Source organism: Periophthalmus magnuspinnatus, chromosome 21 (genome assembly GCF_009829125.3).
Source record: "Periophthalmus magnuspinnatus isolate fPerMag1 chromosome 21, fPerMag1.2.pri, whole genome shotgun sequence".
Taxonomy (NCBI): domain Eukaryota; kingdom Metazoa; phylum Chordata; class Actinopteri; order Gobiiformes; family Gobiidae; genus Periophthalmus; species Periophthalmus magnuspinnatus.
The window spans coordinates 18,998,177-19,138,964 of record NC_047146.1 but is presented as its reverse complement, the minus strand read 5'-3'; the positions used below and the strand labels follow the sequence as shown (position 1 = coordinate 19,138,964).

The 140,788-nt window shown below is 40.1% G+C and overlaps 4 protein-coding genes across 5 annotated transcripts; 1 reads left to right on the top strand and 3 right to left on the bottom strand.

The window, feature by feature from the left end:
* Positions 1-3,774: 3,774 nt before the first annotated feature.
* Positions 3,775-27,013, bottom strand: slc37a1 (solute carrier family 37 member 1). 2 transcript variants are annotated; one of them, XM_033987401.2, is made up of 21 exons: positions 26,748-26,978; positions 24,051-24,161; positions 23,865-23,946; positions 23,561-23,669; positions 22,800-22,878; positions 22,220-22,355; positions 20,730-20,806; positions 19,581-19,747; positions 18,989-19,026; positions 18,177-18,236; positions 17,892-17,930; positions 14,658-14,780; positions 14,005-14,095; positions 13,656-13,718; positions 12,797-12,882; positions 10,971-11,019; positions 9,218-9,291; positions 8,948-9,026; positions 7,273-7,370; positions 6,146-6,210; positions 3,799-6,072 (listed from the first exon to the last, which is right to left on the bottom strand). In XM_033987401.2, exons 2-21 carry the CDS (start codon positions 24,104-24,106, stop codon positions 6,057-6,059), a joined length of 1,587 nt encoding a protein of 528 aa, XP_033843292.1. In that variant the 5' UTR covers positions 24,107-24,161; positions 26,748-26,978; the 3' UTR covers positions 3,799-6,056. The 2 variants fall into 2 exon arrangements, with proteins under 2 accessions (XP_033843293.1, XP_033843292.1); XM_033987402.2 differs by lacking the exon at positions 17,892-17,930 and having other exon boundaries at positions 3,775-6,072; positions 26,748-27,013.
* Positions 27,014-42,205: 15,192 nt separating this feature from the next.
* On the top strand, positions 42,206-79,207 carry itga4 (integrin alpha 4). Its single transcript, XM_055230786.1, has 29 exons — positions 42,206-42,466; positions 48,246-48,435; positions 49,077-49,192; positions 49,779-49,879; positions 53,672-53,804; positions 55,164-55,231; positions 55,596-55,728; positions 56,835-56,920; positions 56,996-57,058; positions 57,535-57,675; positions 59,885-59,993; positions 61,984-62,078; positions 62,353-62,443; positions 63,099-63,144; positions 64,390-64,544; positions 65,991-66,145; positions 66,590-66,733; positions 68,802-68,878; positions 69,357-69,495; positions 69,876-69,974; positions 71,021-71,097; positions 71,617-71,706; positions 72,035-72,128; positions 73,180-73,287; positions 73,766-73,891; positions 75,401-75,526; positions 75,950-76,048; positions 76,311-76,430; positions 77,689-79,207. Exons 1-29 carry the CDS (start codon positions 42,406-42,408, stop codon positions 77,782-77,784), a joined length of 3,138 nt encoding a protein of 1,045 aa, XP_055086761.1. The 5' UTR covers positions 42,206-42,405; the 3' UTR covers positions 77,785-79,207.
* Positions 79,208-80,739: 1,532 nt separating this feature from the next.
* Positions 80,740-111,651, bottom strand: cerkl (ceramide kinase-like). Its single transcript, XM_055230379.1, has 16 exons — positions 111,468-111,651; positions 111,298-111,409; positions 110,793-110,902; positions 107,729-107,731; positions 106,341-106,571; positions 98,909-99,040; positions 94,896-94,959; positions 90,796-90,929; positions 90,526-90,600; positions 87,397-87,574; positions 86,812-86,877; positions 86,019-86,053; positions 85,825-85,942; positions 84,468-84,564; positions 81,536-81,738; positions 80,740-80,818 (listed from the first exon to the last, which is right to left on the bottom strand). The coding sequence occupies exons 1-16, from the start codon at positions 111,649-111,651 to the stop codon at positions 80,740-80,742; spliced, it is 1,821 nt and encodes a 606-aa protein (XP_055086354.1).
* Positions 111,652-117,835: 6,184 nt separating this feature from the next.
* Positions 117,836-127,021, bottom strand: neurod1 (neuronal differentiation 1). Its single transcript, XM_033987519.2, has 5 exons — positions 126,934-127,021; positions 122,111-122,361; positions 120,140-120,369; positions 119,200-119,405; positions 117,836-118,539 (listed from the first exon to the last, which is right to left on the bottom strand). The coding sequence occupies exons 2-5, from the start codon at positions 122,350-122,352 to the stop codon at positions 118,267-118,269; spliced, it is 951 nt and encodes a 316-aa protein (XP_033843410.1). The 5' UTR covers positions 122,353-122,361; positions 126,934-127,021; the 3' UTR covers positions 117,836-118,266.
* Between the last annotated feature and the right edge of the window lie 13,767 nt (positions 127,022-140,788).

The window sequence follows — 140,788 nt, the reverse complement described above, 5'->3', positions numbered from 1 at the left end:
TGTGGTTATTAAGCCTCTCCTAAAGAAGAGCAGTCTTGATGCCACAATATTGAACAATTATCGACCGATCTCAAATCTGCCGTTTTTAGGCAAAGTCCTTGAAAAAGTTGTTTACCAACAGCTTATTAACTTCCTCGAAATGAACAACTCCTTTGATGTCTTCCAATCAGGTTTTAGACCCCACCACAGCACCGAGACTACTCTTATCAAGGTGACAAATGACATCCACCTGAACACTGATGCAGGCAAAGTCTCAGTCTTGATCCTGTTAGATCTGAGTGCTGCCTTTGACACTGTGGATCATGGAATTCTCTTACAGAGACTAGGGGACTGGGTGGGCATCTCTGGTACTGCACTAAACTGGTTCAAGTCCTATTTAGAAAACAGGGAGTACTTTGTTGAAATTGGAAAATGTATATCAGATAAAAGACACCTGTGGGGTGCCCCAGGGTTCAATCCTGGGACCCCTGCTGTTCAATCTCTACATGCTGCCGTTAGGCCAGTTAATACGCAGCAATAATGTGTCTTACCACAACTATGCAGATGACACTCAGATCTATGTCTCACTGGCAGCAGGTGAATATGGACCAGTGGATTCACTCTGACACTGCATCCAACAGATCAGTGTGTGGATGCAAAACAACTTTCTTCTGCTAAACTCAGACAAGACTGAAGTCATCATCTTTGGCCCACAGAAACATGGAGAAAGTGTCAGCAGTCACCTCCAGTCTCTCTCTCTAAAACCTTCAAATCAGGCTAGAAATGTAGGGGTAACAATGGACTCAGACTTGAACTTTAACAGCCACATCAAATCAATAACATCTGCAGCTTTTTACCACCTAAAAAACATTCCAAAAATTTAAGGTATACTGTCAAAGCCAGACTTAGAGAGACTTATCCATGCATTTGTCTCCAGTAGGTTAGACTACTGTAACGGCCTTCTCACATCACTGGCCTCTCCAAACGAGCCTTAACACAACTGCAGTACATCCAGAACACTGCTGCTCGGGTCCTGACTAGAACCAGGAAGTACGAGCACATAAATCCTGTGCTCAGGTCTCTGCACTGGCTTCCTGTAGCTCAGAGAATAGACTTTAAAGCAGCTCTGCTTGTGTATAAGTCTCTTCATGGCCTAGGTCCAAAGTACATCTTCGACATGCTAGTGCCATATGAACCATCTCGCAATTTGAGGACTTCAGGGACCGGCCTCCTGCTGGTGCCCAGAGTCAGGACTAAACATGGGGAATCAGCGTTTCAGTTTTATGCAGCTAAAACCTGGGACAGTCTTCCTGAAGATGTGAGACAGGCCTCTACTTTGACAATGTTTAAATCCAGGCTCAAAACGGTTCTGTTTAGCTGTGCATACGACTGAAAGGTTTTTATTCTGCACTCTTCTCCTTTAATGGTAATTTTATGATGACAAAAGAAACATGGACTGACGGACTTTTATTAGACATAGTAAAGTGACAGGAAAGTATTTGAGAAGTGACAGGAAAGTTTTGTAAAGTAATGGGAAAGTTCTTAAACTGAGCAAGACAGTGTTTAAAGAGTGCGAGAGAGAGAGTTTTTAAAGGAGCAAACGAGTGGGTGAGAGAATTGCAGATTGGGTGATTATTTATGTTTTGATTTGTGTGATTTTAATGTCTTTCTTATTCTGTAAAGCACTTTGAATTACCTTATGTACGAATTGTGCTATACAAATAAACTTGCCTTGCCTTGCCTAGATTTCAGCATTGAAGCTGGCAACCCAGATGAGAGTGTGAAGCTCATTCTGCTTTCTGATTAGGTAATCTTCTTGAGAAACAAAACAGCAAATTATAACATAAATAACTTGGACATCATGTCCAATGTTTTTGTAACTAAGTATAAATCAGCATTACAATTGTTATCGGTAAAAGTTAAAATATTGGATTTAAATATGTCTTCCACATATCTGGGGACATAGATAGGTCAAGATTGTGTAATTTAGAATCAAAATTGATTTCCTTTAACCCAGAATAAACCAGGAATAAACAGGGGTAAAACCAGAACCAAACCAGGACAAGCCGTCTCCAGCTCCACAAAGTGATGTCATTGGGTGAAGTGTTCTTATGTATCCGTACACCTTCACCAGGCTCATTCAGATCATTTCAGCACTAAAATGAACTCAATAAAAACAATACGTAAAAGCTAAACTATTTTATGTATAACAGGAGACCCGAAAGAATTTGTATGTTTTCCGTGTGTCCACCTAAAACAATTTACACACCTATATACATATTTAAAGGTATACTACGTAACTTATATGGTGGACCTGCTTGTCTCCCACTATATTATTGCATTTATTCAATTACAGGTGTTTTCATTGCTCAAAAGTACTATGACAGACTTGCATTCTTACTGTGCCTTTCGAATGATTTGACCTGTAACCTGACCTGATGCGTCACCTGCTCGTCTCCTTGGAAATACGTTAAATATAATCCAGTGAACATGCCAAGGAGAAGAGCATGTGTGGACGCTCCACCAAAAAAGTTAGATAGATTGCTATTGCTCAAATACACATGAATCACTCCAAAAACAAGTTTGAGAGGATATATGAGAAGAGAAACAACTATAACATGGTTAAATGCTCTGAAAAGTTGAATTTGCCTGCTTTAAGTTAGTAAAGTTGCTGCATGTTTACCATCTTGCCATATATGTACCATAGTTGCCATAGTTACCACTCTAAATATCCAGGATACTCTGATTCTGCTTGAATACAGGCACATGAGTATTGTGGTTTTGTCTGAACGCATGTAAACGTCATGCAACAAATGCTGCCATAACCTGAATAAGGCTCAGGACTGGGACACTTGAACGTATGTGCACCTTTACCCTATTTAACTACCCCACATCTGAATTCCATATTTACAAATTATCTATTTAACAATAAACCACTTTATTTGTATCAGTTTTATATTATTTTGCAACAATTTTATTTGTTCTATGACCAAGCAAAAGTCCCACAAGCTGACTTCTTTTAGGGGTAAAGAAGGGGTATTATGCAATTCAACTTTTTGGAGCTTTCTACAATGCCTTATTAAAAAATGTATAAATAAATAAACATGTCTGAAGAGGTTTTAGATGTCATCCATGCATGTATAAGTATTTTAGCAATCTCTACCTATTCAAACCCTCCTTACGTTTAGCTGTAATTCTCCACCCACAAGCTTACATCACCTGTGCTCCACATGACAGTACTCCATAAATATATAAAAACATAATACAAGACTGTTAACAGAATAACTAATGAGAGAATAAAAGAATAATCACTAATGTTATTGGGTCAAACTAGACGCTGATCATAATGCATGGTTGAGCTAGAACACCATATCAATATAGTGTTTCGATACCTCATAGTCTTGTGACATACGCACTGTCTTTCAATATGACACACTACAGAGGTTATTTAAGCTCTTCATGTGGAAGAATTACCAGGGCTTGGACAGGCAAGAATGTGTGACAATGCTACGTGTTGAACATTCAAGTCTCCTTGGCCATTGTGATTTGTAATAAGACATCCAGACGGTCGCCTGCCTTTTCATCCATATTCTGTGGACTACTTCTCACTTTTACAACACCAGATAATACACAACAACTTCACAAATCTGATGCATTGTGCAGTAGTTTCATTAATAGGATGCACGCTGACTGTGTTGGGACAGTGCTCTGAACGGGGAGTGACTTAGCATGACCATGTTCCAGTTACATGTTTAAAACACAATTTCATTCAACGTTCCTTATTTTTACTCAAATGCCTCAAGAAAAAAAACATATTTTATTCCATTTTGATCCAAAACAAATCAAAAGGCACAGGATTCCATAAATAATCAACACACAGATCAATAAATTATGTTCATAAATACATCAGCAGACTCAGATGCCCTCCCAGCATAGGTCCATTCTGTTACTTCATTTCAGAAACGCAGCTTATCCAGTTCAGAGAAGACACAAGAACTAGAAGAACAAATATCTAAACAATGTGAGCAGAATCTCTTTGGTGCAACTTAAGGCAGTGGTACATTATAGCTACCATCTGAAGGTCCAATGAGGGCAGGAGAAAGATTTATGGAAGGCACAGAACATGTTTGACATATATTTTTTTTATGAAAAACAGTCAGGAGGAGCCTTTCCCCCCAGTATTCTTCTGGTAGAGCAGTAAAGAAGAACATGTTCCTTAGATGTTTTATATATATATAGGACAGTCAGGGGGACCATGTTCCTCAAATGTTCCTCAGGTCCCACAATCAGGAGGAGCATGTTTTTCATATGTTCATTCGGTGTAACAGAAAAGAACATGTTCTTATAAGCTCATTTATGTGCTACATTCTAGATGTATACAGATACATATGCAGGCTTCTGTCTGTCCTCTGTGTTTGCCTGTGCGTCATTTGGTCCATCTCTGAACATGTGGAATCTTAGCAAAGGAGCTGTACATGTACTGGCTGCTAGGAACTGCAGTGAACACAGCCATGGCCTCTTCACCTGATAGGTACTTAACACCCCACCACTTTAAACACAATTTGAGGTCACACAATATATCTGGATCCATTTCATTAATGATGATATAACAGCAGCTGCTATGGATTTTTGTGAAAAATAAAATACAAAAGGCTTTACCGACATTGCTCATTAATCTACAACTAGACCATAGACTTTATAATAGAAGAGTACCTGAGAGGGTGTGACGTCACCCATAGAGTTCGGTTATAGCGGAATAATATATAATCTGGAACTATGGACAATATTGGAAAACCAAAGAGCCAATCAGGAGCGAGACTATTGAAGCTACACGCCCCCACCGCCAACACTGCTGTTTGGCAAGGGGCAGGAGCTTAGCAATGAGGCTGTCAATCAACCTGGAAAAGCAGGCACCGAATTGGTCTGTTATTAATGTTCATATCCTTATTCAGGGACGACATAGTGAAAAAAAAACACCAGGCTCATGTTGCCTGGGATCCCAAAGGCACACTTATTCAATACTTTACGAAGAAGTGAGTCTGGTCACCGGTGAATCTCCTCCTCTTTTCAAATGGCCGTGATTGAGAGGTGGGTTAGCCAATAGTCCGTATTAGAAAAAATAAAGGAAAAAAAAAAATCACAGGGGGCTGAAAAACATTGTGGATTTCTGCAGAATCAATGGGCGAAGCACTAAACTAAATTTGATTTTATTTGTAAATCATAGGTGACCAATGAGCTCCTCCGTTTCACATGTGTCAATGAAAAAAAGAATAACCTGATGTCATCACGTTTGACCGAGCTTGGGGCGCAACGGAGGACGCGGGGACCAGACTGATATTAATCTGTATAAACAATACAGACAGATATCACTCCTGGATTTGAAAGGCAAAGGACCATGTAGAGTGGGCTAAAACAAACATTTTAAAGACTAAAATGATGAGCGTGACAGCAGCAGTTACAGAGAGAAGGGCGACGGTTGTTCAGTACAAAGTGAACTGGAGCTAGAATCCATGTTCTATTTGCAAAATGGAGGCTAGTGAGTTAGCCATGTCCATTTAGTATCGAAATTTTAGAATTAATCTGGTCTTTTCGTGTTGGTCAAGTCTTTACTTGAGCACATTCTGGTGGCGGTTTAAGAGAACACAGACTAGATATTAGAAACATTTGGAAGTATAAATTCAGTAACAGTTACTATAATCGGAACACACTGATCTATTTATGTACGAAAGTGGAGCATAAATGAGCCTCTAGAACATATTCTTTGGATGTAGAGGTTAGAAGAAGCATGTTCCTCTGATGTTCCTCAGACGCCAGTTAGGATGTGAAGAGGTCAGGTGGAGCATGTTCTTCATATGTTCCTGAGATGTTCTTCAATCAGCACAATAGGGAGAAGCATGTTCATCAGATGTTCCTCAAGTTCCACAGTCAGGATATAAAGAGGTAAAACGAGCATGTTCCTATGTTCCTGAGGTGTTCTTCAGGCAGAACAATCAGGAAGAGTATGTTTTTCATATGTTCCTCAGGTTCCACAGTCAATAGGAGCATGTTCTTCTGACGCAGCTTTCCCATGGTTGTCCTCAGTGCTCCTTCAACCTGTAAACAGAAGAAGACCACAAGATGAGACCACAGAGAATATCAGAAGATAGAGCACAGTTGGTGCACTCACTGGACAGCGGTGATGGGTCTGGACTGACTGCAGCTCAGCTCTTTGGTGACCAGCCGGAGCAGCAGCTATGATGAACAACACAAACAGGTAGAAGTTAGTCTCCAGCATTACAATGACGACCTTGTGCACCTCACAGCTGTTTGAGAGCAGAGGTAAACATGGAGTTTGCTTGTTCTTTCTGTGGTAAAGAAAACATATTGGCCCTCGTTTACAAAACTCTGTTGAAATCAGTGTGTATATTTGGTGTACGATCAAAACAAGGCGATTTATTACAACTGACGTGAAGAAACGATGTACACAAATCATATGGCAGGAGGTGGCCACATATACCCATTACAAATGAACGCTTAATTGCACAGGAAAACAACTTTTAACTGCATGAAACATATTGGCCCTTAATATATTTGTTTTTTAGAATCATAAGAGCCAAAAAAGCAGTTGGATTTTTGTAGTTTGGCAATCATAACTGTGTTTGCTAGTGAACTATTGTTGAAATAGCTGCATGCATAACTTTGGACACCACTTGCTGCTCATCAGCCCGGAGTAGAACCGACAGTTAACAACTCTAAAGACACCACATTCAGATTAATACGTACATTTAAAGACCAAAATAATGAGCCTGACAGCAGCAGTTATGGAGAGGCGACAGTTTTTCGATAGAAAGTGAATTGGAACCAGAGTTGATTGAGCAGGAAGCATGCCTATGCTCACTTCCTATTTGGAACGCAGCGGCTAGCAGGTCATTTATATATATAATCTGTGTGTTTAACAAACAAACCCAACATATTTAGGCAGAGTTCTTCTCTCAAAGTGAAAACTCTGTTCCACCTCGTGATGTCATGTGGTAATACAGAAAGTGCTTCACTGTGTTTTTAAACTCCATACACCTTCACTAGAATATTTGGATAATTTCAGCCATGGAATTGTCAGTCATGACTGAACTAAAGGTAAAAGGTAACCTAGAGTTGTGTTTTGTTTCATTCACACGTTTGAGTAATCCTGCATTTTTAGTCTGTCTACAACACTCTAACATGACTTAAAGCTCACAAAAGTGAATTTTGTGTAATATAAGACCTTTAATTGCACAGCCCTATGTCAAACCAACAAGAAAGTCCAATGAAACTGACCAGGAGAGCTAAGAAGTCTGCTGTCATGAGCATGTAGAAGACCTGGTCCCATCCTCTTGTAGAAAGCAGTCCGGCCAGTAAGGGGCCGAGTGCAGCTCCTGGAACACAGCGTGGACATGTCAGAAGAAGAGCTTTACCAAGTGGGTTGTCAAAAATATTGACGATAAGATACTAATCGATACTAATTTGAGCTGGTGTCTAAACTAAAAAAGTCATAATCTCAAGACAGAAATGAACATTTCCTGAATAGCTTTAGAATGAACTTGAGCTGTATCAGAACAAGTATAAGACCACATAGACCAATATACACCCATGAACCACTACGGAACCTACCTGGACAACTGAGGGATTTCACAGATATAAGGCCATAATATAAAATAAACTACTATAAATTTTATGTTAAAAATCACATTCTATTGTCTAAATGAAGAGTGTTTATTATCATCATCGTAGTATTGGAATCAGGCTTGAGTATCAAGTTTTTTCCTTAGCATTGAAATCGAGTTTTTAATTTTAGCAACTTCTGTAGACAAGTTGCTAATTGCATTTTGGTCTTCTTGTTCAGAGCAATAAGTCTAAATATATATTTGACACTAGATACACTATACGTTATATTAAAGTTTAAATTAGAAAGAACAGGGGTAGATAAAAACAGAAGGGCTATTTATTATTTTTTTTTACAGTGCCAATGTTTAAAAAAAGGAGATAATTTTTATCCATATTTAGCTTAAAGCACCAATACCTGATTTTTTCCCATGCATTTGAGCAGTACAGATATTATGACCTCAAGACCTGCTTATACAATATAAGTCCTCTGGGTACAGCCTGCAACTAATTATAAAGGATTTTACTGTCTGATAATCAGAAAGTGTGCGTTAGCTTTACCGACACGGCAAAAACACTGGTCTCTGATAGCTGTGAAAAGCACTTAACTTATTGCAATGCATAATTAGGATGTTCAGAAGGTACCGACAAAGTGAGTGAGGAATAATACCTATTTTGCAAAATTTTCTTTTCAGAGCTTTTAACCATGTTATTGTTGTTCCTCCTTATCATTTACCTTCTCGAAGTTGTATTTGGAGTGAGAGGTGGGCGTATGCCAGTGGCGGTGAAAACAGGAGTTGATTGGTAAAATGGCATCTTGAAAATAAGTGATAAAAGAAACATGCTGAAACATGCATGAATCACTCCAATCACGCTGCAGAATCTTTTTGGTATAAATGTAAAAAAAAAAAAAAAAAATCAGCTTGCTAGTGTGATGTGCAGCTAACCATCTGAGGTGCCGACCACATCATTGTTCTTTATTGTGATGATGTTTAAGGTGATGTCAGCTCCGATTGGGCAACTCAGTTTTCTAATGCAGAAGTCAGCTGACTTGTGGAGCAGTTTTATCTATGACGACTTAAAAGAAACATCACATAAGGTTTGTCAAGGAGGTGGGAGCATGTCTGACATAGGCTTGTGGGCTGAGCATTGCATAGAACTGTTAATTATACGGAGGAATAGCACCCAGGAGAGAACGCTAGATTAATTAAATATGCATGGGTGACATATAAAACCTCTTCAGGCACGTGTTTGATGAAGGAACAACATTAAAGCATGGTAGAAAGCTTGAGATTAATAGATAGAGTTTGCAACTCTAAACTGGCCTACAAGAGGACTGCCCTGCACATACCCACGGAGCCTGTCCCGTCGATGATGGCTGTGACAGTGGACAGGGCCCTGGAGTTTCCCTTCAGGCTCTTGTGTGTGCCCTGAAACCACAGGCAGGAAATTTAGGAACTATTCACAACATAATTATATAAAGAACTGATTTTGCTGCATTTTGATCTGGCATTTTCCCAGGTAAATTACTGGGAATATGCAGACAACGGAATGTTCTGGCATTTTGTACCTGGACACTATGTGAATGGATCTTATAATACTAGCGAACGTGTAGGCCTACCAGATCTGCAGAGACGGCAGTAGTGATGAGAGCGTAGGGCCCGTTCACCAGGCCTCCACACACCAGCAGCATGCCTACAACACAGCAGCATACAGATCACGGTACATATGAGATTTAAAAGATCATCCAACTGTAGAATCCAGTCCAGTCCAAACCATGGCAGAACCACGTCTGAGCCAGGTCTGTACCAGGTCTGTACCAGGTCCGATCCATGTCAGAACAAGGTCTGAACCGGGTTTGAACCAGGTCACAACCAGGTCCCAACCAAGCTCAAACCCGGCCCGAACCAGGCCAGAACCAGGCCAGTACCAGGCCAAAACAAGGTCAGAATTAGGTCAGAACCAGGTCTAAATGAGCTCCCAACCAGGTCCCAACCAGGTGCCAACCATGTACAAACCAACCGGCCAGGTCTAAACTAGGTCTGGACTAGGTCTGAATTTGGTCTAAACCTGGTCTAAACTAGGTCCAAACCAGGTCCGGGCCTGGTTCAGGTCTGAACTAGGTCTAAACTAGGTTTCAGGACAAACAAGATGACACCTAGTCTAAACAAGGACCATTCTAGGATTGAACAAGAACTGTACTAGAAATATTAAGGCTAACGTTCTGCCACTTGCCTGTCTCCAATGTGATGCTATTGCTTTACCTGAAATGTTCCACAGCATTAAATGTGTCTAACCCCATGGAGACATGTAATGAAAGAAATTTTAACGCCATAGTATGAAACATCTGTTTGGGGACTTGCAGGCAGCAGACACTCTACACATAGTGCACCTTTAGGGCTAAAACAGGTCTAAAATGGGACTTCTACTTTCAGGTTTAAATCTTGTCCAGAACTAAACCAAACCAGTCTAAATGTCTCTAATGGGTCTATGTAGGGGCTATCTCAGGATTTAATCATGTGTCTAATGGATCTATACAGGGACTATTTCTGGACTAAACCATGTCTCTAATGGGTCTATACGGGGGATGTTTTAAACCAGAACTTAAGTCTAGCACCAGAAAAGACCACGTACCGCAGTTTGAGAGGCACTGTAATTTAGAGGCGTTAAAAACACAAGACAATACAAGAATATTTTATTTCAGTTTGAGTGAGCTCCTTTCCAAACACACACACACAGTCAAAAGGTTGGTGGTTCAATCCCCACACCCACCACGGCCTACTGTTGTGTCCTTGGACACTTCACCGTCTTTGATTTTGACCCATGATTGAAGATTGAACATTTACTTTATCCCTTCTCTCACTCTGGCCCATTGTTAGAATCCCGATGAACTTACTCTGAGTTGATAAAACCAAAGCAATGCAAACTCAATAACTTTAATTTCATGTGTTGATTTAAGCCAGTTTCAGTGCTAAAATCCAGTTAGTTTAAACCTAAAAGGACTCTCTGATCTGAATGGTCACTACCTAAACCCCAGCACCTGTAGCCAATCATTAATCAGCACTTAAGTAATATTATTCTTATTGGTCCTTCAGCTAATATAGCCTACACCCATATGCACAAAGCAAAATCATATTTATTTTTAAGCAATATGAAAAAGTGCAATTTTTTCTTGGTAGCCTGCCCCCCAAAATGTCTATGCACATTCCTGGTTTTGGGGGGATAATCGTGCTTTAGTTATTGTATCAGAGGCATATTTTAGTTTCAATATTACTTTCTTCAGCAATATATTATATTTTAAAATTTGTTATCGTGACTAGATGTGTCCTGCCAAAAGTCAGACCCTCAAAGCCTAAAGGAGGACTGTATCTTACCTATGGTCGGGCCCATTCCAAACTGACTGATCATGGAGAAGCCGTAGAGCTGCAGGACAACACACACCATTAGAATTTGATCATAAAAACTGACAGACACAATGAAATGTCATCTGTACTGTATTATAATAATAAAGAGATGTGTCAATCATCAGAAAGGAAGAAATATCTAGAACGGTTATAAACTTTCTGCCACCTGCTTGTCTCCATAGAGTTTATTGCTTTGTCTGAGTTCTTTTTTTTTTTTATTGCAAGAGGACATACATTTTCAATAATAATGGGATGTAAGTCAGTAGTATGATGGAGTATAAGGGTCACTTTAAAAGGATAAATTATGCGAGCGCAACCGGAGTAAAGTCGTAATTTTACAAGAATAAAGTTGTAGTTAAAGTAAAGATGTTATTTTGTCCAGATTTAGGGGGTGACATGTCACAACCCTAGTACAATGGATGTACAACTTTATATTGCTGGCCTTTTAAACTGTTGAATCATTTCCCCAACAATGACTGCCACGCGCCTCTGCATGTAGCTAAGAACTCCTGGGCAGAACACCAAGTGGAGCGGAGTATAGGTAAAGATCGTGCTGAGACTCCTCCACTCGTTTGAGCAGGACACAGGCTTTGCTCCGAGCCACAATGAGACCCAGGGAGTGCCACGCTCTGCAGGCTTTGTTCAGTCTGGTCACTCCACAGGGAGAAAATGTAGCCTATTTCATTTGACAGTTTGTGACTGATGCATACGAGCAGAACAGTGGCAGCTAAACTGTGGTGGGCATCTGTTTAATAACTTACACACATATGGGACATGTAAAATGTCAGCATTTCAAAGTTTGGGGTTAGGGTTAAAGCCCTTTATGGGCATTTACGTAAGCTTTTAACTCAACCAAGCACCGGTCTTCGGTGTCAAGTCAACCTTAAATCATTAAATGTTGACTTTTACTGAATAAAGATTTTAATGTCAAAATGTTTATTCTCATAGTGTCTGTATAATACTTTTTTTTTTTTAAAGTGACCGTGTCGTACAATAACACAAAAAACATAATACAGTAATAATGAAAAAAAAGCATATCAATAAACAATATTCAATGATAATGACAAAAAAATCTAATAAAAACTAAATAAATGTATTATTTACAAGAAATATTGGCAACATTCTATTGTTTTGTCTCTTTTTGCTGGTAATGTTTGTTACGCTTTGCTTGGGTTCTATAGCATAGAGTTGTTAAGTGTGCCGTCACTTCCGGGTCCATCAGTTCTTTAAAAAAAAATAAAAATAAAAAAAAAAGAACTTGTAAACATGTTCATTATTTTCAATCGATGAGACACCTCATGTTAAAAAGAGATAGAGATAGGCATTGTTTAAAGATTACAAGGTAATAAGCATAGATCTATGGTTATAACCGTGACAGAAAGGTACAAGGGAGGTTGAGGTAAGAGATTAGGCTAGCTATTAGTGGTGACCAATAGTTAGTAAAATATACACACTGGTAATCCTATGTTTTGATTATTCCTACATTATTTACATTTTTGATACAATCTGTGGTTAAAGTACACTTTTGAAAGATAATTGTCTCGTGTTTGATGAATGATGAAACAAAAACAAAGCTAGAAAATTTCTGGTTCAAGCCGGAAGTGACATCATCACTTCACAACTCTATTCCTCTAAAAACATGGATTGATACTGTGAGTGGGTGTTTTCAAGTTAATGGCCACAGTATCCTTAGAGTTAAAAACCTCCCATAGAAGAGAACACTGATCTGGAGCTATCTGCCTCCCTCTACTGGACAGATTGCTCTGAGGTCCTTGTGCATGACAGAGTGGACTTACAGTGGGAGCGGCCAACAGCAGCATCACAGCACAGGTGGTGGCCCTTTTGTCCAGTTTGTCAGAGACCACCCCAGCCAAGACCCCTCCTGAGGACAGCACAGGGGACAGAGGACAGGGCACAAAGGACAAGGGAAAGGGGAAAGAGGACAGTGCTCAGTTAATCAAGTACGATAGTTTTCATTAAGGATAAACCAATCCAATACTGGTAGCAGATATCAGGCCAATACTGAGAAATTTACTGGATTAGATATCGGCTTCAAATATCGATTCAGCTAATATTTACTAGTCATAGTCAGCCAAGAACTTGTCACAGTCTTTGCACTTTTATTTATACAGAGCTGTTCTGTAGTAATTTGGGAGATAATGCTACATAACACATTTGGATTAGTTTTGTCTCATTTCATTTTAGTTTTAAAGAAATAAATGCTGTTTTCGGATATCGGATATCAGGATACTTAAACCTATAGTATCGAAATCTGTATTGGAAATGAAAAGCTAGATCGTTACATTCCTACTTTTTATTCAATGTCATATGCTTGCTGATTAAACAAAATAAAAAGTACTAAAAATGACTAAAACTATGACTACAGGAGTCCAGAGTGTGACCAGTTTCGGTGCACATGAGATAAAGAGTTTTTCCTTGGGCACACCGGTACACCTGACAGATCCTCATCACATTCTTTCTCCTGTGTCCTTCCTCTCATCATTGGGAAAAAAACAGGCTCTACCCCCTGTAAGAACTCAGGCCTAAAAATTTCATTTCAATTATCACCAGAACAGTTATTTTGTTTTGTTGTCATAAGTTATTTTTATGATCTAAACTGGATTTGATAATATCAGTACTTAGTCCTGGTCATACCTATGATCCCTCCCACGTCAAACAGAGTGGACAAGTCTCCTGCTCGCTTGGCGTCCAGGTGAGCTGTAGGACAGAGAACAAAGTGAGAACACAAAGGAGACACAAAGATAGGACACAAAGAGGTAGTTAAGATTTTAATTTTAAATTCCATGAACAAGACCTATCTGTGTCCCTCAGTGTGAAGTAAATATGTTCAAATCCATTTTCACTTTTCACTTCATGGATAGGACATGGACAGGACATGGACAGGACATGGACAGGACATGGACAGGACATGGACAGGACATGGACAGGACATGGACAGGACATGGACAGGACACACAATCTGACACAATGCGATGGTTCTAACCTGCTTTGGTCATGTAGAGGGGCAGCCAGAACAGAAAGGTGTAGCTGACCAGTTTGGCGAAAAGTAGACAGAGGGAAAACTCCACAACGCCCTAAGGAGAAGCACAAGTGAAAACTGCATCAGCAATTTAAGCACAGACTGAACCAGGTCTAAACCCAAACTGAACCAAGTTTAAACCCAGACTGAACCATTTTTCTCACAGAGCGCACAGTAAACACAAACTACTTGTGTCCGGCTGACAGGGACTGACAGGGACTGACAGGGACTGACAGGGACTGGCAGGGACTGGCAGGGACTGGCAGGGACTGACAGGGACTGGCAGGGACTGACAGGGACTGGCAGGGACTGACACTACAGTTTTTATAAAGGTTGAAATCTTTGTAAAATTCTGCCTATTTTGAGATCATGAACTATTTTTCAGAATGTTGTCTTGATTTTTACTGCTTTTTAATCGTAAGCTTCTGCTCTGCTTTAGCTACTCTCACTCTGATCACTCTGATCGGTCAGTGTGGTTGCCTCTCACACGAGTATTCCCTCCTTGCGAGTACTCACTCCTTGCCCTTCTGCCCTTGTATATAACTAGCTGCTGAGGCAAATCTTGCATCACACTTACTGACAGCTGTGCCTGGGGCTTGTGGGCAGGACTTACTGACCGGTATGCGCAGTGCTCCCATGAAACTGATAGCAGAGGGCTCTGATTGGCTCTTGACCACCACCACGGGCTGCACCTGGACGCACTCGCTGTCCCGGGGCAGCAGCAGCTCCGTGTCACAGCTCTGTCAGGCACAAAAGGTCAAAGGTCACGCACTGAGAAACCAAAATACATTATGCTCCCTGCTACCACGAACCAGCTGTACAGTGCACTCTATCAACAGTGACTCAGTTATAGCAGTAAATTATTAAAAACTATTTAAGTAAGGATACAATTTATGAAACGATTTTTAGGTACATTTTTCCCATTAAGTCATATGTGAGGGGCTCTAGTTTGAATGGAGGGCAGTGTACAGCACATAGCATGTGTCGAGGTCTGATTATCTGCAGAAAAACTCTGTCTGCTGGAGTAGGATCAAATGTGGCAGTTAGCCATAAGCAATTAGCAGAAACAAATGTTACAACCATCCCCAATAGTCCAGTTCTGTTTCATCCCTCCTAACTAGGGCTGTACAGTTTTGGGAGAATAAGTCTTGTTGTGATTTTAGTATAATTGCTATTGGATTTGTAACATACACTGTCTGGCCAAAAAAAAAAGTCGCCACCAAAAAAAAGGTCACACACTCTAATATTTGGTTGGTCGCCTTTAGCTTTGATTACGGCATGCATTCAATGTGGCATTGTTTTGATTTTGCTTCTGCAATGTCACAAGATTTATTTCCATCCAGTGTTGCATTAATTTTGCACCAAGATGTTGCATTGATGATGGTCGAGTCTGACCGCTGCACAAAGCCTTCTCCAGTACATCCCAAAGATTCTCAAGGGGTTAAGGTCTGGACTCTGTGGTGGACAATCCATGTGTGAAAATGATGTCTCATGCTCCTGAACCACTCTTTCACAATTTGAGCCTGATGAATCCTGGTATTGTCATCTTGGAATATGCCCGTGTCATCAGGGAAGAAAAAATCCATTGATGGAAGAACCTGGTCATTCAGTATATTCAGGTGTCAGCTGACCTCATTCTTTGAGCACAGACTTGCTGAACCTAGACCTGACCAACTGCAGCAACCCCAACATATTTGCTTAGTTAAATCCAGGTGGTGACATTTTTTTTGGCCAGGCAGTGTAGGTCTAACAGAACTATATGCAGCCTGTGTTCTTACAGCTAAAAAAAACCCAAAAAAGTACTACAATCACAACAAACCTGGGTTGCCAGAGCTTTAATCTGGAGATAGAGGACACATTTCTCATTCTTAGTAAATGGACAGGTCATGCCTCATGTGAAAGCTCAGAACCTCCACAATTTGCTCACTGAGCTGCAGAGGCTGCACTAGCACTGATTAATGATTGTCCGCAGGTGCTGGGGTTTAGGTAGTTATCATTCAGATCAGAGAGAGTCCTTTTAGGTTTAAACCAACTGGATTTCAGCATGGAAACTGGCAACCCAAATGACTCGAGGCTCATTCTGTTTTCTGATTGGATAATCATTTTGGGAACCAAAACAGCAAATTATAACAACCTGACCATCATGTCCCATGTATTTGTAAATAAGAATAAATCAGCATTACAATTGTTATCAGTAAAAGCTATATTTGATTTGAACACGTCTACCCCATTTCTGGGGACACAAATATCATGTTTATGAGATTTTAAAACAAAATCTTACATACAGTTCCTTTAAAAGGATGGATTCTGTTCAGAGTGAACTCTGTAACCAGGAGCATTAACATTTGAGAAAAAGACTGGAATCTGAACTGGTAAACTAAGATCCAAGGATCTTATGAATTTTAGAACATGTTTGTGGAGGTCTAAATTACAGGTACAATTCTTATCTATACAGAAAGACCGGAGTTTTTGTTGCAGAGCATTCTATTATCTGCAGTTTGTGTTAATGATTTAATCTCAAATCTTGTATTTTTAAAAAAAATTTTGATTGCAATATATTGTACAGGGAATCATTCAGTGATTTCTGGAGGTCAGGAGGGATTTATAGAACTGTGGTTACATTTTTTAATCCACAGGTGGAATTGGAATACAATACAAAAGTGAACAAAGCCTGAAGCCTGCTTATAACAAAAGATGGAGATGGAGATGGTTATCAAAACATCTGCCCTGTGAAAGTCAAAGAGAAAGCAGGTTCCAACAGAATTTACAAAATCAGCTTAGTCCACCCACACCTGAAGTCAGCCCTACACCACCAGCTCAATCCAGATAAACAGACTTTAAAAGACATGTGGATCATTTTATTCTCTCTGTAAGAAATCAAGAGAATATACACTACCAGTCAAAGGTTGGGAGACACTTGTTTATTTAAAGCCTTTACCCATTGTTTAAATTACTACTTTGCATACTCTTGCCATTCCACTAGTGAACCCTGACAAGGCACAGCTGTGAAATGAATGTGAATGTGTGTGGGGGTGTAAACAAAAAACCTAAACACTGAATAAGGTGAAGGTGTGCCAAAACTTTTGACTGGCAGTGTATGCTATGCACATGCTCTAATAAAAGGGTGGGCGATATGCCAAAAAATGTATACAACAATTCTCAAAAAACCTGATTTTGATTACATCAAGAGTCATATAGTCTTAGTAATTTAAAATGCCCGTAAGTCACCTTCTGCATTTGAGAGTCCACTCTTCCCTGTGATTGGTTAAACCCACCTGTCACTCACTCAGCAGGACAGAGGATGACCAAAAGGAGGGGAGCTGCATTAAAGGGCCCATATTCCACTATATTCTTATCTGTGTTATAATATTATTTCCTCATCAAAAACATACCTAGAGTTGTGTTTTGTTTCACTCACATGTTTAACAAACAGACCCGACATGCTTAAGCGTGTGTTTTTCTCTCAAACTAAAAAACACACTGTAGCACCTTGTGATGTCATTTGGTAATACAGGAAGTGTATAACTAGAATCATTTGGATAATTTCTGTCCTGGAATTGCCAATCTCTGCTGAACAAAAGGTAAAAGGTAGTTGTTAACTTCTAACATTGCTTAAAGCTCACATTGAGTCAATTTAGCATAATATAGGTCCTTTAAATAAAATGATAAAATTACTGAAACACAATCTCACGAAAACAGCATATTGCCAAAAGGAAGAGATAACATTTTGATTTGTATCACCCAGCCCTACTCTAATGTGCAAATCTGAGTCATATTTCATGAAGCTTTTTTAAGTCACATGCATTTGGATTGAGTGGTCATCTCTGGGCTCTGGCTGTGAGGACACTGACCTTCCTGTTCTGGACTGTACACTCAGACCAGTACCACTCCTGTATAAGCCACAACACATGGTTACTGCATCCTCACTGCATGCTGGCTGTCCTGTTCCCATGGCGACACTAGCCACGGAAACCCAACAGTCACGACACCATACTTTTAACTATATCAACATTTACACATAAAGATTATTATTATTCACATTCATACTCCAATGTAAAATATAAAGTACCTTGCTCAAGGACACAACAACAGTGTGGAACAGTGTAGAATAGTGCAGTATAGCCTGGCTGACCCACCTGTGGTTTGCCTTCTTTGTACTGAGGCCTGAAGTCTGATGAAGCTCCATTCCACTGGCTCTGTGTGGGCACAAAAAGGTATAGATTGTTATGGAGGTGGGCAAAGTAGTGTCTATCACAACTGTACTGAGGGTATGAATGGTATAGTCTTGGTCCCCGGTCTCGGTCTTAGTGGTCCCCGGTCTCGGTCTTAGTGGTCCCCGGTCTCGGTCTTAGTGGTCCCCGGTCTCGGTCTTAGTGGTCCCCGGTCTCGGTCTTAGTGGTCCCCGGTCTCGGTCTTAGTGGTCCCCGGTCTCGGGCTTAGTCCCCGGTCTCGGGCTTAGTCCCCGGTCTCGGGCTTAGTCCCCGGTCTCGGGCTTAGTCCCCGGTCTCGGGCTTAGTCCCCGGTCTAAGTCTGTTTTGTCATGACCAATGTTGATACTGATAGTTTAAAATCCAGAGAAACCAATGACCTCCAAGCTCTGCCGATATTTTTAGGCTGATATATTGGGCAGATTTAGATCTTTTTTTTTTTTTTTTAGATTTGGAGAATTCTATCCGAATCTACAATTTGACAGTTAAACAGTAAATTCTGACCAGTCTCCAGCTCTGTTTAAACTGTGGGATTCTACAATGTGTCATGTGAATGTAAGCTATTGTATAAAGCGACATTCCTGTTAATTTGAAGTACATTTGACCTTCTATTCACTTTTTGTGATTTAGCACATTTCTGATGGATTGCAAAATTATGAACATATTACTAAGGGAATAAAAAAAAAAAGATAAAGATTTTCATATTTGTCAGTTCACTATACTGGAAGCCTCATACTGACCACTTTTCCCGCGGACGTAGTCTTCAAATCATTTGGATCTGAAAACACAAAAGACAGTAGGGCTCAAATTGACTTAAGACATTTTTGATGGATGAAAGACATGTCCTGCTGATTGATGAGTTGAACAAAAAGGGGGCATGGCAAAAGCTCTCAAAACTTTTATGTATTTCTATGTATCTGAACAAAACTACACTTACAAGATTATATCTGCACAGGAGTTCATGCAAAAAATAGAAAACAGATGTATTTATATAAAGACAGATTCAACTTGTGAATCAGGAGCTCAATCTGCCTTTTTACATATAAATACCAAACAATACCACACAGCTAATTTACTCACTCAATAACTTCTCCTTTCTGCTGTTGTCCCATATAAATTCTTATAATCTAAATAAAAGGATTAGTCGACTAATACAATTTTTGGCTGACCCTATAAGACAGTACAATTTAATTAAATGCAATGTATCCATCTAATTAATATGATTTAATTCAGAATATTAATGTTGCAAAATAAAGACAGTTTTACATGTTGAGTATTTTATAGGTAGTTTTTGTTGTCAGTTTTTGTTGTTTTAGTTTTTATTGTACTCACGCTCGACTAGGAAGAGGAAGCAGACCAGGCCCATGGCAGCAACGATGAGTCCAGGGACGAGGAAGGACAGGCCCCAGTGTGAGGAGACCCAGTAACCGGCGATTAGTGAGCCCAGAATGTTCCCCACCGAGGTGTGAGAGTTCCACAGGCCCATGATCAGACCACGGCTGGAGACAGGGAGAGGGAGGGGCTATGAACATGTCCAAATGTGGTCTGGACCCTGGTCCCGACCCCGGTCCTGCTCCCAGCCTTGGTCCCAGTCTCAGCCCCAGTCCTAGTCCCAGCCCCAGCCCCAGGATCTTGTCTTGGGCCAAGACTGTCTTTACTGTGCTTGGCACAAACATCAACACAGTGTCCACCTTTCAACTACACATGAATGCAGTGTGCACCTTTCTTTTGTCCAGAGGCCTGCAACGACCCTAGTCCTCGGTCCCCCAGTCCCCCAGTCCCCCAGTCCCCCAGTCCCCAGTTCCATTCCCAGGTCCTAGTCTCAGTCCATGGGCCCCAGTTCCAGTTCCCAATCCCTGGTCCAAGTCCCCAGTCCTAGTCCACAGTCCCAGTCTACATAGTCATGCACGGTTACATAAATATTTAAATGTAAAATCAAATGTTACCCCGATAAGCCTCTAATCTAGCTGTGTAGTACATGAGTAGACCTGAACAAGACCTGGACAAGACCTGGACAAGACCTGGACAAGACCTGGACAAGACCTGGACAAGACCTGGACAAGACCTGGACAAGACCTGGACAAGACCTGGACAAGACCTGGACCAGATCAGAACCAGACCAGCTGTGTATTCAGCTGTAGGTCTAGGCACAGACATGTACCACCTTTCAACTGCACTTGAACGAGTGTGCGCCTTTCTGTTTGCTTATAGTTGATTACAGTATTTAATTCCTTGTATGTTTAATGGTTATGAAGTACACCGCTCTATCCTTCTCCATTGTTCAAATTGGTTGGCTGGCACCACCCTCGCCCCTTGTCTTTTCATTCAGAAAATCTGGAGTTGACAGAGGGAGTCATGAACCCACTTTATAGTAACATGTATCCAGAGATGCTCATGTCTGAGCTAGAGAAACTTATTCACTATAAGTTCTGCCAGCTTCATAGTAGCTGGTCTAGCCCGCGTCTAGCCCTTATGTCTTACCGTCCTTTTCCGAACCAGTTCCCAATGCAGGTGACCACACTAGGCCAGCCCGTGGTCTGCACCAGGCCGTTAGCCACCTGTGAACCAGGAGCAGAATTAGATCCGGAGAAGACCCAGACCTTAAAGTGCTAATGACAAGTTGGATTTCTCAGCTTTTACAAAAAAATGTGTAATTCTTTTTCCAAGTTATATGAAAGAAAACATCTTTATTTTATTCAATATGGAACACTCTGTAATAAAACACTCTACTTTCTGTAAATGTCAACAATTTTTTTTTTTTTACTTTTCTTCACCAATTGCTTCTTGATTGGTGTCAAACTATAATTTATATTTACAACAGGTATTAACCCACCAAACTCAAAATTAGAGAATCGTCAAAACCAAGTCATACAAACGTTAAGTCAGAAAAAAACATTTTAACTCATCATAAGTTAAGGCTCAAATAAATATTCTGACTCCAACTAACTCACAACTGAACTCAACTCATAACACTATTTTTGAAAGTGAAATATGAATTAAATTTGAGCTATGTATTAGTTTGAAAGCAGTTAAACATTATCCAGGATTTCCTTAAATGTGTACACAAGGACTTCCTGTTCTAGAGCAAATGTGTAACCACTGTGAGCAATAAAACCCATTACAGAGAACATCAGAATTTTGTACATTTTTTAATTCTAAATGAAAATAGCCTGTGGTGAAAAAGTCTGAGAATCACAGTATCAGAGGGTGGGACTGGTTTGCGAGTTGAAATAGGTACTTTGTATTTGAATCTGTGAAGCAATTCTGTGTTTGCATCTTTACATCGTGTTCTATCAAATTTTAACCAACCAGGAACTGCAGGTAACAGTTTTTCAAAACCTGTTACACAACGTAGCGTAAATCCTTTGTTCTGTACGGAGTAGAGTTCAGTATCACTTATGGGTCAAGGGCGTTTCTTGGGAATGCTTGAAATTTGATTCGCTAACCCCAGTATACTAAAGGTAAATGTCGTTTTTTGTGTAATTTTACTCATAAAATTGCACCAAATTATAACAAGCTCTCTGGAGGAGCTAGAAGAAATTAAACCATTATTTTCTAGGGACTGGGTCACACACAGACTGTATAGATACACATAGCTAGGGCACTAGCCGATCAGGCAAGGATTTTATTTCTCTTTTTTCTCCCTAAATCAAGATATGAAGATTAATGAAAGGTGCTCAGGTGCTTTCTTTCCCCAGGTCTGCTCCTGCTAACATTAGTAACAGGTTTGATTGACATCTATCAAGCCTCGTTGTTAATCACCCACCCCCTGCCAAACCAGCGATGGAATTTGGAATTATATAAATCAATATGGATTTTTGCTCCAGATTAGCCACTATAACTGCCTCAATGAGCTTCATTTGGCTAGAGCCGAACGCTATTGGTGATGTCACACTCCCTGAGTCCACATGTATATACGCTCGATGGTCCTACATGAGTAGAACATGTTACATACATGTCTTCAGTTGTACCTGCACAGTGATGTAGAAGCTGAGGCTGTGGATGTTGTAGAAGTACCCTAAACCAAAGAGACAGGTGAAGAGACCGCTGCACCACATGCCCACACTCAGGTAGAGGCGGATGGGCACTCGCTCACCAATGATACCACTGTGGAAAGAGAGAGAGGGGGGATGGGAAGAGAAATAGATACTATAAAATCATGTACTAATTGATACTACCAGTATCAAAACTAAATACTCATTTGAAAAAAAATCTCACATAAAGAAGAACAACTTTTAACTTTACAGAACAGTGTTAGAATGATGTAATATTTAGTGTTGAAAATTACATTCTCATTTTCTTTTATTATCTGCAGTCTGCAGAAGGCATCCAAAATGTGTCAAGATATGTGTAAAAACACACTGCTCTGTTAAAAAGAACCTTTATTTGGACTGGACTAGACTTCAATGGGCAATACTACCACAATGTCTCAAGGGTAATTCTGTTAAGAAATTAAGCAGAATAAATTATCTCAAAACAACATTTGGAGTTATCTAAACTGAAACTTGTAAGTATTGCACAGTGCCCCCTGTGTCCCTGGCGAGAGCTGACCTGAGATACATGCCCACAGCGTAGGCACACAGGAACGAGTAGTCCATGGCCCCTAGCAGCTGCTTGTAGTTACTCTTATCTGGAAACACACACACAGGTCAGTACAATTATCTATCTCGCTATCTCCCTACCTACCTCTCATCAAGTATCTTTAGTAAGAAATGCAAGATAGATGTTTAATTCCATAAAGTGGAACATTCATGGGACAGCAGGTGGCAGACCCTCTACCAGAAAAGTTACATGTGCACCTGAAGGCATGTTTTTTTTCTTGGTCCTGGTACCCAGACTGCATGGCTTTGCAGCGTTAGGGCAAGGAAAGGGTTAATGGAAGCCTGCTCCTGCCAAAGGTCTGGGTCCAGGAGTAGGGGACGGCTACAAAAGCCACTGACATAGCACAAACATAACTTGTTTTTGTCTGCATTCTCTCTTGTCGAATCATCTTGCTGTAGTACTTAGCTTCTCCTTCCAGCTAAAGTGGAGTTGAATAGGGCCAGACCTCTTTGGAAGCTAGTACTGCCCCTCAAACGGAGCAGTACGGTTCTGATCCTCAAACGGAGCACTACGGTTCTCTTTAGACAGTGGAGACACTCTCAGACCATACTGATCCACTCCAAAGTAAAGCAAGGCTTAAATATATAATTTACCTTAAAAACAATAGTTTTTAAGGTAAATTATATATTACTATCCAAACACTTGCAAAACAAAAGAGCATTCACACAAGCACACAGATATTTGAGAATGTGAGTGTTTGGAAGTCTGACCAAAAGGCTTCCAGCTGCAGTGGTCTGGGGGCAGTGTGGCTACAGAGGAGGGGGTGCCGCTCGAGGTCCATGTCTCACTCAGAGAGGAGCAGTTCTTATGGAGCTCACTCTGGAACACAACACAACACAGTTAGACAAACTGTAGTGTAGAGTCAGATCCTAGAGGTCAGACTATAGCTGTCAGACTGTAGTGGTCACTGGAGCAGTCTGACAGTAGTGCTCATCCTGTAGCGTCAGACAATAGGGGTCAGACAGTAGGGGTCAGACAGTAGGGGTCAGACAGAGGTGTACAGTCAGACTGTACCTTGACGATGCTGATGGGTTTCCTGGACAGGTGGAAGCTGGTGTAGAGCAGGAAGGTCAGGCAGAAGGTCAGAGCACGGTACCTGCAGAGGACAAGACCCAGTGGGCACTATAAGCCTGGGGCATAAATAAGTGGAAATACTACACAATATTTGTGTTTAGGAAATTAAAGGAGGATTTCTCTTACCATTGGTCTCTGTTAAAAGAGACCAGGAAGCGGATTCCAGGAGGAAGTGGAGCCATGGCCCGGGGTCAGGGGTCACAGAGGAGTCAGCTCCCACCTGTGCACTCCATAACACTGAAACACACAACAATTTGTTGTTGTTTTTTTTTTTTTTGAAACATAGACATGTTTTGGATCGGATATGGTTTAGCCCTAGTCAAAAAGGAACTGTATGTAAGGTTTAGATTTTAACTTAAAAACATAAACATGATCTATGACCACAGATACAATTTAAACAGGTTTAAGCATTCTGGAGGTTCTGAGCTTTCATGAAATATGGCCTGTCCATATACTGAGAATGAGGAAAAACTTGTATGTGTCCTTTGTCTGCAGGTTAAGGCACTGGCAAATCAGGTTTAGTTATGATTGTAATACCTTTTAAAAACAGCATGCAAGCTACAGCCTGTTCCTTTCATTAATGGTAAAATAAGAAGTTCTCCACCAGAGACAGTTAAAATCAAAATCTTACATATGGATCCTTAAAAATAAAAGTAAGTAAGGTTAGGTTAAGGCAACAGAATAATATGAACTTTCCCTACTTGAAAGCGCAGTGCCCCTACCGCCACACCTATTTTGTAAATGAGAAGTGTACAGCACAGTAGTGGAGCAGAGCTGTGGAGGTCTCACTTGGCACCTCCCTGATGTTTGACCTGCTCGTTCTCAACAATGTGTCAGAGTCCAGCAGAGCACCACTACATGCTCTGAACAAACATGCACACACCTATTGCACAGACTGACTGCACACTGTGAAGAAGCGAGGAGCACACAAACTCATCTTTTCATGTTTTTCTATTTCTCTCTGAGACTCAAAAAATTCACATTCAGAATTCTGTTGGTTTCAATCCTATCTTTTTCTGTGAACCTAGGGCAATACTTCTCCTCTGTGTCTTCATTAGAGTACAGTGTGCCCCAGGGATCTACATTACCGCCTGCCCTCTTCACTCTGTACATGCTTCCCCTGGGTGATGTTTTTAGAAAGCACAATGTGGCATTTTAATATTTTTGCAGATGACATTCAAATATCATCCAGTGACCACCATTGACATCCAGAGCCCAGTCAAAAGATCTGCAGGGCTGGCTAGGGATGTGCAGACTTAACTTAGGTTTGTGCCAATGTTATGCCATATCTGCCATATCTATGTTTTAGTGAATAGTGAAATGAGTAGTCTATCCCATTCTTCTAGTTCTTTCGGTGTCCGGGCTAATCCCAGAACTGTAGGAGCAATTTTAAAAAAGCAAAACAAAAAACAAAAAAACCCAAACCTTTATCTCTTGCAAAGTACAAGAGCTGCTATAGTAGAAAATAAGTAGCAAATATATCAAAGATTGAAAAAATAAATAAAAATCTAGTAATATTTTATTGCACTGAAAAACCTAAAAAAAAAACCTCCTTACTGTGAGCGTGCTTGCATCTTGACAAACCTGACTCTTACTTTGTATGTTGCTTGTCTCCATGAAAATATTGTTCCTTTGGCTATATTCTCCCACAATTTGGCATAAAATGTATCTATTGCCATGGAGAAAGCTTCGAAGTATGGTTTTCAGTTTCTATTTCTGTGGAATCATGTAGGTAACACCTCCAGAGAGTTCCATGGTTACATACCGTTAATATTAGAACTAAACTGGGACCACACTTAGGACCTTGATCACAATTAAACCAGGACTAGAACAGGACCAAACCAAGTCTACATCAGGTCTGAAACAGGATTAACCAGGACTAAGGCAAGGCAAATGGTAAGGAAAATTCACCCTAAACCTGGACTAGACAGGACTAAACTACAGAAATGGGTAGTACTCTGTAACATTTACTAATACATTTTACTTTACAGGGTATTTTTATAGCAGCATACTTGAGTAATATTTTATTAAAATAACACACAGTGTTTATTTAGAGGTTTAACACTTTGTTTTTTAGATAATATAGATTTATAAATAATTTATTTTCCATTTATCTTCCTGTTATATTCAAATTGTTTATTCCAATGGAATGCTGTAAAACAAGTATAAACATACTTTCAGGTGTTTGGACATTTTAATTAAATTAACTCAAATGAAAGTTTGTTTAATTTCATATTAAGGCTTTAATAATTTGCAGTAATTCATTCTGAAGTTATGACCTTAGTTATCAATTGTGTACTTCTGAATAAAAACAGTAGCACACATCATGTTTCATCCTCTCACTGCTTTATAACCCATGTTCCATGCACACTTCAACGTATCTGTCAAACTAATGATACTAACAAACTTATTCAAAATTACTGAGCATTAGTATGTAATTTATTATCATCAACAAACTCTAAACCAGGACTGAACCAGGACTAAACCAGGACTAAACCAGGACTAAATCAGGACTGAACCTGGACTAAACCAGGACTAAACCAGGACTAAATCACCAAGTCTTGTCAGATTTTACGTGTTGAGACTGAAACCACACATCTATGTTCAGTATAATAAAATCCTTAGTTTGCAGTGTAGTCTAACAGATCGTGGTGTGCAGACCTGTACCCGTAACGTACCTGGCAACTATACACAAAAGATTCATTACACGTCGACTGCGGGTGGATGGGAGGTTCGCCAACGTTCAAATAAATAAAAGCTCAACCCAAAACTTACAACCAACGAAACATTTAATACAAATCTAATACTGTATCTCAAGCTCACCACAAAGATAAGATCCACGTTAGCTGGAGATCCGAAGCAAAGCGATCCACACCAGGGCACCAGCTGCTCTAGGAGGCCGTGCGAAGGGCCTTTTTTCCAGGCACAGACCCCTCAGATGCTCCGGGACTCTCCGTCGATGCCACTGCCCGTTCGGGTCCGGGTTTAGCTGTCCTCAGAGCGGCGCGCAGAGGGCAGGTCCCGGTAGGGGGACCGAGGTGGACGGTGGACAGACGGACTCTTCCTGGTTGTGACTGCGGTGACGCCACAGCTGAGATGACGTCATGACGCGGTGTCTCACGGATGGTTCGAGTTCGAGTCCCATCATGGAGGCGTTAACAAGTTTTTAGACAGTTCAAAATTCCCGAGTGATAGAGCGTAAAACATGTTCATAATTATATGTGAAATATGCACAAGTGGAAAGAGTAGTCAGAAATAGTACTCCAGTAAGAGTACTGTTACTTCAAAATAAGGCTGATAGTAACAGTCGGGACGTTACAAAAAAAAAAAAAAAGAATGTCTCCGTTTTCTGTTCAGAAGCACCTCCTACTTTTGGCCAGCAGATGGAGCCAAAGTATTGCGTTTAAAGGCGTCCGTTTAACGTCAAAGGTTATAAAGGTTTAATAAGCAAATTGTAGGTCTTTTATTTATTTAAATGAAATTCAAATCCTGCTCCAATAGCATTTGTGCTCGTGGGACATACATTAAAGTGCATATGAGATATTTTCGTGTTTTTCTAATGTTTAGGCTACTTAGTTAAGTGGCAAGCCGCACTTTGAGAAAAGTTGAAAAGTATCTCTTTATCTATATCATTATTACACAAAATTCCATCCAAAATACAAGGGCAATTTTCACAGAAGGATTTTTTTTTTTTACACATTTATTTAATGAAATACAAGTGTTGTCATTTTTATTTGTCACAAAATAACACATATGTTTAGTAAAATCTTAAATATAAAGATGTTAACAATTTAGGGACAATGTTTACAATGTAGTGATTTCTAGACTACCTGTCATATTCACCTTAAAGGTCCTACATTCCACAAAATTGACTCTTGAGAGTTTTAAGTCATGTTATAATGTTGTTACTTCCTCAAAAACAGACCTGAAGTTGTGTTTTGTTTCATTCACACACGTTTGAGTAACCCTGTCTACATCTCCAAAGCTTAAAATGCTTTGTTCCACCTTGTGATGTCATGAAGTGGTAAGTTTGCACCTAGCTTTTATCTTTTGACCAGTAAAGATCAGCAGTTTCAGGGCTGAAATGATGAAAAAATTATCCTAGTGAAGGCGTATGGAGTTTAAAAACATAGTGGAGCATTTCCTGGATTACCACATGACATGTTTTCAGTTTGAGAGAACTCAGCCTAAATATGTTGGGTTTGTGTGTTAAATATATATGAATGAAACAAAATAAAACTCCAGGTATGTTTTGATGAGGAAACAACATTATAACATAGATCAGAAAATAGAGTAACTTTAAAGTTACAGTATGCAACTTTCTGGAGGTGGCACGTCACCTGCATGATTCCATGGAAATAGAAAGTCAAACCATACTTGGGAACATTTTCCATGAAGAGAGATGGAAAATGTCTGGGAAATATTGTACAGAAAAAGGTGGGATGATGGCTGAGAGGTGAGGCTAGAGCTGAGGGGTGGAGTTAGGGCTGGATGTGGGTCAGGGCTGAGGGGTGGGGTCAGACGGAGTCATCGCGGAGGGGTGGGGTCAGGGCTGGATGTGGGTCAGAAGAGCATATACACACCATCGGGACATCCTCATCCGCCGCCCTTCAGCTCCGCTGTTGCTTCCTGTCTGTGTACGTGTCACTTCCTGTCTGGAACAAGGGCTATTGTGCTGTACAGGAAGTGGTCTGACCCCGCCCCTTAGACCCCACTGACCATGGACTGGATCAGGGACCGGACGTTCAGCCCCCTCTGCACCTGGAGAAACATGGACAGTAATACAGAGGTGTGTCAATATAGTCATTTTGTGAATATTTATATATTTAAAGGGATTGTACCTGATTTTGTTCCATATATATATATATATATATATATATATATATATATATATATATATATATATATATATATATATATATATATATATATATATATATATATATATATAAACTACGTCACTTACTTGCCTGGAGTCCTCGGAGCCAGAATAATATCTCGGGTGTCAGTCTGGTCTCCACACCCTTCGTTGCATCTCGTGACAGAATCCAGTCAGCTTTGTTTTTTTGTTTTTTTTTGTTTTTCAATGATGCATGTGAAACAAAGGAGCTTATTGGTCACCTATGATTAACAAATAAAATGACATTTCTTTCACTTCAGATTAACAGAGTTTAGTGCTTCGCTCATTGATTCTGTGATATTTTTTCCCTGTCTTTTTTCTAATAAGCAGCCATATTTGTTTTGATATGGACAGACTATGTGTGTCCCTGATTGGCTAATCCACCTGTCAATCACGCCCATCTGAACTCGGGGAGATTCACCAGTGACCAGACTCACATCTTTGTAAAGTATTGGAGAAGTGTGTATTCTGTGTCCCGAGACACTGGAGCTCCATAATATGGCATCAAACTTTCATCTTAGTTTGATGCCATAAAAAAAAAAAAAAAAAACCTTGATAAATTTGCAGCTTTTTCTATCAAAAAATGTATAAAAATGTGTGGCAGCACCTGTTTCATCAAACATGCTAAATTACAGGTTAGATCTGTGGAACTGCAACTCTGCTGACATTAAGAATACATATTTTCTAATTTATTTATTTATTTTTTTTACAATAAAAACACCTGTAACTGAATAAATGCACAATGAACAAGTTTAATGCTATACTGTGGAATATTACAGACAGAGCAGCTTTAATGCATGTTTTACATAGAGGAGAAAACTGGACAGGAGATAACAGGCTCCACTATCTAGGCTGAACTTTTTACCCCTGTTTGCATCCATTTCCTTTGAGTTCCACTGCCCCTCCAGCCCCTACCCCGCCTGTGACCCCTCCTCCTCAGCATCTCTGTTGGACCCGTGCAGTTTGGAGATGTGGAAATCCGAGTGCGATAAAAGACCAAATTCAAATCGCCTTTGCCCCAACACCTGTCAAACCACTTTTGTTCCAGTCTACACAGCAGGTCAAAGGTCAAAGAACCAAAAAGGTACAAATGGAGGTTTCAGGGGCATCGAGTAGTTTAGCATTACCACTAAACCAGGAGCAAAACAATGAAACTGTGATTGTCCATGGTGGAGGGGCCATAGTTTCACACATTTCTAATATTTTCCAGGCTGTTTCTAACATTGGGCAATTGAAAGCTTCTCCAAGTCTGTGCCTAATGTAAATCAGACTGCACTCTTACCTGTAGCGGGCATCTGAGTATGTCCCGGCTTCTCCAGTTGTGTTATTGGGATCTGGGAGATTCAAACCAAGGCACATCAAGCGTAATTCCTAGGTTTACATGCATCTTGATAAGTCAGTTTCAACTGGACCAGGCCACTTACCCAGTTTTCCTGCCGTGCATGTAAACATAGTGAGTGATGTTATCAGGGACTATTGGCCTGGGGTCCCTACTGTCCATGGGTCCCTGTTGTCCCCGGCTCCTGTTGTCCCTGGGCCCCTGCTGTCCTGGGCTGTCCCCTGATCTACTGTGACACAACACAGACTGGATAAGTGAGGGACCAGGATAAGCCCGTGGGGTGCATGCACAAGCACTATCTCAAAATTGTGACTAAATCAGAACTAAACCCGACACTAAGCCATGTCTAGTTTTAGGACCATGTCTATGAGTGGACTAAAATCAGCTCGACCCAAACCACAAGTGTGAGTGTAGCCTCAATAAAGAAAGAGGACCAAACCAAGACTTCATTAGGACTATAACCAGACCAGAACTATATCAGGACTAGGACTACATCAGGATTAAGCTGCGGCTGAACCAGGACCAAACCAGGACTACATCAGAATTAGGACCAAGCCAGGACTACATCAAGACTAAACTGTAGCTTAACCAAGACTCAACCAGGACTATGTCAGGACTAGGACCAAAATAAGACTACATCAGGACAAGGACCAAACCAGGGCTACATCTGGATTAAATAAGGATGACATCAGGACTAAACCAGGATTATATCAGGACTAGGACCAAACGAGAACTACATCAGGACAAGGACCAAACTAGGACTACATCAGGACCAAACCAAGACTACATCAGGACTAGGACCAAAACAGAACTACATTAGGACCAGTAGTGGAATGTAACAAACTAAAAGTAGTAAAGTACTGTATTTTAGTATAAATTTTAGGTATCTGTACTTGTAGTGGATACTTTTTACTTTTACTTTACAACATTTGAGAGCAGGTATCTGTACTGTCTATTCCATTATATTTTTGAATGAGACTGAAAAGTAAAATTCTTTTACATTTTTTTATTATTGTTTCAGACCTGCTGAAAAGGCTGAGGGTTTAATTTGAACACATTTGTTTTATTTTGAACAAATACAAATATATAAATAATAACTGCTAGGAAAAAAACAACAACAATTCAATTGTTTCTGTTTAACAAAATTCAGCACAAATCTTCAAAAAATCAATCACTACATTTGAACCCTCATAAGACCTAAAATCTGAGTAAAATAGTTCTACTCTTTACTCTTTAAGTACATTTTAAAATGGATCCTTTAATACATTTACTTTACTACTTAGTTTATTCATGTGACATTTTTACTTTTACTTGAGTATTTTTTGTTCAGGTATCAGTGTTTCTGCTTAAGTAACAAAATTGAGTACTTCATCCACCACTGATCAGGACTAAAGCAGTACTACATCAGGAGTAGAAGCAAACTAGGACTATGTGAGGACTAACCTGTGTTTGAACCAAGGCCAAACCAGGACAAAGAGTGAATGCATTATTATTGGTTTAAAAAATGAAAGCACAACTCAACCTTTCATTTGCATATGTATTTGTTTGATTTCAATGTATATGATTTTCACATTAGATCCTCTTCAGCCCAGGAACTGTGTCAGCAGCAAGGCCAGGGTGGGGTTGGATGGAGCCTGTGCTAAGATCAGGGGGATCAGTAGCTGGAGGAACGCATTGTTGTTGATAGAAGAAGACTGTAGAAAAGACAAAACAAGTTAAATAAGATATATTGTGCTTCAGCCTGATATATATTTATAATCTATGACACCCGAGGATCATTATATTATAATTTGTTCATTTTAAATCGCAATATTAATCGACTTAAAAAGAAAAACTCAGAAGAAAAATGCCGTGTCCAATAGGAGCTGATGCCATAAACATTGTCACAATAAAGAGCCATGCAGCTGCACAAATCACTCCAAATACAACTTTGAGAGGGTAAATGAGAAGGGAAAAGAGAAGGGAGACAACTATAACATCGTTAAAAGCTTTAAAAAGTCAATTGTGCATAATAGGTCTGCTTTAAGAATATGGTGACAGACTGTATATAATAATAAATAAATAATAATATGAGAAGGATTCTGGTTATGTTCACTCACCTCACTGCTGCGTTTGACCCGTTCATCCTCCTCCTGCTCTTGCATCTAAAAAAACATATGGACCTTAAGGTGTGTGTGGCATTTTTGTAATTCTGACTTGGTCTGGTGGGATAGTACCTGAGGTAAATATTTATCATAGTTCATACATCAGTTAAATGGGAGTTTGTGGAAAAAAAAGTTGAAAAAGAAAAAAAAAAGAAAAAATACAGGAAGTAGAGCTGAGTTTGAAAACAGAATCCCTCTGTCTATGTCATCAACACTGAAAACTCCACCCAAAATGCTGAGATCCACAAGGAAAGCATTTTTCTGACAGATTAAAATATCATTTGTGTCCCACCTCATCTTGTCAATGACAAAAGCTGTTGTTGTGTCCTTAGGCAAGACACTTCATATACCTTGCCAAGTATGAATGTGGTGTGTGTGCGTAAGTGATGATGATGATCAGATTGGCAGCCTTGCTTCTGTCATTATTATTATTATTATTATTATTATTATTATTATTATTATTATTATTATTATTATTACACAAAATACATGCATTGTCATTAATTTGTATTAGTCTAATCATAACTATTGTGAAAGGTTTTGGCCTTTGTTTACATTATGGTTGTTACGTAACAGTTATGGAATTGGCTCTGCATCTGCTGCCTATGTCCAACTAGGAAGTAAAATTATATGTAATCAAACTACTACTATGTGTTAGTGAAATGAGTAGCCTGTCTAACTTGTCCTATGCACAGAACACAGAGGACAATATTAAACTGACGCAACTACAAATGACAAACTTCATCTAGTTGATATAGACTTAATTTAAACTGATTCAAACTAGACATGTGAGGAAAGTGAGAGCGGTACAGTGAGGCAGTCTGATCAGGTTGATGTCAAATGTGATAGATGTGATAGATATAAGCAGCTCCTGACGTCAACATATGTCTGTTACTGTCTGCATCTAATTATTAAGTTTTAATGTCTGATAATCATGAAAAGTGCTCATAAAATCATTGCGGTAAGTGAGGAGTAACTTTGAACCACTGCAAACCATTTAAAATGAACTAGATCTGTTTTTCACATTTTTAAGACTTACATTAGCAAATAGCAAAACAAACTTACAGGAAAAGCCAGAGAGAGTCCGAGGAGCACCAGAACTACAGTCACAGAGAGGAGCTTCATGCTGCTGAAATATCACTATGGAAACACACACACACAAAAAAAAAAAACCCAGAACACACCAGATTTTAGGTTGAAATCTTTTAAAATATGAGACAAACACAAAGATATAAGCCCACCTCTGAATACAGTGTGTCAGATATGTATCCTTGAACAATGTCCCTGAGAACTAACGGTCCCTTTTAAAGTAGTTCTCAGTTCTTATGGGCCAATCAGGTGTGTGCGTCATAATCCTAAAATCCAAGGTCCATGTAAGAGGTAACCAGGCCAGTGAAGAAACAGTGTGTGTCATAGTATAGGTAGGGCATGTGGTATTATAGGGACTTACACACAATACACGTACACAATGCAACCAAGGTGTGGAAATTTCCCGCTGTCACCTAAGAAAAATACTTGTTGACAAATTTAGCTATGTCAAATACACTGTGCTTGATTTTTACCGTCTTAAAAACATGAAAAACAGAACTAATTTATTTTAAACTTTTGTGGTTTTACGTTATTCCTCACTTACTTTATGCATTCTGAGCATCCATGCATGTTTGAATAATCTAGCGATCTCTCACAGGCTTTATAAAACACAAAAAACACACGCTAATTGTGTTGTGATGGCACTCTGAAGGGGGAGTCACTTAACATAGGGAGCAAAGACAGGGTAGACTAAAGAAAAAAATAGACTGCAGTATATTACCATTTTAATTTTGAATGTTTTTATTGCGCTAATCTGCCCCACAGTCACCTATCCTCCACGTACACTGAGCGTTCATTTGTAGGCAAGTGTTCTGCCCAAGGACGCAACAACAGCATGGCGGCTGAATGAACGCTCTGCTGCAAAATGAATTCTAGTGAGATTTGTGAGTTTACAAACATTGGACCAATCACAGAACAGCGTAGGGCAGTGGTGTTCTGTCTCTAAGCTCTATGTTCTGTCATATTCTATGAAGTGTCATTCCTTCAGAGGTAGAGTACAGTGTATCAGGACACTTCACATACACCGAGCGGGGTAATCAAGAGGTGGAAGGACTTGTTGTGGAGCAGGAAGAAGAACAATGGTGGCAATGGAGGAGGTTTTAGAGATGATGGCTGACACTGATGTCCTTCTGAATTGAGGGCGTAGCACTTGGACATGTTTAGCCCCTGCACCACTGTAGCTTCCTCCCTCTTGGTCCTCCAGTACAGGCTCCAACTTCTGCGCCTACACTTTCTGCTCCCACACTTACACCAGTGACTCTTGTTTCACTGTAACACTAATGTTCAAATTCAATTCAATTCATTTATTTTTGTAACGCCCAAAATCACAACAACAGTTGTCTCGAAGGGCGTTCATGTTTTGGTTGATGGGGGAAACCGGAGTACCCGGAGGAAACCCATCCAGACACGGGGAGAAACATGAAAAACTCCACACAGAAAGGCCTGGTGACCCAGGGATCGAACCAACCTTCTTGCTGTGAGACATGAGTGATGGCACTCAGTCACCGTGCCGCCAAGACACAAAAAACAAAACAACAGGAAGAATCAGACACAACAAGAAAAATCAGACACAACAGGAAAAATCAGACACAACAGGAAAAATCAGACAACATAAGAAATCGGCCAGGAGACCAGACGAGGAGGAGGAGAGCCGGGCGAGGAGGAGGAGAGCCAGGCAAGGAGGAGGTCCAACTGTCATCGGGGCATCTGAAAGAGATACACTCCACAGGGGGAGTGGGACAGGGGACAACATGTGAATAGCATTGCTGATGAGAAAATAGGGCAAAGTAGAGGATAGTGCTCAGGTTGCCATACTTCCCCCAGCTAGTTACTCCTACTGCAGCTTATCTTATCCCGGGTTTTAATAACCCTAACTCCCTCACTAAGTAACCTGGTCATACGCTATACCGAAGAGGAAGGTTTTAAGCCTGGTCTTAAATACAGAGACTGTGGGGGCCTGTTTAACATCAGCAGGGAGTTGATTCCATAGCACAGGAGCTTGGTAACTGAATGCTCTCCCTCCCACTGTACTTTTGGACACTCTAGGAACCACTAATAGTCCTGCATTCTGAGAGCGGAGTGCTCTGTTTGGCTGGTACGGGACAATAGCATCTTGCAGATAGGATGGGGCCATACCGTTTAGGGCTTTGTATGTCAGGAGGAGGACTTTGAATTTGATTCTAAGCTCGACAGGAAGCCAGTGCAGATATTTTAGTACAGGACTGATGTGGTCTCTTCTTTTAGTTCCTGTTAGGACTCTGGCCGCTGCATTTTGGACCAACTGGAGGCTCCTTATAGTACTTTTGGGGCAGGCGGCAAGCAGGGAATTACAGTAATCAAGTCTGGAAGTAACAAATGCATGGATGAGTTTTTCAGCATCGTTTTTAGGTAAAATATTTCTAATTTTAGTTATATTTCGCAGGTGAAAGTATGCGGTTTTACAAGCTAGGTTTATATGGGCTGTGAATGAGAGATTTTGATCAAATAGGACTCCAAGATTTTTTACAGTAGGGCTAGAAGCTATATTCACATTGTCAAGTGAGATTATCTGGTCTGACAGAGAATGTGGTGAATGTGGTGAAGCCTTTAACACTGCGGTCACTGTGCAATACCAACTTCCTGCATTCAGTGATCATTCTTGTGAACAGTTGCTGTTTGTCTGAGCTGACAGGGTGCTTTTATATCTGTCCTTCTCAAAAATGACAACTTTAAGTGTTTAAAAAGTGGACGAGCGCTATATAAATATGTGAGTTTTCTGACCTGTCCTGTTTAACATTAATCTGCCAAGAGGTCTGTAATCCCTCAATTTTACTATTTTGGTATGGATGCAACTCATCATTATATATGGAAATCAGCCACACCCCAGTGATCTTTAGTGTGTACAAGCTTGGATGATGCCAGGGCAGTGTGTTGGAGCTGGTGTATGAAAAGGTGAGTGAAGAGAAACGAAGCATCAATGGATCTGAGTAAAGTCAACATTCTCCATCAGTTCAGAAGGTTTGGCTCGTTCTATGTCCATGAGAGCTGGTAGAGCGGGAGTAATTGCCACTTAAGAGCTCCATACTTGTTGGCTTGTGATGGGTCCCGGAGCAGTCCCATCAGTTTGCGAGTACAATAGCGGCAAACACTTTCTACATTCGCACCTTCTCCACCCACACCTTCTACATCCACACCTCCTACACCATCACCTTCTTCATCACCACTTTCTATAGCTCACCTTCTACACCCACATTCTCTACACCCACAACTTCTGCACCTACACTTTCTACCCCCACACTTACACTAGTAGCACGGCAAGTTTATTTGACATAAATAATCACAAATAATCATCATGAAATTAACATTAAAACAGAAGAGTGCAGAATAAAAACCTTTCAGTCGTAGTCGCAGCTAAACAGATCCAGTTTGAGCCTGGATTTGAACATTGTCAAAGTAGAGGCCTGTCTTACATCTTCAGGAAGACTGTTCCAAGTTTAGCTGCATAAAACTGAAATGCTGATTTCCCATTTTAATCCTGACTCTGGGCACCAGCAGGAGGATGTTATTGATTTGATGTGGCTGTTAAAGTTCATGTCCATTATTAGCCCTAGATTTCTAGCTTGATTTGAAGGGTTTAGAGAGAGACACTGGAGGTGACTGCTAACACTTTCTCTATGTTGACCCTTATTTCACTGTAAAACTGACCTGGTGAAGCGCTTAACACTAAGGTCAATGTGCAATAATGACTTCTCCTCTAGATACAATCTCCAGCTGACCAAGTCTAGCAACAAGATCACAGAGATGGGGCCGTGGGCGTGGGACTGCGATACTCACTGCTCCTGATGAGATGCCCCAGTAGCATTCAAGGATGGGTCAAATGCAGAGGACAAATTTCCCTGTGGGTAAAATGAAGTTAACCTTAACCTTCAAAAGGAATATTTTTCAAGTAGAAGTACAAAGTATTGGTCCAAAAAATACTAAAGTAAGAGTGTATTTAGTAAATCTACTACTCAAGTAAGAGTAACTTAAAGAGAAGCTGTTGCAACGTAACATCTGATTTATAATTTGAAGTTAATGTAATTGCAAAGCCATAATAATCATATCTGAAGGAGTGGTGCAGGAAACACAAATGTTCAAATCATTTCATACTGTCAACATAAAACTTTTGTCACTTGTAGAAACACAACTTTTATTGTTGAATATTGTTAATTCAATTAAAAAAAAAAAATCAAGTAGGAGTAAAAGTATGCTTCTGGAAAAGTAAGTATTCTGAAAAGTACAATTTCTTTAAATACTTACTCAAGCAAATGTAACTGAGCACCACCCACCTGTTGTTTACAGTAGCAGGAGGGCGGGGCTTATAGGCTAACTGTAGAAAAAGGGCAGGGTCCTAAATTCAAATTAAACTGGGCGGTAGCTGGAGGACTAAACGAGACAGTGAGGGGCCGGGTCTGGACGTATGAGGAACAGTGTGATTGGTTGAACAAGTACCCACACTTTAGACTCCACCCCTGCAGCCAAGCGTTCGTAATCAGAAACACCTGCGTGTAATCAAGTAGTTGTGATGTCACCAACTACTTGAAATTGCAGAGACCACTGAAAACAGCACAAACTTTACCGTTTTTTGACCAGAAAGCTGCAAATTTACTTAGTTGCCAAAAAATAACTAGGAACAGTAGACAATGCTAATAAATACCATGTACACAGTTTAGTAGCAAAAAAAAGGGATTTTGTGTTTAGTTTTCTTTAAACTTCAAAACTTCAACAACAATTTTCATCCAAGATATAAATTACTTATTGGTCTATATCCAGGTTACTCACATTATAGATAAAATAAATAATACTTTTTGAAGTTAATTTGCAGTAAATCATCACAAAGCAGGACTAAAGCAGAACTAAAGCAGGACTAAAGCAGGACTAAAGCAGGACTAAAGCAGGACTAAAGCAGAACTAAAGCGGGACTAAAGCAGGACTAAACCGGGACTAAAGCAGGACTAAAGCAGGACTAAAGCAGGACTAAAGCAGGACTAAAGCAGGACTAAAGCAGAACTAAAGCAGGACTAAAGCAGGACTAAACCGGGACTAAAGCAGGACTAAACCGGGACTAAAGCGGGACTAAAGCAGGACTAAAGCAGGACTAAAGCAGAACTAAAGCAGGACTAAAGCAGGACTAAAGCACGACTAAAGCAGGACTAAAGCAGGACTAAACCGGGACTAAAGCAGGACTAAAGCAGGACTAAAGAAGAACTAAAGCAGGACTAAAGCAGGACTAAAGCACGACTAAAGCAGGACTAAAGCAGGACTAAAGCAGGACTAAAGCACGACTAAAGCAGGACTAAAGCAGGACTAAAGCAGGACTAAAGCAGGACTAAAGCAGGACTAAAGCATGACTAAAGCAGGACTAAAGCAGAACTAAAGCAGGACTAAAGCAGGACTAAAGCAGGACTAAAGCAGGACTAAAGCAGGACTAAAGCAGGACTAAAGCAGGACTAAAGCGGGACTAAAGCAGAACTAAAACAGGACTAAAGCAGGACTAAACCAAAACTAAAGCAGGACTAAAGCAGGACTAAACCAAAACTAAAGCAGGACTAGAGCAGAACTAAAGCAGGACTAAAACAGGACTAAAGTAGGACTAAAGCAGGACTAAAGCAGGACTAAAGCAGGACTAAAGCAGGACTAAAGCAGGACTAAACCAGGACTAAACCAGGACTAAAGCAGGACTAAAACAGGACTAAAGCAGGACTAAAGCAGGACTAAAGCAGGACTAAAGCAGGACTAAAGCAGGACTAAAGCAGGACTAAACCAGGACTAAACCAGGGCTAAAGCAAGACTAAACGATGACTATCAGATCAGAATGCAGACAGTTTGTGGAGTGTAAACAGCTCGACTTTTTGGCATTTCCTGCCCCAACGTCTTCCTCTGACAGTGGGGGGGTGGTCTCCATGGTAACCACCCCGCAACCTGATTGGTCACACAGACACATACACAAACATACACAAACATATTATCTATATAAACAAAGGCAAGTGATATCATGAATGAAATTGGGTTATACTTATGGAGTAGGCCTCTTGTCCCCCTAGGTTTATATTTCATCTGCATTTGACCCATCCTTCAGTGTTGAGCCAGGTTCAGGGTACCTAGCTGGAGGGGACAATTGCCTCTGTGCATTTTTGTGGTTGCTGGGGAAACCGGAGTACAAGCAGAGTACTCAAAGTCTTTTGGAAACTGAGTAACCCAAGAAATTTACATTCATATTTGTACGCATAATTATTAAAGCTGTACTATGCAACTTTTCTGGTGCATGGTCTGCCAGCTTCTTGTGTACATGGAGATGTTATTGCTTTTCCTGCTCTGATATTTTTGTTAAAGCTTTGGACCTTTCAGAGCTTTTAACTATATTGTAGTTGTTTCCCTTCTCATTTACTCCTCTGATTTTTTCACTTTTTTTCAAGACGCCATGTCAGCTCCCATTTTCACCTCCGCCGGCATACACCCACTGCTCTGTACTTACTTCATTCTCAGATTTTATTTTCTTAATCAGTGATACGTGTTGGATTTGGCAGTGTCATCCTCTGCTCTAGTATGATGTGCAGCTATCCATAGGAGGTGGTGACAGTTGCACGGCGCTTTTTTTGTGATGAGGTTTGTGGCAATGTCTGCTCTCATTGGGTGCCACAGTTTTCTAACGCGGAAATTAGTTTCTTTTATTAAGTAGTTTTAGATGAATATTGCGATTTAAAATGAACAAATTATAACATGATGATCCCGGTGTCATAGATTATAACTAGAGAGCACACACAAGAGCAATAGGTTTTCTTTAACAATACAAACAGCTGTAATGGAGTCAATGCAGGATGGACATTTAAGAACTCCCTCCAGAGAATACATTTACAGATTATGATTGCAGAATTGAATTTGATGTTTAATTTGTGTTTTATTTGCACTGAAACCTCAATCATACTTTGTGTTTCTGAAACAGCTCTGTACTCAGTGTGGTATCCTCTGTTCCTAGTGGTCCTCATCCTTGTAAAGTTAGACAAAAATTTACAAGGATGAGTGGGTCTGGAACCGTCTCCTGTCTCCCTGATTCCAGACGGCATGACTGACAGGTGGATTAACCAATCAGAGAAACGCATGCTCAGTTCGTGTCAAAACAAACATGGAGGGTTACAAGTAAAACAGGAAAAAATAACTGACAAACGCTGCAGATTTTTCAATTGGGCCGACACAGCAGCCTGAGGGGCAAGAAAAATTTTGTCGGAGGACAGGACTACATTTGGCCCCCGGGCCATTGCTGTGACTCCTCCTGTAGCCCCTCCCCCTCCTTTAACCCCTGCAGCACTCTCTCTCATGTGGTCCCATGTGCTCTGATGCTCGGGGCCCATGTGTTAACACCATGGGCGTCACTCGCACTCACAGGACTAAAAAAACTTGTACATAAACTCAAAGCAGGAGATGACACAACACATGTCACTGATCAAATATAGTTTACTACACAAGTCACATATGGAGTTCACGGTTCAGTCTTTAAATACACAAGAAACTATCTGATTAAATGGTACTTTGTGTAGTTTACAGACACCATACTTTTACTAATATACTGTACACTGTAACAGTACTCTTACTTTTACAGACTCTTCAGGTGACAAAAGCTTTAACGTTGACGAAATGAAATGATTTGAACATTTGTGTTTCCGCCACTGTTCCTTCAGATATGATTTAGTTTATCAAATTTTGTGTCTATCCTTTGAAAATACCAAATACCACCAGTACATTATTCAGATTACATTAACTTCAAATTATGAATTAAATGTTATGTCCACATACTCTTATTTGAGTAATAGTTTCCCCACTGCACTACTTTGTACTACAAGTAATATTATTCTAAAGTAACGGTTGGTACTTTCACTGTACAATTTTGACTACTCTCCCTCTGCCTGCCTTTGTTTGCACATTTAGACTAAATTAGGCAGAGAATCAGAAGACTTTTTTTGCCCTTGTCAGTGAACACAACTCACAAATTAGGAGCTTTCTTCAGTGATAAAGTGCAACATAAAACACTGAATAATAATAATAATATAAAAAAGTAGAAATATAGCTATTATAAATAAAAATAAGGGCATGCATAAAGTAAAAAAAAAAGCTTAAAAATAAAAGAGTTATAGACGTAGATATATACAACATCAGAAAAACAGTGCAAACTTGAGAGAAACTTAAGAGATGGGTAGAGTAGCCAAAAATGTTACTCAAGTAAGAGTAATGTTACTTTAAAATAATATTACTTACGCATTAGTACAAACTAGTGGTCCAAGAAATTACTCAAGTACAAAAGTAGACCTATTTCAGAAAAGTTCTCAAGTAAGTAACTTAAAGAGGAAGTAGAGACTTATTTATCATTTGAAAATTTGAGAGAAAAATTAGACTAAACTAAATCATATCTGAAGGAGCGGAGCAAGAAACACAAATGTTCAAATCATTTCATACTGTCAACATAAAGCTTTTATAGACTTACTCATAGTGGGAAGAGTAACCCAGACTTTTACTCAAGTAGGAGTACTGGTACTTAAACATATTACTCAAGTAGGAGTAAAAGTATGCTGCTAGAAATGTACAATTTCTTGAGAGCGCTACTCAAGTAAATGTGTGACTATGAAAACCACAGTCGTAGCTGTTGTTGCTCCGGTGCGCTCGCGCTTCAGTGGCAGAGGAAGCGTGATGAGCGCGCGCGCGAGGGGGAAAGGCTGTTACACGAGCACGCGCAATCATGCTCCCCAGGGGCGCGCACGTTCACTCAGTCACTTTACTTCTGTCCTTCTCTCGTCTGCTGCTTTGTGCGGTCTGCTCACCGGGCTTTTACCCACGACACGCGCCACACACACCGCACACGCAGCACGCCCCACGCGGTCTACCACACACGGAGGTCACACGGAGCAGGCGCAGGTCCCCGGCTCAGCGTGGGACTCTCACTGCGGGATTTTACCTGAACGAACTGAGCGACGAGGAGACACGACACGCGTGGCTCCGTGGATGAAAGTGATCAGAACACGGAGAAAAAGACACCGAAGAAACGAGACCAGGACCAGTCCGGGTTAGTCCACCTCCAGAAGACACATTTAACTATTTTACTGTTACTTCAGTGTAACATTAAGTAGGCTATAGCAGTGGTTCAAGAAATGACTTCAGTGAGAGTAAAAATAAAATTAATGAGCTTGGAAGAACAAAACATTAAATAATGTACAAAACCTGGTAATTTCAGGACACAACAATGATAAATCTGAAGGAGCGAAGCAAGAAACACATGTTCAGATCATTTCATACGGTCAACATAAAGCTTTTGTCATTTATAGACTCACTCAGAGTGGGAAGAGTAACCCAGACTTTTACTCAAGTAAAAGTACTGTTAAACTGTACAATTATTACTCAAGTAAGAGTACAGTCACACAATATATTTAAATTAAAATGTGACTGACTCTGAAACTACTTGGAAAGGAAAAAAAAATGTTAAAGACCTACTTAAGTACAAAAAAACTACTTAAAACAAACAAAAACAAATGTAGGCTGCTAATAGTTTTGCTGTATCACACCTGTGTACAATGATATGTAGAGCAGCTATGTAAAAAGTATTTAACATAACATAAAGGAGGTTTGTTGCATTTTGAGTTATCTGACAGACAAAACATCTGGTATTTTGTTTTTAAGAATAGACCACAAAAAAAATCATATCTGAAAATGAGTGACAAGAAATATCACAGATATTTAATATTGTCAACATTATGCTTTTGCACAGACTGGGAAGACCAAAACTTTTTTTGAAGTAAAGATACTGTTCATTCACATTATTACTCAGCTCATGCATTATGCCGCTATGAAACTAAAAAAGTATGAGGACGCGTTAGTCATTTATGTACTCTTCGTACTCCTGTGAGTTTTGTGGGGGACTCACCCCCCGTGAGAATGTTGACATGAGGATCTCAAAGATTGTGTTTCTTCCTCATAATTTGTATGTTCTGTTTTTGGGTGGAAAAAAAAACAGTTGCTCAATACTTGTTGGTCTAATTTTACATAAAAATATACTGATGTCCAATATTTGTCTGGCTGTGAGGCTGATTACCAAAATGAAGCTCTGGTCAAATATTTTATGGCCAGATATGCAAAATGTCCATAGGGATAAACATAAGCAAAAAACTTTTGAATGAACACTAAGTTTAGCTATTAGCATCTTAAAGGAACTGTATATAAGATATGGATTTTATGTTCACAAACTTAACCTATCACTGTACGAGGTAAACATGTTTGGATCAACTATAGCTTTTACTGATAATAATTTTAATGTTGAGCTATTTTTAATTACAAAAAAAATTGGACATGGAGTCCCATTTATTTATGGTATAATTTGGTGTCTTGGCTCGCAAGATCCAATCAGAAAGCAGAATGAGACTTGCCAGTTTCAAAGCTGAAATCCAGTTCATTTAAACCTAATAGGCCTCTGTCTGATCTGAATCTTCACTACCTAAACCCAGCACCTGCAGCCAGTCATGAAACAGTGCAGTGCTAGTGCAGCCTCTGCAGCTCAACGGCTGCACTAGCAGCACTTGTATGTGTCTTCTATCTGCAGGTGTAGGCACTGACAACCGAGGTTCAGTTGTGGTTGTAGTGCCTTTTTTAACAATAAAAGTGAAGGCTACATTCAGTTCCTTTAAAATCTCCTCGGGTTTAACATTGGGCTAAATGATCATTAGTGTGATTTTTGATGACACAGTCTGAGCTCTATTCATGAGGTTTCAGCTTCCTGTTTATACAGACTTTTTTGAGAACTTATTCCTGTTCAGAAAAAAAACAATATTTTATTTTAAACAACAGAGCAACACATTGTAGTTTTTGTTATTCAGAAATAACTTTTATTTTGTAAGAAAATATATGTATATTAATACATAATATATTTATGTGTGATATAATATAATCCGTTGAATTTTGATGCCAGTTGTGCAACAGTATCCGCTTTATCTTCATGTCTCATTTATTTCCATTGTAACTCATCAGTCTGTTTCAAAAAATGCACTGAGGATAATATTCAATTTGTAAATCCATATTTACAGAAACACGAGGACTGTGTGAACAGAGGGATCAGGCCAAAACAGTTACAAGAACACAAAAAGTGACTTTTTAATAGTACTTAATGCATTTAATATTTAAACAGCAGGACTCCCTTTTAGGCCTGTAATAGTAATTATCTGATAATGTCCCATGTTCATGAGAATTGACACGTGTCAGAAATACTATAGTTTTGAGAATCTAGCTAGTAGTGGTTACTATGGGCTTTACAATTGCTTAAACCAAGGTATAATAACAAAAAAAAAACAAAAACAGATTAGTTCTGTCTCATTTTCTTTTATAAATCCAAAATACATAACAAAAGTAACTGTGTTGTTGTAGAGCCTTTAGTGCTCAGAAGGTGGGCTGCCATTTGGTGATGTTTAGTGTGATCTGGGTATTACATGGGGCTGTTACTGTATGATCTAGCCTGGTTCTCCTATCCTCCTGCTCTTTGTTTGAATGCAGGACGACTGGTTAGACCAAAGAGTGCACCAGATAACCATCCAATTTTGGTCCAACCCTTCAAAGCTAATAATTTGTACCACGTATCTCAAATGCTGTCAGAAATCTGAGTATTAAGACTGTACAACTTTAAGAAAATATCTAATTGGGATTTTTCTGATAACATTATGATTAGATTTGTGATTTTATAATGGGATTTTGTTCAAACTTCACATTTTAAACAGATCCAGAAGAATTGACAAAAATACAGAAAGAGGGGGTATTATGCAAAATGTACTTTTTGGAGCTTTCTACTATGTTATAACATTGTTCTCTCATCAAAACATGCCTGAAGAGGTTTAAGAAGTCATCCATGCATGTTTGAGTATTCATACCCTCTTTACGGTTAGCTATAAGATTTGTCCAATGCTCAACCCATAAGCCTATGTCACCCATGCTCCCACATGACAATTCTCCATAAATAGACAAAAGCATGATACAAAACTGTAGACTACAGCTTTACAAACCTCATGTAAATGTGCAGTAGTTTCATTAACATGGTTGAAATGTGATAGCGTCATTAAGGGGGAGTGAAAATGAAACTTAAACTTGTTCGTATGATGTTTTCAGCGAATATAGCATTTTCAAAACAATAAAACATAACATGGTGATCCAAATATGTTAAAGTGTTAGCAATTAATATCTCATAGAAGTAAAATAAAAAGAAAAAAACATGAACTGATATAAACTACATGGTTAGCAGTTTTTATGCTGATTAGACAGGGTATTTTGTTGTTTGTGGAGGAAACTATGGTCCTTCCAAAGTGGCAGCCATGAATTGCTAATTGAATCTGTTCAAATTGCAGTTTTGATTTGATTGTGTTTAATCTTGGAGTCCTACCGAAAATTCTCGTATCTGCACTGTTTCTCAGTCCTCTTGTCTAAGCCACCATGTTTGTTTTGACTAACTCCTGTTTAAGTGGCTAATCTGTCTGTCAATCACAGCCATCTGAACTCTGGGGGATGACCCTGAATACCCCAGATTGGCCAGAAACACATTAGCTTCCTTACTAGCCCAAACGGATGTGTGTCACTGTCTAAGGACTGTTCAAATAGTCCGTTGAGTTAGGAAGGAGTTGGGGAAAGGAGCTGTTATGCTTCCTTTCATAGCTCATTTGGCATAGGAACCTCTGGAGCTAATGTTAAATTATTAAATATTTTTGATGAGGTAATAACATTATAATAAGTTCAAAATAATCTCATTTTTAATAATATAAGACTTTTAAGGTGCACTGTATTGTCCCCATTGGGAAATTTGTGATGCATCCTTCAAACAGGCTGGGGCATCTCCTCAGGAGCAGTGAGCCGCGCAACGCTCGGGGATCCACCTTCAGATGTTAAGCTAGTCTTGGTCAGGACAACCTTAACTGGATGACTGAACCTATGCTGCACCTTTTGGGGTGATGTGGGAAACGGGAGGAAACCCACCCAGACACAGTGGGAACAAGCAAACTCCATACAGAAGATGCCATGAAGCATGAGTGTCACTTATCCACCGTGCCGCCAGTTTCCTAACCAGCGTTAAGGGACTATGAAGCATCCTACAAAACATACAGTGTGCTGTTTCTAGTTGGCTAATGATATTTCTAGATGGCTAATTTGCATAAACTCTGCTACTAGACCAGAGCTCTGAAGTAATGTCCATACACCTAGAATTCTTGTGGTTGACTTCATAAGGTAGCTCCAGGGGTGGAATGTAAATAACTATAAATACTCATGTTACTGTAATTGATTAGATTTTTTGGGGTAATTCTAAGTAATCTCTCTAATCCCTTAGTCGTCCAGGTCTGATCCATAGTCAAAGCCAAAAGTAAAATCTGTCATCTGGACAAAAAGTTGTAGGAGTGAAAATGTTTTGCTGCTCATCCAAGCGGCTTCTTCAGTTCTGGTGGACACTGCCTTATATCTGGGGAACAGACTGATATCCCTCTGTATAAAAAATACAGAGAAATATCATTCTGGATTTGCCAGGCAATAGAATTCATGCAATGTAATTTGCTTCATTTTTAATCATAGACATCACTGAGCACAGTACATACACGTCCCAATCCATGACTGTTCCTTTCTAAACCTACAATCACACATAACAGCACTGCATCTCCTGCTCTGATTGGCCAGAGCTCAGAGAATGTGCGGATAGCAATGACTTAATTTGGCTTTAAACTGTTTAGTTAACCAAGCTTTGTATAAAAGACTCTAGATCGAAAATGCTTCTAAAATGTGTAAAATTATAAAAGTACAAGTGGAACTAAACACTAAATAACTTCTTTTGTTACTAAACTGTGTACGTGGTGTTTTAAGCATTGTCTGCTGTTCCTAGTCAGTTTTTGGTGCAAACTAGGTAAATTTGCAGCTACTGTGTGCTGGCTCCAGTACCTTTGAAATTTCAAGTACTATGTTATATCATGCAGGACTTACAGCTGGGTGTTTCTGAGTCCAAACAGTTAGACCAGGCACTCTGTTGTCAATGTCAAATTTATTTCTAAAGCACATTTAAAACATTGTCAGTTGACCAAAGTGCTGTACTGACAATAAAGTACAGGACAAGATGAAACAAGGTGAAAATAGAAAGATATAAATCACAGAACAATAAAACATTACAATGCTGGGTGTGATAAAAGAAAACAAAAAGAAACCCTTAAAATCTAAGGTAGTGCCTCTAAACTGCGTTAAAATCCAAAGCAAATAGATGGGTTTTTAAACTTAATTTTAAACTGGTCCACAGACTGAACAGCGTGGACATGAAGGCGCAGTTCATTGCACAGTTTAGGGGCCACCACTGAAAAGGCTCAGTCTCCTCTGGACATGAGTCTAGATTTAGGTACAGTCAGAAGGAGCTGGTCTGCAGAAAGGAGGGCTCTGGGAGGAAAGCAAGGCTGCAGCAGTTCTGACAAGTACTAAGGAGCCAGCAAATTCAAAACATTTAAAAACAATCAATACAATTTTGAAATGTATTCTAAATGCAGCTGGGAGCCAGTGTGGGGAAGACAAAACGAGTTATGTGCTCTGGTGTTCTTGAGCCTGTCAGTGAGCGAGCGGCAGCATTTTGGACCCCCTGCAAGTGGGGGAGATTTAATTTTAGAAAAGAATATCACTTGCCTTCAAAATAGCTCCAATTTGTTTATCACATACTTATAGTACAAATTTTCAGTACTCTTTCTACCACAGTGTAGCTATTCAGAACGAGCACCCAAACTACATGTGACTTTAAAGTTTGTAAAAGCCTGTAGTCTTGTCTGACCGATTGTCCCTGATGTGTCTTATGTCCTCAGTCCTCAGCATGCGTCCCGGCTCCTGTACCTTCCCCCTCCTGCTCGGGCTGCTCCTGATTGGGGCCCTCCTACCCTCCCTCTGTGTGTGGGGCTATACTTTGGACCAGGAGCACAACCTGCAGTTCAAGGGCCCCGAGGCCTCCATGTTCGGCTACTCCGTCCTGCTGCATCGCCACAAGAGCCACAGCTGGTACTCTGCACACAACTGTCGACACCCGTTCTCACCTGTCCTCAACTGTCCTTACCTGTTCCCACTTGCATTCACCTGTCCTCACCTGTCCACGCCTGTCCACACCCGTACAGGGGACACATGCACAGGGCACATGTTGGCTGTTTAAAAGGCACTACAATCACAACTGAACCTGGGTTGCCAGTGCCTTAACCTGCAGATAGAGGACACATACACGTTTTTCTAATTCTCAGTATATGGACAGGCCAGGTCTCAAGTGAAAGCTCAGAACCTCTAGAATTCACTCACTGAGCTGCGTAGGCTGCACTAGCACTGATTCATGAATGGCTGCAGATGTTGAGATTTAGGTCTCCTCACGGCACTATCACGTTACAATTCCTGTGTGTTCTGCTAATGAAACTACTGCACATCACACCAGGTTTGTAAATCTATAGTGTATTGTTTTGTATCGTCGTGTGGGAGCAGGGTTACGGGCTGAGCATTGCACATAATCTTACACCGAAAGGGGGATTTGCATAGGAAACAATGATCTAATATTTCCAGAAAGCTCCATAATATGCTCTCTTCAAGTACCATAACCCCAATGTTTAAAGTGCCTCCCTGAGCTGTGGGGACCTCTGACCCCTGATCTATGTGTGCAGGCTGGTGGTGGGCGCTCCGGTGGCTAACTCCTCTAACAACACACTGCCCTCTCCTGGAGCCGTGTACCGCTGCAGCCTCCAGGACCCGACACAACGCTGTGTCCCCATGGGCGCAGGTACGTTCCCCACTGCTTTTTCCACCTATATGAGTAAAATGTGTCTTGCCCCAGTACAGATATATTTTATAAGCAGCTCTTGAGGTCAAAATATGTCCATAAGCCTGCATCTAATTATAAAGTGTTTTAATTGTTCAAAATTATGGTACAGCGCCTTTAAAGGGCCCATATTATGCCTTTTTCTGAGCTATGTTATTATGTTGTTTCATCATTAAAAACATACCTGGAGTTGTGTTTTGTTTCATCCACTTCATTCCTGCATATTTAAAGCAGAAAACACTCTGTTACACCTTGTGATGTCATGTTGTAATACAGGAAGTGCTCCATTGTGTTTTTAAAGTCCATACACCTTTACAAGAATCATTTGGATTATTGAGAGTTAATTTGAAAACTACTGCTTCATGGCATCACAAGGTGTAACAGAGCATTTTGAGCTTTGGAGATGTAAACAGACATAATACATACTAAAGGGTTACTCAAACATGTGTGAATCAAACAAAACACAACTTCAGGTTTCTGATGAGTCCACTTCTTTATACAGTCTGTGGTCTGTTTACATGCTGATACTGTGTGCTTGTTTTGTCAGAGGTCACCAAGTGTGGGAAGACATGTGAGGGGGAGAGTGCCCACCAATGGCTTGGGGTCAGTCTGTCACGGCAGCCAGGGGCCCAAGGAGGACATGTACTGGTAAGTCCACTCACCAGGGGCCTCACCAGGGGCCCAGGGAGGACATGGGAATGGTAGATGGTTGATAAAGTGCATTGCAAAAAATAAAATCTTGCCATGAGAAATTTACTCAAATCAGGATAACATTTACTTAATTTAAGTCATTTTAACATGGCAAGTAAAATGATCTATCAATGGAACAAGACTTTTTGTACTTGTGACTAGATATAGTTATAATCTATGGCACACTTGGATCATTATGTTATAATTTGCACATTTTAAATGGCAATATTAATCTAAAACAGCAAGTTTGCCGACTTCCATGTTAGATGGGAGCATAATCTCAACAAAGAGTCATCACTGCCGATGGTTAGCTGCAGAATCCTAGGTATATGATTGATTAAGAAAATAAAATTATAGAAGTAAGTAAGTACAAAGCAGTGGCCGTGTACCGGTGGCTGTGAAAACAGTTGAGTTGACAAGCAAATAAACAATTAAAGATTGCTCAAACATGAACGAATCACTCCACATACAACTTCAAGAGGGTAAATGGTGAGGGGAAACAACTATAACATGGTTAATAATAATCTGTTTTAAAATAGGAATTTGTTTCATTTCATTTTTCATGTATGTTTTTTTTATACAGGTTGAGGCCCAATAAAACTCTCTTAAGCGCCCTGTTAAAATACAATACAAACAAACAAAACAAATAACTGCATAGGTCCATTTAAAACATGAAAAACAGGTGCAGGTGTGATTATAAATGTTTATCACCAGATTATTAAAGTGCATTAGTGGCACCAATCTATTCAGTTTTGCATGTCCTTGAAATATATTCTATTCTTCTATTCTATACTTTACTTGCATTGAGTTGCATTATATTAGATAGAGATATATATATCTTTTGAGGCCAGAAAAAGGCGTGTGGCTGTCACTTTCATGTCAGTGTTTGACTATGGTGATGTGGTCTACATGAACGCTTCAGCTCAGAGCCTGCGAGCTCTGGAATCAGCTTACCATGGAGCTCTGAGGTTCATCACTGGCCTCAAAGCGCTTACGCACCACTGTGTGCTATACACTCGTGTGGGCTGGACGTCTCTGGCCACACAGAGACTCAAACACTTGTATCTACTTATATACAAATGTATTCTTGGTCAGCTTCCTTCATACTGGCAAAGGCACATAGTTCAGAGAGATGCTGGTGCATACAGCCTTCGCTCACAGGATCTGTTTTTATTGTCTGTTCCCAGGGTTAGGTCTGAGTTTGGGAAAAAGGCTTTTCAGTTTTCTGCTCCTTGGGCCTGGAACCTATTACAAAATGACTTGAAATTAAAGGAGCTGGTCTCCTTAGATTCTTTTAAACATATTTTAAATAATAGGGATATAGAATCATTAGTGTGTAATTGTTTTAATTGAACCTGTTGAAGCATTTTGACCGATCTGTGTTTTTAAATTGTGTGTATATGTTTGTTTTTTTGTACCTAAAACTGTGGCCTCTTGGCCAGGACGCTCTTGGAAAAGAGATTTTTAATCTCAGTGAGTCTTCTTCCTGGTTAAATAAAGGTTAAATAAATAAAAAAAAAAATATTACAATGTAAAATTAGCAAAAGAAAACTTGCACATGCACTCACCATGAGAACACTGTTTTCTGTCTTCTTTCTAATATTCTGTAGTTTGAAGAATAAACTATGTGATCAAATACCACAATGTATTCCTTTTGACTTAATAACTGTATTCTGAATACAGCCAACTGTGCTGGAATACAGTTATACAAAATGAGTATTCTAAATATGTACAATTGAAACCAGAAATTTACATACACTATATAAAAAGACGCATGCTTTTTTCACACAGTCTGACATGAAATCACTAAACTTTAAATCACTCAACTTTTTGCCTTTAAACTGTATGACTTGGGTCAGATGTTTTGGATATCCTTTCACAAGCTTCTCACAAAATTTTGGCCTATGCCTCCTCACAGAACTGGTGTAACTGAGCCAAGTTTGTAGGCCGCCTTGCTCGCACATCCTTTTTCAGAACTGCCCATACATACAGGGCAATTACTATGCATTTAACAGTTTGGGAAAACCCAGATGATGATGTCATGTCTTTGGAAGCTTCTACTTTATTGACAACATTTGAGTTAATAAAAACACACCTGTGGATGTATTTGAAAATGCACCTGAAACACACAGCTTCTTTGTGTAACATCATGGGGAAGTCAAAAGAAATCAGCCAAGATATTAGGAAGAGAATTGTCTGATTGTCTGATTCATCCTTGGGTGCAATTTCCAGGTGTCTGAAGGTGCCACCTTCATCTGTTCAAACAATTATACACAAATATAAACACCATGGGAATGTCCAGCCATCAACCTGCTCAGGAAGGAAACGGGTGTCTGTGTCTGTACTTTGGTCTGAAATGTGCAGATCAACTTAAGAACAAAAGCAAAAGACCTTGTGAAGATGCTGCTGAAGCTGGTCAGAGTGTGTCATCATCCACAGTGAAACGAGTGCTGTACCAACATGGGCTGAAAGGCCACTCTGCAGGAAGAAGCCATTACTCCAAAAATAACATAAAAGCCAGATTAAAGTTTGCAAATGCACACAGGGACAACGACCTTAATTTTTGGAGAATTGCCCTGTGGTCTGATTAAACTAAAATTGAACTACTTGGAAAAAAAAGGGAATCTTATAAGCCTGAGAGCACCATTCCAATTGGGAACTACAGGGGTGGCAGCATCATGTTGTGGGGTTGTAGAAAAAATAGATGGCATCATGAGAAAAGAACATTATGTGGAAATACTGAAGCAACATCTTAAGACACCAGCTATGGAGGTAAAGCTTTGGTGCAAATGGGTCTTCCAAATGAATAATGACCTGACACATACAGCCAAACTGGTTATAAAGTGGCTTAAGGATAACAAAGTCAATATTTTGGAGATATTTTGGAAATGTATGGACTTGAAAATACCTGAAAAAGCATGTGTGAACACAGCGGCCTACAAACTTGGCTCAATTACACCAGTACCAGGTAATGGTACCAAATACTAATGAAAATTTTTATTTTATTTTTAAGCATATCTTTTTTTTTTAACTTGTGCATGCCCTTATTTGTATTTATTCAGTGTGTTTTTATGTTGCACTTTATCACTGCAGTAAGTGAACTGTGTTCACAGACGATGGCAATAAAAGTCTTCTGATTCTGATTCTGATTCTGAAATGTATGTAAACTTCTGACGTTGAAGACAATAATGAAATATTGTCTAAAAAAATTCTCTCTGAAATGTTCTTTACTAAATCCTTTTTGCATAAGAAGTAGGCTATAGGTCAAAGAGGAAGAGGAACTACAAGTGCAAATAACTTTGAAAGCTTTGATACAAAAATATCAGATGTTCTTTTGACAATTTATAGTCTGTGGTGTCTTATCCATATTAAAAGCCCTGTACTTGATTTGTTCCCATGTATTTGAACGAAGTTTGTTTAAAAAATTACATTAAAAAACTGCAATATTATTAATATAATAGTTCACATTATATACAGTTAATTTAACAGCCTGATCACTATTCTTTCCGATACCATGCAGCCCTTGTCTAAATTACATGATTGGCTCTTTTACTGACCCCATGGAGAAACAGGGGTGAAATGCAGTGGATGGATTACCCTATTGGGACAAATAAACACAACAAACCCTACTGTCTACTGGCCTCCTGACCACATGAGTGAGGAGTGACCTGAGTGCCCCCTTGCTGTGACCTCTGTCTCTCATGTGATGTTTGGGATGGACATGTGATGTGTGTGTTTATGTGTTTTCAGGCTTGTGCTCACCGCTGGAAGAATGTTTACTACTCACAGAGGGATGGTCAGAACAACAAGCTGCCCAACGGAGTGTGCTTCAGATATGGACAGGACCTGAAGCACGGCCACCCCTACATCCCCTGCTACCGAGGTACACACCCACAGGGAGAGCCCAAGGGGATCTGACCCACACCAGTATCTGGGACCTAAGGCTAGACTCAATAATGTCCCAGTCACACAATAGGAATAGGGATACACTGATACAGATTGTGGTGTCAGATATGGGCTCTGATCAGATTGTATAGTCTATATGTCACTCCTGAGGATTTGTGGTGCATGGTAAAATAAAACTAAAATGCCATTGTCACACTGTTGTGGCCCAATATATTTTTGTGGCATCATTGTTGCTAACTGCTAATGTTTAACGTTTAATGCTAAATAATCTACCTAAAACAGTGCTACATGTAGTAATGTTATGCGATTAACACAAGGCTCTGGTGTTAATCACATTTGGCTGAGTGGTTGTTGGTCGTGAAAAAGTCCTGTTTTTTCATAGATTGTGATGTTTGGAGGCTAACGATAAAGCTGCCATTGAGAATGTATTGGTACTAATGTTTGGATGCAGGCGTTTTAACAGGCAACTAACCTGTTGTGTTTCAAATAGAAAGTAGACATGGGGACTAATTGGTTCCATCAAGTCTGGCTACAATTCACTTTCTATTAAAGGTCCTATATTAACAAAATGTATTCTCATGAGCATTAAGCCATGTTATAATAATTGTTACCTCATCAAAAACGTACCTGGAGTTGAGTTTTGTTTCATTCACATGTTTGAGTAATCCTTTATTATTAGTCTGTCTACATCTCCAAATCTCAAAATGCTCTGTTCCACCTTGTGATGTCAAGTAGTGATTGTTTTCAATTATCAGCTACCTTTTATCTTTTGGTCAATAGAGATAGCAATTCCTTGTCTGAAATCATCCAAATGATTCAAGTGAAGGTGTATGGAGTTTAAAACCACAGTGGAGCATTTGCTGTATTACCACATGACATCATGGGGTGGGACAGAGTGTTTTCTGTTTAAGAAGTAACCTTAAATATGGATGATTTCTGTAAATGTGTAAATGAAATAAAAACAAAACTCCAGGTATGTTTTTAATGAGGAAACAATATTATAACATAATATAGTCGCTTTAAAAATGCTGGCCTGTCTCTCTCTTTAACTGCTGCTGTCAGGCTTTTCATTCTGCCCTTAAAATCCTACATGATCCTGGTGTTTTTTGTTAACTATCTTGTTTGTAAATCAAGATATAATTGACCAAAGGTTTGATTGGCAGCTATCACTACTCATTGCTAAGTGCCTGTTCCCTGTCAAATCAGTGTTGTAGGCGGCAAGGGGTGAGTACCTTCAACAGCCTCGCTCCTGATTGGTTTATAGAGTTAAAATAAATGAAATATGAGTTTTGGGTGTTGCCGTCTTGTTGTAATCGGTTATATATGTTCTGTGCAGATCACCAGAGGAAGTTTGGGGAGGAATATGGCTCGTGTCAGGCTGGCATCTCCAACGTCTTTACCCAGGTCTGTGTCCAAAACACATAAATAGACACTCCCTTCTGTGTATTTTCTTGTTGACACAACACAAAAGCTTGGCTAGCCCATGCTACCCAGACTTCCATTATATCCAAAAGATTAGTGGAGCCAATAAACTACCCATGTTAAAATATATAAACTGATTATTTCACAATATTCATGTGTTCTCACCAACATATTAAAAGAGGTCAAGTGGTCAAAATGCAGAACCATTAAAGCTAATGCTAACGGCTGTAGGAAATAATACAGGGGACTTAATCCAGAATTCTAAAAACATTTTGTATAATGGTGAGAGAGCATTAGCTTTGGAGAGCCTATATATTTATTGTATGTCTGTGTGCTAACCGTTCAGGACCTGATCATCATGGGGGCCCCAGGGACATCGTACTGGACCGGCTCAGTCCTTGTCCTCAACATATCCAGCGGAGTCCTGTCCTCCTATGTGGACGACCACTCTGCCACAGTCAGCTTCGGCAGCTACCTGGGTAAGATCCGACACCAGCACTCATAACCCCACCCCCATCCATCCATCCATTTTCTTCCGCTTATCCGGGGCCGGGTCGCGGGGGCAGCAGTCTAAGCAGGGACTCCCAGACTTCCCTCACCCCGGACACGTCCTCTGGCTCCTCCGGTGGGACCCCAAGGCGTTCCCAGGCCAGCCGAGAGACATAGTCCCTCCAGCGTGTCCTGGGTCTTCCTCGGGGCCTCCTCCCGGTGGGACATGCCCTGAACACCTCCCTAGGGAGGCGTCCAGGAGGCATCCTGAGCAGATGCCCGAGCCACCTCAGCTGGTTCCTCTCAACGTGTAGGAGCAGCGGCTCTACTCCGAGCTCCTCCCGTGTGACCGAACTCCTCACCCTATCCCTAAGGGTGCGCCCGGCCATCCTGCGGAGGAAATCCATTTCGGCTGCTTGTATCCGCGATCTTGTCCTTTCGGTCATTACCCAGAGCTCATGACCATAGGTGAGGGTAGGAACGTAGATTAACCGGTAAATCGAGAGCTTTGCCTTTGGGCTCAGCTCCTTCTTTACCACAACAGACCGATACAGCGACCGCATCACTGCAGACGCTGCACCGATCCGCCTGTCAATCTCACGCTCCATCCTTCCCTCACTCGTGAACAAGACCCCGAGATACTTGAACTCCTCCACTTGAGGCAGAGACTCACCACCCACCTGGAGAGGGCAAACCCCACCCCCAGTGAAAACTAAATACAATTTTAAATGACTTGAATTCTGAATATTTATCTTGATTGGACTAATAATCCTTTTTTAAAATTCCAGACTGGTTACAACATGTATTTTTATTTCACATTATCTGTTGATGGAACAATCATTTTAACACTTAATTAAAGAAAACTATAATAACTCAAAACATAAATTGAGATAGATATTTAGAATTCAACTAATTTTAAAGGTACAGTGTATAGCTTTCTGAAGTTGGCACATCACCTGCATGATTCCATGGAAATAGAAAGTTAATTCATACTTTGGAACATTCTGTTTGAAGATAGATGTGTTTTATACCATCCATGTTGGATTAGTTATGTATAGTCATAATAAAAACATGAATAGAATGTGTGCATGTTTAGGTTACTCTGTGGGTGCGGGACAATTCTTGAGCCCTTCTTCGATGGAGGTGGTAGGGGGCGCTCCACAGCACAACCAGAGGGGAAAGGTACAGTCTAAAGAATGTAAAACCATCTAATGTTCTGAAGAGCCTCTAAACCTGTCCCCTGTGTGTGTTGAGCAGGTCTTTATCTTCTCTGTGGACCGCAACACTCTGAGGGTGCTCACCAATGTTTCGGGCAAAGAGGTAATAGGCATTCTTTTACTTTGAGCTCAGCATAATCTGCAATATACTATGCAGCATGATTAGTGACCTTTCCACAAGAAGGTCTCAGGTTCGACTCCCGAGAATCACAGGGCCTTTCTGTGTGGAATCTGCATGTTCTTTCTCTGTGTCTGCATATGTTTCTTCCAAGTGCTGCTGTTTCCTGTACCACTACCACTGTACAATAGGCAATGGGCTCCACCCTTCTGGGGGCAGGACTACCCTGAAAAGACTCCGTGGTCCTTTATGTATTATACTGAAAATAATTCTAGCCTCATAAATTGAAATAGAATCCTGAAAACTGGAACCCCAGGCCACATGTCTTGACCTGAACAGATCTTCATCAGAGGTCTTCATCAGAGGTCTTCATTAGTGGTCCTCATCACTGGTCTTCATCACTGGTCATCTGGGCTACAATAAAATGCTGTGTTCCTGGTTGACTTCTCCTTGTGTTCCAGCTGGGCTCGTACTTCGGGGCCAGTCTGTGTGTGCTGGACCTAAACGCAGATGGATTATCAGACCTACTGGTGGGTGCTCCCATGGCAACAGGGGTCAGCCGCGAGGAGGGACGTGTTCATGTCTACCTCAACCAGGGACAGGTGAGTGATAAACAAACACACATACTTACTAATGGGACCTATTGCCCTTGGGTGCTGGCCACACCCTATTAAAGCTGCCAGGGAGTGCTATACAGCTTTTGTTTGTCAAGTAATGAAGATGCCTTTACTGAAAAGAACACGATGAAGCCAAATGAAGACTTCCCTGCCAACAAGGAAGACCAAGTTGATATGCTCCGCTAAACTGAAGCCGTCTGAGGTCGAACAAGTGGACATTGAAACCACAAACTTGAACATGCCCTCCACGATGGACCTGATGAATGCTATTCAGTCATTGAAGCATGAGTTTTATGATGAAATGAGTGGTCTTACTGTTGCGATAAAAGAAGCTCAGGCTGACGTATAACATTGTGGCGGCTGCATATTTGAGGCCAAAACTGGAATAATCAATCTGGAAGATGAAATAAACTTGCTGAAGAAAGAATCAGAGACCCTTGAAAAGAAATCCAAAATCCTTACCAGAAGAAATCAACGAAAAACGAGGAAGGTACAGACACTTGTTCATTTATGAAAAAGTGGATAGTGGACATTTTGAAGATAACTCCCCCAGTCCTGGAGAGAGCGCATCACATCAAAACGAACAAGCAGTTGGTCACATTGCAGAGTGCTACAGAGATCAAGAGGAGATGATGAAAACCACAAGATCGCACAAAGAGCTAACATTCAAGGAGCTGACCGACAAAGAGCGTACGTAGGTGTACAATACTCCAGCTAATGTGGACGCCTACGTCAAGAGACTAAATGACTGATCTGCATCACTGGCATTGGCACTGGCATTATGCACCGATGCATAGACTTTTTGTTTTTCATGTCAGATTATGTTTTAGTTATCGACAGCCCACGTGTGCGTAAATGACAGTCTATATGAGTGTTTCATCCATCATCATAAATAAAATGGTGGGACTCTAAGAATAAAGTGGAACTTTTAATTTCTGAAACAGGCAGCTGAAGCCTGCGAGAGAATATTTCCTTAGTGTAGCGTGGAGCTATTCCATGGAAATATTGGAAATAATGTAGAGGTTAGGGCAGGGGTGGGAAAACGGGTTCCTAAAATTTGACAGAGGGACCAGGAAATCTATATGTGTATATTACATTAGAGATTTTACCTGTAACCAAGTAGCAAAGTATGAATATACAAGGCTCATTGTACAAATTGTTTTCCAAATGCATTAATTAAATTAATAATTAATTTATTCAATTTCAGTTAAATAAACACAGCAGAAAAACTTTGAACATGGTTTATCCTTACCTGTTTTAATATAATTTGGTCATGTTCAGCGGACCTGAACAGGGCTGTATGTGGCCCCCGGGCTGTAGTTGTCCCATGTCTGGGTTAGGGGGTACCTAATACATGATTAATACATCATTCTATACAGGCTTGGGACAGGGGAGGATTACTCTCTCTTTTTGTGTTCTTTAAAAACATGGCACTTGTTAATGTTTAGTTTACCTAATTTTATTCCTTTAATAATTAGACTTTATTTCTTGCTCGATTATGACTGATGTCCTAAATGATTGTGTCTCTTGGTAAGGTAGAGGCTTACGTAATTGATAAAAATGAAACAAGTTATGAATGGGATTAAATAACTGAAAGCTAAAATTGTGCAGGAAACACACGTTAATGAGACGATAAGGGTGAAAAGTAGATGGTCAGGATAAGTTTTTTCATCTTTTTATTTCTCTAATTCCAGGAGAGTAAAGATACACAAGTCTATTCCTTTTTATGTTGAGAAGGTGATAAATGATCAGTATGGTAGGTTTTTGATTATACAAGGACATATCTTTTCCACTCATCTTAATTGTATCAGTGTGTGTTGTCAAATGACGATAATTCTGGCTTTAACGACTTGTTTTTAAGGATCTCTGCTATGCAAGGAAAGATACAAGATACTGTAAAACTGTGTGTAATATAATATTGATTGTTTGTTGTTGAATAAATTAATACATATATTGTAAAAAAACAAAAAACAAAAAAACATCTGTGAATTTCACATGACCGACAGAGAGCAGTGCTGAAAGCATTGAATGTTCTCCGTGCATGTTGTTAAAAATCTGCAAATTATTCTCTTCTCCCTTTTGGCACGTACCACTTTTAAATAGATCCTATCACATGCACAGTCTGGGTTAACAAGTCTGTATTGTTACAGGTTGTATATAATTCCATTTTATATTTTGTATACTTTAAAACCAGGCGGAGCTGCAGGAGGCGGAGTTTCTGCTATCAGGTAGTGAGGCATATGCTGCTCGCTTTGGGGAGGCCATCGCTGACCTGGGAGACCTGGACGATGACGGTTACCCAGGTAACACACTCCATTAAAAAATGTATAAAATTCAAGAAACTTTCTACTCTAGTGCCATTAACACACAAAATCTGCACTCCAAACCACATGCTTTTACGGAAAAAAGAGAAAAATAAACAAGCTGATCGTTGACCAATTCAGAGACAGGTTTTTTTGAGATTTGCCATCACTGCTCAGAAATATTGGCAACACACTTCCTGGTTTGCAGATGAAAACAGGATACACTCATTTCTACCAGAAGAGCTGCTTATACAGTACAATGTTTGGTCAACTACATGTTAAAACAATTGGGTACAGTCTGTAAGTTTTATGGTGGAGGTTGCGCTGCCTACTTGTCTCCATGGGGATGTTGTGCGCACACGCACATACATATACATATACCCCCCCCCCCCCCCCCCCACACACACACACACACACATATATATATATATATATATATATATATATATATAAACATATAGCATAGTGCATGGTGGGTAGCAGTCAGGGTTCACAGAAAGAATGTTATGGGTTTGATCCCTGGGTTGTCTGGGCCTTTCTGTGTGGAGTTTGCATATTCTCCCTGTGTCTGGGTGGATTTCCTCTGGGCACTCTGGTTTCTCCCATCAACCCAAAGCATGCACCACAGGTACAATCCTCCAGTTAATGTAGTCCTGACCAAGACCAGCAACAAGATCATGATGATGGGTCCCTGATGAGATCCCCCATGACACTGAAGGATGGGTCAAATGCAGAGGACAAATTTCCCTGTAACTTAACATTCCAGCAATAACAAGCAAGTGACAAGCCTCACAACTGAAAAGTTACATAGTGTTTTGGCAGTGTTTGCTAATGTATACATTGTGCCACCATGCTAACTGCTGAACATTCCTCTGCAGACACACATGCAGAATCACAGAATCCCCCCCCCCCCCCCCCCCCCATATCAATATTATAGGCTGTAGTATGCTTTTAATGCTAATGTCTCTTACTCGTATGAATGTTGTCTCTCTTCAATGTTTCTGTGTCACCTAACCCTGACCCTGCCTCCTGTGTGAAGGCTAGCATCTGTGTATCCTCTGTTAGAGTCACACACACACACACACATGCGGCTACAGAGGGCGCGGTCTCTAACTGCCCCACACTGCCTGGGAGCGGGACGTCCTGATAAGGGGGGCGGGGCTGTCATTAAGGCGTAATGACAGAGCCCCATGGCCTCTGTAATTCCACATGTTTGTTTATTGGAGCACAGCCCACCCACAGCTTGCTCAAGAGCACACCAACAGCAGGGATCTCCAAAGTGGCTCGTTTTATAAGGGTGTGATGATTATTATTAAAAGTCACAAGAAATCTGCTTTAGACTATGTCATTATGTTGTCTCTGCTTAGTGTCGTCTTAAACAGCCTGCACCCAATTTTTCTTTCATGTATTTGAGCAAAATGTGTCTTGCCCCAGTGTAGATATATTGTATAACCAGCTTTTGAAGTCAAAATAAGTCCGCTGTGCACTGTCTGCATCTAATTGTAAAGCGTTTCATTGTCATTGTCTTAGCATGCTAGCTATTGTTAGCATTACCATGATGTCAACTCCACTCCCTGAAAGCTACGAAATATTTTACATTTAAATTTATATACTCAATGCGGTGACTAATTCAGTTGCTTGGAATGAATAAGGAACAACTTTGGACCAGTGCAAACAATTTAAAATGAACTGGTTAGGTTTTTACATTTTTAAGATGCTAAAACTCAGGTACGGGACTGACCAAAGGGAATCATTTAAATTTTTGCTAAGCTTCTGCCTGTTTCTAAAGATACACATAACCCATTCTTATCATCAAAGTGCTGTCAATAATCTTATTATTAATGGGTCTTGTCCCTCTTATTTCCCTTTTCTTTAAATTAATTTCCCCTTTGTTTAACTTGAAAAAGCCCCTTACAAACTTTTACGCAGAAGCCCAGGCCTGGTTCTAAGAACAGAACACTGGCTGATTTGCTGAAGTGTTGTGTTTCAGATGTAGCAGTTGGAGCTCCTCATGAGGACGAGTTGAGAGGAGCAGTGTACATCTACAACGGCCGACAGGACGGCATCTCCCCCAACCCCTCACAGGTGAGACCCCACCCCCTCACCGGTGAGACATCGGTGAGACACCGCCCTGAACGTGGCGTCATTGCATCTGTGCAAACACTACACATACTGCACACTTTGACCTGACTCATTCTTCACATATGTTAAATCTTACATGTGAAACAATATACATACATATACATATGATTAACACTTTTCTATGTTTTGTGTGTGGTGTGCGTGGGTGCGTGCATGTGCGTACTTGTGTGTATGTGTGTGCGGGGGTGTGTGTGTATGTGTGTGTGTGTGTGTGCAGAGAATCACGGGGGCCTCTCTGGGCAGAGAGCTGTCTATGTTCGGTCAGTCGCTAAACTCTGGAGTGGACATCGACAACAACGGCTACCAAGGTACTGGCCCTCTCCTTCCTGTGCAGGTTTCTCAAGGAACACCAGCTTTTGTACAACTGTACCACTGTCACTTAACCCTGTACCACTGTCACATAACCCTGTACCACTGTCACTTCACCCTGTACCACTGTCACTTAACCCTGTACCACTGTCACATAACCCTGTACCACTGACACATAACCCTAAAGCAATCCCTTTCAATCCCTAATCCCTCATCAAACCCTTTTCTAAATGTATATTATTGTTTAAAAATAACCTATAATTAATAAATAATAAATTAACTGCTAGAACCTAAAGTCACAATATAGAACTTTTTACATAAATGGCAGGCAATGGTAAGCCCTGGCTCTTTGGTCGGCGTTTATGGCTTGGTAGAGCTGAACAATTTATAAAAACAAAATCTGAATAAACACAAATGGCAAATTAATAAGGCTGCAATTTTTGAAATACCATAATTTCCTCCACAAATAATAACATCTCCTGTCCTATTCTGCATAAAAAATGCTAACCCTGTAGTTTAGATCTGTACAAACATGTTCTGAAATGTGCTTTTAATATTTGTTTTTCATTTCCTATTTCAGTCTTTTTGTTACTTCTTCTGGACATGTTTAAAATGTGTGTCACTCAGCCCTACTCACTGGTATGTCTTTTCCAGATGTGGCGGTCGGAGCCTTTCTTTCCGACTCTGCTGTGATTCTCAGGTAGGCCTAATGTAAAATAACTGGTTTTAAATAAAATGCCAGCGGGTTAACTCATAAGTACTTTACTGGCAGAACAAATGATGGAAGGAGTACTGCAAATGTCTACTCATCTAAAAGTACAGTTACATGAGAGAGACATAGATATATAGACGGATGGATAGATGGATGCATGGATGGATGAAGTCAAAATTTAGATCAGGTCTTTTATGCAGAACTCTTTATAAATGTCTGAATTTAAGTGAGCTGATTGAACAGTGATGAGAGGATACAGGGCAAAGACTGTGTGGGGTTGAGTCGGGACACATGTGCCCTCTGACCCCTCATCAAACTCCCACATACCCTTCCTCTCTTCTCTTCACTTAATGACCAGTCAAAAGTTTGGACGCACCTTTTCATACAATTTTTTCTCTCTATGTTTAGTACTTGGCTACAGACTAAAGATGTCAAATAAATGAAGCACAATTATGTAGCTAAGAAAACGATGTGAACTAACTGTAAATATGCTTGATATTTTACAAGTATCCACCCTTTGTTTGCTGACAGCTCTGCAAACCTCTGGCCTTCTCTCAATGAGCTTTTCATTTCATTATTTATTTCAACTGTTATTTTTTCAAAATTCAAAAATGTTTTTTTTTTTTTTTTTAAACATAACTGAAAAGAAGTAAGAGGAAGTTAAATCTTCTCCAAAATAGCAATTAATAAGGAAAATAAAATAAAGATGCGTTTCAACATACTTTACCCACAATATATTAAATAAGATCAAATTAATGTAGAGTATAACAGCATCAAAGCCATGGAATTGACAAAATATATTTACTTTAGCTTAATAATGAAGTCTCCAGAAATGACTTTCACTTCACATCTGTGCTTTGTCCTGGTTCATTATTGAAATGCTAAAGCAAAGAGTGACTATTTAAAAAGAATCTAACCTCTGTTCTGAATTAGTCTTTTTGTTTACTATATTCCACATGAGTTCTTTCATAGTTGTGATGTCGTCAGTGAGAGTCCACAATGCATTTGCTCATAAAAAGCATGAAATGAAAAATTGTGTCCAGAGCTGTGAGTACTACTGTACGTGATGACCCAGCGTGTCCTCTCACTCAGTTTGAACATGTGCTTATTTCTCACATGCTGTTTGTGGAAGTAAAACTACTGCTGCTCTACTGACTGACCTCTGCTCTTAGCACTGACCCCTCTCGCTGTAAGTGTGAAGTCCTACAGGAGCTCAGTCTGTCTCTGTCCTAGGTCCCGGCCCGTGGTGCGAGTGGAGGCCTCAGTGCACCTGCCAGAACATGTCGACCAGCAGGTGGCGCTGTGCTCAGAGACCAGAGCTCCTACAGTGTGCATGAACGTGAGCGTGTGCTTCCAGGTCAGCTCCAGGCAGTTCAAAGGAGCAGTGGGTGAGTGCGGAGGACTGTTTCTCCATCTATCTGTTTTAGACCATCAATGATAACTGCCCAACACAAGCTATTAAAGTGGGACTAAACATCTAAACTCCGTCCATAACCACATTTCAAATAGAGCTACAAAACTGGGCAGTACCTGGACATCTAAAGGGGAGAGTGTGTGGGAAAGAGGGGCAGGGACTGGAACAATGTGACTGGTCTAACAGAGATCCACACTTCAAGCTCCGCCCCAGCAGTCAGGTGTTTGTAATAAGAAACAACCCGCTGACCACCATGTTCCAAGTAGTAAGTGAGCATGGTTGTGGTTTCATCTGAATCTGGTTCCAATTGAGGCGAGTATCCTCAACAACCTCAATCCTGATTCTTTGGCTGTACACTCGGACTTGGTTTGAAATTAGCCGCTACAACTGCTAGCTACAAACGCTAAGGGTGACCACATATATAAAGACTCTTGGGCACATGTATGTTTTTCTCCTTCTCAATATATGGACAGGCCACGCTTCATGTGAAAGTTCAAAACCTCCAGAATTCACTCACTGAGCTGCAGAGGCTGCACTAGCACTGATTAATGATTGCAGTGCACTGCAACTGCAATGTGGGTGCTGGGATTTAAGCAGTGACCATTCAGATCAGTCAAAACACCAAATTATAACATAAACCACTTGGCCATCATGTAATTTCTTTTTTTTGTAGTTTATATTTTTAACAGTAACACTTGTAATGAAATATATTTTAATTTGATCAGTTTAATTACTAATGGGGTTAATGTGTAATCCTGGGTATTAGTTGGGTATTATTAAGTGGTTCATGTTCTTAAAGGGCACGTATTATTCAAAATCAACTTTTTTGAGCTTTTAACCATGTTATAAGAGCTTATTCAAAGTTGTATTCCGATGGATCCATGCATGTTTGAGCAATTGTGGATTGTCTTGCATTTGAAGCTTGAGTGAAAATTCAAGTTTCCTCCTAACCCACTGTATATACATTATATTCGTTATTTAACAAACATAGACTGTGAGTCATACATTTAGGGTTCAAAGATGTTACATCATTAAACTTCATGGAAACGCTGCACACTGTAGCTGGTGTGGAAATATTTCTGTATAAAACCAGATTAAGAAAGCAGAACTATTTTTTTTAACATAGCGGTGTCTGCAATTTGTTGTCATTATATGGTAATAGCACTGCGATTGTGATTTGAAATTTAACAAGTCAGATTCTGTTGTGTGTACATTGTAAACAACTCCAATGGCATTAACATTTGAGAGAAGACTGAAATCTGAACTGATAAATGAATACAAGAATCCCATGCATTTCAGGACATGTTTGTAGAGGTCTAAGCTACAGGGTTAACAGCTTTTACACAGAATAAGACCCCATGGAGACACAGGGAGGGCATCTGACACACAGGGATCTCTGACCCTTATCCTGTGTTCCTAGACCTCTTGTACAATGTGACCTCTGACCTCCTGCACAAGCCCTCCTTCCCCCACCGTTTCTATTTCCATGGCAACGGCTCATCAAACAGCACCAGGGGGCGTGTTCGGGCTCGGCTCGGACAGCCCACCTGTAACACCCACCTGGCCTTTCTGAGGGTAAGCTCCGCCCCCACACAGTTTGGATAACCACTATAACAGTCATGTAACACTGCAGTGCATTATGGGATTATTAAGGCCAACACACACCTCCATTATTTTCTATGAATGTGCACACACCTGCTTAACCCTGTGATTGAAGTTTGTTGAATTGGGATAATAATAAAAAAACAAAAAACAATTCACTTCAACTTCACAAACCTTTATGATGTGCAATACTTTGATTAGTGGGATGCTCGCTGACTGTGTGGAGATAGTGCTCTGAAAGGGGAGTGTTAATGTCAATGTTAATGCATTGTTTTCAAGGAATATAGCATTTTCAAAACAATAATAGGTTCCGTGGTGATATAAATATATTATGTTAGCAGTTGCCCCATAGAAGTAAAATACCTCCTTTTAAAAAAATGCTGTGTCATATTTAAGTGTTTAATGTTCATTCCACAGCAACCCGTGCGGGACATCTTCACTCCAGTTCGCTTCCAGGCCTCCTTCAGTCTGAGAGAGGCCCCACCCACCCGAAGCCACAGGCCTTTGCCCCCTCTGAGGCCCATCCTGCAGAGGGATGGGGCCAAAAGCGCCAGTGCACAGGTGAGACGGGACACGTCCAAATGTCCATGCGATCAGAGAGACAGCTATCAGTCACATAAACTCCCATTTGCCCCTGATTCTTCAACTTGAAGTTCTGCTGAGGGCGGGGCAATAGGACAACTCTGGGAAAACTGAGCTGGAGGACACTTTAGAATTTGATGGTGGAATTTGCTGTTTAACTGTCAGATTGTAGATTGTTGATTTGGTTTATGGTTAATATCTCTGTAATTACTAGGCTACATGAAACAAAAAACTGAACCAAACTTCAACATCGTCTCTGACAGCATACATGTGAAAAAGATTTAAGATCATCTGAAAACTCAACAAAAATACAAAATGGATTTAAACAACAGATTTTCAGGAGTCTGCGATCAATACAAGGGTTCATGGTTTTGTTTAGGTGTTTGATTTTCAACTGAAAAAGTGTTGCTAAAGCTACCCAGCTTGTAACGGTAATGTCATATGAGAGGGACTTGTTTAACAGCACATATCAGCACACCTGTAGTACTTCCAGCTAAGCCAGTTCTTTCAGGTCAGATTGTGTTAAAACAAAGCTCAGATTGAAGTCTAATGTGCGTAACAGAGCTTCCACTTCCTTTTCCTTTTTCTGCGGGTGGGGGAAACCGGGTCACTTCCTCTGACTAAAGTCCAAAAGTATACACGTTTTATACAGTTGAATATATGTGCACAAGTTTAATACAATTTTACTTTACTACTTTTTGTACTTTTTACAATTGAATATATTTGGAAACATTTAAAATTGAATAGAGAAAAAATTACTTTCCAAGATTCTGTCCCAGGAGTTATGACCAATGCTGTAACGATATTTTCAAACTCGATTTTCATACTAAGGAATAGACACTGATAACACTATGACAATAAAAACACTCTTCATTTTGACAATAGAGTGTGATTTTGAAACATTAAATTGTAGTCCTTTCTTTTATATTACCATGTGGTCTTATATCTGTGTTATCCCTCAGTCGTCCCATTAGGTTCCATTGTGGTTCTTGGGCATATACCAGTCTGTGTCTTATACTTGTTCTGATACAGCTCAAGGTCATTCTAAATCTATTCAGGAAAGGTTCATTTTTGTCCTATGAATGTGATTTTTTAGTATTAATATCCTCTCAAATGAGTATCCAGTTTCTTCTGATATTTTTGACAATCCTAGTTATTGGGGACAACAATTACAGTTTTCCCACAAAGTCCACGCAGTCAGGCACCCACACAGCTATACTACTGAACCTTTAAAATGCATTTGAAAGATTAGACACATTTCTCTAAAACGTAGTTAACATCATTAGATTTAAACTTCCACTAAAAATCTTGCCTATGTATTTTTTACATTTTGGTAAAGTTTATAATTTTACTTCCTGGTTGGACACAGGCATCAGGTGTGACATACATGGAGGTAATATGTTGCATTCACGTTTTAAAATTTGATGATAATTTCAGATGGAGGGCACCATTGTGAAAAAATAATTTAACTTTTGTTTATTTATCCTGACAGAGAAGACATTGGACTTTGTACCAGTTTTTGTTTCATGTGGATAGGCAGAGAGATACTAACCATAAAGCAGGTCAACAAATCTGCAATCTGCCAGTTCAACAGCAAATGAGAATTCTGACCTGTCTCCAGCTGAGTTTAAACCACAGATTTTGCAATGTGCTGATGTCATGAACACAGCCTATTTCATAACCTTAATGCTAGCAATAGACACAACAAAAAAATTGCGTAATTCTCAGCATTTTGAATGGAGTTTTCCGATGACATACAGTAGGTGACATGTTCCGTTTTAGAATTTATCACTACTTCCAGTTAAGTGACAGTTTGGGGAAAAAATCCCCAAACTGTCACTTAACTGACGAAACTGTGATAAATATTTACCATAGGTACTATCACCCAAACCAAGTGATAATTAGAAAAACATGAAAACTTATGCCCTTATGCGTCTTATGCTCTTTACCCATAGTCTATTTTTTACTCTGACATCTGGTGCTGTTTACTGCCACACATACGTCACTTGCGGTCACATGTTAAAGTTTTTTTACGTTTATATTTCAGACTCTCTTCTCGCGCTCCTGTCTCCTTGACGACTGTTCCACAGACCTGCAGCTCTCAGCACAGCTTGTCCTGCCCGGGTAACAACAACACTATAGTGACATCTAGAGGTGGAAGAGATATTGCTAAAAGAAGGAACAGTACTGAATTTGTTCTGGAGATATGCTAGAATATTGAGTGTATTGTGTATAAACCCTTTAAAAATACAATGTTCAGAATGTTCAATTTTAACACTTGCTGTAGAGGTGGAGACTTATAGGGTAGAAATGTCAGTCACTTTGTTTTTGTATGACAGTGAATGGACAAAAGTGAATATTTTTTAGACTACAGGCTTAATGGAGCTCAACAGTGATCTCCTCCCCCTGGTTTCAGAAGTAAATTGCCTATTAACTTTTCTCATACACTTTCTTAAAAAAAAAATTGAAAGCTCAGAGCTAATCAGCTCTGTGCTAACTAATGACCACAAGCAACAATGATGACCTATAATTTAAGTAAAATCTGTTTCTGAAACTTTATAAACCTGTATGCTCTGACTCTAAATATGTATTTTGTCCTCAGTGAGCGTCAGTACTTCCCATTGGGCTGGACGCGGAGCTTTATGGTGAATGCGTCTGTGGTAAACGCTGGAGACGACAGCTTCTTACCGCGCCTCACCCTCCTCTTCCCCCCCGCTGTGCAGTACGTGCGCGTGTACGCGGTGAGTGCCAGGGTCTGGAGTAAAGCTTTCACTGGAGATAATTCTGACCAGGGTCTAGAAAAATCCATCATGAGCTCTTTTTATTTGTCGTTATATATTTACAGCATGTGTGCCACAGGTGGTTACATACGGCGGAGTGTTAGTGTCACTGTAAAGAAATTAAAATATGCGGCCATTATGAGAATAAAGTCGTAACATTTCAGCTTTAAAGTCGTACTTCAATGAGAAAAAAGTAAAAATATTGCGAGAATAAAGTTGTAGTCAAAGTAGTCATAATTTTATCAAGATTTAGAGGTTGACTTTTCACTTCAAAGTTGAAGTGAAAATGTACTTCCACTTCAACCTTGAAAACATTTTCAAACTTTTTTTTTTTTTTTCAGGAGGAGATGGCCGTGAGCTGTGACATCATCGCAGAGGTGAACAGCACAGTAGGCGTGGCCTGTGGGGTGGTGGGGCTCCTCCTCCCTGCACAGGCTCAGGTAAGGCCGGCTTTCACCCCTCCATCCCTCCATCCCTAAATTGTTCATTCAGACTAGGCTTGCAAGATTGATCACAATCGAATCGAATTAAAATCACAATTTCAATGGATGCATTTAAAATGGATGCAAAATTGCATGTTTTTTTTTGGGGGGGGGAGTTTTTACAGCATATGCATTGTGTTCTACGTCCTGATTGGCTAAGGGACTGTGCCGTGTCTCTTGTACAGTACAGAATGTGTTCAGCCAAATTTACATAAATGTTGGATCACAGTGTGACTCTGAAGTGCTGTATGTTTGCAAATTTTCTCCCCGACAAAACCCACATTTCGACGAAACGTTCTGCACCGACAAATTTCAGAAACACTTTGGACTTAAAAGTGTTTCTCTGCAGGGAGAGGCCATCTCTGCAGATACCACTGGAGCAGAGGCTCTTGAACAACATTTAAAGTGATCATCGAGACCTGCCTATTGCAGGTTATTTTTAGAACGTAACCCCCGCGATCAACGAGGGACCGCTGTATCATCATTTGTCGTATTCTGTAGTTTAGATCTGTAAAAACATGCTCTGTAATGTGATTTTTATATTAATTTGTCAATTCACATTTCAGTCTTTTTGTCATTTCTACTGGACGGGTGAACTTTGAACACAATCTTAGTATTAAAACATAAATTGCAAATCTAATCGCAATACGTGTCAGAAAAATCATATTTAGATATTTTTACCAAATTGTTTAGCCCTATTTTAGGTTATTTGTTACACTTACCTCTTTACACATGTAATTATACACATTAATATGCACTATTTTACATAATTGGTTATTTTATAATTAGCTGCATTTAGTTCCACTATAAGCTATAACTTTGTACAGTCCATGTGTAATTTACCTCAAACCTTTCTTTAGATACAAAATGCTGTGCAGTCTTTACTATTATTTTTCTATTATTATTTAGCAGTGGTATTATTTTCAGCATATCAAGCACTTAATGAATAAAATAATTGAGTTTGTGAGAGGTGCAGAGTCTAACCACCATGTGACCTCCTGCAGCTCAACGTCAGCTTCATGTTGGACGTGAGCCACAACAGCACACCTAGTGACGTCATTCTCCAGCTGAGCAGCCGCAGGTGAGCCGCTCTGCCCCCTCCTGGACATTTAGAAGTATAGCTTACTTTTAATCACCAAAACACAGAACAAGACTCCTTTATTCATTTTGTCTATTAATTGAAAGTGTCTTAATTGACCAAAATGTATTTAAATGTAAAAAGGCCAATTAAACTCATGATGATTTAGCTTTTGCATGAACTCCCTTGCAGGTGTAGTCTTGTGAGTGCAGTTTGGGTCTGATACATACAACCTCCCAGAACTGTATCAACAAAAGTACAATCATGATATATTGATATTTAGATATTTTGCACAGCCCTAATGAGGGGTGGATCTCTGTAAGTTCTACCCACTCCTTTTGAGCACCAATATATTTTCTTTTTGCACTGACATGTTGCTCAAACAAATAAACTCAACTAACTTCCACAATTTTACTCTACTCTACCTTGTCTTATGTTCCCTGCCCTGGTTTCCCTGCACCTTGTCCCCTGTCCCTTGTCTTCTGTCCCCCATGTCTTCTTTCTGTCTTGTGTCCACTGCAGTGAGAACTTTGAGAAGGAGGAGTTTCTAAGGGACAACTCTGTGAGCCTGGTGCTGCCGCTCAGACAAGAAATGGACATGTCCATCCATGGGTCAGTTCTGCTCTGTCTTCTGTCCTCTCACAGTATTCACATAATTAGGACTGTCTCTAATCTGAATGGTCACTACCTAAACCCCAGCACCTGCAGCTAATCATGAGTCAGTGCTAGTGCCACCTTTGTAGCTCAGATATTGAATTCCAAAGGTTCTGGAGAAAAACTTGTATGTGTCCTATACCTGCATTAAGGCACTTTTCAAACCCAGTACGAGTGCAGGTTACGTACAGTTCCTTTCACTAAAAGAGTTGCATAAGTATTCGTGTTGTGTACCTCTGCCTGAGTAGTCGCTCAGTACTGACCCCTGCTGGTGTGTCCCCCACAGACATGTGAGCCCCTCCTCCTTCACCTTCTCTGAGCTGGAGGAGGACTACTCTCCAGTTGACTGCTACACTGAGGCTCTCAACTTCACTTACAAGGTACAGGGGTCAACACTTCCTTTCATATAGGGCCGCTCTCATAGGCCTGTCACAATAATTACTATATCAACTTATTATTCAAACTATGTTAGGTAGGACAATAATTTTTGGGGTCAGTACTTATTGTGTGTACCTTCTCTCTGCACTACTGGGAAATTGTTTATTTATTTTTTGTCTATATGATAAGATTTGAGCTGTAGAAGGTTGAATTAATAACTTCTATTATTTCTAATACAAACTACTAAAGTACTAAAGTGTTTCGTTCATTCATTCATTTGTTGCAGCTCATGTTTTTTTAACATTATTGTAGATTTAGAAATGTTTTTTTCTGGTATAAATCTGCTCTTGGGTTATTGTGTCAGTGGTATAAATGAGTTTCGACATTATCATTTATCATCTGTTTACTTCAACAATATATCGTACTTAAAAATGTGTGTGATAAGCCTACGCTTTTCATTAGAGTTGCACTGATTAATTGACCACCGTAAAAAATCATCATCATTTGGTAATAATAATCATTATCTGGGCTATACAGACTCTAAAATGCACACAAAGATACCTTTTATAACAAAGACAGTGGCATTATTACATCAAAATATCCCAAAAGAATAGATAATTTCTGATTTTATTCAGTAATACACTTAAAATATTCTCTATTTAGAAGTGTTCAGTCTACATAGTTCAACTTTTATTTAGGTAAAAATGTGTTTTAGCTAATCGAAAAATAATCACTGACTAGTCAAGTACTAAACGAATTGTTAATTGCAGCCCTAGCTCCTGTGTGAAGATACACACAGGTCATAGGGGACCTTCCTCTTATGGGGACAAAAATCAGGTCCATGATGTAAACACTTTATTATTATATCAACAACATGGTTTACAGTTAAGATATGGGTTAAAATAGACTAAGGTTAGGGTTTAGTTTAAGGTTAGGCATGTAGTGACTATGGTTAAGGTTAGGATCAGTCTCCAGGAAATGAATGGAAGTCAGTGGAATATCCTCACCAGCATGGGAACCCAACTTAAGTGTGTGTGTCTGTGTGTGTTGTAGGTTGTAAACTCTGGCCCCAGTCGCTCTCTAGACACAGTGGTGGAGGTCCTGCTGCCTCGGTCCCTCATCCCTTACCCCCATAGACTGCTGCAGATCACAGACTGGCAGGTATATAACGCAGTACAGCCTCACTGACGCAAGAAGGCAGATGTACATAGTGTGGCCAGACCTCTTTGTCGAAGCCTGATCTTGTCCATTCTCAGAAGCTAAGTGGGGCTGAGCCTGGTTAGAAGATCTCAAGCATGTTCTTTATTTTTAATCATCGACAATAAGCGCACAGCGGAGTAAAGTTCTGGATAACAGAGACAAAACGACAACAGAAACTTTAGGCAAACATACATATGATAATTAACACAGAATTCTAAATAAAACAGTGCTACTACTTGTTTGTGAAACACTACTTGTTTCCATTGAAATGTTGTACCTTTGGCTATAATATTCCACAATAAGGCATAAAACATATCTGTTTCAATGGAGAATGTACTGCAGTATGGTTTTAACTTTACCTTTAAATAAGATTGAAGGTGGCGCTTCTTGGTGCAGTGCATACATGTGAGGAGTATTTGACTGTATATGTATGTTTTAGGTGTCGCAGGGTGAGTGCACCATTGTGGACAGGGTGCTCCCAGTGCAGGATGATTGTTTGGTCCCTCATGCCTCTCTCCTGCAGCAGCTCGTCTTCTTCTTCTCTCCTCCAGCCACACGCCTCCTGGTAACGTACACTCACCATCTCACAGTCCTTAACCACAGATTTAGAGTTGTCCCAAGCCGATCCAAATTAGATCACTGAAGATAGTCAATTGTCACTAGAGCTGCAATGATTAATCAACTAATTGTGACTAATCAACTCTGCATCATATTTTGATAATTGTATGATCAAACTGTCAAAAAAGATTAGATTAGATTAGATTTTGATAATATATTTTCATTCATTAATATTCTCTATTCAGAAGCCTTCAGTCACCATATTTTGACCTTTATTTTGTTAAAAATGTGCTTTGGGAAATATAAATAATAATTTGACTAGTTGACTAACCAACAGTAGCTCAGATGGTAGTGTTTGTCCTCTGATCTGAAGGTTAGTGATTTGAATCCCTCTCTCGACATTAACATCAGTGATAAAGGGGTCAGATCCACTGGTGCACAGGTTGGCGGTGTGATTCTAGCTCCCACAGATGAATACTGCTGTGTGTCCTGGGGCAACATACTTGACCCACCTCATCCCCAGTCATTGCGTTCCCTGGTGTGTAAATGTGTGTGTGAATGGATGAGTGGTTCCTGGATGTAGAGTGCTTAGAACGCCTTGAAAAAGTAGAAAAGCACTATATAGCTCAGTAGACCTCATGGCAGGGCTGGCCCACTCAAAGTCAATTCTTGGCAACCCAATCAAACCTGCTACAAAAATTACATTACAAGATAGGAATGACAGCAAAAAATTTTCGCCATAGAATCATGACATTTAGTACAGAAGTAGATAATGACAAGAAAAAAAAATAAAAAATTACAGCAATACTGTCTGCTCGACCAGATGTCAGCCATATTGGATTGAAATATGCTAAGCATGGCTCAGCAGTTTTTATAAACGTCGTACTTTTATAAACTCTTAGGGTGTTTACCTGGACTGGCTCAAATTTGGCAACAAATAATCTCAATCTTTACAATTTGCTTCCATTTGCACATACAAACTTAGATTTCAGTGAAATTTGAATTACACTCCCTGCCCTAAAGCTGCTTAATGTGAAAAATTTTAAATGACCACGTTAGAGTTTCCTACAGATTGAAATAAAATGTTATAAGGGGAGAATTTTTTTATTTCTGACAATTTGCACAGAATAAAATGTTTGCATCCTGATAACAAAAATTCAAAGACACTCATCCTATATTTTTTACGGCCGTAGTGATGAGAGAAATTCTCCATGTTATTCTAATGGTAAAATTGCCAAATCTCATGAAGTGTTTTTAACACATATGTTGATGAACTCCTTCTTGGGTGTTTGTTGGAATACAAATGTTGAAATTTCCAATGGCAATAGGTGTAATATAAAGAGGTAAATTGAAGGCACAGTGTCATTGCCATTTGTAGCTATATATTTATTATTATTAGACCCTAGCCTGGGACAACGACCTGGTGAGGGACTAACGGTTGCAACGGGTTTAATTATCATGATTGTTATTATTATTATTATTATTTAAAATGATTGTGGTACCCTGTGCTGTGCAGTTCTGTGCCCCTCGGGACCCTCTGTGTGAGCGCATGGTCTGTAACGTGGGCCCTATGGAGGCTGGGCGAGTGGCCACCATCCACCTAGAGACCAAGCTCAACCCGGCTGTGCTGCTGCAGGCTCCGGTACGTACACGCCACAGACAGCTCATATCGTCCTGAGAGAAGGTCAACAGAGGTTATCTGATGAGGTCACATCATCAGGTGAATTTATGAGGTCACATCATTGGGTAGTAGTGGCAGAAGTAGTTAATTTTGTTAAGTAAAAGTACAGATACAGGCACAAGTATTTCTATTAAAGATCCAAATGTAATGATTTTGATAAAGAATTGTGTTCAACAAAAAATTAGATTTTTAAATTTCTCTTAACAAGAAATATAGTGGTAAGTAGAAGAAGAAGTAAAAGTAAAAAGAATCCACTGTAAAAATCTACTTTAGTAAAGTACAGATACCTAAAATCTGTATTTAAGTACTGTTCTATTACTTTTGTAGTAGTTACTTTTCACCACTATGATCAGATGAGTAAGTTGATGCTGGTGTTTGTGACAGGGTCGACACCGCGTGATGAAGCTGGAGAGTGTGGCATTTCTGTTGCGTCCTGTGGAGGACCAATACACAGTGATGACTAGTGAGAAGAGGGACGTCCAGGTACATGTTACTGTGTATTCAGTGTGTTGGATGAGTGCTGTGTCTGGCCAGTGTGCTGTATTATACCAGTGTGCTGAGTTATACCTGCGCTGTGTCTGACCAGTGTGTTGGGTTATAGCAATGTGCTGTTATACCTGCGCGCTGTGTCTAAGCAGTGTGCTGTGTTATACCTGCGTTTTTATACCTGTATAAAACGCAGGTAAACCTGTATATGTTTTATACCTGTATTATACCAGGTGTGCTGTGTTGTACCTGTGTTCAGGCCCAGGTGGTGGCGCTGTTCTCCCAGAATCCCTCTGCAGCGGTCAGGGTCTTGCTGCTCGTGGTCAGTCTGATACTGGGCCTTCTCATCTTGTCTGTACTCATCTACTGCCTCTGGAAGGTACTCCTCAACACCCTTTATTTTGATGAAAAAGTGTTTGAACCATATCCTACACCATAGTAGAAGGATGTATAGATTAATAATGCTTTTCATGATCTGTTGCAGTAGCTCATTTACAATAACAGAAAAAAAATACATTCATCCACACATATTAAAAATGCAAAAACAAAAAAAAAGTTGCATTACACTTTGCATGCATGCAGTGGTTCCCAAACTTTTCAAGCTGGGAACCCCAACTGTAAAATGAAACTTTATTAATTTGAAGTGTCAACATGTGTTAAATCCAGTTTACTATTGTTTACTTAAACAATTAATCTTGTAATCATGAAATCATCTCGTGACCCCTGTCTTATTGCAGCAGGAGGTAGTGTAGAAAACAGGAAAGATACACAATTACCATTAATTGCAATTAATTTTCCAGTGATTTAACCATATCTCAGACCCACTAACAGAAAAAGTTTGAATAGGTCTAAACTGCAGGGGTTTATAGATTAAATAAATCCTAAACAATATGCTAAATAGATTTTTCCAGTCCAGAGTTCAATTCAAAAGTTAATTCAGTTTTACTCTTGTCCTCAGTGTGAGCATTCAAAGAACTTATTTTCATTTTTTGTAGATTGGTACATAACAGAAATCTGGAAGTCACCTGTAAAGTTTTTAATTCTTTAACCCACCACCAGACTTCTACACTTTTCTGTAGTCAAACTGCATTCACTGTAATTGCATGGATAAATGAGCATACCAGTCTCATAGTTAATGTCACTTTCAAAAGGATTAAGACTAGGTAACCATTGTATGTTAGGGCTGCAAAATTTGTCACAATCAAATTGAAATTGCAGAATGCTCACAATTAGAAAATCATAATTTCATGATTTTTGAAGTACCATTCATCCACAAATAACAACATTTCCTGTCTTATTCTGAATAAAAACAGATAAACCTGTAATTTAGCTCTGCACAAACATGCCCTAAAATGTGATTCTTGTATTAGTTTCAGTTCATATTTCAGTCTTTTTGTCAATTCTTCTGGACATGTTTAAAAATCTGAACTTTGAACAGAATCCTTTTATTAAACCATAAACTGCAAATCTATCTGCAATTAGATATTTTTCCCAAACTGTTTAGTGCTAATATATATTGTTCATTCTGTTGCTCCTTCAGGTAAATGTTTTGAAGTAGCAAGTCAATTAAATGAAAATATTGTAACTGTCCGTAACTTTTGGCTCTACCTTATCGCAAATATGTGTGTGTATTTCAGGCCGGTTTCTTTAAGAGAGAATTGCAGCAGAAGAAGATGAAGAGGGACAGCTGGGACTATGTGCCAAAGCTGGGCCCCAGAGAGAGCTTCTCCTAACGAGCACAGGCACGAGGCAAGGGGGGTACACGGCAGGGATGTCCACTAGCTCCAGAACTCTTCATCGGCCTTCCCCTAAAGAACTGTACTTCTACTGGTTCTCTGCTTCTCGGGCGAACTCTGTGACCTGCTCAGGGCTCACATAGCAGAGGGATAACCTCACTGAAGTCATGTGGAAGTACTCTGTGACCTTTGACCTTTAGAGGGTCATGTTGTTGAACTGAAAGTGGATGTGTTCAGTTAAGTTTGCTTGCTTCCTCAAAATCATAGCTTCTCATGGCTCAGAAAAGAGAAATATGAGGAACTATCTCTGCCTCTCCTGGGTAGATAGGACTAACAGCAGAAGAGGAGGAGCTGAGAAGGCAGGTTTGGAGACTTTAGATGCACCCGCCGTATGACTGCACTACTGACTGCACTGCACACCTGAATGAGCACAGACCAAAGAGAGCAAGAACCAAAGAGCCCCATGAGACTCTGTGTGGACTGAAGAACCTGAAGGAACCTCGTCCTCTTTATAAACCTTAAGTAACCATGGTTTTACTGTATACACTACAGTCAAAAGTGTGGACGCACTTTCTCATTCAATGTTATATTGAGTGTATATCGCATGTTTGAGTCATCTTTATACTCCTGTAGTCAAGATTTCATTGCTCGAATCTACCCCCGTTTCCACTGCCACAGGTGCATGTCCACTGCTCTGTACTTTGTTCTCCAATTTTATTTTCCTAATTGGTGATACATGTAGGATTCGGCAGCCTCACATAGACATTTTGGGACAAATTCTATAAAACTCTGCTGTTCGCTAGCGTGATCTGCAGCTTCCTATACGAGGTGCCAACAGTATGCGGCTCTTTGTTGTGACGTTTGCGGCGATGTACAGTAAAGGGGCAGGCGGAAATCTGCTCTGAATACCTCATTGGGAAATCAGTAGACTTGTTTCATTTATTATGTTGTTTTAGATGAATATTGCAATTTAAAATATACAAATCATAATAGAATTATCCACGGGTGTCAGAGATTATAACTATGGAGTAGACACAGGCACAATAGGCCTTCTTTAAATGAAATGTGTGTCCAAACTTTTGACTGATGGTGTAGGCGTTTGAGCTGATTAGCTGGTCCACATGTGATAGCTTTTGTTCTACCCGAGTGATGTTCTCCACCAAAGCAGGAGTAACATCAGCCACATGGTTCCTGTCCTCAGAGATATTTGTAATTTTCTAATTCTAAACTGAAATTGTGAAACTGATTTGAACCAAAATGACTTTAATCTATTTATTTTTCTCCACTCCTTGTAGCCGATCGGCCTGTACAGGTCCTGTCTATGACTACTTCTGTGTTCAACCCAGGGACAACAGTTTTATAATGTTAAAGAAATTGTGAAAATGCTGGTAATTTGTTTGAATAAAATATGATGCTGTCATGTGAGAGTGCTGGTTCTATGGTTGTGTCCTGTAAGGCAGAGACCAAGGAAAGACCACTGGTACATTGGGCAAACTATTGAGCTATGGAAGTGTCTGTGAAATTTTCCCCCATGTGTTTGAGCTAAATTTGTCCTGTCCCAGAACCAATATATTGTATAAGCAGCACTTATGGTAGAAGTAAGATCATCATCATCACACTAAAAAGAGTTTTATTGTCAGAGAACTAGAAGTGTGCTCAGCTCTGGTCTCTGAAAGTTGTGAAAAGCATTTATAAACTCCTTGTGGTGAATAATTAAGATGTTCAGAATGCAAAAGGTAAGTGAGGAATAACTTTGGACCACACATAAACTGTGTGTAAAAGTTCTGTTTTTCACATTTTAAAAACTAAACTATGTTCATATATGTCATGACATGTATATTAAATAACTTAAAAAAGGACTCTGCAAATGACACAATATTGCACAATAATGTCTGACAAAAGTCTGCCATCATTATAAAATACACTGTTTATACATGCATATTTTTATATACAAAATACAACTTACATTACACAACATTAGATCCTTTATAAATGCTACATGTTCACTGAGTTTCAACTGAGTTCCATTTGAACAAATTACCAGTCACTACTTTTGCATGACTTTAATTAAAGGGAGAGTGTGTAGCCTGCGCTCTTGCCATTTAAAAAATGCACTACCATCACATCTGAACCTGGACTGCAAGTGCCTTCACCTCCTTTGTAGTGTGGTCTGGGAGTATGGGGTCCTTTGTCACCGGTTCTGTTCATTGTATTTATGGACAGAATTTCTAGGTGGAGTCAGGGGCTGGACTGCTGTGGTAAAGAAGGAGCTGAGTCGAAAGGCAAAGCTCTCAATTTACCGCTCAATCTATGTTCCTACCCTCACCTATGGACATGACCTTTACGTAATGACTAAAAGGACAAGATCGCGGATACAAGCAGGCGAAATGAGTTTCCTCCGCAGGGTGGATAGGCACTGTTAGAGATAGGGTAAGGAGCTCAGTCACATGGAAGGAGCTCGGAGTAGAGTCGCTGCTCGTCCACATTGAGAGGAGCAGGCTGAAGTGGCTCAGACATCTGTTACGGAAGCCTTCTGGAGGCTTCCATGCATGTCCCACCGAGAGGAGGCCTTGGGGAAGACCCAGGACACGATGGAGGGACTATGTCTCTTGGCTGGCCTGGGAACACCTTGGGGTTCCACTGGAGGAGCTGGAGGAAGTGTCTGGGATGAGGGAAGTCTGTGAGTCCCTGATTAAAATGCTGCCCCTGCAACCTGGTGTTGGATAAGCAAAAGAAAATGCATAGATAATTACTGAGTCAAAAAGTATATTCAAATGTTGCTATACCACTGATATCGCAGTACGTAACGGCTGTATCACATATAGCAACAACCCCAAGGACAGACCCAGGAGAGAGTGAGGGGCCCTCTAGGAAAGCGCAAGGCTCCTAGGAGAGAGGCAGGGCCTCAGAAGAGAGTTAGGCCCCCAGGAGAGATCAGAGACCCTGGTGGTCTCAGATGCAGCCGCAGGACACAGAGGACTCGGCCTGTTCCACTTGCTGTCCAAACAGACTGATGAGGCGAGGGTGGACTCTGCAGAAACGTGTAAAGATCATTAGAATTATGAATAAGAACTAGAACACTTAGCAACTTGGCTAGTCTGGGACTTGTAGTCCCTTATATTTTTTCCCTATTGGCGTTAGTATTAGCCCTCATAAATCTCAGTTTATGAATAATTCAGAGGGTATTGGCTGGTACTAAACCATCAACCCAAAAACATATACATTATCACATAGAGTGGGCTTGTCTCTCCACAGATCTGTCTCTAAGTTAGGCCTGGTAGCGTCACCTGCTTGTCTCATGGTAATAAGTTTAAAGCCATACTGCGGAACATTCCAGGCAAAGTAATATACATAGATATAAATGTAATCAATAGCTCTCCCTGCTGCCTCTTGTACCCCCTTCTGTCCCCTGTCCCTCCCCTCACCTAAAAAATTCTCAAGCTAAGATAGTCCTGTCTCTGGAGATGAATCCCATTGCTCCTGACAGGTTTAACCCAGAAACAATGAAGGATGGGTCAAATGCAGATTTAATTCGGACTCTGAAGGATGGGTCAAATACATAGGACACATTCTCTAACTAACCTGTCTTCTGCCTGTCCTGTCCAATGTGTCCTCTCCCATCTGTCCGATCGCACCTCTTTGACCTCCTCTTCTAGTCTTCTGTCCTATGAGTATGTCTCCTCTCATGCCCCCCCTCTCTTCCTGTCTCCTGTCCCATGCCCCCCTCCTTGCCCCTCCACTCTCCCACCTGATGAGGACTTCGTGTCTCAGATGGACCAGTTCCCCGTCTATGTTCCAGGGAAATGTGCTCTTCTGCGATTGAGCAGTCGTGAAGGTGCTGCTCTCTGATTGGATGGGTTCTTCTTCGCTCTCCTCCTCTGAGCCAATCACAGCTCGGGGTTGGATCTTCACTGCGGTCACAGCATGAGACTCAACGAATGGGAAGTCCAACTAGAAAACAAAAACATCTTAAAGGGCCAGTACCATTTTCCCCATGTATTTGAGTAAAGTGTGTCTTGCCCCAGTACAGATTTGTACATTGTATTGATACTTTACATTGTATTGATAATGTGGGGGTGTACATGTATGTCTCTGGTGGATTGTGGTGACACAATGCACACATTAGCAAACTATGTCAGAGACTGAAAACTCAAAGAAAAAAAAGGCAAAATAAATTTAAACAACACCTACTCAGTAGCCTGTTATCAATATAAAGTTCATGGTCATGTTTAGGAGTTTGATTTTCAACAAAAAGGGGAGAATGACTAAAAGCTCAAATTAAAACTAGTACAGTGCCTTTAAGATAAAAAAAAAAAAAAAAAAAAACCCAAAACATTCCTTCATGCAGAAAGTAGTAGTCCTAGAAATAACTAAAGACATATTTGGGAAATTACTACTCAAGTAAGAGTGCTGTTGGAGTAATTGTCTGGTATTTTGAGGAACAAAACATTTAGTAATGCACAAAATCTGGTAATTTGAGAGGTCAGACAAACATGACGCAAACTTTTCGGACTTGATACCACATTTCTAAAAAGAAACAAAGAGGCACTTTCCCACTTTAAATGCTACAATAAACAAATCTACTTATGATGTTGTGTTTCCTGGAGCCCTAAAACCTGCTATAGTCACCCCTATTTTTAAATCGGGTGACAAACAAGATGTTGGCAATTTATTGCCCTATAAGCATCCTCCCAGTTGCCTCAAAAGTGCTCGAGAAGGTTGTGACAGAGCAACTTACTGCACATTTTGATTTAAACGCTTCTAATGCATTTTGGGTTTAGACAAAAATACTTAACAGATTTAACCTGCTGTTCAGAGCTCACACAAACCAGGGAAGAGTAGTGGGGGCAGTCTTCCTTGATCTGCTCAAAGCCTTCAGCGTGGTTCATCACCAGATACTTTTGAAAAAGCTAAACAACTACAACTGCTCCATGATTGCCCCAATATTGGATTAGGTCCTATTTGAGTGACTGCCATCGGTGTGTCCGAGTTTATATAAATGATCTTCCTAATGTGTGTACTGATGTTGATATAATAATGCATGTTGTTGACAGTGCTTTTCGACTACGAGAAAAAACAAATTGGAGGTAACACAAAATTTAAAAGGAAAAGAGGAAAAAGTGGCAAATTGTCTTCATATTGATAAAATCATTCTAATCTACTGTGAGTACAATACATTACTCAAGTAAGAGTACTGTTACACTGTACCATACATTAATCAGGTAAGACTATTGTTACACTATATATATGTTATAATATATGTTACTCGAGGTAGAGTAAAAGCATGAGAAAAGTAGAAATGTATTAAAAGGGTACTAAAGTAAATGCACTTAAGGAAAAGTACACCCACATCTGGAGCTCTTACAATTAACCAGCCATCTTACTTTAGGGGGAAACTGATACAGCAATATTGCCACACTGGAGAAAGTAACAATCCTCATAGACATATATTTTTGCTTAAAAATAAGTAATTAATTCTATTGCTATGCATTCATTTGGGTTTCCCTGCTTATTATTAGCTGTTAGATCAGGTTATATAGGCCTATGTAGGAACTTATTATTTGTGCTATGGAGCACAGAGATGCCAGCTGCACTAGGCAGAAAAAAGGATAACGTCAGTGTAATCTGGTACATGCAGTTCCCCTGAGCTGCAGCAGAGGGCAGCACAGGTTCATCTAAAGCATTAGATAACTCCAATAACTGCTCAGGTTAACCAAGAAGAGTCTGTGAAATTGCAAATGGTGGGAGAAAAGACAAAGAGAATTGGCTATGGCATTTTTAAGAAACTAAAAGCTATATACTTAAATACAAATGAGTTGGATAGTGTCTGTGATAAATATTTATCATAGTTTTACATCAGTTAAGAGACAGTTTGTGGGAAAAAGTTGTTGAAAAAAAGTACAATTAAAGCCGCAAGTAGCGATGATGACACTGGACACCGTGCACACGTCTCTCCCATGTGCCCACCATGGACTTGCAAACCGCCTCTTAATGGCAACTGCCTCTAAATCTACACTTCTCCTGAAATGCAACCCCCTCTGGATCGCATTCTCAGTTCATGACAGCTGCCCAGACCCAGTGCATAATAAAGCTATAATGTAATTTACTCGAGGAGAGAGACCTAAATAATTTTTGTGTCACATTTTTCAAAACATTAAGAAAGGTGTTATATATTTTTTGGCATTTTTTAGTCCAACCTTAAACAAATGTTATTTTTTCTGAATTTAAAGTTGCTGTACCTGAGGTTTACTAGGTTGTAAACATTATTTTCAGACAATGAAGCACTTTATAATTAGATGGAGACAATACACAGCTGACTTATTCTGACCCGAAGAGCTGCTTATACAATATATCTGTACTGAGAGAAAACACATTTTGCTCAAATACATGGGAAAAATTTGTGGCCCTTTAATAGTTCTAAAGCACTTGGTCTGTTAAACACGCTACATAAATTAACCTTTGCTTGCTTTAAGGACAGAGGTTTACAGGTGACCTAACTCCTGACCTCCTAAGCTCCTCCTCTGCAGGATTAGCCCACTTGAGCCTGGTCCAGTTCAGTCTTGCCTGGCTCTGCCATGGACCCACTGACCCGCTTACAAGAATAGTCCTCACTCCAGACTAGTTAGAATCCTGGTGTGATCCCTTACAGTCATATGAGGACTGCACTGCTGTTCACGTACCTGTCCAGTGGGAGCACCGAGTCTCTTCAAGTGTTTGATAAACTGCGTTCTGGAGGTGTTGCTCACGGAGATGAGAGCAGCGCTGCCATTGGCCAGTCTGACACAGAAGTGCACAATGTTAATGTGGTATAATTCTAAGGTATTAGGTACTGACTTCTGTGTGACAAAATGACTGATGCAATGTAAATTAGGGTGGTCTAAAGTATGGAAAATCAGATACTAATTGATACTAAAACTAGTATGAAAACTAAATTGTTATTTGTTCAGGTATCGATACTAAAAAATCACATTTACACAACAGAAATGAACCTTTCCTGAATCGCTTTAGAATGATCTTTAGCTGCATCAGAACAAGTATAAGATCTCATAGACCAGTCTATGCTCATGGACCATTAAGAAATCTGCCTGGAAGACTGAGGGATTACACAGATATAAGGACACATGTACACATATATGTAAGAAACTACTATGAATGAATGATTTATGATTTAATGTTTAGACATTCTATTGTCTAAAAAAGAGTGTTTTTATTATCATTGTGGTATCGAAATCGAGTATCGGGTCTATCCCTTTGTATCGAAATCGAGTTTGAAATTTTTGTGACAATAATGATGTAAATGGGATATATATTTTTTCTTATTAAATGTATGCACTAAATGCACTAAATCCATTTAAGTTAAGTTGATTTAATTTAAAGGAACTGTATGTAAGATTTTCATTTAAATTAAAACCACACATGGCTCTCACACTCCCACTGCAAAGATCTGCTTGGTGGCCGCCTGTTTAAAAAAAGTTTGTGCTTTTCTTCCATTGGTGTAATGTACTTTGATTTTTTAAGGGAGTCTCAAAGCAAGTGGTTTTACTGTAGACAGGAAAAAGCTGATGCAAGTGGCTAGCTTTTTTTAGCTTGTGGTGTGCGGTCTCTTTGCAGCCATATCCCGCTGCAGTCTTTGGGCTGGGAGATTTAAAGTCTCATCCAATTCTCCATTGCCCTTTTTGTCATACGTTTAAAAATGGTTTAAGACTGAAAAATTCTGTAGTGTGTGTCAGGCTTTAGACACCATCAACCAATTAACTGACTGAACGACTAAAGGGCTACAGCTCTAGTTAGTTTAAACGTCTGCAGCTCAGTGAGTTTGAAGGTTCTGACCTTTCACATGAGGCTTGCCCATATACTGAGAATGAGAAAAACTTGTATATGTCATCTATTTGCAGGCTGAGGTGATTCAGTAAGAGTGCAAGCTACATACAGTTCCTTAATAATTTTACCACATTTAGTGCAAACCCTGACCAGCCTTTGATAAAACATGTCGTTTGTACATCTGAAAGCAGTATGAGCTGATGAGTGTTTCTTTACCTGGTGTTAGGGGCCAGTCCTCTGGGCGTGTGCGGACTGAGCCCTGGGATGGACATCACACTGATGTTCAGATACAGGCCCTGATTGGTTGTCCAGGACTCCGCCTCCTCCTCTGAACCTGCCAATGACACAGAGGAACACTTTCAACCGCACACTTTTGTGTACATTACATGTACTACAGTACTGATGCCCACCTGTGTGATGGGAATCCTGATCACAATCTTGTGTTCTGTAAAAGCAAAGGAGAGGAGGTGTTAGCCCAACTATTAAACATAGCTACAATATATTTCTCTTCAAATATTGATCTGTACCAGATTTTTTAAAGAAGAGGTATTATTCTTCATCTTTTTTTTAGCTTTCTACCATGCTATAATGTTGTTCCCTCATCAAAAATATTCCTGAATAGGTTTTAGATGTCATCCGCACATGTTTGAGTAATTTAGCAATCTCGCTTGAACCCTCTTCATGGTTAGCTGTAAGAGTCTGTGCAATGCTCAGCCCACAAGCCTACATCACCTATGCTGCCACATGACAATTCTCCACAAATATACAAAACCATGATACAAAACTGCAACCTGACAACCCTGATTTGACATGCAATAGTGTCATTAGCGGGATGCACTCTGACTGTGTTGCGATAACGCTCTGAAGGGGGAGTGACTTAGGGTGAGCAAAGGAACTCAGAGTGTCAAAAACAAAGGCGAAACTTATAAAAGATGTTAATATGTTGATTAAATATATTATATATGTAGCTCTTGAGATCAAAATAAGTCTAAATATAAAGCGTTTCATTGTCAGAGAATCGGGAAGTGTGTGTTGTTGTTCACAAAACTTCGCTCTGGTTTCTGAGAGTTGTGAAAAGTGCTTATGCTCAGAATAAGTGAATAACTTTGGACCACTACAAATGAACCAATTCAGTTTTTCACGGTTTCAAGCCAGTAAAAATCAGGTACAGCTCCTTCAATATAACAAATAAATGTCTCTGACTTGTCAGACAGGGGCTCAGGGCTGGACGTCCGGGCCTCCACATACGACACTTCACAATCTTCTGCTCTGGACATGGACACACAAACACAATATGAATTTTTTGAAGCACTCATCATATACTTGCAGTGTCAGATGTCCTTCCATCACCTAGTTTCATGTGCCAGATGCCCTCCCATTGTACCCTACCCCTGTGTGTCAGATGCTCTCCCCTCCACCTATATTCCTATGTGTCAGATGCCCTTCCATTCGCATATATCCCTGTGTCAGATGTTCTCCCATCCTCTTGTATCCTTGTGTGTCAGATCCTGTGTCAGATGGGAGCCCATGTTTTCCCACTGAAGCCTTGTTTGTTCCTGGTCTGTTCCTGGCCTGGTCTTTGTTCAGTCCTGGCCTGGTCCTGGTTCAGTCCTGGTTTGGTCCTGGTCCTGATCTGGCCCTGGTTGATTTCTGGTTTAGTCCTGGTTTGGTCCTGTTCCTAGTCTGGTCCTGATCTGGTCCTGGTTTAGTCCTGGTCTGATACAGGTTTGGTCCTGGTTCGGTCCAGGTTTAGTCCTGTTCTGGTTCTGTTCTGGTCGTGGTCCTGACCTGAGTCGGGCAAGGGTCTTGACCACGGCGTAGTCCCTCCTCTGGGAGGAGGGCATCCAACGCCTCTTCTCTGCACACGCCAGGCTCCGCCCCCCGAAGCCGAACATGGAGGAGAAACCATAACGCACTAGTTGCCCCAGGGACCAGAAGCTGCACATGTCAACCAGCAGGACATGGCCTGGACAAAGACAGGGATACTCTGGCTCTAGTTCACTTTCTATTAAAAAAAACGTTGCCCCTCTCTCCGTAACTGCTGCTGTGTGGCTCATCAAATTAAAATTAAAATGTTCGCATTAATCTGCTATACATGATCCTGGGGGTTTTATTTTCAGGAGCCTGTGATTCATACAAGTTCATAGTCCTGTTTGGGTGTTTAAATTTAAACTAAAAGGTGAGAATGACTAACTGAAAGAAATTGGCTAGCTTGTGGGAGTAATTTTATGTGTGAGAGACTTGTTTAACCTCAGCTGTTAGTTCCAACTAAGTAACCTCTGTCTGCTCAGACTGTGTTAAAATAAAGCTCAGATTAAAGTCTAACAGAGCTTCTAACAGCCTAGAGCTTCAGTTACATCACACCCCCAGAGAATGTTGATGACATCACCTGCAAAGTATCAATACCACCCTTCCTATGTGAATGTACTGTGTGAGTTAGTGACTGTTTGTTTGGTGATGGATAATACTGTGACTCCTCCCCCAATGAAGAGCTGATGTGCCATCTGTGCCACATCTGCCCCTGCTGTCCCCCCTCTGTACATCTGCCCCTGAGTTAGGTTACAGAGTGCCCTGCAGACACTTATCTTCCAAAGTTTCACATGTTTCTAACTTTGGGACACTATGGTGAGCTACACATTAAAGTGGCAGTATTGTGCAAAAACCTTATGGAGTGTTCTACCGTGTTATAAAGTTCCCCCATGAAAAATATGCCTGAAGAAGTTTTGTATGTCATTCATGCATGTTTGAGTAAGCTGGCGATCTCTCCTTACGGAATATATGAAAACATGATGGGCTAAAACTTGACAAACCTTATGTAATGTACAGTAGTTCAGTTTTTAATAAGATGGTTTTGGCGCCTACAGCATTTCCAAAACGTAAAAGGTAACATGTGATCTAATTTAGCCTAGCCCCGCTCTAAGCCTATGCTAGCTCCACTCTAGCATCACTCTAACTGGTCAGAACTGATTATGCAGAAGGAAAATAAAATGAGCATCATGTCCCTATAAATTCAGGCCACTGAAACCAATACAATGTCATGTTGGGATCATCTTCCAAATCTTATTATTGATATTCTGTGCAGGGACATCACGCTGAGGGTGTTCTACTTATATCTCTATGGTGGAATGTTTAGCAGCTACCATGGTGACATGATGTACATTAGCAAACACTGTAAAAATGTTTTCAGATTGCCTGAATACAAAAAGGATTTAAATAACAAATTTTTAGGAGCCTGTGATCAATATGAGTTTTCAGGGTTCTGTTTTGGAGTTTGGTTTTCAAACACAAACGTGAGAGTGACTAAGTGTTGGATAATGCTAGTTAGCTTATGATTGTAATCTTATGTCTGACAGAGTTGTTTAACAAAACAAATCAGCTCACCTTTTGTTGTTCCAACCAAACCAGCTCTTTCTAGGCATATTGTGTTGAAATAAGGGCTCAGGTTTAAGTCTAACAAGCTTCAGATAGTGCAGTGCTTACAGTTAGCATCACACAGGGAATGTTGATGACATCAGCAGCAAAGTATCAATAGACCCCACCACAGCCCCGAGACTGCCCTTATCAAGGTGACAAATGACATCCGCCTGAACACTGATGCAGGTGAAGTCTCAGTCTTGATCCTGTTAGATCTGAGTGCTGCCTTTGACACTGTGGATCATGGGATCCTCTTACAGAGACTAGAGGACTGGGTGGGCATCTCTGGTACGGCACTAGACTGGTTCAAGTTCCATTTAGAAAACAGGGAGTACTTTGTTGAAATTGGAAAATGTATCTCAGATAAAATGTCCCTGACCTCTGGGGTGCCCCAGGGGTCAATCCTGGGACCCCTGTTGTTCAATCTCTACATGCTGCAGTTAGGCCAGTTAATATGCAGCAATAATGTGTCTTACCACAACTATGCAGATGACACTCAGATCTATGTCTCACTGGCAGCAGGTGAATATGGACCAGTGGATTCACACTGCATCCAGCAGATCAGTGCATGGATGCAAAACTACTTTCTCCAGCTAAACTCAGACAAAACTGAAATCATCATCTTTGGCCCACAGAAACATAGAGAAAGTGTTAGCAGTCACCTCCAGTCTCTCTCTCTCTAAAACCTTCAAATCAGGCTAGAAATCTAGGGGTAACAATGGACTCAGACTTGAACTTTAACAGCCACATCAAATCAATAACATCTGCAGCTTTTTACCATCTAAAAAAATTGCAAAAACCAAAGGTATACAGTCAAAGCCAGACTCAGAGAGACTTATCCATGCATTTGTCTCCAGTAGGTTAGACTACTGTAACGTCCTGCTCACTGGCCTCTCCAAACGAGCCTTAACACAACTGCAGTACATCCAGAACGCTGCTGCTCGGGTCCTGACTAGAACCAGGAAGTACGAGCACATAAATCCTGTGCTCAGGTCTCTGCACTGGCTTCCTGTAGCTCAGAGAATAGACTTTAAAGCAGCTCTGCTTGTGTATAAGTCTCTCCATGGCCTAGGTCCAAAGTACATCTCTGACATGTTAGTGCCATATGAACCATCTCGCACACTGAGGATGTCAGGCACCGGCCTCCTGCTGGTCCCAGAGCCAGGACTAAACATGGGGAATCAGCGTTTAAGTTTTATGCAGCTAAAACCTGGAACAGTCTTCCTGAAGATGTGAGACAGGCCTCTACTTTGACAATGTTTAAATCCAGGCTCAAAACAGTTCTGTTTAGGTGCATATGACTGAAAGGTTTTTATTCTACACTCTTCTGTTTTAATGGTAACTTTATGATGATTATTTGTGATTATTTATGTTTTGATTTGTGTGATTTTAATGTCTTTCTTATTCTGTAAAGCACTGTGAATTACCTTGTGTACGAATTGTGCTATACAAATAAACTTGCCTTGCCAATACTTCCAAGAACCAGACCGGTCCTGTACTTACCGAGGATGATGTGCAGTGCTGCGGTGACTGGATCTCTCACTCCATGAACAGAACAGGACACGATGTCTGTGGAGCCTGAGAGAGAGCAGTAAGACTCCTACAATCTCATACACCCACTCACCTCATACACCCACTGACCCACTCACCTCATACACCTCATCTCACCCACGCTTTCCCGTGCTCACCCACTCTTACCCACTCACCTTCTCACTCACTCTTCGGCTATACCCCCCTCACTCCACACTCCTCTCACCCCCTCCCCGCACTGACCGGCTGGGATGATGCCCAGGGGCAGGCTGACTGTTCTGGGGTTCTCCAGGGCAGAGCCAGTGTCCAGTTGTGTCCGCAGCACCAGGCCATGGCACAACTCCGCCACAGAGCCATCTCCTCCCACCACCACCACGCTGGAGCACAAGGCACACCCAGTTAACAGGGCGTGGGCAATTATGACACACATATCATGCTTTTGATAAGTTAAAGGGACCAGATTATGCTCATTTAAAGTGCACTATGTACATTTTCTGACAGATTCCTATGGAAGATTATTTTTCATCAGATTTTTTCAGAATTTGAAATACTGCTGAATTGTTCACTTTTTTTTACTTGGAAAAACATGTTTAAATTATTTTCATTCTGAATTTCAGTTGGCGAATCTTTAAGAATACATTTTTAATGTGTTTAAAAATTGAAAATAATAATAATAATACTAATCACCTTTTAAAAATCCCCCACCAGAGAAGTTACATAGTACTTTAAAGAACACCTGAAGAGTTTTAGATGTCATCAATGCATGTTTGAGTATGTTAGTGATCTCTCCTGGGCCCTATTCAAATCCTCCTTACTGTTAGCTGTAAATTTCTGTGTAATGCTCAGCCCACAAGCCTACGTCATCCATGCTCCCACATGACAATACTCCATAAATATACAAAAACATGGTACAAAACAGGGCGTTACAGACAAAAATGATACTTATTAAACATATTAATACGTTGTTTTTGGCGAATATAGCATTTTAAAAAGTAACATGGTGATCTAAATATGTTATGTGTTAGCATTAATACCTCATAAAAGTACAAAAAAACAACAACTCTAACTTAGAGACTTTTGGGTTTAAAAAAACACAGAGGAGCACTTCCTGGAGTGCAATTAATGATGTCATATGGTTTAATTTTGATGTGTGAATGAAACAAAACACAACTCCAATGTACTCTGGTGGACGCCGGAGGTGAGGGATGCCGTCAGGCTGAAGAAGGAGTCCTATCAGGCCTTGTTGGCTCATGGGACTCCTGAGGCAGCTGACAGATACTGTCAGGCCAACCATGCCGCAGCCTGTGCTGTCGCAGAAGCAAAACCCGGGGCTGGGAGGAGTTTGGGGAGGCCATAGAGGAGGACTATCTGCCTCAAATAGGAGGGGGAAGCAGTGCTTCACCCACACTGTTTACAGTGTGGGTGGAGAGCTGCTGACCTCGACTGGCGGCAAAGCTCCGGGGATGGGTGAGATCCATCCTGAGTATCTTAAATCTGTGGATGTTGTAGAGCTGCCTTGGCTGACATGTCTGTGCAACATTGCGTAGTGCTTGGAGAGGACAGTACCACTGGACTGGTAAACCGGGGTTGTGGTCCCTCTGCTCCTCGGCCTTCTCGGTCAGGTCTATTCCAGGGTAGTGGAGAGAAGAATTTGATTGGTAGTCGAACTTCGGATTCAGGAGGTTTTAGTCCCCATCGCGGAACACTGGACCCACTTTATACTCTATCGGGTGCTCGAGGGTTCATGGGAGTTTTTCCAACTAGTCCACATGTGCTTTGTAGATCTGGAGAAGGCATTCGGCCGTGTCCATCGTGGTGTCCTTTGGGGGGTGCTCCATCAGTACAGGGTTTGGGGTCCTTTGCTAAGGGCTTTTCGGTCCCTGTATGACCGGAGCAGGAGCTGTGTTCGCATTGCCGGCAGTAAGTCAGACCTGCTCCTGGTGCACACTGGATTCTGCCAGGGCTGCCCTTTATCACCAGCTCTGTTCATTACTTTTATGGACAGAATTTCTAGGTGCAGTCAGGGGCTGGAGGGATCCCGTTTGGGGACCACAGGATCTCATCTCTGCTGTTTGCAGATGATGTGGTCCTGATGGCTTCATCAAACCAGGATCTGCAACGTGCACTGGGGCAGTTCACAGCCAAGTGTGAAGCAGCTGGGATGAAAATCAGCTCCTCCAAATCCAAGGCCATGGTTCTCGACTGGAAAAAGATGGCTTGCCCTCTCTGGGTTGGTGGAGAGTCCCTGCCTCAAGTGGAGGAGTTCAAGGATCTCAGGGTCTTGTTCAAGAGTGACCCCAGTGCAGCATCTTCAGTGATGCAGCCGCTGAATCATGGTAAAGAAGGAGCTGAGCCGAAAGCCAAAGCTCTCAATTTACCGGTCAATCTACGTTCCTACCTTCACCTATGCTTATGAGCTGTGGGTAATGACCGAAAGGACAAGATCGCGGATACAAGCGGCCAAAATGAGTTTCTTCCGCAGGATGACTGGGCGCTCCCCTAGAGATAGGGTGAGGAGTTCAGTCACACAGGAGGAGCTCAGAGTAGAGAAGACCCAGGACACGCTGGAGGGACTATGTCTCTTGGCTGGCCCAGGAATGCCTTGTAATCCTCCCGGAAGGGCTGGAGCATGTGTCTGTGTGGAAAGGGAAGTCTGGACCTCCCTGCTCAGGCTGCTGCCTCCGTGACCAGGCCCCGGATAAAGCAGAAGAAAATGGATGGAATGCATGATCCTAACCTTAACCATACTACATGCTTAACCTTTTAACCCACATCTGAAGTCTAAATCATGTTGTTGATCTAATAATAAAGGGTTTACATCATGGGGAGCTGATTTTTGTCCCCATAAGAGAAGCAGGTCCCCCGGATGTGTTTGAGTGTGTGTAGAGATTTTAGTCCCCACATAGTGAAAAATACCCACCCACACCACACAGGGCTAGTTTAGCAGCAGTGAGCTAATCTTCCTAAGCACATTAAAGTTTATGAGGCTGAGCACTAGAGCAGCTTACAACCCCTGTACCGCAGTCACTGTTAGCATGTAGCCTAGCTACTTTCAGTTTAAATATGAAATAGATGAGACCTACACATGGATGATATATAGTTATAATCTATGACACCTGTGGATCATTATGTTGTTGATGTCGAAATATTGATCTACAATGACTTAATAAACGAAACAAGTCCACTTCCACATTAGAGAACTGCAACACCCATTGCCATAAATGTCATCACAACAAAAAGTCGTGTAGCTGTTGGCCCCTCCTATGGATGGCTGCACATCACACTGGTGAGCAGCGGATTAGTTTTACATTGATTACGTGATGCTGTCGAATCCTACGTGTATCAGCGCTTAAGAAGATAAAATTGCAAAATTAAGTACCGGTATATACAGACATGTACCAGTGGCGGTGAAAACAAGGGTAGAGTGGAAAAATGGCCAGTTAAAGTTCGAGAGGGTAAATGAGTAGGGAAAACAGCTATAATGGTTAAAAGCTCTGAAATGTCAATTTTGGAGAACAGGTCTGCTTTAAATGAATGAATATAGTATTTGTCTTATCCCTGTCAGCTTAGTAAAAAACAAAACCTTTGTGTCAGAGAATGAGAGAAATGATTCCAGCAAGGATTATCCAACATCAGAAAGACTAGAAACAATGACCTTCGTGGTTTAATCATGTTTTAGTCCTGGTCTTCCTAGTTTAGGACTGGTTTGGTCCTGTTTTAGTCATGGTTTAGGACTGGTTTAGAATTGATTTATTCATAGTTTAGTCTTGTTTTAACCCTGGACTAAATTGTATGTGTCTATCTGCAGGTTAAGACACTGTAATATCTCTTTCAGGTGGTATTTGGACAGCTCTTCAGTTTGTGGGTTTGCCTCATTTAGTAGAGTGGAGTTTTAACCACTTTTGGATCATTTCTTGTTTGGATCTACAGCGGAAATGATGTTGTCCACTTTTAGACCTGGTTTAGCCCTAGATTAGAGCTGGAAGAGATGTTGGTTTAGAGAGTCAAAAGCCCGGTCTGGTCTAGGTCAGTGTGTTTTTGGGTCAGGACTTCATTATGTGAGCGGCTTAGAGCTTCCACACCCGACACAAGGAAACTCGCAAGACTGCCTCCGCATACGACCCCCTTCTGAGAGACAGGACTCAGTGCCGCAGTTCAATAAACAAACAACAACGGGGAGGGCATCTGACACGCAAGGATACAGAAGGGCGGGAGGGCCTCTGACATACATGAATCGAAAAGGATGGGAGGGCATCTGACACAAATGAATATAGAAGGACGGGAGGGCATCTGACACACATGGACACAGAAGGACAGGAGGGCATCTGACACACAGGACTCACCCGTCGTACTGGTCCAGCTTGCACTCCTTCATCAGTGACAGGGTGTGGCCTTCCTTCTCTGTCACTGCGCATGCAAGCACAAAAGGTGGCAGAGTGGTTAGCCCTGTGTGGAAGTGTCCAATGAGGTTCTTTGGTCTTCTTTTTTTTGGTATTTTTTCAGACCAAAATTTTGTTTCTGATGTTGAAACTGAAACTGGTCAGAATGAATCTACCTTATACTATATACTACATACTATATACTATATATTGATACTTTGCAGTGACATCTCGCTGAGGGTGTTCTTCATGTATCTCTATGGTGGAATGTGAAGCAGTTACCATGGTGACAAAATGTACAGATTAGCAAACACTGTCATTTTTTTTTTGGTTAATGGTCTGAAAACTCAAGAAAAAATATGAAATTTCAAGAGCTTATGATCAAAACAGGGTACGAGTTGATATTCTTGTTTAGCGGTTTGATTTTCAAGAAAAAGTTGAAAGTTACTAACTGTAAAACTGTTGGCTGATGCTTGTGACTGTAATTTTTCTGTGGCAGACACTTGTTTAACAGCTCAAATCAAGTCTCGTTCTGGTCAGATTGTGTTAAAAAAAACTCAGATTAAAGTCTAGTTTGAATAACAGAGCCTCTAGTTGGCGTCACACTCCCAGGGAATGTTGATGACATCAGCTGCAAAGTATCAATAGTCCTGTGTGGAGTTTGCTTGTTCTCCGTGAATGGGAGCTCCAGATTCCGAACCTGTCTGACGTCAGATTGAGATGTGTAACCCTCTGAAGTGAGCTCTACATATTTATCAATCTGGAACACCTATTGCTAAAAGCGGTCAGGAAACAGCGTTATAAAATAATCAACATTACCATTTGCCATTTTTGCACAATTTTCCTTGCCAAACTAGCACAGGTGTGAAAGAAATCAGATTACTCACATCAGATGGAACAGTTTATATGACATTTCAATAATCTGATGACTCCAGAAATCAGATAACGAGCAGATTTTTGGTGTGTGTGTTTGTGTGTGTGTAAACAGTGTGGGTGGAGTGGTGAGACCAGCTCAGGTGACTATAGCTGTGTTCAGATGGTTCTCTGCAAGCTGAGGGGACATGTGGACTGGACATGTGGAGTGGACACTGATATGAGGAGCTCCTTGTGTGGTCACCATCACACAGAGAGACAGAGGGACAGACACAGGGAGGAAGAGAGAAAAAAGGACTGGGCAGATAGATGGAGGAAGGGAAAGAGGACTTTACCATCTGCCACTGGAGACAGGCCCAGAGCTCTCAAGAGGGTAAAACATAATGTGCTCATTTCTGTTCCTATAACTGCAAAAAAATAACCAGTCAGGAAATAGCTAGACCTAAACTAAATCAATATTAACTCATCAAAACTTACAAAAAACAAGAACAATTCTAAATTTAAAACCATATACATATATACATTGCTAACCCACGAGCCGCCGCATTCCAAACAGGAAGTGACATGGGCTCCATCGACTCTGCCTCCAATTCACTTTGTATTGAATAACTGTCACCCTGTTCTCTGTAACTGTTGCTGGCAGATTATTTTTGGTTGTATTAACCTGCTCTACATAATCTTGCTCTTTTTATTTAGCTATTTTGTCCGTAAATCAAGACATGAACATTAATAACAGACTAATCCAGTGCCCCAAGGCCACTACCACTAGTTGTGCTAGCAACAAACTTGATTGACAGCGCTGCTAAGCACCAGCCAAACCAGTGGTGTGAGCAGGACGTTACCTTCAACCACCTGGCTCCTGATTGGCTCTTTGGTTGCTGTGATACTCGGTTGTAATTCCAAATATGGAACTCTAAATTAGCTAATATAACTGCTAGCTTCCAGCTAACTCAGTTTAGCTGGAGCCTGATGTTAAGGGTGATGCCACGCCCCCTTAGTCCGCTTCTTTATACAGTTTGTGTTTAACTGATGTTCTAATATTAGATAAAACAAATGTGCAGCAATGATGAACCTTGGGTGTATTACACTTCTGTGGGGTATTGATCGCTAAAACATTAGATCACCATGTTACTTCTTATTGTTTTGAGAACGCCATATTCACAGAAAACAATGCATTAACATGTTCCATAAGTTTCACTTTCATTTTTGATGCTCTGAGTCTCCTTCAGAGCACTATCACAACACAAGCAGCGCACATCTTGCTAATGAAACTACTGCACATCGCATCAGGTTTGTTTTTCTATCGTGCTTTTGTATATTTATGTAGAATTGACGTACAGGAGCATGGGTGACGTAGGGAAAGAAGAGAACAAGGAAAGGGAACAGGAGGAGAGGAAGAAAGGAGTAGAGGTGTAGAGTGAGGGATTAGAGGAGGACTTAACAAGAGGAGAGCATGAACGAAGTTAATAAAAAGAGGAGTGCAAAGGAGAAGAGAGGGACAACAGGAGGAAAGGAGAGGCAGAGGAGTGAAGAAGAGGACAGATGGGTTGAGGCCTGTCTCCTGTCTCCGATTACACCAGCCCCAGAGTACCATTAGCAATGACCTTTGACCTCAAGCTCTGATGACTAACAATACACCAGCAGCTTCATGAGGATCTGCATGTGCTTCTGTAGGACAAGGTGAAGAACCATTATGAACAGGAACATCTCATCAGGATACATTTGTAGATTTACAACAAGTTAGTACAGTTTGTCTCTATCAACTTAAATCATGTACAATATGATCAAGCCATGTAATATAGAGCTGTGCAATACCTGACATTTTGGCACTTATATCAAGTACTTTGATTTAGCATTAAAACATGGTTAACAGATTAAATAAACTTAACATCAACTGATTTCTTTCTTGTATAAGACCCTCCAACATGGGGTTAGTCGGTTCAGATCTCAAATCTTCAAATGACAGTGTGTTACTTCAAACAAGATTGTGTTACAGATTGAATAATACTTCATTTGAGCAGTTCAACTTTAGATAACCTAAAAGACCACAAACCACTCAGACCACTCAGAATGGCTCTTAATGTCACATCAGTTAGTCCAAATATTTTGAATGGGAAATAAAGACTAATGGTGAAGAGGAGGAGATGGAGAGGCTGAAGAGGATGATTGTTCTGCTGCTGATGTGAAGGAAACAGGAAGATGAAATGAAAGTGCATTTATTTTTAAAGAGAGGGCATTATGCAAAATTAATTTTTGAAGGTTTCTACCAGGTTATAACATTATTCCTTCACCAAAAAAAATCCTGAAATGGTTTTGAATGTCATCCATGCGGGTTGGAGTCATTCAGAACCTATCACACTTGTTTGTTAATCATTGATAGTGGAACATTTAATACAAGATCACATGACTGTATACCTTTTAAGACTAGCAGCACCAGAAGTAAATTGGGGTTAAAGCTTTTGGCTATTTTACTTCACAAGAATGGAATATATTTCAAGGAAGCAGACATCTGGAAGCAAACATTTATACTCACACCTGCACCATTTTTAATGTTTTAAATTGACCAATATAGTTATTTGTTTTGTTTGTTTTTGTTGGTATTTTTTCTGTATTTGAACAAGGCACCCATGAAAAAGAGTCACAGACCTCTCATAGGGCTCTCCCTGTATTAGTAAAATTAAATAAATAAATTACGGTTAGCAATACGAGCCTGTACAATGCTCAGCCCACAAACCTACACCACCCACGCTCCTGCACAACAATTCACCATGAATATACAAAAGCAGCTACGTCACAAACCTGATGCAATATGCGGTAGTTTCATTAGCTGTTGTGTTGTGATAGTGCTCTGAAGGAGGAGTGACTTAGCATGGGGAGCACAGCGCATTTTCAAAACAATAAATAGTAACATATTGATCTAAATATGTTATACCCCATAAAAGTAAAATACCCCCTCTTTGTCTGACAATCATTATTCATAGCAATTATAGCTGCACAATTTTAGTGCAAATGCTAAATTACTATATTCCCCTGAATTTAAAGGCAGTTTCTTCCTGGTTGATTTTATAGTTCACTTTCACCACTATCGCTAGTAGTTGTCGTACCTGTGATGTCGGTCTGCACGGCGGCCATCTTGAACAGAGGGGCTACGTGCTCGCGGTACACATGCACAGCCTCCTTCCTGTGGCTGCTGGGGTTTATCAAGACCTTTAGGAAGCTGGGACGCCCACCCAAGTCTGCACACACCACAACCAGCACAAGGTCAATAACACAAGCAAGTCAATCTGAATCAACAGCACAACCATTACACACGATGATGTCTATAAAACGAAATAAACATGTATTAAATATCTGACACTACAGTTAGCCCTGTAGTGTAGTGCTTTTGAAGCACGATATATTGCTGAAGAAAATGCAAACAATAAACTATAATAAAAATTCCCCAAAAATTCCCCAATATTACAAAGAAAATAATGACATGATAAATATTGACCCACCAAAAATATTCCTCCATCTGTCATATACTGAACGATAAGTCCATATAGTCATTATCGTGGCAGGCCTAACTGCAGTTAAAGTAATTACTAATGTAGCGTTACCTAGATAAGTGGCTTAATATATATTTCATAAGATGAACTCTTTGCTGAGATGTGCAGTTGTATTGTACATTCTGTGTGAGTGTGTGGGTCGGACAGTGGACATTATGAACATTATGAACATTATGGACATTGTTCTTATTTTTGATTGAGTGAAAATGTATTGTGTACGAATTTTTCTGTGAACATCTCTCTTTTTATTAGCTTAATGGTGCGTTGTCCTTTCAAATAAAGGCTAAACTAAACTAATTTAAATAAACATGATAGGGTATTACCATAAAATGTTTAAGTTTTTGACAACAAATCTTACTTATTAGCTCTATTAAATGTGATTTTGTAATTGGTCACCTCAAAATTCACACTTTCACTTCAGCCTAAACCCCTTTGTGGGAAATATTTGAACGTTGTAAGTCCTATTAAGTTAATGGAGAAAATAAACTACCTCTACTAAAAGCATGAATGCAAACAAGCAGAAATACCATCAACTCATCTTTGAATCTCGAGCACTTTAGGACCAATGAACGCAGCATAAGTACAGCGCAGAGAGTGGAGATAGGGGATAGGTGAAAACAGGAATTTCTAAGCGCTCAAACCTCAAAGATAGGACAATACAGGATTACTTAAACAAGCATGAATCAATAAACATACATCTTTGGGTAAGCTAATGATGAGAGAGCACCATTAAAGGCAATTTTAATCAATGTCTCCTTTAATTTACCTGTTGTTGTATTTATTATGCATTATTATAAGTTTTATCCTGGACCTTTGTGGCTACCAATCAGATTTATTATTATTACAATTTATTACTGTGACTGGATTAGGCAATTTCTTCCTAACAACAATAGCATTAGTTTGGCAAGACCTAAATCTGTCATCTACTGGTGGGTGTGTAAATGCTTAACATGTACTGCTTCTACTGTTTGTTCCAACTATTGTGTTTTTATCTGTGAGTATTTTCAACCACATGTAGCAATGATGGGTGAATTTAGCCCCCCTTCACTCATGGGGGTACTAAAGGTCATATACAGTGTGTGTGTGTGTGTGTGTGTGTGTGTGTTTGGGATGGGAGGAGGGGGTGGTAGCGTGGATCAGGTTGAGTCCCACGTGGGGAGCTCTGTGGTGCTGAGGGTCTGTCTATGGGGACCAGATTATGGGATAATGGATATTGATCTGTGGAGGTCTGAGAATCTCTAATGTGCCCTGCCCCGTCTGAAGACCAGCCCACAGAGAGAGAGAGAGAGAGAGAAAGAGCGCTCCAACCAGGGCCCGAGAATATCCAGACATTATCACTGTATAACCATATTGGCAAAAGAAGGTTGAATCTTGTCAAATGCGACAAAAGTTTTTAGAGGTTTATAATAATAATAATACAGCCAAGGACACTGTACAGAACAAGTTAAAAGCATAAAAACAGGTGAACAAATACAGTACATTTTCTTAAGTAAAAATATAAAACTGGATGACGGTGTAATGGTGATTGGTTATGTGGTGTAGGATTGTTTGAACAGGTAATTTGTGATTTGAAGAGAGGAAGGGAGTCGATGTTGTGGAGGTCGGATAAGAGTGAGTTCCAGAGCTAGAGACAGGTAGAGAGAAAAGAGCGCTGAAGAGAGGATGAGGAGCGCACAGAGCCAGAAGTGTTGTGGAGCCAGTGCATGAACAGCTTTGAATGATGAGAATTTTTAAGTTGATTCTTTGTTTTATGGAAAGCCAAGTTGTTGGAGGATGGGGGTGATGTGATGAATGGTGGGTGGTTAGCCTCTAGAAGGGACTGGCTTCATTATCTGTCTGAAAGGAGGAGCTCACTACATTGAACCTGGTGTCCTAGTTGCTTACTGTAAGGATTATCTGTTATTAATCAAAGGTACAGTATGTAACTTTCTGGGGGTGGCACATCACTTACATGATTCTATGTAAACAGAAAGTTAAAACCAAATTTTGGAGTAGTCTCCAAGGCGATAGAATGTTTTATCCCATCCTGTGGAATATTATTGCCAAAGGAACAACATTTCCATGGAAAGAAGCAGGAGGAGACCTTCCTCCAGGCCAAACAAGAGTCAGGTTTGAGGAGATGCATGATCATGAAAAACTACCAAAATGAAACATGCTTTTATTTTAGTCATACTTTAGCTTTAAGTCCACTGAACTACCTTAAGGTGTGAACTATCCCCTAAGTCATATTTTCCATACTCGATTCTGCCCCAAATGGGTGATGATGTCTAAGCCCCCCATTCCTGTTCAAAGATGGATTATCTTTCCTAAAAAAAAAAAAAAAAAAGCCTTTAACTCCCCTCTCATACTGCCTTTTTTTTTGGCAGTGACCTGTACCTCACCATCTTCAAAGGAGTGGTTAGTGGCTTTGAGATAGTCAGGAGTTAGATCCCCATTACGGCCTTGATCAATCATGACTCAGGTGACAGTTCACACCTTAGGGTCGTTCAGTGAACTTGACTAATAACAGATATTTGTTACTGTTACAGTGTAGATGCTATGTATGACACATATGGAATGTAGTGAACAAAATATAAACTCAAAATAACTCCAAACTTGCTTTAGATTTTAGAAATGTAAAATAGCCACCCTTTGCTTTGATCACTGCTTTAATTTTTTTCCAGTTATTGACCCAGACAAGGTATAGTTGTGAAGTGAAAACCATTTTAGGAGGCTTCATCTTGAACCTCACTGAGAGAAAGCCAAGGGTTTGCAGCACTGTCAACAAAGCAAACGGTGGAGCATTTGAATTTTAAATATACAGAAATATTTGGTTGAGGTATTTAACCTTTTTCTCTTTGATACATAATTCCATATATCCTGCTTTATATGTTTGATGTCTTCTGTGTTTATATAAAATGTAGAAAGTAGTCAACAAAAAGAAAACAAACAGTGAATGAGGAGGTGTGTCCAAACTTTTAACTGGCAGTGAATGTATATATGAAGACCCACGGGGAGCAGACATGGACCTCAAACCACTCTGGATCTGTAAATCTGGACTTCCACAGGTCTATGTCTCCCTCGGAAACTCGACACTCTTTCCAACAGCGCAGGGATTGTTCACCATGACGACGCTGGACCACTGCCATGACGACAGGCGCTGATAGTCACCTGATCTGGCTCCACTGATGCCCATCTCTATCATCTCATCTCCAGAGGGACTGAACCAGGGCTGAACCAAGACTCAACCAGGACAAAAGCAGGACTGAACCAGAACTAAACCATGCAGGTCTAAATTAGGCCTAAATCAGGACAAAACCAAGACTGAACAAACATTGTAGCAGGGCTGAAGTAGAACTAAACCAAGACTTCAAGGAACTGGATGTCAGATTTAGATGAGAACATGACCTATCTGTGTCCCCTGATATGAGGTAAAAGGTTTGGGACACCTTCTCATTTAGTGTTTGTTTTCTTTATGTTTGCTTTACTACTTTCGATATTTTATAGAAATCATTACATACATGAAGCAAGATATATGGAATTATGTAGCAAATGTTTTGACTGGTAGTGTAGCTTTTACTGATAACAACTGTAATGCAGATTTATTCTTAGTCACAAAAACATTGGACATGATGTCATTTATTTATGTTATGATCTGATGTTTTGGTTCTCCAGACAATTATCCAATCAGAAAGAAAAATGAGCCTCACATGAGTCTGTCATTTAGGTTTCCAGTTTCAATGCTGAAATCAGTTTGTTTAAACCTAAAAGGACTTTCTCTGATCTGAGTGGTCACTACCTAAACCCCAGCACCTGCAGCCAATCCATAATCAGTGTTAGTGCAGCCTCTGCAGCTCAGTCAGTGAATTCTGGAGGTTCTGAGCTTTCACATGAGGCATGGTCTGTCCATACTGAGAATGAGAAACACTTGTATGTGTCTTCTATCTGCAGGTTCAGTTGTGATTGTAATACCTAATACTGTAAGAACGCAGGCTGCATACAGTTCCTTTAACCAGGCCTGAAACAGTACTGGATCAGGAATGAGCTGGACCAGAACCAAGATTAAACCAGGTCTCAATGAACCTGGGTTGCTACCAGGAGTTAACCAGAACTGAATCAGGACTAGATTATGCCTGATACCAGTGTCAACAATGACTCAACCAGGTATAAACTAGAACTAAACTAGGTCTGGACTACGACTAAACAAAGTCTGAACCAAGGCTAAATAGGGTCCAGAGCAGGACTAAACAAGGTCTAAACCAAGACTAAAATCTGGGCCAGCTCTTTATTAACAGGTTTAGAGTTTACGCTAGGTTTAGTCACGTTACTAACTAAACATCTTTTTGTGAATTACTGACACCTGTTTAGGTACAAATCATACATATTGTGGTGGGGTGATGCTGGTTTCTCATTAAACTAACCATACGACACTACACAGAGCCAACAAAGGCTGTTAGTGTGAGAGCAGACTGCTGACCAAAGCCTTCCTCGGATCTGTCCGTAGATGTGTGTTTTACGTGTCCATAGCCATGTGTTACATGTGTGTACAGATTTTGTGTGTTACAAGTCTATATATGTGTGTGATCCATGTCCATATACATGTGTGTGTTACGTGTGTACAGATTTGTGTGTTACGTCTCCATAAACATGTGTGTTACGTGCACATAGACGTGCATGTTACGTGTGCATAGTCATGTGTCATACATGTCAATATACATGTGTGTAACGTACGCATGGATGTGTGCCTTTTATATATATATATATATATATATATATATATATATATATATATATATATATATATATATATATATATATATATATATATATATATATACACACACACATACATACGTACATATATACACACACACACACACACATATATATATATATATATATATATATATATATATATATATACATACATATCCATGTATATACAGTGAGGCAAATAAGTATTTGAACACCCTGTGATATTGCAAGTTCTCCCACTTAGAAATCATGGAGGGGTCTGAAATTTTCATCTTAGGTGCATGTCCACTGTGGGAGACAAAATCTAAAAAAATCTGGAAATCACATTGTATGATTTTTTTAAATAATGTATTTGTATGTTACTGCTGCAAATAAGTATTTGAACACCTGAGAAAATCAATGTTAATATTTGGTACAGTAGTCTCTAGATCAGTCAGGTTTCTGGGCTGTCGCTGAGAAACACTGAGTTTGAGCTCCCTCCAAAGATTTTCTATTGGGTTTGTGTAACCTTGATATGCTTCTACATACATATACATAGTCCTGTGTGTTACATGTTCAAAGATGTGTGTGTAACATGTCTATAGACATGTGTGCAACGTGTCCATAGACGTTTGTGTAATATGTTCATAGACGTGTGTGTTACGTGCTCATAGACGTTCGTGTAACATGTTCATAGACGTGTGTGTTACATGTCCATAAATGTTTGTGTAATATGTTCATAGACATGTGTGTTACGTGTCCATAGACGTTTGTGTAACATGTTCATAGACGTGTGTGTTACGTGCTCATAGACGTTCGTGTAACATGTTCATAGACGTGTGTGTTACATGTCCATAAATGTTTGTGTAACATGTTCATAGACGTGTGTGTTACGTGTCCATAGTCGTGTGTTACGTGTCCATAGTTGTGTGTGTTACGTGTCCATAAATGTGTGTGTTACGTGTTCATAGTCGTGTGTGTTACGTGTCCATAGTCATGTGTGTTACGTGTCCATAGACGTTTGTGTAACATGTTCCTAGACGTGTGTGTTATGTGTCCATAGTTGTGTGTGTAACGTGTGCATAGATGTGTGTGTAACGTGTGCATAGACGTGTGTGTTACGTAATAATATGAGGTGTCCATAAGCACGTGTCCATACAGCACAGATAATCCTTTTATCAGACCGTCTGACACAGCACCCTGAGAATATACTCCAATGGATTAGCAGATTAGCTAGTCTGTGTCCGGTACAGGATTTCAACTTCCATTGTTTCAGTAGTACATCCCACTCAAGATATCCACGGTCTATAGCATCGTGTAGGACTAAACCTTAATCAGAACTAAACCAGATCTAAACCATCTAAACAAAGACTTAACCAGGAGTGAACCAAGACTGAACCAGGGCTGAAACGGGACTGGCACAGGACTGCACCAAGACTGAGCCAGAATTGAACCAGGACTGACCTGGACTAGAACTAAACCAGGTCTCAATCACCTAACCATCTAATACTAGAGTCAACAATGATTGAACCAGAACTGAACCAGGTCTAAACCAAGACTAAACAAAGTCTGAACCAGGACTAAATGAGTATTGAAGCAGGTATCATAAATAATACTCTGGTATTATTTGTTAATATTGCTAATAAGTTGCTAGCAGTTATTGACCTAAACTGACCAATCACAGAGCAGCATTGTGGTTTGTGCAGAAGCCAGTGCCAAACGTACAAAAATAAACATAGCGATGCCAGCCGATGTACTTCAACCTATTTTATCAGAAACAGAAAACAATTGTGCACAGGGAAGCGTTTGTGCATTTGTGGAAAGCGAAAATGTCTATGCTTTTCTCACAACTGGATTTAACTTAAGTTTGATGTTTAGGTTTGTTCTGCCCTTGTGATGCTTCAACCAAATCAACAAGTTACAAACCACATTTGGATAAGTTTTTACCACATGCTGTTTGTGTTTACAGGGATTATATTGCGCTATTTTCTGATCCATGTTATAATGTTGTTTCCTTATCAAAAACAGACCTGGGGTTGACAAACACACAAACCTTGCATACTTAGGGCTGAGTTCTTCTCTCAAACAGAAAACACTCACTCATCATGTGATATGATGTGATATCATGTGATACTACAGGAAGTGCTCCACTATGTTTTTTAAACTTCATACATTTTCAGCATTTGAGATGTAGGCAGACTAATAATAAAAGATTACACTTATTAAGACTTTGAGATGCACCCAGGTCTCTAAGCACTGGTGTAGTTGTGGTTACCTCTCAGCAGGTCTTTGATGGTGTTGTACCAGAGCTGTGTGTGCTCGGAGGAGGCATTGAGCAGTTGCAGAGTCTCTTCCTTCAGCCGTGGACCATGGTGTCGAGCCCAGAACAGAGCCAAGCCCAGGACAGCGCCCCCGGATGACTGCCCCACACACCTGCGCCTCTTCACCTTCACGGCAAAAACATCCCGAAGCAGCAGCCGGCCAGAAGGGCCTACACTCGCCTCTCCTGAAGGCACACGAGAGGGTCCAGTCAACAAATGGTGCAACATGAAGTAGTCACGTTAACAAATACAGAAAACTATCATGATTATTGTTGTCAAAAGTATCAAAAGTATCAAAGGGAATACGCAGATATGAGACCACATGATAATATAAAGGAAAGTACTACCATTTAATGTTGAAAATGACATTCTATTGTCTAAAGAAAGGGCGTTTTTACTATCACCGTGAAATGATGAAAATGATCAAAGTGCTTTATACCACTGACATAACCCTAAAACAGTGAACCATACTAAACATACATAAAAAAAATGTAGTTTTACAAGCCATCTATAATGTCTTATAGATGTTAATTATTCAACAAGCTACAGTTTAAATGTTATCATTTATTAGGGTTAACACTACCAAATGAAAACGTACCCTGAAAAATGTTGTTTTCTAACAATAAGTCGATCCATAATCGTTGTAACAGGTCTAACAGGAGGCGATATTGACTATCCTAATAAAAATCATTTATGTTTTTTTGTAATCACCAGCAGGAGCCCTGTCCCTGAAGTCCTCAGAGTCCGAGATGGTTCATATGGCACTAACATGTCAGAGATGTACTTTGGTGCTAGGCCATGGAGAGACTTGTTTACAAGCAGAGCTGCTTCAAAGTCTATTCTCTGGAAGCCAGTGCAGAGACTTGAGCAAGACACAGGACACAGGACTTATGTGCTTGAACTTCCTAGTTCTAGTCAGGACCTGAGCAGCAGCGTTTTGGATGTATTGCAGCTGTCTTAAGGCTCATTTGGAGAGGCCAGTGAGCAGGCTGTTACAGTAGTCTAACCTACTCAAGACAAATGCATGGATAAGTCTCTCCAAGTCTGGTTTTGACGGTATACCTTTGATTTTTGCAGTATTTTTTTAGATGGTGAAGGCTGCAGCTATTATTGATTTGATGATTTGATGTTAAAGTTCAAGTCCATTATTACCCCTAGATTTCTAGTTTGATTTGAAGGTTTTAGAGAGAGAGACTGGAGGTGACTGCTAACACTTTATGTTTCTGTGGGCCAAAGATGATGACTTCAGTCTTGTCTGAGTTTAGCTGGAGAAAGTAGTTTTGCATCCATGCACTGATCTGTTGGATGCAGTGGCAGAGTGAATCCACTGGTCCATATTCACCTGCTGCAGTGAGACATAGATCTGAGTGTCATCTGCATAGTTGTGGTAAGACACATTATTGCTGCATATTAACTGGCCTAATGGCAGCATGTAGAGATTGAACAACAGGGGTCCCAGGATTGACCCCTGGGACACCCCACAGATCACGGACATTTTATCTGAGGCACATTTTCCAATTTCAGTACTCCCTGTTTTATACATAGGACTTCAACCAGTTTAGTGCCGTACCAGAGAAGATGAACTTAGACTGGAGACCATCTCTTGGACAGTTTTGTCAGTTACAGGTGCAAAGTGAGTCAGCTCTAAGTGTCTAGGTGGCAGTAGGGTTGTTATTTGTGTTGTGGAACTGATAAGATAAGATAAGATATGCCTTTATTAGTCCCACAGTGGGGAAATTCCAGTATTGCACTGCACAGTTAAAGAACAGAAGGAAAATGGTACATGCAATAAAACAAGATAATAGATAAATAGTTTAAAATAATTTTAAAAATATACTTAAAAATAAACTAAAAATAGACTCTAATATAACATCTTCGTAAAGTGACTTAAGTATTGCACATAGGTATGGATGAATGACACATGTTCAGTGTTAACAGTGTTCATTGTACAGTCTGACAGCAGCAGGAAGGAAAGACCTGCGAAACCTCTCCTTCACACAGCGAGGGTGAATCAGTCTGTCACTGAAGCTGCTCTCCAGGGCAGACAGAGCGTCCTGCAGGGGGTGAGACTCATGGCCCAGCATAGAAATGACCTTAGCCAGGACCCTCCTGTCCCCCACCTCCTGCACTGAGTCCAGAGGACAGCCCAGGACGGAGCTGGACTTCTTGATGACCTTGTCCAGCTTCTTCCTCTCCCTCTCTGTGATGCTGTTGTTCCAGCAGACCACACCGTACAGGATGGCTGATGCCACCACAGAGTCATAGAAGGTCTTCAGGAGTGGCCCTCTCACTCTCACACCCGAGTCTCCTCAGGAGATAGAGCCTGCTCTGGCCCTTCCTGGACAGTGCATCTGTGTTGTGAGTCCAGTCCAGTTTGTTGTTCAGATGAACACCCAGGTACTTGTATGATGGCATTGTTAATGCCCTGAGCCTTGTCATTAAAGAATACAACAAACTCATTGCACTTAGATGTGGATGGCAGCGGAGCTGGAGGGTTTGTGATTCTGTTTACTGTTGCAAACAGGACACGAGAGTTGTTACTGCAACTTCCAATAATGTTAGAAAAATACCTCTCACTTGTTTTACATAAACTGTGGTTGTACATGTGCATCTTTTCTTTGTAAATCTCATAATGAACCTGGAGCTTTGACTTGTGCTATTCCCACCCGACCCTCTGGCACTCCCTTTTCTGTGCCCTGACTGAGTCATCATTCCTTCATGGAGATTTCTACTTTCTTTAACCATTTTAACCTTCATCGGGGCAATGGTGTCCAGAACATTCAAAACACTCGAAGTTACAGAGTTCAACAAATCATCAATATGAGGCAGTGCATCATTTCCATGAACAGTGCACCTATGTAAACTTAAACAGTGCTGGGGTGGTTTGTATATGAGTATAAGTTGAGTATGGACAGGGAGCTTTAGCCTTAGCTCCATTTTAAAGGAAACATACTCAAAAGATGAAAACACCACAAATGGCAACCTGTGAGTAACTAAATTATATAAAAACAATCACAACTGAACCTGTGTTGCCAGTGCCTTCTCGGTGTATGGGGGTAGTGACCATTCGAATACGAGAGAGTCCTTAAAACAGCTGGATTTTAGTGAACATTACGTGAGCTGTTTTGAAAGAAAAAGTGAATCCTGAATCTCCAAAAATCTTTCTAAAATCTTGTTTGTATAAAAATATGAAAGATCACTATTTAAAGAGGGGGTATTATGCTAAAATGTTTTTTTTTTTTCTTTCTACCATGTTAAAATGTTGCTGAGGAGGTTTCAGAATCATCTATGCAAGTTTGAGTGTTTTAATCTCTCCAGGGCTCTGTTCTTACTTCATTCTTCAATTTTATTTTCTTAGTCGGTCATACACGAAATGAAAAAAAGTCTGCTGTCCATCGGAGGAGCCAACAGCTACACGGCTCTTTGTTGTGTTGATGTTTACGTCGGCTCCCATTGGGCACCGCAGTTTTGTAATGTTAATATGTGCCAAATATAACAATGATCCACAGATGTCATAGAGTATACTGTATAGCAGACACAAGCACAATATTTCTTCTTTAAAAGTATATGACTAAATGGATGCAGTATTCTTATGAAAAAATTAGATGCATAAATATTGTGAGATATAGTCAGATTGGTATCAGCGTCAAGCGTTCTGGCCATATGAGTAAAAGTGTGTCTGTGTGTGTGTGTGTGTGTGTGTGATGCAGCCAAGCATGGTGACAGATGAAGACCTGGTGGGGGTCACAGGAGCACAGGACTAGGCTCTCCATGTGAAGGTGCCTCAACAGAAGCTATGGATCCACCCACGCCACACAGGACACAGGCCAGCTATCATCTACCACACCCTTTTTGGATCATATGCTGCAAACTTTTGGTTATATGAAAAGGGATATATATTTGTATAAATTTAAAAGGAACTGTGTTTAAGATTTTGATTTTAAATTTCATAAATATGATCTATCTATGTCCCCACATACGAGGTAAACATGTTCAAATCAAATACAGCTTTTACTGATAACAACTGTAATGCTGATTCATTCTTAATTACAAAACCATTGAACAAGCTTTTATAATTTGGTGTGTTGGTTCTCAAGGTAATTGTTGAATCAGAAAGCAAAGTCTCTCATTTTGGTCACCAGTTTCAATGCTGAAATCCAGTTGGTTTAAACCTACAAGGACTCTCTCTGATCTGAATTGTTACTACCTAAAGCCTCTGTAGCTCAGTGAGTGAATTCTGAAGGTTCTGAGCTTTCACATGAATCATGGCCTGTACATATACAGAGAATGAGAAAAAAACGTGTATGAGTGTTTACCTCATATCTTGGGACACATCACTGTGGCTGTGGGTGCACAGACCTGGGTGCTTGGGGGTGATGGGGGTGCTGTGTGGGTTTTGTACAAACCTGTAGGGTGCTCGGGAGTGATGGAGGTCCAGCTCACACAGGTCCTGGTCAGGAGGACATCATGGCTCTTCTTGCCCAGTCTGAAGATGCCCCTCAGCACCACCGCCTCACTGCAGCACAAGAGAAGACTTGCTCAAATAAACTATTTTATGTAGGGTGAGTGATTTTATAGGTCTAAAAAATAATGAGTGAGAAATATTAAACAATATTCTTTTATTGAGTGATCTGTGGCCCGTCCTGAGCAGTCAGAGCCTGACCACAGTCTGAGCCTGACCACAGTCTGAGCCTGACCAGTCTGCCTCCACAGCCTGGAGATACATAGCAATGTTTACCTCGGCTCACACACGTATATTATTATTACTGTAGCAGCAGCTCTGCAAAGCACGACCCTTTTACCTGTGTCTTTACACATGTGAGATGAACGTGCCGTGAGGCTGCCTCGCGCCCATTGCACAGGTCACATGACCATGTTTTGGAAAAGTCCCGCAGTTTGAGCAGACCTCACCTGAGCTCCTCCCTTTGTCCCTTCACGGCCGCCCCTGCTGCGCCCTGGTCCTGGGGCGTGCTGCTCCGTGAGCCTTCCGTGTCCGACATGTTCAGCTCCAACACCATAAACACTAAAGGAAAAGAAACCCCAGCACGGAGCCCGCTCAGCACGTCTGCTAAGCTACTCACAGCACACGCGCTCTCTGAGGACTTCCGGAGTCATGTCCCCATGGCAACCTGACAGCACGAGCAGATTTAAGAGCTGAGGGGCGCGTTCAGGGGAGTCACAGGCGCACTGTGCGCTCCCCCCCAGCTTATCCCCGCGGTCCGATAGAATACACTGCTCTCTGCGCAGATACTGCTCCACACACATCCACTACACACAACAACACCACACACACACAACTCTCAAAGGGAAGAGCAGAGAAAGACACGGGCTCATCACTGCTTCTCCTGAACACTGAACGGTGTTCACAATTAACACGCACAAAACAGACAGTTTCCTGTTTTCCTCTTTATTTATATATATATATATATATATATATATATATATATATATATATATATATATATATATATATATATATATATATATATATATATATATATATATATATATATATATATATATATATATATATATATATATATATATATATATATATATATATATATTGGAGGTGACTTCCCTCTGCACGTGTGCCGCTTTTTACACAGTTATTTTGTTATTATTTATTGGAAGGTTTTATTGGAAGGCCAAAATGGCTATCCCTATGTTATACCTTACACAGTTTGTTCAGTGCCTCCCCCCTCCTCCTCTTCCCGCTCCTCTCCCTGCTCTCCCTGCTCTCATGCACTCCTTGTGCATGTGCATGCAGGCTGCATATGGACAATGACCAGATGGCCGCTGTAATCTGCATTAGGTGTAATCCGCTCCCTGCGACGCTCCACCTGTACTGCATTTGAGCCCGGCACCAGGAGAGACAACCACAAAATACTGTGTCATTTAAGCTAATAGACCTCTAGTGTTTGTACTATGGAGAAGTCTTTATTATAGCAGATATACTGTTCTTGTGTCTGCTTTACGCTGTCGTCGTAAAAATATACTGATTTTTAATAGTAATTAACCGTTTTCCTTGAAACTGTCCTCCTGAAGTCTGGGCAGCACATTTGGCCAAGTCTTTGTCTCATGACAGAGGAGTTTGAGTTCTACAGAGTGGTTTAAAGAATGCTGGACATGGATCTTTACTGGATATATCTTGATTATGTTTATTGGCTGGTGTAGTAGCGCTGATGTTTTATGATTGTGATATGATAGAGTAGCTCAGAGTCGCACTGACACCACACACACGTGGAGTGCAGCGGATTCAAAATCACATACGAGGATCCAAAGTGGGGTCACGCCTTCCCAAAGTTGGGCCGAACCAAATTGGGCCATAAATAGTGTGTGGTGGGCTTAACCCACTGGTCACATTTATGGCCACCAACATGTTTTCTCTCCTACACTCACCCAAATAAAGTGGAGAAATTGCAAATGCATTTATCATAGAGAGTTTACAAATGAAGTGTACCAAAAATCATTGCTGTAGGTCAAATTTAAATAACCAACTAAGAATTTTGGGCATCCTCTTCTCCCCAAGGTGTAACTTTTGCACAACCTCATGCCACAATTTACAATAAACATATGATATTGCACACATTTCATTTCCATTTATTTAATTCAGCCAGGCAATATCGGTAATGTAATTTGTTAAGTTAAACACATGGGTGAATAGGATCATGAAGAAGACCATGTCTTTTTATTACACGCCCCTTTCAACAAACTGAAAATAACCATCACTGAGATGGTCAGTCAACAGTCAACAACTTTTATGCAACACTTACCACATACTAGCTACAAGAGCTACGGGATTTAATGTTCTTGTGTAGGACATTCCACAGCCTAACACCAGCCTCTGAAAAACCTCTGTGTCTGAGTGAGGTGTGGGAAAACGGCACTGAAATGTTCCTTTTTTCTACTGTCATCAGTAATTAATGTAAGATTGCAGATGTTTTCTGGTACCAGTCTTTTAGCAACCTTACTGATTTTGCATATTTTAAAAATCAACAAGGTCTTCAAATTTAAAGATTTTTGACTTAATAAATAGTTTATTTGTGTGTTCTTTATTGCCTTCATGATTGATAATTTGAATCACTTTATTCTGAAGTAGATGTACAACATTTGCATGACTAGAGCATAACCCCATACTTCAGCGTAATATGAGAAAAACGGAACGATTAGAGATGTATATTAAAGTGTAAGGAGGTCTGTTCAAACATATTTGAACCTATGTAGAATCCTAGCACATTTGCTAACCTTTTTTTAGTGTAACTAATATGAGGTTGCCAGCTAAGTTTATTGTCTAGTAAAACTTCCCAAAATTTGACTTCAGTTATTTGATCAATTGTAACATCATCGATAATAAGATTTATTTTATCTTGCTATATGCTAAGAATGAGTGAGACATCAACTCACTGACCCACACCACCAGGATCTACAGCACAGACATTGGAATGTCATTCGGGCTTGAGAAGTGTAGTCGGATGGTGACAAAGTGAGGGAAGGTAGTCCACACAGAAGGGGTCTCCCTCCCAGAAGGGACAATAGCAGACATTGAGGACAGTTACAAGTACCTTGGTATCCCACAAGCCAATGGCAACCTTGAAGAGGAAACAAGGAAAGCAGCCACGGCCAAATACCTCAGACAAGTAAAGCAAGTCTTAAGGAGTCAGCTCAATGGCAAGAACAAGACCCAGGAAATAAACAGCTACTCCCTGCCAATAATCAGACACCCAGCAGGAATCATAAGCTGGCCAAAGGAGGAGATACAGACCTGAGATGTTAAGACCCTGAAAGCTCCTGGCCATGCATGGCGGGTTCCATACAACACCCTGAGACTGTACGAATGCCATAAGGAAGGAGGCCGAGGACTAGTGAATGTGAGAGCCACTGTCCAGGATGAAACATCCAAGATCCATAAGTACATCAAGGACAAGGCCCCAACAGATGACGTGCTCAGCGAATGTCTCAGACAGTGGAGCGCAGAGGAAGAGGTGCTGGAGGAACCATTATGGAAGGACAAGCCCCTGCATGGGATGTCCCACCGGAACAAAACTGAAGTGGCTGATATCAAGAAATCCTACCAATGGTTTGAGAGAGCTGGACAGAAGGACAGCACAGAGGCACTCATCCTGGCTACACAGGAGCAGGCCTTGAGCACTCGAGCAATAGAGGCTCAGATCTACCACACCTGACAAGACCCAAGGTGTAGGCTGTGCAAAGAGGCCCCTGAGACAATCCAGCACATAACTGCAGGGTGTAAGATGCTGCAGGGAAAGCATACATGGAGCGTCATAACCAAGCGGCGGGCATAGTGTACAGAAACATCTGTGCAGAGTACGGACTGGAAGCCCGAAGATCAAGGTGGGAAACACCTCCAAAGGTAGTGGAGAATGATCGAGCCAAGATCCTGTGGGACTTCCAGATACAGACTGACAGAATGGTGATGGCGAACCAGCCAGACATTGTGGTGGTGGATAAATAACAGAGCAAAGCCGTTGTGGTGGACATCGCAGTACCAAGTGATGGGAACATCAGGAAAAAGGAACATGAGAAAATAGAGAAATACCGGAGGCTCGAAGAAGAGCTGGAGATGCCTGGAAGGTGAAAGTATCAGTGGTGTCCGTGGTCATCGGAGCACTCAGGGCAGTGACCCCCAAACTGGAGGAGTGGCTACAGCAGATCCCAGGAAAAACATCAGACAACTCAGTCCAGAAAAGTGCAGTACTAGGAACAGCAAAGATACTGCGCAGAACCCTCAAGCTCCAAGGCCTCTGGTAGGGATCACGATGGAAAAAAGAGGGGTGAGACCATATATATATATCCCGGCCCCTCTGTCAAATTTCCCACCCTTGCCTTAACCACTTATGTATATGGCCCCTTATACCATAACTTTTCAATTCTAACAGCAAAATATGATGATCAACAGTATCAAAAGCTTTTTTCAAATCAAAGAAAACGCTAACTGTAAAATCTTGTTGTTTTTTTTAATATCTATTCCAGCTAATATGTCTTCAGTTTAGTGAATAAATGCAGATCTGTTTGATCTGAAGCCATACTGATTATCGGAAATCAGATTGTATTTTTCTAAAGTGAGTGGTTTGAGTATGCAGACAATTGTTTGTTTTACTATATATATGTCTAGTCTGCTGACTTTTTATTTTGACATTTGTGTATAATAGAGAAAATTTCATTTTAATTTATTCCACTGAGAAACATAGACTGCATAACCCGATTAACACCACCGCCAATTGAACGTATTTCATCATAACTCTTCTTCTCTAACAGAAAATACTGAAAATACATTGAAAATATACACAGTAACAAATTTTGAGCCTCAAAAATACACCATATTTTGGTGGTCCTATGTTACGCAAAATTGACTCTCATGGCTTAAACCCATGTTGTCATGTTGTTACTTCCTCAAAAACATAACTGGAGTTGTGTTTTTGATTAGTCTATCAACATTTCCAGAGCTCAAAATGTTCTGTTCCACCTTGTGATGTCGTGAAGCAGTAGTTTTCTGTTGGAGATCATAAGATCATGGAGACCTTATACCATTGTGGAAAGCTCCAAAAATGTATTTAGCACAATACTCCCTCTTTAAATAGACTCAATATTTTTTTTGTTTATGAGTTATAAAAAAATAAATAATGAAAATTCTCACACACGTTTGTAATAAAAGTCCTTTATAAACATCTATGTTATAAAATATGACACAAAAGATTTCTACACCATGTTATCAAAAGCAAAGGAACCGCACAAAAATACACTTTGACAAACAGTTGCATAGTTCATGTGTGGGGACATTATTGCTTGTGTAGAGGAGGACACGGCAGGGACACTGGACAGGGGACCATCCAAACACGTGTCCCCAGGTGTCCCTTGCCCCTGTGCTGTCCTCGTTCTCCTGGTGTTTAGAGTAAGTGCTCACAGCGTCCTATAGCAGTGGAGGAGAGTACCCCATAGTAGGGATGGGTGCAGTTTAAAGGGCCCATTTTACACTATTTTCTGACCTATGTTACAATGTTGTTCCCTCATCAAAACCATACCTGTAGTTGTGTTTTGTTTCATTCGCACATGTTTAGCACACAAACCTTGCATATTTAGGCTGAGTTCTTCTCTCAAACTGAAAACACTCTGTTCCACCTGGTGATGTCAATTTGCAATACAGGAAGTGCTCCACTGGGTTTTTAAACTCCACACACCTTCACTAGAATCATTTGGGTGATTTCAGCCCTGGAATGTCCAAACTCTCCTGAATTAAAGGTAAAAGGAGCTGTTAACTTGAAAACTACGGTTTCATGACATCACAAAGTGGAGCAGAGCATTTTGAGATTTGGAGATGCAGACAAATTAATAGTGCAGAATTACTCAAACATGTGTGAATGAAACAAAACACAATTCTGGGTATGTTTTTGAGAGGTGATAACATTATGACACGACTCACAAGAATAAAGGTACCAGTAGAGTACCAAATCAGGTAAATAAAGTTTGGGTCTTTTTGGTACCACTAAAAAAGTGTAACCGAAAGCAGGTATGGAAATAACTGATTTCCTTTAAAGGTGCTCTACTGATTTTTACTGTCTTAAAAATGTATAAAACAGAACCAGTTAATTTCAAATGGTTTGCAGTGATCCAGAGTCATTCCTCATTTACTTTATGTATTCTGAACATCCTAATTATTCACCATGATGTGATTATAAGGGCTTTTGACAGCTTTCAGAGGTCAAAGCGGATTAATGCTAACAACAACTAGCATGCTAACATTCACATCCTGGTTCTAACACAATACAACTGTTTATAAATAGATGCAGACAGCAATGGACTGACTTCTATCTTAGCTGCTTGCTCAAATACATGGGAAAATCCGGCACAGGTCCTTTAATAACATGTTTGCTTGGGAGAGCTATTCTTGGGTTTCAGCGTGAAGAAAGATTTGTATCGTTGCCGTAGTGATAAACAATTTAAAACAAAATATTGCATATAACAGGAAGCTGCAACCCACAAAGAGAAAGTTACAAGGCAGTGTCATCCTAAAGAAACAATAAAATCAAATGCATTGTAATTCTGTTTTGTCACTCTAGGATCTAAATGACGACCAGTACAAAAATAGGTACAGAAAATAGTGCCATACAGCAACCAATGCCGAAAATGAAGTATCATTCAAGTACTGGTACCTGAAAAAAATGGAAAGGTATCCACCCCTACACACAAGTACCATGTAAATTCTAAAGGTGAGATATTCAGCTAAATTTGTGACATGATAAAGTGTTTGCTTCTGAAAAACATCCTCCTGTGTGTTTTTAAAGCCCATTCACCTTCACCAGACCCTTCACCAGAAAAAGTTGACAATACCAAGGTTAAAAAGTACATTTCATAATTTGGAATATTCCCTCTTTCAATCAGGAGTGATCCAAAGTAGGTTTCAAGATTCCAGAGGGATTCATATGGGCACCTCATGCATTCTGAGCATCCTAATTATTCACCATGATGAGTTTATAAGCACTTTTCACAATTCTCAAAGACCAGAGCGAAGATTTGCCATGACGGTGCTAACAACAACTGGCATACCACCAGCGTACTTCCTGAATCTTGGAAAATAAACACTTCACAATGCAGATGTAGACAGTACACAGTGGGCTAATTTTGACCTCAAGAGCTGCTTCTGCATGAGAGACAATGCATGGGAAAAAGTAGAAGTAAAGTACATCCCTCCACCACTGCTGTAGTAAAACGCTGGTACAGTTGCAGTCCTAACAGTGGATGCATGCTTCTCCATCTTTGTCACGATTTAGTTTAATTTTTCATATTTTTTTTTTTTTATATATTTCTGCTCAGATTGTCTGCAGACGCCTCACTGAACAAGCTCGGCCCAGGCCCCACCCCTCATGAGTCATGGAAAATGGCATTCATTTGGACGTTCATGATTCGCTCGTGCGGATGTCCGTCAAAGGGCATGATGGTGTCAGTGTTGGCGCCGCCCCCTGGCCCGTACAGAGTCCCGCCCACCGCGCCATAGTGCCCTCCGTACGGGTAATCTGTCCCTTCGTGTTTGAAGGAGGGGGGGAAGTTGCCATTGACACTGAGGGGGGGGCTGAGAGGACCATCGAAGCCTGGGTCTAGGAAGGGCTCCAGGGGGCCGTACGGTTGACCTTTGACCTGTGGGACACAAAGAGAGAGTTAGTCCAGGTGAGCAAACAAAACCCTAACCATAACCCTTGATCTCTATTCCTATCAGGTTTGGTGATGTGACTTTATGGACCGTAACAGTCCCACACAATTCGCTCTGGGTCAGGAAATAATTTTTCCCATAGACTTTTCCAAAAATTCAAATATTAAGAGTTCAAAGGAATCACAGAGACTAGCAAACTATGTGCAAAATTTTTCCAAAAAGCACTAACTTTGCCAGCAAGATGAATTCTCAACATTAACCCCAGAGCCTCGGTAGAAAACATTATGGTGTGTACCACTGTTTTATGCAGATTAACACTGGCAATTTGTGCTGAAATTAGCGATTTGAGTAATACTCCCTCTTTAACATTTCAACAAACACTGGAATATCAACAACAAAACTAATTCAAGACTTGCATTTCTGCATTTCTAAACATGTTTGTGGAAGTGTAAAAATTACAGGATTACAAGACATTTTGTTCTTTCCAAAGTACATATTATTAAATTTTATCTAAATTATTGCAGCCTTTGACAATTGTGCGACTAAAATTGCAATTAAAATTTATTTGATTGCAATATAGGCTATTGTTCTGCTCTACTAAGCTCCAAACTTGGTCAATGCCGTAAATATTGTGGATGAGCTCTGACCTGGTGGAAGATGTGTGGAGGCTCCATGGTGCCATAAGGTGGGCTGGGCAGGCCGGGGGTCAGGCCTGGGCTCTGGTACGAGTATGCCCCAGTGTAGGCGGGTCCCGGGGCCAGATGAGGCAGCTCTGAACCCTGCTCCGGAAGGAAGGTTCTAGGGTTCAGCTGCAGACAGCCGGCCACCAGGTTAGTGGTGGGCTGGGACAGACCTGGGGACAGGGGACAGGTTAGTGGGAGGGGAAGGGGGCAGGTTCTGCATGCATTTCTTTAGTGGAATGTTTAGCAGTTACCATGGTGACAAAATGCACACCTTAGCCAAAATAGCCAAGTAAGATTTTAGATTATTTTGAAAAAATACTAAATGGATTCAAACAAGCCAATTTTGGGACATTCTGATCAATACGAGAGTTCTAGCAAGCGCTAATCTGTTGTAGCTCCAGCTAAGTCAGTTATTTATGGTCAGATTGTGTTAAAATATGTACAGTCCAGCTAAGGCAGTCCTGACCAAGAACAAAATGTTATTATTATTATTATTTTTTTTAAATCTCTGTTATAATGTTTCCTCATCAAAAACATAGAGGGAATTGTGTTTTATTTCATTTACACATGTTTAACACAGAAACCCTGCATATTTTGGCTGAGTTTTTCTCTCAAACAGAAAACACTCTGTTCCACCTTGTGATGTCACGTGGTAATACAGGAAGTGAAAGGAAATGAAACAAAACACAATTTCATGTTTGTTTTTGATGAGAGAGCAATGTCTTGGCTTAACATGGCTTAAAGCTCACCAAAATCCATTTAGCCTAAAATAGGACCTTCAGATTAAAGTTGGGCGAGTAGTGACTATGGTTGAGATCAGGACCAGTCTACCAGAAATGAATGGAAGTCAATGTAATGCCCCCAAAACAGCAACCCAAACCCGTGTGCGTGATTCTTCCTGCACCTTTGCACAGAGCCTGCACAAAGCTCATGAGGTCTGGGGCTTTCCCTGAGCGCAGTATCTCGCTGAGGGCCCAGATGTAGTTCTTGGCCAGGCGCAGAGTCTCAATCTTGGACAGCTTCTGGGTCTTGGAGTAGCACGGCACCACCTTCCTCAAGCTTTCCAGTGCATCATTCAGGCCGTGCATCCGGTTCCTCTCGCGAGCATTAGCTTTCATACGTCGGATCTTAAACCTGCAGAGAGATGAAATTTCCAAATAGCTCAGCATTCCGTCTGGGAGCGAGACTTAATAGTGCAACCATAGCATCATAGCTTCCATGTGTTCACTAAATGTGCTATAAGAACATATATGTTCATATATGTTCAATGTTTTTTGTGGAAGATAATTTATTTTATTTATGGACTGTAATGACATGTATTACATGATTTATGAACATACTCAAATAAAATTCAAATTCAAATTCAAATTCAGAACCAACTTTGAAAAGTTTTGTTCTCATAGGTTTGGTATCCAGTCTAGAGCTCTATAACCCATCGAGTGGGTTATAGAGCACAGTGATTGCCACTACATGTACTGGACACTATATTGTTGTGTACAGGGCTACTCTACATTACATTATGATATAATAAAGGCGGAGCCTCGGGTGTCTCACATGTCAGAGCCGACAAACATTGCAGCCACCAGCAAAAAGTTAAAACATGTCCCCTGTTTCGTGTGTCTTACTAACTTGGTGAGCAGAAGAATCAACATCCCAAATCAAATCCCAAACAAATAAAAATGAGGTTCAACATTTGCTGATCATGACTTTGGACATTCCTTTCAAAAACAGTGAATCTCCCATAGCATCACATAGACCCCTGCCCATCTGAAAGATATACAAGTATTTTATCTTCATTCTACTTCAAAGAAGAGTGGGATAATAAGCTCTGTCACACAAAAAGAAAGACTGACTGAAGCACCCCACATACAGAGCACATCCCCAAATGTCAACAGAGATCATGGTCCACTACTGGCAAAAGTGGTCAAGCTAATCATCTCATAACTACAAGGTTGGAGGTTCAGTGTAAGTCCAAGCGCATGGAATCTGTTGTTGTGTACTTGGGCATGACACTTCACCCACTTACCTCTCTGGATGTGGTGGGTTAATGAATAACTTGTGGACAGACAGGGCTGTTGGCGCTGACTATAACGACACTTCTATCTGGCTAACTGCCAAAAAAGTGACCTCAGGCAATGTGATTTTTTTTTTTTTTTTTTTTTTTGTACTTGGTGTCATCATTTTACACACTGTGAATTTTATGCTAATATGTTCCGCTGAGTAAAACATATTTCTTCCAAGGACAGAAATGAAAGTTCTGATTTAGTAAAAATTACAAAGTGGGTCCAGGTATGATAAATTATAAAAGTTTATAATAGTTACAACTAATTAGCCTTAATTAAGCATGAAGAAATCATAAATCATTCTTAATAATGACATGTTTGAAGAGGAGGTCATTTCTCTCTGGGGTATTAACTGCTAACACATAACATATTTAGATCATTTTGAAAATGCTACATTTACTGAAAACAACATATTAACATTATTTACATGAGTCTCTCCTCCTTTTGCTTCCTGTGCTAAGTCACTCCCCCTTCAGTGCACTATCACAATGCAATTAGTGTGCATCCCTAGTGTGAAACTACTGCACATCGAATCAAGTTGCTCTGAACAGTTTTGTATATTTATGGAGAATTGTGATGTGGGACCATGGGTGTGGACGGAGCATTGCAGAAAATCTTACAGCTAACCTTAAGGAGGGCCAGACAGTGATCCCAAAAATACTCATACAAACATGCATGGATTACATCTAAAATCCCTTCAGGCATGTTTTTGATGAGGGACCAATGTTAAAACATAGTAGAAAGCTAAAAAACATAATACCCCCTCTTTAAATAGTTAATACTCTGATTGTGTTTATTAATGAGATACCAACCTTTGCAGCCGAGCCTTGGTCATCTTTTTCTTCTTGGGCCCTCTGCGCTTGGGCCGCTCATCCCCGTCCTCTCCCTCGTCCTCCTCCTCCTCCTCGGGGTCTTCTTCTTCTCCCTCCTCCTCTCCCTCCTCGTCTTCCCCTCGGGGCTCCTCCATGTGCTCCTGGTCTTGATCCTGGTCCTGATCCTGGTCCTGGTCTGGACTGCACACCTCCTCACATTCGTCCTGCAGTGAGCGCGTCATCTTCTCCTGCTGCATAAATAAATGGTTATGTTAACTAATTATTTTTTTGGGTCAGTAAAATGAAGATATTTACAATCACTTTTAGTATTGACCAGTGATGGAATGTAACAAAGCACAAGTAGTAAAATGCTGTATTGATTCTGTTGTTTCTGTTGAACAAAATTCAGCACAAATCTTTATCAAAATCAATTCATTTGAAGCTTTATTAGGCCTTATCTACCTCCACAAAAACATACCCAGAGTTGTGTTTTGTTTCATGCACACATGTTTGAGTAATTCTGGTTTATTAATCTGTCTACATCTCTGAAGCTCACAGTGCTCTGGTCCACCTTATGATGTCATGAAGCTGTAGTTTTCAAGTTAAAGACTACCTTTTACCTTTTGTTCAGTAGATTCCAGGATTGAAATCATCCAAATAATTCTATTGAAGGTGTGTGGAGTCTAAAAACATAATGGAGCACTTCCTGTGTTATCTCATGGCATCACAAAGTGGAACAGAGTGGTTTATGTTTGAGAAAAAAGCTCAGCTGAAATATGTGTGAATGAAACAAACAAAACTCCAGGTATGTTTGTGGTGAGGAAACAACATTATAACATAGACCAGAAAATAGTGGACTATGTACATCTTTAAACAGGTATTTCAATGCTTTTAGTTTGTTTTTTTATGTGATACTTCCACTACTGTTGATAAATATGAGCAAAAATTATGATATAGTTTTAAACATGTAGTCTGTTCAACATTGAAACACTAAACTCAATACATCTAATTATACTAAAATTTAGTTTTTATAAATTAAGAATTTGATAAATATATGTGAACATAATATTTTGTTCAATTCACCAGATTGAAAATGATCTAACCATTATTCATTCACATTCACTCCACGCTATGTGGTTTACGTGCAGCTGATGCCATGAACATCTGCTGGGTGTTGAACAAAATGCCATAAAGAACTGTTGGTGCTCTTAAACAAATCTCTTATATATAAAATTACAGTCACAAGGTAGTAGCATTAACAGTTTTTCAGTTAGTCATCTTTATTTCTGAAAAATGAAACACCTAAACAGGACCATGAACACTCGTACTGATCACAGGCTCCTGAAAATGTGTTATTTAAAACCATTTTGTGTGTTTTGTTGTTCTTGGGTTGTTGTTTTCAGACCATGTTAAAACCTTTTTGGCAGCATTTGGTAATGTGTGCATTATGTCAACATGGTAACTGCTGAACATTCTGCCATAAACCTGCTTGTAAAACCCCCATGTAATGTCACTTGTAGCCACAGCTGCCCAGGGGCAGACTGACAGGATCAAGGTTGCCAATCTGCACCATTGGCCCATCCAACCACCACCAACATTCTCACACACTCCACATTCATACTAGACAAGGTGGTTGAAGTGTCTTGCCTAAGGACACAACAACATGTATTTTGTTTTTTTTTGTTTTTTTGCCATTGCTGCCCCACAGTGGCACCTCGTATTCCCAGCAGTCTCCCCTCCAAATACTGACCAGGCCCAGCCCTGCTTAGCTTTTCAGATCCCATGAGATCAGGCCTTGACAAGGAGGTTTGGCCACATAGTTTAAAGAACATATATGATGCATTCTTGTGACTTTGATTCCCTTTTAAGGATGTTTTTGGTGACTTTGGGAATAATATTTCACATTTTATAACTTAAAATAATGTCTGCATGATGGAAAATATACTTTTAAAACTAAATTAATTTCCAATGACACATTAGGTGTCATTTTCCATGTTATGATGTCGTTTCTTCATCAAAAACATGCTTGGATAGGTTTTAGATGTCACCCATGCATGCTTGAGTATTCTAGCAATCTCTCTCAGGCCCTATTCAAACCCTCCTTATGGTGAGCAGTACAAGCCTGTACAAGGCTCCGCCCATAAGTCAACATCATCCATGCTCCCACACAACAAATGTCCATAAATATAAAAACATAAAAACATGATAGAAAACAATACACTACAACTTGACAAATCTGATGTAATGTGCAGTAGTTTCATGATGCACTGATTGTGAACATAGAAAACAAAGAGCGGAGAGACTCAGCATCAAATACGAAAGTTTAACTTATAAAACATGGTAATACATTGTATTAGAAGAATATAGCATTTTCAAAACAATAAAAGGTAACATGGTGATCTAAATATGTTATGTGTTTACAGTTAATATCTCATAGAAGTAAAATACCACCTCTTTAAGGATTTAGGATAAGGATTTATCAAATAGTACCTGCAGTATTTACTGTAAATCTTGTTGAGAGTTGTAGTCTGGGGTGTTTTAATGTTTTAATGTTTTAATGCTTTAATGTTTTAATGTCTGGCACTAGCTATCTTAGTTATATTGTGTTAGAGTGTTCCATGTCTGTTTGTATTGAAGGGTGAGTTGTTTTTAATCTCGCTGTGCATATGTATGGTGTTGTACATATGTATAGTGACAATAAATGCATTCTATTCTACAAGGTACAGTATACAACATTCTGGAGGTGGATTGTCATCTGCATGATTCCAAGGCATTATAAAGTTAAAGTTACATTCTCCATGGGGATGAAGTTTTGTGCCATTCTGTGGAATATTACAGCCAAAGGACGACAACATTTTACTTGTACCTGTTTATTTAGTAACTGTATTCATTACACTGTTTTACCTTAGATGGGTTCACTGCCTCTAGGAGACTTGTCAATGTAAATCCTTTATTATTAGATCAACAATATGGTTTAAAGTTCAGAATACCTGTTTTTCAAGTTGTTTTTCAGCAATAAACATACCTGTAATGGAGTCAATAAAGGACAGATATGTGTAATACCTTACTATTGAACATTTCAGGCAAAGTAATGACATCTCTATGGTGGCAGACCCCAGAAAAGTTACATAATGCACATTAAGGATGAGCTAATGGTGACAATGTTTAAGGTTAGAATCAGTCTCCAGGAAAATAATCGAATGTCCCTAAGAAGCATGGAAACCCAACATGTGTGTGTGTCGCTGTCCAGGTCTGTGGTGCTGAAACCTCTCACTCCTACACAGACCTGCTGCTGTTTAGAATGGAGTTTGAATTCACATACAGTGAGTGGTAGTGCCTAGTATGAATCTGCGTGAGTGTTGGTGGTGGTCGGAGGGGCTGATGGCACAGATTGGCAGTTTCACTTCCATCAGTCTGCCCCAGGGCAGCTGTGGCTACAGTAGTAGTTTACCACCATCGAGTGTGTAGTGAATGAATAATGACGACAGTGTAGCACTCTGAGAGGTAAGCCTGTAAAGCCCATTACAAGTGGAAGGCATTAGCATTATTATATTTTACTTTGAGCTCTGGGTTGGAGGAATGCGTCAGTGACACAGTGTGTTTGTGCTGTTTTTGTACCTGCGCAAATGGAAATCAGTTGTATTCTAAATATACTTGAGTTAAAGTAGAGATACACTTGGTCAAATATCACTCACTCAAATTATTACTTAATTTAAAGTACTGCAGTATTTGCTTTAGAAATTAGTTAAGTACTGAAAGTACTTTTTTATGAATAATTTTAAGTAAGTCTTAGGAATGATAACTTTGCAGCTTCAAAAATAATAGAATGGAGTAGGCTACTTCAGATGACAAATTCAAATTGTATTTTGATCTCATACTGTTCAGTCCAGGCTCTAGAACCTTTGTAAAATATTATTAGAGTAATAAGACATGGGTTAATTGCAAGCAGGAATTCAATTACTTTGTATATTTACGCCAAGTCACAACCAACTGTGTAATCAGTGACATTGTGCCCAGAGCGTGTACAGGGCAGAGCCTTCTTTAATGTGAATCTCTAATCTGCACATATCTAGTCTCTGGAGTAAGCGTCATGAGGCTTTAAATGGAACAAAAGATGTGGAAAACTGCTCCTCCAAAGTACTTTGTACTTGAAGCCTATTTTTAGAAATGTAGTGAAGTAAAAAGTATTATATTTGTCTTTCAAATGTTGTAAAGTCCAAGTAATAAGTACTCAACTAAAATATGACTTCAGTAAAGTATAGACCCTCAAAACCTGTACTTAAGTACAATAAGTAAGTACATTTACTTAGTTACAGACCATCTCTGTATAAATATAAATATATACATCAATAAAAATATTAACATTTTTATTTATTAACCACAAAACTAAAGACATTGTTCTATTTTTTTTATTCTGTTCATTATTTTATGGGAAAAAAATGCAGACAAATTTCTCAAGCTATAAAGGCAATCGAGATTACACTAACTTACCCTGACTTTATATATCTCACTATTTGTTTGCAAAATGTGTCGATAATTATTATCAAAATTATAATTTATATAATTTATATAATTAATAATTTATGTTACTTATTATTAGTTATTGTTAGGGTTTTTATTACTACAATTACTATAAGCAACTGCCTCTTGGAAAAGTCAAATCCGGTCCCCAACTGTGTACCATATGTTCCATTTCCAAATATCCTCTGCTCTTTCAAAAAAAAAAAAAAAAAAAACCAAGAAAATTTTCTAATTCTCTTTCAAAAGATGTACAAAAACTCTCTCCTTTCTGTTGAGTTTTTGTGGTGCGATCAGGAGCCTACCTGACAGTGGTCGTGGTGCGTTCAGGGTCCGATCATGTCCTCTGATAGTTTAGTATGAAATATACAAATCCTGTGTCCGACCTGCCAGTGGGACGTGTGTGCGTGTGTGTGCGTGTTTGTACCGTGCTTTTATACACGTGTGCGCAGAGCCAAGCCCCGCCCCTCTGCCCTCCAACCCCCCTCCTCCCTCTCTGAGCCATATGCCCAGAGCTCGTGCCATCTGTCACTGAGTGTGTCCTGCAGCTCAGACCTACTTTAAATTTAACATTTATATAGAACCTTTAAAGTTAAAGTTTTCACACAAATATTTTCTATTTTCTGGAATGAAGGCAACAGAAAGCAAAAGTGAAATGGAGCATTTTAAACAAACGTTTTGTAAGATTAAAATATTCAATTTCATAAACCTGTCCTATCAGTGTCCCAAGTACCGGGACAGTGATGGACAATAAAATAGAACTTTTATTGATAAAAATTGTAATGCTGATTTTTTCTGAGCTACAAAAACAAAAACACTGGACATGATGGCAAGTTATTTATGTAATAATTTGGTGTGTTGGATCTCAAAGCGATCATCCAATCAGAAAACGGAATGAGTCCCACATGAGTCTCTCATTTGTGTTGCCAGTTTCAATGCTGAAATCCAGTTGGTTTAAGCCTAAAAGGACCCTCTGATCTGAATAGTCACTACCTAAACCCCAGCACCTGCAGACAATCATTAATCAGTGCTAGTTCAGCCTCTGCAGCTCAGGGAGTGAATCCTGAAGGTGCTGAGCTTTCACATGAGGCTTGACCTGTCCATATACTGAGAACGAGAAAAACTTGTCCGTCCTATACAGAAAGAGTCAGTTAGTATCAAAATAAATCTTTCACAATATAAAAGTTCACACCTGTGCAAAAGATAGTGTTATAATAGAAATGATGTATGCAGAGCATGTCACACTTCAATAGTCTACCTCAACCCTATATTAGTGCAAACATGTTTTAGGAGAGAATTGGACACCTAGCTTCTTCAAACAAGCCTATTGGATGAGTGGCCACAAAATGTGTTCAGTCTTAAAAGTCTTTGCCCAGTTGACAAAATTCATTTTATTTTGTGATGTGACGTCTCATGTGATGTGAGTCGTCTCGTTTCTCTCTGATTTTTTACAGCTGTGCAGGTTTTGACCTGGCAAAAAAGGCAAAGTTATGTGATAAAGATGAAAATGGTACAGATATAAAGGAACAGTATGCAGCCTGCACGCTTAAAAAAAACTGTTCTACAGTCACATCTGAACCTGAGTTGCCAGTGCCTTAACCTGCAGATAGAGGACACATGTCTCATTCTCAGTATGTGGACAGGCCTCATGTGAAAGCTCAGAACCTCCAAGATTCACTCACTGCAGAGGCTGCACTAACACTGATTAATGTTTGTCTGCAGGTGCTGGGGTTTAGGTAGTGACCATTCAGCTCAGAGAGAGTCCTTATGTTTAAACCAACTGGATTTCAGCATTGAAACTGGCAACCAAAATGTAATGTAAATACATGAGACATCATGTCCAATATCAAAGAATAAATCAGCATTACAACTGTTATCAGTAAAAGCTATATTTGATTTGAACATGTTTACCTCTGAGAACATAGGTCAAGTTTATGGAAAATTTAGAAAACCATGCCATTTATGGGGAAAGTCCATTGCAACAATGGACTTTCCCCCATTGTGGGACAATTAAAGGTTCTCTTTTATCTTTTCCAATGACATTAAAGGTCCTGTACCCAATTTTTCCCAGTACATCTGAGCACAGTGAGTCTTGCCCCAATACAGATATATTGTATAAGCAGCTCTGTCCCTTGTCCCCAGTGTCTGTTCTACTGTCTCTTGTCACCTGTGCCTGTCCCTTGTCTTCTTTACTTGTTCTCTGCGCCTGTCCCTTATCCCCATTACCTGTCCTTTGTCCCCAGCACCTATACTTCTGTTCCTTGTCCCCTGCACCTGTCATTCTGTCCCTTGTCCCTTGCACCTGTACTTCTGTCCATTCCCCCCAGCACCTGTCCCTCTGTCTCTTGTCTCCTGCACCTGTCCTTCTGTCTCTTGTTTCCATCACCTGTCCTCTTGTCCCTTGTTCTTCTGTCCCTTGTCCCCAGCACCTGCCCTTCTCTGCATTGTCCTTCTGACTTTTGTCCCCACTATTTGTCCTTCTGTCCTTTGCACCTGTCCTGTCTTCAGTATATGTACTGGGGAGATGGTGAAGAGTTTTCCTGGCTGTCCTCTCTGGTTGCCGGGAGACGGGCTGTCCTCTCTGGTTGCTGGGCGACAAAGTAAACTGGGTGTAATGTTTAACAGGAGACAAACAGCAGCTGGACATGAGACGCACAGACAGGAAGACCAAGACCGGAGACCAAATCACAGTGAGTCACAGAGTCATGGAGTTTGAGTCTTAAGTCTTAAAATGCTTTATATATACTTTCTCTTTTATCTTTTCCAATGACATTAAAGGTCATATATATATATATATATATATATATATATATATATATATATATATATATATATATATATATATATATATATATATATATGAATTTCTATTTTCTAAATGCCAGGATAGTGACAATTTTTCATTACTTTCTTCAAAGTCAGATGTTTACATTCAGTAAGATTACTATGCATTTAAACTATTTGGGAAAACCCAGACGATGATCTCACGTCTTTCGAAGCTTCTGCCTTATTGACGACATTTGAGTTAATTAGAGACACACCTGAAGGACTGTTTCATTGTGTAACATTGTGGGAAAGTCAAATGAAATCAGTCAAGATATCAAGAAGAGAAATGTGGACTTGTACAAATCTGGTTCATCCATCTGTTCAAACTATTATACACAAATATAAACACCATGGGCATGCTCAGCCATCACACCGCCCAGGAAGGAGACTGGATCTGTGTCCCAGAGATGAGCGTGCTTTGGTCCAAAATGTGCATATCAGTCCAACAAAAGCAAAACAGCTTCTAAAGATGCTGGCTGAAGCTAGCAAGAGTGTGTCATTATCCAGAGTAAAGTGAGTACTGTACCTGCATGGGCTGAAAGGCCACTCTGCCATTATTTATTTATTTATTTAATTAGAACAATGTATGCTAATGAATAGGGGGTCTGAGGTAACAAAAGGGCCAAAAACTCCAATTAGTCCAAAAGAAACATAAAAAAGACAGATTACAGTTTGCAAATGCACACAGAGAAAAATAACTTTTGAATACATTTTGGAGAAATGTCCTGTGCTTTCATGAAAGTAAAATTTAACTATGCTCATTTAGCCATAATGAGCATTGTTATGTTTGAAGGCAAAAGCTGGAAGCTTGTAAACCTGAGAACACCATTCCACCTGTAAAATATGTGGTGTCAACATCATGTTGTGGGGTTGTTTTGCTGCAGGAGGAACTGGTGCACTTCACAAAACAGATGACATCATGAGGAAAGAACGTCATGTTGAAATACTGAAGGAACATCTCAAGATATCAGCCAGGAAGTTAAAGCTTGGGCGCAAAAGGATCTTCCAAATGGATAATGAGCCGAAGTATACTACCACACTGGTTACAAAGTGGCTTAAGGAGATGGAGATTGCAAGACAGCATCAGCGTGTACTACAGTCTTCTACCTGCTCTGCTAAAACTGATGTTTGCTGTGGCATTGCTTTGTATTTTGCGCCAAGATATCTCTGGACTGCTAATCTACAATCACCAGGCACTTCTCGATCTAAAGCAATCTCATGAATGGTTTGCTAATGTTGTGAACTTGTCTCTGATGTCTGGTTGTTTTCCCACTGTCCTGAAACATGCTGTGGTCCATCCACTCATCAAAAAGCCTTCTTGACCCAAAAATTCTTCCTTAACTTTAGACCCATCTCAACGTTGCCTTTTGTGTCTAAGGTTTCAGAGCAACTTCAGACTTACCTTAATCTGAACAAAATTGGTGAAAAATTTCAGTTGGTTTTAAATCTCAGCACAGTACTGAAATGGCTCTTTTTTTCCTCGACTGTTGGAAATCCGCTGTTTTTTAGTTTTTAGACTTATCAACTGTCCTCGAAACGGTGGATTACAGCATCCTTCTGTCCCGCCTGGAGAGACATGTGCGTGTTAAGAGTGCAGCGCTCTGTTGGTTTCGAAAACTCCTATCTGTCAGACAGGAGTTTTTCTGTGAACCTAGGAAACTCCTCTGTGTGTCCCTGAGAGTACGGTTTGCCCCAGGGTTCTACATTAGCCCCAGCACTGTTCGCTCTGTACATTCCCCTGGGTGATGGTTTTAGAGGGCACAATGTAGCATTTCATTGTTTTGCAGATGACATTCAAATATATCTGCCAGTGACCAACAATGACAACGAGATGAACCATCAGGACTGTCTCAGAGATGTGCAGACTTGGCTGACCACAAACTTCCTGAACTTAAGTGAAATTAAAACTGAGACCGTGGTGTTTGGCCAAACTAAGCCACTGCTTGGACAGCAGTGTGATTGGCTGTCTGTCCACTTATTGTCGCCCTGCAGTGAAGAATCTTGGTGTGATTGTGGACTCTATGTTCAAACTGGACAAGCACATTAGCTCTGTCATAAAGTCCAGCTTCTTTCAGTTGAGGCTCCTTGCTAAAGTAAAGCCCTACCTTCTTTTCTTCTTCTTTTGAAAAAGCAATCCATGCATTTGTAATGTTGTGTCTGGATTATTGTAATTCTTTGTTTGTGGGGCTGCAGCACGTACAGAATGTCCAGAACGCTGCAGCTCATTTGCTGGTAAAAACTAAGTTTTTACATTGGGTGCAATTGAAAATGTTACTGATAATGTTTGAATGTCTGCACTCTATGGGTCCTCTATTTTTGAGGGAGTTACTGCAGCTCTATACTCCATACAGAGCAATGCGGTCAGCTGACCAGCTCCTACTGACTGTGCCCAGGGCCAGGCACAAAACCAGAGGAGACAGAGCCTTTTCTGTAGCAGCAGCCACACCATGGAATAGCTTTTAAGGGTTTGAAGTGGTCCACAGTTATTCCTCACTTACCTTAAATCTCTTGTAATATTATTTTAGAGGGACTTGTTTAACAGCTCTAATCATCTCACCTGTTGTAGTTCCAACTAAACCAGCTCTTTTTGGTCAAATTCTGTGTTAAAAGAAAGTTCAGATTAAAGCCTAACTTGAATAACAGAACTTCAGACAGAGCAGTATCTCTAGTTAGCATCACACACCCAGGGAATGTTGATGACGTCAGCTGCAAAATATCAATAATTAAATGCAGACAGTCTTACAGAAGATAAAGACAATATGTTAATAAGTGCTTGAAGTTATATTTATTTTGATGTGAGAAAAAGATCACTCTTATATATTTGCTAATAGAGCAAGTAGTGTTTGTCTTATTTCAAGTGCATTTTAAATAAAAAAAAAAAAAGTATTTTGTGCTTATTCCATTGTAAAATCTTAATTCAAAAGTCAAATTGTACTCAAATGAAGATAAATACTATACTTTTTAACAGAATACCCTATTTAAGATTGTTTTTTTGTTTTGTTTTTTGCACAGTGAACATATTATAACCTCAAGATCTCCTTCTGCAACATATCTGACCTGGGACAATACACATTTTGTTCAAATACATGGGGGAAAAAAATACAGGTACAGGCCTTTTGAGTATAAAAAACAAACTAATTTAAAAACTAAATGTATAAAATTCATGAAGACATATTGGCTAATGCACAATTTTATGGGTATTTTGTATTAAATTCCAACATTTGTAGATCACATTTTGACATTATATTCATTGTAAACTGTAATAGATCTAATGGCATAGGCACAGTCTGATGAGGTCGAAAGGCGGACAAGGTGTATTGTCCATTAAAAAGGGGGTAATTTACTTCCATGGGGTATTAACACTCCCCCTTCAAAGTGCTATCATCTTGCATCCTGCTAATGAAACTACTGCTACTGCAGATGACACTCACATCTATGTCTCACTGGCAGCAGGTGAATATGGACCAGTGGATTCACTCTGACACTGCATCCAACAGATCAGTGTGTGGATGCGAAACTACTTTCTCCAGCTAAACTCAGACAAGACTGAAGTCATGGTCTTTAGTCTGCAGAAACCTAGAGAAAGTCTTAGCAGTCACCTCCAGTCTCTCTCTCTCTAAAACCTTCAAAGCTAAATCTAGGGGTAATAATGAACTCAGACTTGAACTTTAACAGCCACATCAAATCAATAACATCTGCAGCTTTTTACCATCTAAAAAACATTGCAAAAATCAAAGGTATACTGTGTAAACCAGACTTAGAGACTTATCCATGCATTTGTCTCCAGTAGGTTAGACTACTGTAACGGCCTGCTCACTGGCCTCTCCAAATGAACATTAAAACAGCTGCAGTACATCCAGAACGCTGCTGCTCGGGTCCTGACTAGAAGCAGGAAGTACGTGCACATAAGTCCTGTGCTCAGGTCTCTGCACTGGGTCCTGTGGCTCAAAGAATAGACTTTAAACCAGCTCTGCTTGTGAACAAGTCTCTCCATGACCTAGCACCAAAGTACATCTCTGACATTTTAGTGCCATATGAACCATCTCAGGGACAGGCCTCCTGCTGGTGCCCAGTCAGGACTAAACATGGGAAGTTAGCGTTTCAGCTAAAACCTGGAACAATCTTCCTGAAATAGTGAGACAGGCCTCTACTTTGATAATGTTTAGCTTTATGACAGAGCTGACCCTGAAAAGTTTTTGTTCTGCACTCTTCTCTTTTAATGTTATTTTTATGATGATTATTTATGTTTTGATTTGTTGTATTGTGATTTCAACATCTTTCTTATTCTGTAAAGCAATTTGAATTATCTCTTGTACGAATTGTGCCATACAAATACATTTGCCTTGCCTTTGCTAGTCAACTCACTGTGTATAGCTTTGTGCCATCTTTTTGTATATATATGGAGAATTGTAGGAATTGTATATATATGGAGAATTGCATGGGTAACGTAGGCTGGTGGGCTGAGCATTGGACAGAATCATACAGATAGGGTTTGAATAGGACAAGGGAGAGATAAATAAAATACTCAAACATGCATGGATGACATCTTCAGGCATGTTTTATAGGCATTATAACATAAAAAGTTCCAAAAAGAAAAAAAATATATAACATTGCACAAACCCTTTCTTTAATAATATGTGATGTGTGTCATGATGCTCTAACTTTCTGTTTGTTATGTAAAAAACCCCAAAACAAACTGTACATCTAAAATACCCTAAAAATAGAAACAGGTCCACAGACTTCCTGTTGAAACTGCAAAACTGTCTGGCCCTGCCTCTTCTACAAGCACAAGATTTTCATTTAGGTGATTTTATTGCTGAAAAACTATAGCTCTGATCTGACCTGTAACAGATCGACTGCTTGTCTCCATGGAGATACATGTTTAATGACACTGTGGGATGCACTATGCGGTTATAGCAAGAACAGATGAACAGGCAATGAACCCTTAACCAGAAAAGTTTGATAGTACTCCTCCTGGTTTAGTTCTGATTTAGTCCTGGTTTAGTCCTTAACAGACTAGAGATCGGCAATTCCAGGTCTGAAATCATGCAAATGTTTCCACTTAAGTTGTATGGAGTTCCTGTACTACCACATGACATCACAAGATGGAACAATGTGTTTTCTGTGAGAGAAGAACTCAGCCTAATTATGCAGGGTTTGTGTGTTAAACATGTGTAAATGAAACAAAACACAACTCCAGATATGTTTCTGATGAGGAAACAACATTGTAACATAGATCAGAAAATAGCGTAATAATGGCCTTTTAAATGCTGCGTGTATTTGTTCAGACAAAGTGAGTGTGGACATCGTCTCTCCACTTGCAGTAGTGTGGAGCCGGTGTCCCCCTGGTGGACACATCTAAACTGCACACATGAAGCACTGGGCCGTGGATGGGACACAGTTGTTCGGAGCGCTCGCGTGGTCCTCTGGTTTAGTCCCAGGACTCAGCCCGTTTGAGAGAAGACACTGAGGAGGCCCCTACTGACCCTGTCTGATGCAGTTCCGCAGTGTGGGCTAAATAAAGCGCTATTCATGATAACAGCAGAACCATCTGCGCATTTTACGCACACGTCATTTTCCGCTTCCTTTACATTTATTTTTTTTTACACAATCTTAGTATTTTCAGAATTTCTTCTATTAGACATGTCGAGAGGAGCGTACACAGTTGGACAGTGAACACAACTGAGGCTAAACTGCACTAAATTAGTTACCAAATGTGGGACAAGGCCTGAATTAATCCAGATCAGGGACAATGCAATCAGAACTAAACTGGGCTGAAACCAGTGATTTTTTTATTTTTATTTATTTATTTATTTATTTTATTTACAGAATCCTAAATACCTGTTTTACAATGTCACATATTGCGTTATATGGCCCAGAACTCTGAATGGTTATTCTACAAAACACAGCATAGGATTAAAACTGTAGTTATTCCTACATACAGTCTACTTGTGTGAGCTAGACAACTTTAAAAAATAAAATAAAATTCATTCATTTAAAATAAATTAAAAGTTACAAAACAACAACACAGACATGATGGAGAAAAAGTATCCATATTTAGGCATATTTCTGTTGCTGAAAAAATAGAATAAATTAAAATGGTTCCTTATTTAAACATTTCTTTCTCGCCTTTGATACTTTATCAAGCAAACTCCTTTTATCTTGTTAAATATTTTTTACTCACTTGAAACCAAGAATTTATCTAGCCTACTACTGCTGAACTATTTGTAACGCATTTATTTATCACTGGTTAGAGAAACACAAGAGCTGTGTTTTCAATGTTTCTGCAGTTCGAAAAAGTAATACAAAATTAATACCAAATGAAATAGTAACTGTACTGGAATGCAGTTTACTTAAACTTAGTATTCTGAGTAATATTTTGGCAGTTCCTTCCCAAACCAGCACCAAACACCGTGAGATTTCAGTGCGCAAATCGTGCCACGATGCCAGTATTCTAAAGCGCGCACTTTACGCACGGGCACGTTCCTCCAGACCTCTCCCGCAAATGTCGCGTTCTCGCTGTTTTCCACTAGCATTTTTATTATTTATTTTCTGGGTTTGTGTATTTTTGAGTCCCCACACACATCTATCTATCTATCTATCTATCTATCTATCTATCTATCTATCTATCTATCTATCTATCTATCTATCTATCTATCTATCTATCTATCTATCTATGTGTGTGTGTGTATGTATATGTATATATATATATATATATATATATATATATATATATATATATATATATATATATATATATATATATATATATATATATATATATATATATATATATATATATATATAGATAGATAGATAGATATAGATATAGATATAGATATAGATATAGATAGATAGATAGATAGATAGATAGATAGAATGTAGCAACATTTACGTGGAAAAAAGAAGGAAGAGGCCCTCCTCCTAGTCTGGTTTTAACTTTCTATTCCATGGAATCAGATCACGTGCTTCCTTCTGTTACTCAAAATTAATACTGCGTAATTTCGATAAATGTATTTAGATACTTCCTATAGCGGCACTAAACCACGTGACTTGAGCGCTCAACCCGTGCCACGGTGCCAGTGAAGCGCACACTTTAGGCCCGGGCACCTGTGCTCCTCCAGACCTGTCCGGCAGATGTCGCGCTCTCGCTGTTTTTCACCAGCATTTTAAGTATTCTGTGTTTTTTCTGGGTTTGTGTGTTTTTGAGTCCCCGCCCCTCTCCGTGCGTTGCTCCAGGAAGCGGAAGTCCAGCGTAGAGTTTGGGAAAAGTTTGGTACAAGTTTGTGACAGTTTGGACTGACGCAGCCTGACGCAGCGGATCGACATGAGGTGAGTACCCCGTCACAGCGACACGAACCCCGGCCCCTGCCTCTGGACCGGACGCTCTTGAACTTTACAACTCCGATCGTCCGGGGCCCCAGTGAGTCTACTGCGCACGGGGACAACTGGAACAACCAGTCCCCGGAGAGAAGCGCAAACTAAAACAAAAACAGGACAAAACCAGGATTTAACTGCTCCTAAACCTGAGATACACATGCACTGATCCGGGACTAGGTAGGACTTCGTCTAAAACGATCTCAACGGTGAAATTAATTTAGTTTAATCCTGACCCTTGAGGTGTAATTGATGTGTGACAACTTTACGTATGGTGTTGACACGTTTGTCTATCTTGGGTATTGTCTAGTTCTGAGTCAGTCCTGTTTAGTCCTGGTTTAATTCTGGTTTAATCCTGGTTTAATCCTGCTCTTAATTCTTGGTTTATTCCTGGTTTGGTCCTGCTTTTTAGTCCTGATTTAATCCTGTTTTGGTCCTGCTCATTTGTCCGGCTCTTTAGTCTCTGTTTAGTCCCTGTTTAGTCCCTGTTTAGTCCCTGTTTAGTCCCTGTTTAGTCCTGGTTTGGTCCTGATTTGGTCCTGATTTAGTCTTGATTTATTCCAAGCATTATAATAGCTGATTCAATTAATTAGTTATAGTTCAGATCTGGACATCTAACTTTATAAAGTACTTGTTAGTCTTGGTTGCGTCCTGCGGTTAAATCCTGGTTTAGTCTTGTTCTTGGAGCCTGTTTAGTCCTGGTTTAGTCCTGGTTTAATCCTGGTTTAATCCTGGTACAGTCCTGGTACAATTCTGGTTTAGTCCTGGTTTAGTCCTGGTTAATCCTGGTACAGTCCTGGTACAATTCTGGTTCAGTTCTGGTTCATTCTAGTTTGTTTATGCATTATTTTATCCACACTTCTCGTGCGTCAGTGGGGACTATACTTTGTCCTGTAACTTTATACTTTATGTTGTATAATTGGATTATATTGTAATCTCTTATGGAGTGCAGGGGTCATTAATGCTCTGTCAACCATTCACTGGACAACAGAAAACAGATTGTGGTTGTAGTAGTGGTAGTTGTTGTTGTAATTGAAGTAGTAGTTAGAAAAAGACTCATTAAGGCTTGTGTTCACTTTGGTTTGGTCCTGGTTTGGTCCTGGTTTAGTCCTGGTTTGATCCTGATGTAGACTCTGTTTGGTCTTGTTCTAGTCCAGGTTTAATTCTGGCTTCAGTACCAATGTTGATGTAGTATGTAAATGTAGCTTTTAAGGGTAAATTCTACCAAAGTGTAGTCAGCTTCGCACCATTACAGTTTTAAAGTATAGACATTAGACCTTCATACAGGCGGTTTGGAGTATGTTGCCTAAGGACATGATGTGAGTGACTTTAACAGTATTTATAGAAGCAAGTAGGGCTGCAACTAATGATTATTTTAGCAATCTTGTAGTCAGAAAGACTTTTAAAAATAAAGTATTATTGATAGAATTAAGATTTTATATTTTTTTTACAGTTTGATGTAATAATGCGTCTGTCTTTGTTATAAAAGGTCTTTACATATGTAGAGTCTGATTAGTTCAGATAATGGTTTGGATTATCAAACTACCTTATTTTCCGGACTATACGTCGCTTCAGAGCATAAGTTGCACCAGCGCAAAAATGCGTAATAATGAAGAAAAAAAGCATATATAAGATACACTAGATTTTAAGTCGCATTTTTTGGGGAAATTTATTTTACAAAATCCGAGACCAAGGACAGACATTTTCTCTTTAAAGGCAAGTTATAATAATAAGAATAAAATAGAGAACAACAGGCTGAACAGCAGTACAGCACGTTAATGTAACACATTTATGTTTATTCACCTACATGAAGCATAGACAACGAACTCATCACGTGTCTGGTATGTTTACGTAAGATATTAACAGTATGCCGGCTTGTCTACAAACATTAGAGACATGAGAGTTCTTTTCACTGATGTTTACTGTGGTGTTACTTCTTCATCACAGTTCACACTGTAGAACTAGCAAACACATAAAATATAACATACGGTAAGCTCTTGCTCATATTACATGTACACACAAAATTGCATATGAACAAATGGAAAATATACATATCGCTTTGGCCCGCTAGTAAACAAACCGGTGAACCGAAAACTTTATTTAAGAAACAATTGTAAAGTAAATATAGTGCTCTGTCGGGTAAGACTCTACATTAGTGATTAGTAAAAAACAAGGCTGAACTGGAAGACAGGAAGTAGTTTTTGTGACTTTAAACTAGACTTAGGATAAACTAGATATACAACTTTATGGTCTTATAAATAAGGGGAAATTAAATATGAAATGCATAAAAGAAAACAAGTCAAGTACATTTTCCTACAGGTATTACAAACGCACCAGCTCCATCTATTGGTCAATCAAGTGAACTGTAACATGCATAAGCAACTGTTACATAACACATATTTATTCAGCTACATGAAACATAAGCAGCAAACTGAATAAGTGTTTGGTTGTTAACAGTAAGATATTAACAGTTAATCAGATAACTAAATCAGAAAAAACAAGTTAACAAGTTTACTTTCGCTCTCACTCCAAATCACTAAATCCATTGAATTCATCCTCGACACTTCAAGCGACACTTCATCCTCGGTGTCACTTCTGAACTCCGTCAACTCCGGAAGTAGATGAAGTGCTGTTTCCGAATGGCTGTCATACTGGTACAGAGCCTGGAGTGCCCTTGCAAGGTTGTCAGTGTCACAATAATGAAGGTGCGAAATTCTATATTTTAATAATTTCACATATAAGTCGCACCGCTGGCCAAACTATGAAAAAAGTGTGACTTTTAGTCCGGAAAATACGGTACAACTACGATTATTTGTATATTTGACAAGTCACTAGTAGTAGTAGTAGTAGTAGTAGTAGTAGTAGTAGTAGTAGTAGTCGTAGTCGTAGTCGTAGTCGTAGTCGTAGTCGTAGTCGTAGTCGTAGTCGTAGTCGTAGTCGTAGTAGTCACAATAATGTTAATAGAGGCCTAGAGTTGGGATGGGCAATATATCTGTTCCAGTATTGATGTTGGCCAATACTGATACTCAATACTGATATTCAGTATCAATATTATTTGGGTGGTGCTCCATTCTGTGTACCCTTTTTGAACAGACTAATGACATGAAAATGGAAATTGAACACTGCTACATGTTTGTGTAAAGATACAGCCATATAACACATTGTGTATCCACATTATTGTGTGTATATGTTACTGAGACATAGCCTCACTATGGATTTTAAAAGATAAATATCAGTATCGGCAAATAGCCATTATCAACCACAGCAGCAGGCCAAATATTGGAACTAGGTATCGACTCATAAAATCCATATCAGGCCCTCCCTAGTCTAGAGGTGGGTCTATGGGGCCATGGAGATTAGCAAAGCAACAATAAAGTTTTTAAAGTTAATCAATAAACATTTCCTTTTAAAGCTGCATGATGTAACTTTTCCAGTGGGTTCTCTGTCACCATGGTGATATTATTGCTTCTAGAGATAGACCAATATTTGTTTTTCAGATTCTAGAATGTGATGATGTCATTCTCCCAGTGGTGAAGCCAGAGACAGTTTTCCCTGTTCATTCCACTGTAGTTTTCCATAACATATTCAAAAGGTAAAGTCACAGATGTTGTACCTGGTCATTTCTATTGATGACTAGACCAAGAACTCTGTATTAACAACAAAAAACTGCATTTAAACTATATTCTTTTGAGCTGCCCCATCTGTGTTAAATATTATTGGCCTATAGAATGTTGTGAGGATAAAACCCAGCCATATGGGTTGACCGATAACGGGCTAATATTTGACAGTTTTTAGAGTGGTGACCTAATTCCACTGCTTTCTAGGTTGGAAGTCAAACAGGGCTGTGGATGTCCAAATATTATTGCCATAGATATAATTTTTCTTTATTCCTTTATGTCTTATGTTTGGGTCAAGCAGTGCACAGTTTAGACCGTAATTGAGTTTGTAGTAATAGGG

What these genes read in the sequence shown, in the direction of transcription:
- slc37a1 (XM_033987401.2), bottom strand. Translation starts at nt 24,106, where the DNA reads ATGGCTCCACTTCCTCCTGGAATCCGCTTCCTGGTCTCTTTTAACAGA. An exon ending in TGACGTGGGAGGGATCATAG is followed by an intron (nt 12,883 to 13,655) that starts GTATGACCAGGA and finishes TGCTGTCCTCAG; the next exon opens with GAGGGGTCTTGGCTGGGGTG. An exon ending in CTGCCGTCTCTGCAGATCTG is followed by an intron (nt 9,027 to 9,217) that starts GTAGGCCTACAC and finishes CTGTGGTTTCAG; the next exon opens with GGCACACACAAGAGCCTGAA.
- itga4 (XM_055230786.1), top strand. Translation starts at nt 42,406, where the DNA reads ATGAAAGTGATCAGAACACGGAGAAAAAGACACCGAAGAAACGAGACC. An exon ending in CCAAAAGCGCCAGTGCACAG is followed by an intron (nt 66,734 to 68,801) that starts GTGAGACGGGAC and finishes TTTATATTTCAG; the next exon opens with ACTCTCTTCTCGCGCTCCTG. An exon ending in CTGTGCTGCTGCAGGCTCCG is followed by an intron (nt 75,527 to 75,949) that starts GTACGTACACGC and finishes TGTTTGTGACAG; the next exon opens with GGTCGACACCGCGTGATGAA.
- cerkl (XM_055230379.1), bottom strand. Translation starts at nt 111,651, where the DNA reads ATGTGTGTGGAGCAGTATCTGCGCAGAGAGCAGTGTATTCTATCGGAC. An exon ending in GGACAAAGGGAGGAGCTCAG is followed by an intron (nt 110,903 to 111,297) that starts GTGAGGTCTGCT and finishes CTTGTGCTGCAG; the next exon opens with TGAGGCGGTGGTGCTGAGGG. An exon ending in CATCAAAGACCTGCTGAGAG is followed by an intron (nt 99,041 to 106,340) that starts GTAACCACAACT and finishes TGGTGTGTGCAG; the next exon opens with ACTTGGGTGGGCGTCCCAGC.
- neurod1 (XM_033987519.2), bottom strand. Translation starts at nt 122,352, where the DNA reads ATGACGCGCTCACTGCAGGACGAATGTGAGGAGGTGTGCAGTCCAGAC. An exon ending in TGTGCAGGCTCTGTGCAAAG is followed by an intron (nt 119,406 to 120,139) that starts GTGCAGGAAGAA and finishes CCCTGTCCCCAG; the next exon opens with GTCTGTCCCAGCCCACCACT. An exon ending in CTCCACACATCTTCCACCAG is followed by an intron (nt 118,540 to 119,199) that starts GTCAGAGCTCAT and finishes TGTGTCCCACAG; the next exon opens with GTCAAAGGTCAACCGTACGG.